The sequence below is a fragment of the Coregonus lavaretus genome (genome assembly GCF_964263955.1).
Source record: "Coregonus lavaretus genome assembly, chromosome: 19".
NCBI lineage: Eukaryota > Metazoa > Chordata > Actinopteri > Salmoniformes > Salmonidae > Coregonus > Coregonus lavaretus.
Genome location: NC_140006.1, coordinates 24,396,553 through 24,540,731, shown reverse-complemented (window position 1 = coordinate 24,540,731; position 144,179 = coordinate 24,396,553). Strand labels below are relative to the sequence as shown.

The window sequence follows — 144,179 nt, the reverse complement described above, 5'->3', positions numbered from 1 at the left end:
TTACTTTCAAAGGCCAGTTAAAATTACTGAGAAGTTGTTTATTGGTACGATTAGTCACGTGGACCGACCACATCAATCCACATACAAAATGATTCTAGAAGAGAGAGGGGTAATTGTGGTCTGTGTTCCAAGGTATCCCTAACCAATCAGGTGGATGGTTTGTGTAGACACGTCAGTAGAGCGTGTGATATCTCACCTCCCTGGAGGCTGAGGCAGGGGCACAGACACTTACAGTGGCTGCAGTGGGGGAGAAGGAACCTGCAGACCTCTCCTCTCTGCCTGAAGGCTGCTGGGGCTGACAGAAGCATATCCCTGTCACAGTGGAGAGAGAGAAGAAAGGGAGTTAAAGATAGAAATTACACAGAGGGAGAAAGAAAGTGACTTGGAAATTATAATTTAATGTGTCATCCATCACCTGTTCTATGCTAGAATATCTATAGCAAGATACAGTAGGTGCACTTTGTATAAGAAGTCACAACGTGCTGGTGTGACCTTGGATGGTAGTGAAAAAGAGAAGGGGAAAAAGTGATCCATCCATATCTGTAAAGGAGAAAATACGTCTCACCGAGTTACATCTGCCATTAATGGTTTTAGGGTCCGACCACCTGCGGGCGTCTCGACTGACGACATTTTCGCCCGTTTCTACAAATTACGGCCGGCACTGCAGAGTTGTTAAGTACTCTCGGGCGGCAAACGCTACCGGTGTGTCCGTGCCTTAAGACAGTGTTCCCTAACTCCAGTCCTCAAGTACCACCAACAGTACTCATTTGTATTGTAGCCCTCAACAAGCACACCTGATTCAACTTGTCAACTAATCATCAAGCCCTAAATGAGTTGAATGAGGTATGTTTGTCCCAGGCTACAACAAACATTTGTTCTGTTGAGGGTACTGGAGGATTGGAGGTGGGAAACACTGCCTTAAGGAATAGCTAGTAATGGCAATGACATCACAGTTGACCTAGATATCAATGCCTGGGTTCTGACACGTGTAATGCCTGGGTTCTGACACATGTAAAGCCTGAGGTTATTCACCATAACCATAACCATGACCATAACTGAAAACACTGGAGCTTATGGCAGAGTTGGTGACAGTAACTAGAGGGTAGTCTACTCTACTCTCTCCACAATATGATACATTGAGGTCTGTGAATAAAACACAGCTGAAGTAGAGGTTTGGACTAATAGACTGTTTTAGCCATCTTATACAGCTATGTTATTTTATGCCACAGAAGCAAGTCATAGAAGATAAATATATCTTGAAAAAAAAAAAAAAAAAGAACAGCTGGAGTGTAAAACAACAAGAAAGTGTGAACCTCAAGAAATCAATTTACTTGATTGACAATATGAAAACCCTCTTGAGATGTCTTCTCATTCTGTGTGCTGCAACAAATAGAGTAAGAGAGGGAGACTCACTGTAGCGTCCTCTCCACGTCCCTGGGTTCATACTGGTCTCTCTGGGCCAGTAACCTCACCAGTTCCTTCTCAAAGGGCTCAGAGGACCTCTCACATGGAAGCTGGAATGCAGGGAATCATATTACATTTTACATTTTAGTCATTTAGCAGACGCTCTTATCCAGAGCGACTTACAGTTAGTGAGTGCATACATTATTTTTTATTTTTTTCATACTGGCCCCCCCTGGGAATCGAACCCACAACCCTGGTGTTGCAAACGCCATGCTCTACCAACTGAGCTACATCCCTATGAGGGGTTATCATAGACATAGAGTGCCTTTAGAAATTATTCAGACCCCTTGACTTTTTCCACATTTTGTTACGTTACAGCCTTATTCTAAAATGGATTACATTGTTTTCCCCCTCATCAATCTACACACAATACCCCAAAAAGCAAAAACTGTTTTTTTGAAATGTTTGCTAATTTATTAAAAATAAAAAACTGAAATATCACATTTACATAAGTATTCAGGCCCTTTACTCAGTACTTTGTTGAAGCACCTTTGGCAGCGATTACAGCACAGAGTCTTCTTGGGTATGACCCTCCAAGCTTGGCACACCTGTATTTGGGGAGTTTCTCCCATTCTTCTCTGCAGATGCTCTCAAGCTCTGTCAGGTTAGATGGGGAGCGTTGCTGCACAGCTATTTTCAGGTTTCTCAAGAGATGTTCGATCGGGTTCAAGTCCGGGCTCTGGCTGGGCCACTCAGAGACTTGTCCCGAACCCACTGCTGTCTTGTCTTGGCCGTGTGCTTAGGGTCGTTGTCCTGTTGGAAGGTGAACCTTTGCCCCAGTCTGAGGTCCTGAGCGCTCTGGAGCAGGTTTTCATCAAGGATCTCTCTGTACTTTGCTCCGTTCATCTTTCCCTCGATCCTGACTAGTCTACCAGTCCCTGCCGCTGAAAAACATCCCCACAGCATGATGCTGCCACCACCATGCTTCACCGTAGGGATGGTGCGAGGTTTCCTCCAGACGTGACGCTTGGCATTCAGGCCAAATAGTTCAGTCTTGGTTTCATCAGACCAGAGAATCTTGTTTCTCATGGTCTGAGAGTCTTTAGGTGCCTTTTGGCAAACTCCAAGCGGGCTGTCATGTGCCTTTTATTGAAGAGTGGCTTCCGTCTGGCCACTCTACCATAAAGGCCTGATTGGTGGAGTGCTGCAGAGATGGTTGTCCTTCTGGAAGGTTCTCCCATCTCCACAGAGGAACTCTTGAGCTCTGTCAGAGTGACCATCGGGTTCTTGGTCACCTCCCTGACCAAGGCCCTTCTCCCCCGATTGCTCAGTTTGGCCGGGCGACCAGCTCTAGGAAGAGTCTTGGTGGTTCCAAACTTCTTCCATTTAAGAATGATGGAGGCCACTATGTTCTTGGGGACCTTCAATGCTGCATAAATGTTTTGGTACCCTTCCCCAGATCTGTGCCTCGACACAATCCTGTCTCGGAGCTCTACGGACAATTCCTTCGACCTCATAGCTTGGTTTTTGCTCTGACATGCATTGTCAACTGTGGGACCTTATATAGACAGGTGTGTGCCTTTCCAAATCATGTCCAATCAATTGAATTTACCACAGGTGGACTCCAATCGAGTTGTAGAAACATCTTAAGGACGATCAATGGAAACAGGATGCACTTGAGCTCAACTTCGAGTCTCATAGCAAAGGGTCTGAATACCTATGTAAATAAGGTATCTGTTTTTTTATTGTTAATACATTTTCAAAAAAATTCTAAAAACCTGTTTCCGCTTTGTCATTATGGGGTATTGTATGTAGATTGTTTTGTATTTGATCCATTTTAGAATAAGGCCGTAATGTAACAAAATGTGTAAAAGGTCAAGGGGTATACAAATAGCAAGATGTAGAAATACATGTGAATATACAGTACCAGTCTAAGGTTTGGACACACCTACTCATTCAAGGGTTTTTCTTTATTTTTACTATTTTCCACATTGTAGAATAATAGTGAAGACATCAAAACAATGAAATAACACATATGGAATAATGTAGTAACCAAAAAAAGAGTTAAATAAAAATGTATTTTAGATTTTAGATTCTTCAACGTAGTCACCCTTTGCCTTGATGACAGCTTTGCACACTCTTGGCATTCTCTCAACCAGTTCCCACATATGCTGAGCACTTGTTGGCTGCTTTTCCTTCACTCTGCGGTCCAACTCATCCCAAACCATCTCAATTGGGTTGAGGTCATGTGATTGTGGAGGCCAGGTCATCTGATGCAGCACTCCATCACTCTCCTTCTTGGTCAAATAGCCCTTACACAGCCTGGAGGTGTGTTTTGGGTCATTGTCCTGTTGAAAAACAAATGATAGTCCCACTAAGCGCAAACCAGATGGGATGGCGTATTGCTGCAGAATGCTGTGGTAGCCATGCTGGTTACGTGTGCCTTGAATTCTAAATAAATAACAGACCAGCAAAGCCCCCCCACACCATCACACCTCCTCCCCCATGCTTCATGGTGGGAACCATACATGTGGAGCTCATCCGTTCACCCACACCGCGTCTCACAAAGACACAGCAGTTCGAACCAAAAATCTCCAATTTGGACTCCAATGTCCATTGCTCGTGTTTCTTGGCCCAAGCAGGTCTCTTCTTCTTATTGGTGTCCTTTAGTAGTGGTTTCTTTGCAGCAATTTGACCATGAAGGCCTGATTCATGCAGTCTCCTCTGAACAGTTGATGTTGAGACGTGTCTGTTACTTGAACTCTGTGAAGCATTTATTTGGGCTGCAATCTGAGGCTGGTAACTCTAATGAACTTATCCTCTGCAGAAGAGGTAACTCTGGGTCTTCCTTTCCTGTGAGAGCCAGTTTCATCATAGCGCTTGATGGTTTTTGCGACTGCACTTGAAGAAACTTTCAAAGTTTTTCAAATGTTCCAGAATGACTGACCTTCATGATATGGACTTGGTCTTTTTCCAAATAGGGCTATCTTCTATATACCCCCACTACCTTGTCACAACACAACTGATTGGCTCAAACGCATTAAGGAAAGAATGCGTTAAAATGCGTAAAAATTCCACAAATTCACTTTTAACAAGGCACACCTGTTAATTGAAATGCATTACAGGTGACTAACTCATGAAGCTGGTTGAGAGAATGCCAAGAGTGTGCAAAGTTGTCATCAAGGCAAAAGGGTGGCTACTTTGAAGAATCTCAAATATAAAATATATTTAGATTTGTTTAACACTTCTTTTGGTTACTACATGATTCCTTGTGTTATTTCATAGTTTTGATGTCTTCACTATTATTCTACAATGTAGAAAATAGTAAAAATAAAGGAAAACCCTGGAATGAGTAGGTGTACAAACATTTGACTGGTACTGTATATCACAATATTGTTATTAGCCCTATTAGCGCGCACATAGAGCGTTGAGTGACTAGAAAGCACATGCATACATTTGGAAAGTAAACACTGCATCTGGGTTGGCAGATGGCTGTGGAGATAGCTAATTAAACAAAAGTTAATCCCCCAAAATCGAAGCCCTAACAGCACTAAAATGAATATGATCTGATGGCATACGACAAGGAATCCAAAATACCTCCTGGTCAGGGGAGCAGCAATATACTGTGTGCGGAGTGTGCAGACATCTCATTTATTTATCCGTAAGACAACATCCACATATCATCAGACCTCTTGTACAGACGGCAGATAGTGTGACTTTATTTCACCAGACATTAAATGCAGTATCGTCTAGGCCTACAATCTATTAACGGGGATGTGTTTTTCTCTCATACCTTGGACAGGAAGTCGTACAGCTCATGGTGAGTCTTGGTCACTGTGCTCCATGTTGAGTCAGACCACTGGACCTGGAAGGGAGGAGGTGAGGAAGGCAACATCATTCATCAGTATGCTGTACCAAACACACATCATATACATTGCTTTTGACAGCATGTCATTCCCCTGAAATATGCAGATGAAACAAAGTGTATGGTATTTTCCCCTTCGCAACAGCCCTAATAAACAACCACATAATTATTTGATACTTGGCACAGTCAACCATTTAACTACATTCTGGAATCTGGACGACACCACATTCCATTTGGTGATGTGGTTAACGATTTAGATTGTCTGATGTGTCCTCATAAGTCAGTTTTAATTCAACACACACACACACAGACACAGTGACGTCAGCTCCACTCTAAACTCCTGCTCAGAATGTTTGAGGTATTTGATTTGTGGCCAAAGCAGGTCATTGCATACCTTAGTTACGGAAGTAAATAATGATCTTAGAAAGAGCTAGGAATGGAATTTCTCCTTAAATGTTTTGAGCAGAAAAACACAAGCTCCCTTCCTTACCCTGATAGTATTTGCCTTGAAAGGATGTTTTCCCATTGGGAAGAAGAAGAAAAAACTCACCATGGACTACTCTTGACAAGTTTGCATACCAATAGAGGGCCTTTGATAATTGACACTAAGATTGAGTTAGTGTACTAAGAAAACTGATGTTAAACATTTCAACCATCTTGTATCAACAGCATCAACACTTCTCTTGACCTTTTCTGAGGGGAGTGGTGCCATACTCAAGTGGTGCCATACTGTCCTTTCAAAACATTACCCCGCTGGCCCTCAATATTCACAAATCGTCTGAATCTTTAGAAAAACATACCAAGAGGCGCTTTCTGTTGCCTCTCAAAGCAGAGTAAATAATGAACGGTGACAGATTGAGTAGTAGGTTTTAGTCTCAGCCATCCCTCTCTCAGACGGTTAGAGTGAACCGATGCTCTCGTGCTTTTGAGGCTAAGAGAATAGGAAGGATTTCATTGGGCTCTGATCTGCTTCAGTTAGGCTACTATAGCCTTAACCTTTTTGTTAATTTTTTGGGTTGCTCTGATAGTTGTATGGGTATGTAGCCTAACATTTCAGAAACAATTGTTGACTGTGAGACTTTTAGGCTACAGTGCTCAAACACATACAAGCACAGACTTTTTAAAATGTGTTTTATCTGATGCTTATACCGTGTGTGGAAGGCTGTATGAAAATATTCTACTCTGTAAATAGTACATTTTTTGAAGGTGACATTCCATCATCACCGAGCCCAATAATCTGCTCCGCGGGGGGATCTGAACCCAACCAACTCTTTCACAGCCTGGCAGTCTACTCAATTCTGTCCATCACAGAGTTAACCTGTGGAGTCTGGTAATTGGTGCTCCCCTACTGAACGACAATGACTCCCAAATGGCACCCTATTCCCTTTGTAGTGCACTACTTTTGACCAGGGCCCAGCTCTGATCAAAAGTAGTGTACTACACAGGGAATAGGGTGCCATTTGGGACGCAATCCTGCTCCTTGATCCCTGACCTGACAAAGGTGAATGAAAAGGCACTCATCAACTTGAAGTGGAATATAAAAAAATCTGTCGCTCTTTGTCAAGTTCAAATTACAACTAAACAAGGCATAACAGAGCAAGTAACCTAACGGGAGTAATTTACTCCCTAATAGAGAGTCTACAGGGGATTGAGGAATGCTTGGGAAAACATCCACATGTCATCAACCGACGAGTAAATTCTCAAAAATAAAGATTTTGTTTTCCATTGTTTGTCTACAAATTTCGAGGCCCAGTTTGGAAACAGGTCTTTTAATTATTAATTTTAGTGCTATCCTCTGGGAATACAATGTACATCTCGCTAATATGTTTTTACCCAAATCAATTCAATTCAATTTAACTCCTAAACAGTTTCTTTCAACCCTTGAGCTGCTTGCATCCTTGACTAGTGTAAATACCTCAGACACTGAAGGGACTGACAGGGAGAGTCATTTTGGCTTTAGCAGCCAGGCTGGGTTCCTTACAAACCTCTGAATACTAATGTCTGATTTGTAGGCCCAGTTCAAGCTGGACACAGGAAGTAGTGGTTTGTCTAGTATGTCTGCCCTTCACAAAAGGAGAGACAAAAGGAAAACAGTGAGCTTTGAAAACCAGTGATGAATGAATGTTTTAAACCCCATGTCCTCTCTGATCAGGGTGACAAGACAACCAACATTTGTGTTACTCAGTTTAGAACAAATAAAGGAGCCTAGGATGTAATTCCCATCGCCTTGGTGGAAAAGTGAATAACGCTGAATGAATGTGAAACAATTCAGCAAGTAATATGCTAGGCCTACCTCTCACAGCATTGTTTTACACTGAACTCAGCACAGGCCTGCCCTAGTTTAACAGGCTACTCTTAGTTGTGTTGTGTATAGCCTAGAGTAGACCGAGTGAAATGCCTCCTGTGCTGAAGATGATGGATGTTCTCCCCTATTTAACACACCAACACCCTCTTTCATATACCATGCCCAGCGGAGCAGATGGCACTGCCCAGCAAGCCACTTTCTCTCTCTCGTGTGTGTGTGTGTGTGTGGGTTGATTCTTCTATCCTTGTGGGGACCTAAAATCCCCAAGTCCCCACAATTATACTAAAACAATGAAAATTCTCCCTCATGGGGACATTTTCCACATCCACATAAGGACAAAGGCTTTTTTAAGCTTAGGGGTTAGGTTTAGGGTTACAATTAAGGTTAGAATTAGGGTAAGAGGTTTAGGGTTACGGGTTAATGTTAGGGAAAGAACGACAAAACGTGTGTGTCAGTTTCCAGCACTGGCTAGCAGCAACATTTGATCACTGTCCCCCTCCACATTTTAGCCAAGAGGGTTTCAACTGCCAGTTGATTTCAAGCACAGTCTGTACAGTGCCTCTTAACTTGGGCTACATTAGAGTATCCTTTTCAAGTAGGCTATTATACAGTAGGGTTCAATAACAGATTAAACCCTTCTCCAGCACCAACAAAACATGGAGAGCAGGCTTTAGAGACCTGTTGAACCAAACACAATCCTCTCACTGAGAAATATCTCCCTTAGACGAAGGGAATTCTAGCCTGGTCAAGCAAACGGACCGCTGCACTCACGTTTCATTATACTTAATACGTGGTTGGTTTCACAAATCCCCTTAAAAATCCAGTAGCAACCCTCTGCCTAGGCATAACCTCTTAGGCTAACCGAAGACTTCATTCTGCCCAGCCACACAGATGATGATGATGGGTATTGGGTCAAGGCCAGGACGGCCATTCGTTCCATTCATATGAGTGTCACACACACCTCCACGCAGTCACACACTGTCAGTACCACTGTCTCTGTATAGCAGACTAAGCAGAAAAAGGTAAGGTTATAACTCTTTCAGAGGTCTCCTCAATAAAGCTCATCTTGTTATCCTTATAACTCTGATCCGATTTTAACTGTTAAGTGACGAACACAACACTCACCATCGTTAGCATGTGTTGGCAGTATGTTCTAGCTACTTAGCTAACTAGCCTTCATGGTTTTGGTCAATTTCAGTAGATCACAGATAAGGAGAGCATTAGTCAGATATAAGTCTATTCTATTACTATTCTGGCTATCTGAGCAAAAGCATCAGCAACGCTGTGGTGAGGACATCATCTCATGATCTCAGTGTTGTGAAATCTTGGAGCTAACCTCAAGTCCATCAACCCTCTAGTCTAAATGGAAGACTTTCCGTTTTTACAGGCTGATATGATGCCGCCGCAGGCTTGTAAAAACAGTCAAGGCAGATGTTTTGGGGACGCGAACGATCAAGGACATATTTCCACCAGATTGTGTTCTCATGCAAAGGAGGACAGCATGTGAATAGGAGGGAGCAATCCTTCCTGCTGTCCTCTTTAGCCTGGCTCTCTACGTCTTGCTCTCCCCCTCCCCCTCGCAGACTCCTCAGCACAGTGCTGCCTGTCACAATGATGCCTGGCTGATGCCTGGCCATACAGGACAGACTGTTGAGTCAGGGCCAGGCAAAGTCTTAGGTCTCTGCCTGTCCAGATGTTGTAAGAGAACATTGCATGATTTACAGAGAAAAATACAAAATATTGCATGGACAATCTGAAGCTCAGGACTAACGTTTTTTCAGTGCCATAATTTGAATGAGGAAGTGCAAATCAATCTGGTGGCCCACGATATATAGGCCCAATAAAAGTAAGTATACCTAGATTCTACAGGGGTATGCTTCAAAATGCATGAGAAATAAAATCCCCAGGAATATCAGAATGAAAAGAACATATCAAGGCACAGAGTCCAAACATTAACATACCTCAATACTGTATTCCCTGTTTCCTCGGTTCCAAAATATCTTCTTTAGCACAATCTTGTCAATGTGAACTGCTGCTGGAAGAAAGACGACCAGGGTTATTATTTTGAGCAATTCATTGCTGTTCACCTAAATGTAATTTTGATTACCACAGAATACATTGAACACTGTTAAAGGAATGCTGCGAGATTATGGCATTGTTCTCCTTACCCAGAGTCAGAAGAACCCGTGGGATACCATTTTTATGTCTCTGCGTGCAGTATGAAGGAAGTTAGCGGTAGTTTCACAAGCATTGCTCCTATACCTGTAGACTTCCAGTCATTGCGCTAACGCTAGTTAGCATTGGCTTGCGGAACTACCGCAAACTTCCTTCATACTGCATGCAGACACATAAAAATGGTATCCACGAGTTCATCTGCCTCTGGGTAAGTAGAACATGGGCATCAATGCTAGAATCCTGCAGTATCCCTTTAAAACTACAGACATATTGAATATATCCTGTCTATTGAACCATATTGGACCATTTGTTTGGGTCTCTTGTTTTACCTCAAATGCACTAGGCTAAAATACATCTTGCTTTGAACACTCCTCAACATGTGAATGAGAGACCTCAGAGGATACAATGACAAACAGGATTGAGACTACCTTCTCTCTGAGATAAGGTCCTGTTCAGGAGCTGATTGGGAATACAGCAGGCCGACTGACCCATGTCAGCGCTCCTGGGGCTGAGGTCCTCCTTTCGCAGGGTATGCTGCTTCTGCTGCAACCAGGAAAGTGAAGAGATTGGTGCTTTTGTAAGAAATTGTTCCTTCTCCCCCAATAATAGTCCCACTAAACAACTTCTCCCTTACAACACTTAACTGGAACCAATACTAATTTCCTCCTCTCCACATGCTTTGAAAACTATTTTTTTCTCCATCAGTTTTATTTATATTCATAAGTCAGCTCCGTTTTGATTAGAAATACTGCCTATCCGTAGGCTAACTGTCTTAATGAGACATATAATTATGCTGAAAGCCAGCCAAGAGGGCAGTCAGTCAGACAGATGAGAGAGAGAAGGTGTGTCTCATTCAAACTCCTGGCTTTTTCATTGGATGCCAGAGAGGGAGGGGAGGGGGGGGGGAGCGAGGGAGATAGATAGAGAGAGAGAGAGAGAGAGAGGGAAAGAGAGAAAGGTTTCTCCAACACAATGCAAAGTAAGATCACAATGCAACCATTCACAAGAATGCCGGGTGTTCCCATTCATATAGGCTAGCTAGCTGCTGTGGAGAAGATGACAGAAGAACACAGTAGCAGTGGCCAGCATGTCTGCTGAAGCCAGATAAGCGGTCTCTCTCTCTATTCTCCTGATTGAGAAAGTGATCTTCATTCAGTCTATGGCGTCTGTCATTTTGTGACAGCACAATGAACTCAACTTGTAGTCATATGGCCATGCACTCAAGACTGTTCTTGGAAATGAAACTGCTTTGAGCAATACTTGGTATGAAAGGTTTTAACCTCTCCTCTCTTTTTAGGGTAACTCCACAAGTCTATTCACATCAGTACATACTATTGTTATTACAGTCTATCCCTACAGCAATTATTTGGCCCCACTTTACCAGAAATAAAGTGCTACATTGCGTCATCTGAACTAAATTTTGATTCCATATAGATGTTTTATTTAAAAAAAGTAATCTGTTCATTCCTATGACTAAGGTGGCCAGTAACATTTTAGAAAAATAGGTTATCCTTGTTTAAATAGTACCTACCTAGTTAAATTATTGTCAAAGTAAAAGTCAGGTGAAAGTCTTACTGGGGAACGCCCCCTGTGGACTTGTCAACATCATATGTACCAGGGCCCCCCAGGGGTTGCATTTCAATAGTCAACAGTAGCAAAGCCTTCACTGGCTTTCTTCTCGTTTCCTCACCTGCTGATCTAATGGCACAGGATAGTAAATGTGATAGGAGCCTTTCAACTGCTCAGTTCAATCAGGTCAGTGACAATAAGTAGTGAGGTAATGAGGTGAGCTAAGGAGAGGAGGTAAGGTGAGGAGGCCCCTTTAGATTAACTTCAGCTGGCAATGTGATGCTTACCTGGACGCTCGGGCGGTTGTGGCAATACCTTCTCTCCTCTATGGCCCGTTCCACATTGTCCAACTGGTGTCTGGCAGTATCCCTCTGGTGAAAAGAGAACGCCGGGTGCAGCGAGGCCATGGTGAAAAGCAGCGCCAAGTGCTCCAGGGAACCCGACTCTGCCTCCAGTGGAGGCCCACTGGGATGCTCCAATTTCCCGGACTCCATTCCACCATCGCGAGGGTAATGTTGATCAGGTAAATTCTGAGCGCTCCCACGTGGAGATAATGGAACGCCATGATAAGTATTCAAGTACAGCGTTGGATCCATATGGCTCAAAGCACGATAAAGTGTGCTCGCGCATTCTCTGTTTTCAGATCTCAAAAGTGACAGGCAGACAAGTAGTTTGGAACGCACGACAGGGTCTGCAACGTCCATAAGGAGGCCCAAGTCCGTTTGACTGTTCGCCCTTATCTCAAAGTCTCGGAAGACGTGGAAATCTTTCCGTGCAAGGTCCTCAAGGCAGGATCCGAAAAAGCGAAGCTCAAGTGGTTGACACATATTGAGTATTCCGTACATAAACTCTATCCGCTTTGCTGGGTTGAGGTGCAAGCCGAACCACTCAAACACAGTCTCCTTGTCAATTTGCGACAGGCGACAAGATTCCCTCGTTGAATCCTTGAGCCGGTGGCTCACACCACAGTACGGAATCGAATCACTAGGGAGACTGTTGCAATCGGTATTTTCCTGCTCGTCTTCGACCGTATGGTCTTCTTCCTCCGACGTTCGCATGGGAAGCTTCATTTTCAGCATGATCAACTCTGACAGGACCTGTTAGCGATGATCAATTCATTCAAATGTATCGGAACATTACATACTCGCTCAGTTCGCATCCGTACCCGCCGCCGAGTTATATTTCTGTGATATTATAAGGAAATGAACTAGTGAGATTATGTATAGCTGGCTCAGTAACTCATTTTCAAGCACTGACTGACTGTACCACTCGAAATTACATAGTTGACTCCTCCCATCTTTCATCAAACTGCTGGGTCCTAACTTCATCCCACCCTGCACCGGGTCGTGACAAGGGTGCATTTACTACAGGTCACCGAAGTCACTTTCTCTCATCAATGCAAAAACATATATTTTTTTACTAAATATGTCAGTGCTGTCACAATGGATTGTTATTCTATAATATTCGATATTCGATATGTGATATATAATTGCATGAAACTCTTAAAAGTGCAATGCACTGAAACATATTTACACAATAGAGAGAGCAATGCCGTCTTTTTGTAGGCACCAACTCGCTCATGTGTAGAAGGAATCCAGCGTTTGTCAAATTAACTTTAAAATGTGTTTTTTATTTTATTTTTATTTTAGTTAACCCTAACCCTTTTCCTAACTTTAACCTAATTACCATAACCTGCTATGAATGTGTAAAGAATAGGGTTTTGGAATAACCGCCGAAAATAAGGTCTGTGATAAACACAGGTTTAGGAGGTTTTATACGTTCTGTTCTATGAGATAGTCGTCACTTTTTTGTGAAATTTTAAGCATTTATGAAAGAAAGAAAAAACAACGCACATAAAGGCTTCATAATTTATAAAGGTAGTGCTAACTGACTGATATTATCTTATAGAACAAATCCTATAAGATCTCATAAGCCTGTGTTAACCTCAGACCTTATTTTCGGCATTTATTCCAAAACCCAATTCTTTCCCCATTCATTTTGCAGATAGGAATGACTGAACATTGAGGTAAATCATTTCCGGTTTTTAGGACTGCAAGCTGGCTAGCTCTATATTGCACACGATATAGTCAAATATTTTTTATATCTAACCCATGATAGACCAGAGCCTGTCGTTTCCAATGGGAGAAAATGAATAATTGTGGGCAGAACAAGAAAGGAGGTAGAGCCAAACACGAGCCACTAGTGAGATCCTATTGGCGCGTTCTAATATTATATGCATATTTCCGTTAGGGAACGCCTACGCGTGAAGTGCGCGTGTGCAATAACTCAATTCGTGTGTACTCCTTCTAAACAACGCAATTTTTAGAAACTTTGGCAAAGGGTAAAGTCTACAAAAAGCAGGCCACTCTGGTTGTTACAGATTCTAGTTTTGGAAACAGAAAACTGTATGGAAATCAAATGTTTCATTGATGAGAAAATTAGCAGAATGTCGGCCAAAATCCATCTCACTCAATCTTCTCCCACTGCCAGCCACTGGGCTTCCTCTCATCACCATATTTGGTAGTTAGTGGAAACGCCAACCAGATACTTCACATTACATCCGTTGAAATATCTGGCTCATTGTTCTATCTGTGATATAGTTGTCATAAACTGTAGCTAGATTAATTAATTAATGTAAATTAATTGGGTGGTATTATTATGCATGAGTTTTCTTATCTTTGTAAACAGATTTTTTTTTTTTTTTTTTTTTCAACAGATGGCAGTATTTCATTACAATTCACTAGGGGCCTGTACTCTGCTACAGACAGTAGATTACACAAACACAAATACCAGGGATGGGCAACTTTGATGAGGATGGGGGCCACAACAAATCTGAACTCATCATGAGGGGCTGCAATGGCTTGCAGGTCTGCATACCCACATACTGTACATACCCACACATGCAGTCAGAGCCGGTCCTAGCCTTTTGGGGGCCCTAAGCAAAATGTTGTTGTTGTTTTACAGCTAATTTACTGCAGTTCTACACATTTTGTCATAGGGTGGAGATAAATGTTTGCCGTTTTTAATATGATATCTGAGTGAGAGTGACTAATTTAATCAATGAGGGCCCCCCGGTCGGTAATTCAGCCATGATTACTACAAGTTTAGATAGCTGGCCGCTAGACTAACTTGCCAGTCTAAAACATGTTAGCTGACATGCGCTAATTTAGTGACTGTCAGTGACTGACATAAAAAGAGAAAAACTTCTGATACACAACAACATTTCAAAATTGCACCTTGTATATTCTACTATTCTAACGCTCAACAGTAATGGCCTAAACTCATCAAAGGCGATCGTGCGAGGCGTGTGTGATTTATTTTAGAATGGATTGTTTTTAATTATAATGACCCAACCGAAGCCGGCCGGGTGGGTGGGCGGGTTGTCCACTTTGAAGCCTCACTCAATTAAAACGTGTCTCTAGGGCTCCCGAGTGGCACAGCGGTCTAAGGCACTGCATCGCAGTGCTAGAGACGTCACTACAGACCCTGGTTTGTTCCCGGGCTGTATCACAACCGTCCGTAATCGGGAGTCCCATAGGGCGCCGCACAATTGGCCCAGCGTCATCCAGGTTAGGGGAGGGTTTGGCCGGGGGGGGGGCTTTACTAGGCTCATTGCGCTCTTGCGACTCCTTGTGGCAGGCCGGGCGCCTGCAGGCTGACCTCGGTCGTCAGGTGAACAGTGTTTCCTCCGACAAATTGGTGCGGCTGGCTTCCGGGTTAAGCAGGCAGGTGTTAAGAAGCGCGGTTTGGCGGGTCATGTTTCAGAGGACGCATGACTCAACCTTCACCTCCCAAGCCCGTTGGAGAGTTGCAAGATCGAAATTGGGGAGAAAAAAATTGGGTAAAAAAATAGAAATGTCTCTTTTTATCGCTGGCGCTGTAGTCAAATAAAACATTTTTTGTTGTGTCATTATTCACTTTTTTTCGAGCTTGTTTGAACTGGAAGAGGTAGCTAAGGGTTGAGGCTTTGCCATACATAAATTAGACCAATTCATTCACTTATGAAAACAACATCGCTATCAGCAAAGATGATTGGCGATATGGTGAACAGGTCAGGGTTCCATAGCCGTAGGCAGAACAGCAGAAACTGCAGCACGACCAGGTGGATTAGGGGACGGGGACAGCCAGGAGTCGTCAGGCCAGGTAGTCCTGAGGCATGGTCGTAGGGCTCAGGTCTCCTGGGAGGGGAGAGAGAGATGGGAGGGAGCGTATCTAAGATCATTTACATTTACATTTTTAGTCATTTAGCAGACGCTCTTATCCAGAGCGACTTACAGTTAGTGAATACATATTATTATTATTATTATTATTATTATTATTTTTTTTTTTTTTTTTTTTTCCAAAGATCACACAGGACAACAGATAAGACAGGATAATTACACCAGATTTAACAGACTGACCCTAGCCCCCCGGCCCAGACTATTGCAGCATAGATACAGGAGACTGAGACGGGGTCGGTGGTGGGGGGGTCGGTGGTGGGGGGTCGGGGGATACTCTGGCCCCGTCCAAAGTTACCCCCGGATAGGGACAACCAGGCAGGATATAACCCACTTTGGCAAAGCACAGCCCCCACACCACTAAAGGGATATCAACAGGCCACTAACTTACTACCCTGAGACAAGGCAGAGTATAGCCCACAAAGATCTCCCCACCACACGAGCCCGAGAACAGGAAGGATGGAAGAGCGCGAGCAAGCCAGTGACTCAGCCCCCGTAACAGGGTCAGAGGCAGAGAATCTCAGTGGAGATAGGGGAGCTGGCCAGGCAGAGACAGCAAGGGTGGTTCGTCACTCCAGTGCCTTGCCGTTCGCCTTCACACCCCTGGGCCAGAATACACTCAATCATAGGACCTACTGAAGAGATGAGTCTTCAGTAAAGACTTAAAGTTTTAGACCGAGTCTACATCTCTCACACAGATCGGCAGACCATTCCATAAAAATTGAGCTCTATAGGAGAAAGCCCTGCCTCCAGCTGTTTGCTTAGAAATTCTAGGAACAATAAGGAGGCCTGCGTCTTGTGACAGCAGCGTACGTTTAGGTATGTACAGCAGAACCAAATTGGTGAGATACTGTAGGTAGGAGCAAGTCCATGTAATGATTTGTAGGTTAGCAGTAAAACATTGAAATCAGCCCTAGCCTTAACAGGAAGCCAGTGTAGGGAGGCTAGCACTTGGGTAATATGATACATTTTTGGGGTTCTAGTCAAGATTCTAGCAGCTTTATTTAGCACTAGCTGAAGTTTATTTAGTGCCTTATCCGGGTAGCCGGAGAGTAGAGCATTGCAGTAGTCTAATCTTAAAGTGGGAGAAGTTTGGATGATCTTTTCAGCATCAAATGTGGACAAAACAATTTCTGATTTTTGCAACATTACGAAGATCAAAAAGGATGCTCTTAAAATATTTGTTATATGTTCATTGAAGGAGAGTTCAGGGTCCAGAGTAATGCCGAGGTCCTTCACAGTTTTATTTGAGACGACTGTACAACCAATTAGATTAATTTTCAGATCTGACAGCAGATCTCTTCATTTCTTGGGATCTAGAACTAGCATCTCTGTTTTGTCTGAGTTTGAAAGTTTAAAAACATCTGCCATCCACTTCCTTATGTCTGAAACACAGGCTTCCAGGGTAGGCCATTTTGGAGTTTCACCATGTTTCATCAAAATGTGTAATCTACATAGCAGTGAAAGTTGACATTGTGTTTCCGAATGACATCACCAATATGTAGCATATACAGTACATGGCCAAAAGTGTGTGGACACCTGCTCGTCAAACATCTCATTCCAAAATCATGGGCATTAATATGGAGGTGGTCCCCCCTTTGCTGCTATAACAGCTTCCACTCTTCTGAGAAAGCTTTCCACTAGATGTTGGAACATTGCTGCGGGGACTTGCATCCATTCAGCCACAAGAGCATTAGTGAGGTTGGGCACTGATGTTGGGCGATTAGTCCTGGCTCACAGTCAGCGTTCCAATTCATCCCAACAGCGTTTGATGGGGTTGAAGTCAGGGCTCTTTGCAGGCCAGTCAAGTTCTTCCACACCGTTCTTGACAAGCCATTTTTTGTATGGACCTCGCTTTGTGCATGTTTCATGCTGAAACAGGAAAGGGCCTTCCCCAAACTGTTGCCACATCTGGAAGCACAGAATCGTCAAGAATGTCATTGTATGCTGTAGCGTTAAGATTACCCTTCACTGGAACGAAGGGGCCTAGCCCAAACCATAAAAAACAGCCCCAGACCATTATTCTCCCTCCACCAAACTTTACAGTTGGCACTATGCATTGGGGCAGGTAGCATTTTCCTGGCATACACCAGGGACTGCCAGATGGTGAAGCGTGATTCATCACTCTAGAGAACACGTTTCCACTGCTCCAAAGTCCAATGGCGGCGAGCTTTACACAATTTAGTCATTTAGCAGACACTCTTATCCAGAGCGACTTACAGTTAGTGAGTGCATACATAATTTTTTCATACTGGCCCCCCGTGGGAATCGAACCCACAACCCTGGCGTTGCAAACACCATGCTCTACCAACTGAGCTACATCCCTGCCGGCCATTCCCTCCCTTACCCTGGACGATGCTGGGCCAATTGTGCGCCACACCATGGGTCTCCCGGTCGTGGCCGGCAGGGACGTGGATTCGAACCAGGATCTCTAGTGGCGCAGCTAGCACTGTGATGCAGTGCCTTAGACCACTGCGCCACTCGGGAGTACGACCACTTCAGCCTAAGCTTGGCATTGTGCATGGTGATCTTAGGCTTGTGTGCGGCTGCCCGACAAACAGTTATTGTGCTGACGTTGCTTCCAGAGGCAGTTTGGAACTCAGTAGTGTTGCAAGCGAGGACAGACGATTTTTACACACTACGCGCTTCAGCACTCGGCGGTCCCGTTCTGTGAGCTTGTGTGGCCTACCACTTCGCGGCTGAGCCGTTGTTGCTCCTAGACGTTTCCATTTCACAATAACAGCACTTACAGTTGACCAGGGCAGCTCTAGCAGGGCAAACATTTGACAAACTGACTTGTTGGAAAGGTGGTATCCTATGACGTTGTATCATTGAAAGTCAAAGAGCTCTTCAGTATGGGCCATTCTACAGCCAATGTTTGTCTATGGAGAGTGCATGGCTGTGTGCTCGATTTTATACACCTGTCAGCAATGGGTGTGGCTGAAATAGCTGAATCCACAAATTTGAAGGGGTGTCCACATACTTTATACATGTACTGTATAATAAAATAATAGTGGTCCTATATCGGAACCTTGAGGAACACCGAAACGTACCATTAATTTGTCAGAGGACAAACCATCCACAGAGACGAACTGATACCTTTCCGACAGATAGGATCTAAACCAGGCAAGAACTTGTCCGGTAGACCAATTACGGTTTCCAATCTTTCCAAAAGAATGTGGTGATCGATGGTGTTGAAAGCGGCACTAAGGTCTAGGAGCACGAGGATAGACGCGGAGTCGTGTTCTAACACCATTAAAAGGTAATTTACCACCTCCACGAGTGCTGTCTCAGTACTATGATGTGGTCTAAAATCAGACTGGAGCATTTTGTATACATTATTTGTCTTCAGGAAGGCAGTGAGTTGATGAGCAACAGCTTTTTCAAAAATATGGGAGATTCGGTATATTACTGCCACTTTTTGTGAGTTTGGAACACATCCGGAGGATAGGGAGTCGTTTATTATGGTCAACATATGAGGGCCAAGCACAAGAAGTAGGTCTTTCAGTAGTTTAGTTGGAATAGGGTCCAGTAGACAACTGGAAGGTTTAGAGGCCATTACTATTTTCGTGAATGTTTTGAGAGATACAGGATTTTAAAAACTTGATGATCTTTTTGTCGAAGAAGTTAATGAATTCATCACTACTGAAGTGAAGGCCAACCTCACTTGGGGAATACTGTTTTCTTGTTAGCTTTGCGACAGTATCAACATTTTTTTGGATTGTTTTTATTCTCCTCAATCAAGTTGGAAAAAAAGGGCTGATTGGGCAGCAGTGAGGGCTTTTTGATATTGCACAGTACTGTCTTTCCAAGCTAGTCGGAAGACTTCCAATTTGGTGGAGAGCCATTTCCGTTCCAATTTTCTGGAAGCTTGCTTCAGGGCTCGGGTATATTCTGTATACCAGGGAGATAGTTTCTTGTGACGTTTTTTGTTTTTAGTGGTGCGACTGCATCTAGGGTATTTTGCAAGGTTAAGTTCAGGTCCTTGGTTAGGTAGATAACTGATTATTGTACTCTGACGTCCTTTGGTAGGTGGAGGGAGTCTGGAAGGGCATCAAGGAATCTTTGGGTTGTCTGAGAATTTATAGTGCAGCTTTTGCCAATCCTTGGTTGGGGTCTAAGCAAATGATTTGTTGCGATTGCAAGCATAGTAAGGAACTTGAAGCTCTCAACCTGTTCCACTACAGCCCTGTCGATGAGAATTGGGGCGTGCTCAGTCCTCTTTTTTTTCCTGTAGTCCACAATCATCTCCTTTGTCTTGGTCACGTTGAGGGAGAGGTTGTTATCCTGGCACCACACGGCCAGGTCTCTGACCTCCTCCCTATAGGCTGTCTCATCATTGTCGGTGATCAGGCCTACCACTGTTGTGACGTCGGCAAACTTAATGATGGTGTTGGAGTCGTGCCTGGCCATGCAGTCATGGGTGAACAGGGAGTACAGGAGGGGACTGAGCACGCACCCCTGAGGGGCCCCCGTGTTGAGGATCAGTGTGGCAGATGTGTTGTTACCTACCCTTACCACCTGGGGGCGGCCCGTCAGGAAGTCCAGGATCCAGTTGCAGAGGGAGGTGTTTAGTCCCAGGATCCTTAGCTTAGTAATGAGCTTAGAGGGCACTATGGTGTTGAATGCTGAGCTGTAGTCAATGAATAGCATTCTCACGTAGGTGTTCCTCTTGTCCAGGTGGGAAAGGGCAGTGTGGAGTGCAATAGAGATTGCATCATCTGTGGATCTGTTGGGGCGGTATGCAAATTGGAGTGGGTCTAGGGTTTCTGGGATAATGCTGTTGATGTGAGCCATGACCAGCCTTTCAAAGCACTTCATGGCTACAGACGTCAGTGCTATGGGTCGGTAGTCATTTAGGCAGGTTATCTTAGAGTCCTTGGGCACGGGGACTATGGTGGTCTGCTTGAAACATGTTGGTATTACAGACTCAGTCAGGGACATGTTGAAAATGTCAGTGAAGACACTTGCCAGTTGGTCAGCACATGCTCGGAGTACACGTCCTGGTAATCCGTCTGGCCCTGCAGCCTTGTGAATGTTGACCTGCTTAAAAGTCTTACTCACATCGGCTACGGAGAGCGTGATCACATAGTCATCCGGAACAGCTGGTGCTCTCATGCATGCTTCAGTGTTGCTTGCCTCGAAGCGAGCATAGAAGTGGTTTAGCTCGTCTGGAAGTCTTGTGTCACTGGGCAGCTCGCGGCTGTGCTTCCCTTTGTAGTCTGTAATAGTTTTCAAGCCCTGCCACATCCGACGAGCGTCAGAGCCAGTGTAGTACGATTCAATCTTAGTCCTGTATTGACTCTTTGCCTGTTTGATGGTTCGTCAGAGGGCATAGCAGGATTTCTTATAAGCGTCCGGGTTAGAGTCCCGCTCCTTGAAAGCGGCAGCTCTACCCTTTAGCTCAGTGCGGATGTTTCCTGTAATTCATGGCTTCTGGTTGGGGTATGTACGTACGGTCACTGTGGGGACGACATCATCAATGCACTTATTGATGAAGCCAGTGTCTGATGTGGTGTACTCCTCAATGCTATCTGAAGAATCCCGGAACATGTTCCAGTCTGTGCTAGAAAAACAGTCCTGTAGCTTAGCATCTGCGTCATCTGACCACTTTTTTATTAACCGAGTCACTGGTGCATCCTGCTTTAGTTTTTGCTTATAATCAGGAATCAGGAGGATAGAGTTATGGTCAGATTTGCCAAATGGAGGGCGAGGGAGAGCTTTGTATGCGTCTCTGTGTGTGGAGTAAAGGTGGTCTAGAGTTTTTTTTCCTCTGGTTGCACATTTAACATGCTGGTAGAAATGAGGTAGAACGGATTTAAGTTTTCCTGCATTAAAGTCCCCGGCCACTACGAGCGCTGCATCTGGATGAGCGTTTTCCTGTTGATTTATGGCCTTATACAGCTCATTCAGTGCAATCTTAATGCCAGCATTGGTTTGTGGTGGTAAATAGACAGCTATGAAAAATATAGATGAAAACTCTCTTGGTAAATAGTGTGGTCTACAGCTTATTATAAGATACTCTACCTCAGGCGAGCAAAACCTCGAGACTTCCTTAGTATTTGATTTTGTGCACCAGCTGTTGTTTACAAATATACACAGACCGCCACCCCTTGTCTTACCGGAGTCAGCCGTTCTATCCTGCCGATGTAGCGTATAGCCCGCTAGCTGTATGTTATCCATGTCGTCGTTCAGCCACGACTCGGTGAAACATAAGATATTACAGTTTTTAATGTCCCGTTGGTAGGATAACCGTAATCTTAGGTCATCCAATTTGTTCTCCAATGATTGAAGATTGGCTAATAGGATTGGAGCCACAATATCTATTCCACGGGACAAAACTAGATCCAGGGTATGATTGCGGCAATGTGTAGGTCCCGAAACATGTTGGATAAAACCTACTGAGTCGATGATGGCTCCGAAAGCCTTTTGGAGTGGGTCTGTGGACTTCTCCATGTGAATATTGAAGTCACCAAAAATGTTAATATTGTCTGCCATGACTACAAGGTCCGATAGGAATTCAGGGAACTCATTGAGGAAAGCTGTATATGGCCCAGGAGGCCTGTAAACACTAGCATAAAAGTGATTGAGTAGGCTGCATAGATTTCATGACTAGAACCTCAAAAGACGAAAAAGCTGTTTTTTTTTGTTGATAAATTGACATTTGCTGTCAGAAATGTTAGTAACACCTCCGCCCTTTGCGTGGGGGATATGGTCACTAGTGTAACCAGGAGGAGAGGCCTCATATAACTCAGTAAATTCATCAGGCTTAAGCCATGTTTCAGTCAGGCCAATCACATCAAGTTTATGATCAGTGATTAATTCAATGACTATACAGTGGGGGAAAAAAGTATTTAGTCAGCCACCAATTGTGCAAGTTCTCCCACTTAAAAAGATGAGAGAGGCCTGTAATTCTCATCATAGGTACACGTCAACTATGACAGACAAAATGAGAAAAAAAATCCAGAAAATCACATTGTAGGATTTTTAATGAATTTATTTGCAAATTATGGTGGAAAATAAGTATTTGGTCACCTACAAACAAGCAAGATTTCTGGCTCTCACAGACCTGTAACTTCTTCTTTAAGAGGCTCCTCTGTCCTCCACTCGTTACCTGTATTAATGGCACCTGTTTGAACTTGTTATCAGTATAAAAGACACCTGTCCACAACCTCAAACAGTCACACTCCAAACTCCACTATGGTCAAGACCAAAGAGCTGTCAAAGGACACCAGAAACAAAATTGTAGACCTGCACCAGGCTGGGAAGACTGACTCTGCAATAGGTAAGCAGCTTGGTTTGAAGAAATCAACTGTGGGAGCAATTATTAGGAAATGGAAGACATACAAGACCACTGATAATCTCCCTCGATCTGGGGCTCCACGCAAGACCTCACCCCGTGGGGTCAAAATGATTACAAGAACGGTGAGCAAAAATCCCAGAACCACACGGGGGGACCTAGTGAATGACCTGCAGAGAGCTGGGACCAAAGTAACAAAGCCTACCATCAGTAACACACTACGCCGGCAGGGACTCAGATCCTGCAGTGCCAGACGTGTCCCCCTGCTTAAGCCAGTACATGTCCAGGCCCGTCTGAAGTTTGCTAGAGTGCATTTGGATGATCCAGAAGAGGATTGGGAGAATGTCATATGGTCAGATGAAACCAAAATAGAACTTTTGGCTGGGTCTTTCAGCATGACAATGATCCCAAACACACCGCCCGGGCAACGAATGAGTGGCTTCGTAAGAAGCATTTCAAGGTCCTGGAGGGGCCTAGCCAGTCTCCAGATCTCAACCCCATAGAAAACCTTTGGAGGGAGTTGAAAGTCCGTGTTGCCCAGCGACAGCCCCAAAACATCACTGCTCTAGAGGAGATCTGCATGGAGGAATGGGCCAAAATACCAGCAACAGTGTGTGAAAACCTTGTGAAGACTTACAGAAAACGTTTGACCTGTGTCATTGCCAACAAAGGGTATATAACAAAGTATTGAGAAACTTTTGTTATTGACCAAATACTTATTTTCCACCATAATTTGCAAATAAATTCATTCAAAATCCTACAATGTGATTTTCTGGATTTTTTTTCTCATTTTGTCTGTCATAGTTGACGTGTACCTATGATGAAAATTACAGGCCTCTCTCATCTTTTTAAGTGGGAGAACTTGCACAATTGATGGCTGACTAAATACTTTTTTCCCCCACTGTAACCGCCTTGGAAGTGTCTGTCTGTGTCTGTCTTCACTTGTAGCCTGTGAGAAAGACCCGATCACATGATGGAGAGCCATGTGAGTGAGAGGTGCTTCGGAGCACAACCAAAAGGCATGGATTTTTCTAGGGTGCATTACGGCCACACAAAGGGGATGCCGCCGTGAAATTCGAGGCATTATCAAGTGCTTGTCAAATTGTGAATGAGATGCTGATACAGCCTGCGCAAAAAAACTAAGCAGAGCTCATGCCTTTCAAGTTAGAATTTTCAAATCATCCTTCACCTGCTCTCGTCCTCATCCAATTCCAAGGTGTATATTGAAGATATTGGAAGAACTGTCCACATTTACTGAGTACCAGGCTTTTAGCAAGTTTGGTAGGCTACTAATGACCATCAGCAGCAAAATGGTCACCAGGAATTTGACTGCCTTCATGACTCGTGACCGTCGGTGTGGCGGTAATATGGTCACCGCAACAGCCCTAGCCGCACTCAGAATGATGCCTATTTTCTCAGATTTTCTCTCCGTTTGCGCTGTGCAGTTGATAACCAAAGAAATATATGCTACAAAGTCCATCTTCTTAACATGACAGGATCCCTCTGTTGACAAGGAACATAATATTGTGTCTCTACTTCTACTACCATTACTTCTTAAACTTCACTCCTTTCTTCCACTCTTCTCAATGCCTCCGGATAGGAGACATTCTGGACAGCCCTTATTTTTGCCACCTCAGTCTCCTTCACCCTAACAGGACACTTCAGAATTTCGGGTGCATGTTCACCACCACCATTTCAGCATTTAGGCTCAGCTGGCATATAATACTCCTCCTGTCTACATACACTTGACACATGACCAAATAATTTACATTTATCACACTACATGGGTTTGGGCACGAAGGCTCTCACAGGGAATCTCATATAACCCAAATACACGTGAGAAGGGAGAGACTCTTCATCAAAAAACAATAAAATGGATTGGGCACCAACCACTTGATCCAATTCTTCACGTACAGTATATCCTTTGCATTTAATTCTAGCGCCAACCCAGAGATCTGGTGTAGACCTACATGGCTGCGTTCACACAGGCAGCCCAATTCTGATATTCTTTCCACTAATTGGTCTTTTGACCAATCACATCGGATCTTTTTCAGAGCTTATCTGAATTAAATTAGTGAAAAAAAGATCCAAATTGGGCTGCCTGTCTAAACACATCCCACTTACCCTGAATAAATAATTGCTATAATAAGACTAATAATGGCTTAAAATGTGTGTTACAATGAGGACAACACAAAATGATGTCCCAAGTATGTCAGTTATATGTATTTATATTTCCAGAATAGTGGTAAAAATATGCCAAAAAAGCTGTCCGAATTGCTGAGTTTTGTGGCCGTTTCAAATATATTGCATTAAAACACTTAGAAAATGTTTTAAAGCACTCATTGATGTCTATTGATTAAAACTTTATGCAATATGATTCTATAAATTGTTAACATCCAGAATGTGATGTGAAACCTGCCCTGGACATTGCACCCTATATGAAATCCCATAGGTATAAAACCCATTTTCGCAAAACGCCTTCACAATTAGTGCACCAAATATTACATAAAGCTCGGAAAAGTCTAAGCAATAATTCCTAGCTATTTCTAATGCATAGGGTACACATTTTCCAATATGGCCGCCAACAGGCTCCATTGGTTTTAATTGGCCACAACTCTTTCAATAATAGTTGGAATATGCCTAATGATAATAAAACAATTATTATAGTTATGCAATTAACACAACCAATTTAGCCAGGTTTTCCTACTTACAAAGCATGTAGAGGTCTGTAAGTTTTATCATAGGTACACTTCAACTGTGAGAGACGGAATCTAAAACAAAAATCCAGAAAATCACATTGTATGATTTTTAAGTAATTAATTTGCATTTTATTGCATGACATAAGTATTTGATACATCATAAAAGCAGAACTTAATATTTGGTACAGAAACCTTTTTTTGCAATTACAGAGATCATACGTTTCCTGTAGGTCTTGACCAGGTTTGCACACACTGCAGCAGGGATTTTGGCCCACTCCTCCATACAGACCTTCTCCAGATCCTTCAGGTTTCGGGGCTGTCGCTGGGCAATATGGACTTTCAGCTCCCTCCAAAGATTTTCTATTGGGTTCAGGTCTAGGACCTTGAGATGCCTCTTACGGAGCCACTCCTTAGTTGCCCTGGCTGTGTGTTTCGGGTCGTTGTCATGCTGGAAGACCCAGCCACGACCCATCTTCAATGCTCTTACTGAGGGAAGGAGGTTGTTGGCCAAGATCTCGCGATACATGGCCCCATCCATCCTCCCCTCAATACGGTGCAGTCGTCCTGTCCACTTTGCAGAAAAGCATCCCCAAAGAATGATGTTTCCACCTCCATGCTTCACGGATGGGATGGTGTTCTTGGGGTTGTACTCATCCTTCTTCTTCCTCCAAACACGGCGAGTGGAGTTTAGACCAAAAAGCTATATTTTTGTCTCATCAGACCACATGACCTTCTCCCATTCCTCCTCTGGATCATCCAGATGGTCATTGGCAAACTTCAGACGGGCCTGGACATGCGCTGGCTTGAGCAGGGGGACCTTGCGTGCGCTGCAGGATTTTAATCCATGACGGCGTAGTGTGTTACTAATGGTTTTCTTTGAGACTGTGGTCCCAGCTCTCTTCAGGTCATTGACCAGGTCCTGCCGTGTAGTTCTGGGCTGATCCCTCCCCTTCCTCATGATCATTGATGCCCCACGAGGTGAGATCTTGCATGGAGCCCCAGACCGAGGGTGATTGACCGTCATCTTGAACTTCTTCCATTTTCTAATAATTGCGCCAACAGTTGTTGCCTTCTCACCAAGCTGCTTGCCTATTGTCCTGTAGCCCATCCCAGCCTTGTGCAGGTCTACAATTTTATCCCTGATGTCCTTGCACAGCTCTCTGGTCATGGCCATTGTGGAGAGGTTGGAGTCTGTTTGATTGAGTGTGTGGACAGGTGTCTTTTATACAGGTAACGAGTTCAAACAGGTGCAGTTAATACAGGAAATGAGTGGAGAATGAGAGGGCTTCTTAAAGAAAAGCTAACAGGTCTGTGAGAGCTGGAATTCTTACTGGTTGGTAGGTGAGCAAATACTTATATCATGCAATAAAATGCAAATTAATTACTTAAATATCATACAATGTGATTTTCTGGATTTTTGTTTTAGATTCCGTCTCTCAGGAGTTGAAGTGTACCTATGATAAAAATTACAGACCTCTACACGCTTTGTAAGTAGGAAAACCTGCAAAATCGGCAGTGTATCAAATACTTATTCTCCCCACTGTAACTGTTTTTGGTCAGTATTTTGCATTCCTAATTTCTATGTTTTATTTTCAAACAATACATTTTGTATCTATAATATTCCATAAGGGATCTTTGTGACGAGGTGTGAAAGAAGGAGTCAGGCGCAGGAGGTACAATACCGAAGTCCAGAGTTTAATCCGTTTGCATAAGTCAAACGCCCCAAGCGTCAAACGACACTGTACAAGGGAAAACATCCACCTTGGCAAATAACACAGTGAAATGTAGCTCAACCGAGCTACACGCTCTCACGCTCTCACAACAACACAATCACTCACAAAGACAAGGGGAACAGAGGGAACACTTATACACATACTAATTAGGGGAATGAGCACCAGGTGTGTGTGATTGACAAGACATGACAAGTGGAGTGATGAGAATGGGATCGGCAGTAGCTAGTACTCCGGTGACGACGAACGCCGAAGCCTGCCCGAACAAGGAGGGGGGGCAGCCTCGGCGGAAGTCGTGACAATCTTTCACTGATTTGTAGTGATTATAATGATATACAATATTATGCCATGTTGCTAAATATAAAATATATGTCTTGAATCCTGTCATACACTGCATTTTAACATAATATTCTAACAAACCACCTAATGATGCGGGAATCAATGCTATTTGTAACATTATTGTTTCATTGATGAGTCAGTCTAGGTAAATCATTAGATCTGATAGCCAAAATGTACCAATTTACAGGGTTTTTAAGCTGAGATCCACCCAATAGAATGTACCATTGTTGTTTGATAGTCATTTTCAATGAGCATGTGAACATTCCAACTTGTTTCAACATTCTTTTATCAGCCTGTGAACACTTGAACTGACTCCCATATAACAAGATATAAAAGTGCGAAAAACATAGAAAGCTACTTTTTTGGAAAGGTTATCATATATCAATTTGATCAGGGGCTTGTGGGGAACAATTTAATAACATCAAACCTTTTCCACCCCAAAGTGGACACATTTTCCCACTGGCCCATGATGCCGTTTAGCAGATGCTTTTTTAAAATCCAAAGCAGTTTATAGTTGTGCGTGCATACATTTTATGTATGGGTGGGTGGGCAGGGTGGCCCCAGTGGGAATCAAACCCATAACCCTTGGCATTGTAAGCGCCATGCTTTACCAACTAAGCCACCTGGCTCATACACCTCAAAGATGGCCCTGTTGAGTATGCCAGCAGCAGGTGGTGAGGGAAGGAGAAGGTAGCTAATCAATAGGTATCATTTCAATGTTGTATGAATGATCATTTTCATTTACAGTGGGGGAAAAAAGTATTTAGTCAGCCACCAATTGTGCAAGTTCTCCCACTTAAAAAGATGAGAGAGGCCTGTAATTTTCATCATAGGTACACGTCAACTATGACAGACAAATTGAGGAAAAGAAATCCAGAAAATCACATTGTAGGATTTTTTATGAATTTATTTGCAAAATATGGTGGGAAAAAAGTATTTGGTCACCTACAAGCAAGCAAGATTTCTGGCTCTCACAGACCTGTAACTTCTTCTTTAAGAGGCTCCTCTGTCCTCCACTCGTTACCTGTATTAATGGCACCTGTTTGAACTTGTTATCAGTATAAAAGACACCTGTCCACAACCTCAAACAGTCACACTCCAAACTCCACAATGGCCAAGAACAAAGAGCTGTCAAAGGACACCAGAAACAAAATTGTAGACTTGCACCAGGCTGGGAAGACTGAATCTGCAATAGGTAAGCAGCTTGGTTTGAAGAAATCAACTGTGGGAGCAATTATTAGGAAATGGAAGACATACAAGACCACTGATAATCTCCCTCAATCTGGGGCTCCACGCAAGATCTCACCCCGTGGGGTCAAAATGATCACAAGAACGGTGAGCAAAAATCCCAGAACCACACGGGGGGACCTAGTGAATGACCTGCAGAGAGCTGGGACCAAAGTAACAAAGCATACCATCAGTAACACAATACGCCGCCAGGGACTCAAATCCTGCAGTGCGAGACGTGTCCCCCTGCTTAAGCCAGTACATATCCAGGCCCGTCTGAAGTGCATTTGGATGATCCAGAAGAGGATTGGGAGAATGTCATATGGTCAGATGAAACCAAAATATAACTTTTTGGTAAAAACTCAACTCGTCATGTTTGGAGGACAAAGAATGCTGAGTTGCATCCAAAGAACACCATACCTACTGTGAAGCATGGGGGTGGAAACATCATGCTTTTGGGCTGTTTTTCTGCAAAGGGACCAGGACGACTGATCCGTGTAAAGGAAAGAATGAATGGGGCCATGTATCGTGAGATTTTGAGTGAAAACCTCCTTCCATCAGCAAGGGCATTGAAGATGAAACGTGGCTGGGTCTTTCAGCATGACAATGATCCCAAACACACCGCCCGGGCAACGAAGGAGTGGCTTCGTAAGAAGCATTTCAAGGTCCTGGAGTGGCCTAGCCAGTCTCCAGATCTCAACCCCATAGAAAATCTTTGGAGGGAGTTGAAAGTCTGTGTTGCCCAGCGACAGCCCCAAAACATCACTGCTGTAGAGGAGATCTGCATGGAGGAATGGGCCAAAATACAAGCAACAGTGTGTGAAAACCTTGTGAAGACTTACAGAAAACGTTTGACCTGTGTCATTGCCAACAAAGGGTATATAACAAAGTATTGAGAAACTTTTGTTATTGACCAAATACTTATTTTCCACCATCGTTTGCCAATAAATTCATTAAAAATCCTACAAAGTGATTTTCTGGATTTTTTTTTCTCATTTTGTCTGTCATAGTTGACGTGTACCTATGATGAAAATTACAGGCCTCTCTCATCTTTTTAAGTGGGAGAACTTGCACAATTGGTGGCTGACTAAATACTTTTTTCCCCCACTGTATATATGATCTACTAACTGCAGTAAAGAGGGAGCTTCAGATTCAGCAGCAAGGGCATAGAGTGGAAGGGTATTGGACCATCTGTTCCACAAAATGAAACCAAATAAACAAGTATAGCTATGTTTGTTTGTCTTTTTGTTGAAAGTTTGACCTATAGAGCAGCAGCATATTTGACTATACCTCTCACAAGTGGCTGCAAGCAGGCAGGCTTCAGAGGCTGGGTGTAACCCCTCCCCTATAATCCACTTCCAACCCCAAACCCACTAGGCCCTCATTGAGAAGTCTCAGGTCTACGTCACAGTTTTATGTGGTATAAAAAAGCTTCCAGAAACATCTATTCATGTCTGCTAGCTATATTGCAGCATGTCATCTTGTACAGCAGGGAGTAACCTGTTGGAGTAGATCTATACTGTATATATGCATTGTGTTGCTGCAGGACTGTTTTCATTTACATTGATGAATGGCATGTTGGCAGTCGGCAAGTAAAGAGTGAAGGTAAGAGAAGGGTAACTCATAACTGTCTGAACAAAAGTCAAATAGATTTTCCTGTAAAACATGTATCGTCATTTTAATCTAAGGAGGACTTTGCACTACTGTTGCTTGCTCAACAATGAAGACATGGATATTATTAGGATCAGTATTAACATGGATGTTCCTTCCACATCTGAGGCAAAACAATTTAGTGGAAGATGTTGATGTTCAAGCGGGTAAATTAATTTGATTCATTTTTATGTATTGAACTAATGACAATCAACATTGTGCATGCAATTTCTAGCTAATATTACTACTGTACACAGACCTATAATGTCACTACTGTCATTATGGGGTTTTGAAATAATTTCACTATTAGAATAGTATCATGAATTTTTGTCGGATATCCGGATATTCAAGTCTGTCACCTTCACCAGCACAACCAGCAGTGCCAACAAGAAAGAACAGTGTGTCATATTCAATGACCGAGGCATTAAGGTCTCTAGAAACACACTGAAATAACGACCCCAAAACCTTTGGACTGGTTTCCTGGACACATAATCCTAGTACTGGACTAAAAAGCATATTAAATGGATGGCTTAATCTGTCTGGGGAAACCAGCTCTTAATGTTACATATTACATAATTCTCGGCCGAAACCGTGACAGTACCCCCCCCCCCCCCCTTGACGCGCGGCTCCAGCCGTGCGCCGACCCCGGCCTCGAGGACGACCAGGAGGACGAGGAGCAGGGCGCGTGGGATGACCACGATGGAACTCAGTCAGAAGAGACGGGTCTAAGATGTCCCTCCTCGGCACCCAGCACCGCTCCTCCGGGCCGTACCCCTCCCACTCCACGAGATATTGGAGACCCCCCATCCGACGTCTCGAATCCAGGATGGACCGAACTGTGTACGCCGGAGCCCCCTCGATGTCCAACGGGGGCGGAGGAGTCTCTCCTATCTCACAGTCCTGGAGTGGACCAGCTACCACCGGCCTGAGGAGAGACACATGGAACGAGGGATTAACATGATAATCAATAGGCAGTTGTAACCTGTAACACACCTCGTTCAACCTCCTCAGGACTTTAAAAGGCCCCACAAACCGCTGACCCAGCTTCCGGCAGGGCAGGCGGAGGGGTAGGTTTCTGGTTGAGAGCCAGACTCGATCTCCCGGTGCGTACACCGGCCCCTCACTGCGGTGGAGATCGGCGCTCGCCTTGTGTCGACGGATGGCCCGCTGCAGATGGACGTGTGCAGCGTTCCACGTCTCCTCCGAGCGCCGCACCCACTCATCCACCGCAGGGGCCTCGATCTGGCTCTGATGCCAAGGTGCCAGAGCCGGTTGGTACCCTAACACACATTGGAAAGGAGTTAGTTTGGTGGAGGAGTGGCGGAGAGAGTTCTGTGCCATCTCGGCCCAGAGAACATACCTCGCCCACTCCTCCGGCCGGCCCTGGCAATACGACCTCAGAAACCTACCCACATCCTGGTTTACATGTTCGACCTGCCCATTGCTCTCCGGGTGGTACCCCGAGGTAAGGCTCACCGAGACCCCCAAGCGCTCCATGAACGCTCTCCAGACTCGGGAGGTAAACTGGGGGCCTCGATCTGACACTATATCCTCGGGTACCCCGTAATGCCGGAAAACGTGGGTGAATAGTGCCTCAGCGGTCTGTAGGGCAGTAGGGAGACCCGGCATGGGAAGGAGACGACAGGCCTTCGAGAACCGATCCACAACGACCAGGATGGTGGTATTCCCCTGTGAGGGGGGAAGGTCTGTAACAAAATCCACCGAGAGGTGAGACCAGGGTCGTTGTGGAACGGGCAGGGGTTGTAACTTACCCCGGGGCAGGTTTCTGGGTGCCTTACACTGGGCACACACCGAGCAGGAGGAAACATAAACCCTCACATCCCTAGCTAACGTTGGCCACCAGTACTTAGTGCTAAGGCAGTGCACTGTCCGGCCAATACCTGGATGTCCAGAGGAGGGTGACGTGTGAGCCCAATAAATAAGTCGATCCCGAACCTCGAGCGGAACGTACGTCCGACCCACAGGACACTGTGGAGGACTAGGATCGGTGCGCAACGCCCGCTCGATTTCAGCATCGACCTCCCACACCACCGGTGCCACCAGACAAGACTTCGGTAGTATGGGAGTGGGCTCAACGGACCTCTCCTCCGTGTCATACCGCCGGGACAGGGCGTCTGACTTACCGTTCTGGGACCCAGGGATGTACGTGATCTTAAATACGAACTGGGCCAGAAACATGTTCCACCGAGCCTGGCGAGGGTTCAGTCTCCTAGCTGCCCGGATGTACTCCAGGTTACGGTGGTCAGTCAAAATGAGGAAAGGGTGTTGAGCCCCCTCAAGCCAATGCCTCCACACCTTTAGGGCCTGTACCACGGCTAACAGCTCCCTGTCCCCTACGTCATAATTTTGCTCCGCCGGGCTGAGCTTTTTAGAGTAAAAAGCACAGGGACGGAGTTTAGGTGGCGTGCCGGACCGTTGCGAGAGCACGGCCCCTATACCGGCCTCAGACGCGTCCACCTCTATCTGGAATGGTAACGCGGGATCCGGATGCGCCAGCACCGGGGCCGAAGTAAACAGGTCCTTCAGTCTCCTAAAAGCCCTATCCGCCTCAGCAGACCACTGCAAGCACACCGGACCCCCCTTCAGAAGGGACATAATGGGAGCTGCCACCTGTCCAAAACCCCGGATAAACCTCCGGTAGTAATTCGCAAAGCCCAAGAACCGCTGCACCTCTTTAACCGTGGTTGGGGTTTGCCAATTACGCACGGCTGACACACGGTTAACCTCCATCTTCACCCCTGACGCGGACAACTGATAACCCAAAAAGGAGATAGACTCCTGGAAAAACAGACATTTCTCTGCCTTGACATACAGGTCATGCTCCAATAACCTCCTCAACACTCGGCGCACCAGGGCTACATGCTCGGCTCGGGTAGAAGAGTACACCAGAATGTCGTCAATGTACACGACCACTCCCTGCCCCTGCATATCCCAGAAGATCTCATCCACGAAGGATTGGAAGACTGAAGGAGCATTCATTAACCCGTATGGCATGACGAGATACTCGTAATGACCCAAAGTGGTACTAAATGCTGTCTTCCATTCATCGCCCTCCCTAATGTGCACCAAGTTGTAGGCGCTCATGAGGTCCAATTTTGTGAAAAACCTCGCTCCGTGTAATGACTCCGTCATAGTCGCAATCAGAGGGAGTGGAGAACTGTATTTCACAGTAATCTGATTGAGACTGCGGTAATCAATACACGGGCGCAAACCTCCATCCTTTTTCTTCACAAAAAAGAAGCTTGAGGACGCAGGGGAAGTGGAGGGCCGTATGTATCCCTGTCTCAGAGACTCGGCTATGTAAGTCTCCATAGCCCTCTTCTCCTCTTGAGACAAAGGATACACATGGCTCCGCGGAAGCGCAGCTCCTACCTGGAGGTCTATCGCACAATCCCCCTGTCTATGCGGTGGCAATCGCGTCGCCCTCGCCTTGCTAAACACGAGTGCTAAATCCTCATACTCGGGGGGAACGTGCATTGCGGGCACTTGGTTTGGACTCTCCACCGAGGTCGCCCCCACGGAAACACCCAGACATCGCCCCACACACTGGGCAGACCACTCATTAAGAGCCCTCTGTTGCCACGAAATAGAGGGATTATGGGTAATCAACCAGGGAAGCCCCAGCACCACCGGATACGCAGGAGAGTCGATCAGATATAGCTGAATAGTCTCCTCATGACCCCCCTGGCGCTGTGACCTCCCTAATCAACCCCGATCCCAACGGACGGCTATCTAGAGCATGTACAGGGAAGGGATTATTCACAGGAAGGAGAGGAATCCCTAACTCTACACAAAATTTCCGATCTACAAAATTCCCAGCTGCGCCTGAATCTACTAGCGCCTTATGCTGGGAATGAGGTGCAACCTGTGGAAAACAAACAGGTATGGTTAGGTGCACAACAGAGCTCTGGGTAAGTGGGGCGCCTACTCACCTGGAAGGACTCCCCAGTGCGTGGCCTGCCATCTCGTCCCCCTGGAGACCCTCCCCAGCACCTAGCCGCAGTGTGTCCTCCACGGCCACAGTTGGTACAGGGGACGGCCCCCCTAGGACTCCTTCTCCTCCGTTCTCTAGCGCCAGCACCCCCGAGCTCCATAGGACTCGGCTCGGAGGTGCTGGAGGATGGAATGGACGACCCCCACTCAGGACGTCCGCGGGTGGCCAGCAGGGTGTCGAGACGAATGGCCATGTCAACCAACTGGTCAAACGTGAGGGTGGTGTCCCTGCAAGCCAACTCACGACGGACGTCCTCCCGTAGGCTGCATCGGAAGTGGTCTATGAGGGCCCGCTCATTCCACCCTGCATCTGCCGCTAGAGTCCGGAACTCCAGTGCAAACTCCTGGGCGCTCCTCATCCCCTGCCGGAGGTAGAATAGACGCTCCCCCGCTGCTTTCCCCTCAGGTGGATGGTCGAACACAGCCCTGAAGCGGCGGGAGAACTCCGCATAGGTGATCGTCGCGGCGTCTATCCTCCTCCATTCGGCGTTGGCCCACTCCAACGCCTTGCCGGTGAGACAGGAGATGAGGGCGGAAATGCTCTCGTGTCCCGAGGGTGCCGGGTGTACGGTGGCTAGGTAGAGTTCTACTTGTAAGAGGAAACCCTGACACCCGGCAGCGGTGCCATCATATGCCCTCGGGAGCGAGAGCCGAATCCCACTGGGTTCCGGAGCTTGGACGGGCGGACTGACCGATGGTGGTGGTGAGGTAGGTGGAGGTGTGGGTACCCCACTGGTCTCCCATCTATGCAGGATATTTATTACTCCCTCTAGAGCGGTCCCGATTCGGTTTATTCTGTCCTCCTGTCCGCGGACGCGCTCCTCAAATAACTCGGCCGCTGCTGCTGCTCCTGCTGATTCCATGTTCAATGGTGTGTAATTCTGTCAGTTCGAGCGTGGATGTGATGTGGGAATCAAGCGCTGGACACAGAGGCTTCGTCAAAAAAGTATTTAGTAAAGACACAAAAAAACAAACGGCTACAAACGAGCCGGAGGCAAGTGAAAATTACGCACACTGCGTAAACCACAAAGTACAAACTAATGCGCACACAAGTGCGGACACTCTCAATAAACAAACGGAGAGAATTAAATCACAGCTCCTGCTGACCGGCGAAACAATTACACACAACACATGACAGAAACAACGAGAACTTATAGGACACATAATCAACACTAAACATGAACAGGTGTACCAAACAGACCAAACCAAACAAACATCGAAAACAAAGAACGGTGGCAGCTAGTACTCTGGAGACGACGACCGCCGAAGCCTGCCCGAACAAGGAGGAGGAGCAGCCTCAGCCGAAACCGTGACAATATGCAACAATTTCAAATATGTTACTGAGTTACAGTTCATATAAGAAAATCAGTCAATTTAAATAAATGCTTCAATATTTACAGCCATTACAGTTTTACCATGTATTTTTATAAGATCATACAGACCTTATGTTTCTAATGATAGGCTCTGTTTCACACGTGTGTCTGCTAGATCTTCAGGAAGGCAATGTTTTTCAAAAGCAGTCATCCATGTGTCAAGACTCAAGACCTATAAACACACAGCTTCCCCTGGTTATCTTCTTTATTGGTGAAAACCTGACAGCCTTCTCCCTTGTGAGCCCCGTGTACTACTACTGCACACTATACTCGCCTTGTAAAATGAATGAAATATGATCACCATAATAGTTTGTATGTTGTGTTAGTGAGGAGTTAGAACCAATTTGTTGTTAAGAGGGACTGTTAGAGTGCTATTTTTTTTAACCTTTTACTGCAGTGGGCTGAATCAGGGTTACACAGAGTGATTCTTGGTTGTCTTAAACAAATCTACTTTGAAACAAAAGTGTACACCTTAACAAAAAGACACCTGTACCATGTCAGATACAGAGTTGAAATGTATTCAATTTTGAGTTTACATCCCAATATTACACTTTATATACAGTTGAAGTCGGAGGTTTACATACAGGTTTGAGTCATTAAAACTCGTTTTTCAACCACTCCACACATTTCTTGTTAACAAACTATAGTTTTGGCAAGTCGGTTAGGACACAAGTAATTTTTCCAACAGTTGTTTACAGACAGATTATTTCACTTATAATTCACTGTATCACAATTCCAGTGGGTCGTCGGGTAAGCTTGGCGTCGGGTAAGCTTGGCTTTATACATAGCTTGGGCTTTGTCGAGTAAGGCTTAAACTATGTATTTAGATTGTAGTTAGGTATTGTAGGTAGTTATCGTGGGTTGTTGTATGTAATTATTGTAGGTTAGTATTGTATTCGGCTATGCCCGGTGTAGCACGAAGCTAGCTAGCTAACCCACCACCTGGACTAGCTGGCGAGTAGCTATTAGCAACGGTATAGTTGTTTCACGCCTGAGAGTGCCTGTAATTACGCCAGCTGGCTGCCTACAATAATTACATACAATAATTGCCTACCATTCAGCTGTTTTCTAACCTCATTGTCTGAACCGTTAACGTTAGGTAGCAAGTGGCTACTGTGCTTGAAATTTAGCTAGCTTGTTGCTACCTGGATAGCTACTAGTAAACAATAGCTGGAACGACCGAGCGAACAGACGCGAACTGGCTGAGTCAATTCAGTGGCTAGCTTTGCACTTGGCTAGCTAACAGTAGCTGCTAGGGGTAAGTCATAACCTACATTTGTGTTTTGTTTTTTACATATTGATAGCCCGAGTTCAAGGAATTCGGGACATGGGTGAATAGTTAACGTTAGTTTGGCTCTCTCTGTGTTTTCGTGCCGTGAAAGGAGGGGTTCTTCTTTGTCTGAAAGCAATGGCTAGCTAGTTTGCTAACTATTCTAGCTAACTAACTGGCTGAATAAGTTGACGACGGACTCGCTCAAGCTGTCAGGACTAACCCACAACGTTAGACACGGACACGAACGATCTGCTTGCGTGTTGATACACTGGTGGTTTGTTGTGGCCGAGTATTGGCGCTAAACCGTGTTGTTGGAGTCCGGCATGCTAGCTGGCTGTGGCGTCTTATGACTAAGTGCCTGGACGATTTTCACGGAATAATACTGCACCTAGTTAGCTAGCTGAATAAACTAAGTTAGTCTATTCCTAGAAAACATTGAACCGCTGTAGTTTACAACAATTATTGTTTCTGAGGTGGAAGTTGGGAGAGTTATATTTGGGAGTTGTGGTGAGGGAGGCCCCGCTCTCTCCTTTCCCAGATGTTTAGTTCATTTCATTCCGATCTCCTCTGCATTATTGTAGCCATCTGCTGCAGCCTGTCAACTATGCCTCTGCCTATCCCTGTTCTCTCCTCTCCGCACAGGCTACACAAACGCCTCACACCGCGTGGCTGCTGCCTCTCTAACCTGGTTGTCCCTGCACGCACCACCCACGTGGAGTTCCAGGTCTCAGGCAGCCTCTGGAACTGCCGTTCTGCTGCCAACAAGGCAGAGTTCATCTCAGCCTTACTACCCTCCAGTCCCTCGACTTCTTGGCGCTGACGGAAACATGGATTACCACTGAAAACACTGCTACTCCTACTGCTCTCTCCTTGTCTGACCATGTGTTCTCGCATACCCCGAGAGCATCTGGTCAGCGGGGTGGTGGCACAGGAATCCTCATCTCTCCCAAGTGGACATTCTACATTTTTCCCCTGACCCATCTGTCTATCACCTCATTTGAATTCCATGCTGTCACAGTCACTAGCCCATTTAAGCTTAATATCCTTGTCATCTATCGCCCTCCAGGTTCCCTTGGAGAGTTCATCAATGAGCTTGACGCCTTGATAAGTTCCTTTCCTGAGGATGGCTCACCCCTCACAGTTCTGGGGGATTTCAACCTCCCTACGTCTACATTTGACTCATTTCTCTCTGCCTCCTTCTTTCCACTCCTCTCTTCTTTTGACCTCACCCTCTCACCGTCCCCCCCTACTCACAAGGCAGGCAATACGCTTGACCTCATCTTTACTAGATGCTGTTCTTCTACTAATCTCACTGCAACTCCCCTCCATGTCTCCGACCACTACTTTGTATCCTTTTCTCTCTCGCTCTCCTCCAACACTACTCACTCTGCCCCTACACAGATGGTAATGCGCCGTCGCAACCTTCGCTCTCTCTCTCACGCTACTCTCTCCTCTTCCATCCTATCATCACTTCCCTCTGCTCAATCCTTCTCCCTCCAATCTCCTGATTCTGCCTCCTCAACCCTCCTCTCCCTTTCTGCATCCTTTGACTCTCTATGTCCCCTATCCTCCCGGCCGGCTCGGTCCTCCCCTCCAGCTCCGTGGCTTGATGACTCATTGCGAGCTCACAGAACAGAGCTCCGGGCAGCTGAGCGGAAATGGAAGAAAACTAGACTCCCTGCGGACCTGGCATCTTTTCACTCCCTCCTCTCTACATTTTCTTCATCTGTTTCTGCTGCTAAGGCCACTTTCTACCACTCTAAATTCCAAGCATCTGCCTCTAACCCTAGGAAGCTCTTTGCCACATTCTCCTCCCTGCTGAATCCCCCCCCCCTCCTCCCTCTCTGTGGATGACTTCGTCAACCATTTTGAAAAGAAGGTTGACGACATCCGATCCTCGTTTGTTAAGTCAAATGACACTGCTGGTCCTGCTCACACTGCCCTACCCTATGCTTTGACTTCTTTCTCCCCTCTCTCTCCAGATAAAATCTTGCGACTTGTGACGGCAGGCCGCCCAACAACCTGCCCGCTTGACCCTATCCCCTCCTCTCTTCTCCAGACCATCTCCGGTGACCTTCTCTCTTACCTCACCTCGCTGATCAACTCATCCTTGACCGCTGGCTATGTCCATTCCGTCTTCAAGAGAGCGAGAGTTGCACCCCTTCTCAAAAAAACAACACTCGATCCCTCTGATGTCAACAACTACAGACCAGTATCCCTTCTTTATTTTCTCTCCAAAACTATTGAGTGTGCCGTCTTTAGCCAACTCTCTTGCTATCTCTCTCAGAATGACCTTCTTGATCCAAACCAGTCAGGTTTCAAGACTGGTCATTCAACTGAGACTGCTCTTCTCTGTGTCACGGAGGCTCTCCGCACTGCTAAAGCTAACTCTCTCTCCTCTGCTCTTGTCCTTCTAGACCTGTCTGCTGCCTTTGATACTGTGAACCATCAGATCCTCCTCTCCACCCTCTCCGAGCTGGGCATCTTCGGCGCGGCTCACTCTTGGATTGCGTCCTACCTGACTGGTCGCTCCTACCAAGTGGCGTGGCGAGAAGCTGTCTCCGCACCACGTGCTCTAGGGCTCAGTTCTAGGCCCTCTCCTATTCTCCCTATACACCAAGTCACTTGGCTCTGTCATATCCTCACATGGCCTCTCCTATCATTGCTACGCTGACGACACACAACTAATCTTCTCCTTTCCCCCTTCTGATAACCAGGTGGCGAATCGCATCTCTGCATGTCTGGCAGACATATCAGTATGGATGACGGATCACCACCTCAAGCTGAACCTTGGCAAGACGGAGCTGCTCTTCCTCCCGGGGAAGGACTGCCTGTTCCATGATCTCGCCATCACGGTTGACAACTCCGTTGTGTCCTCCTCCCAGAGTGCGAAGAGCCTTGGCGTGACCCTGGACAACACCCTGTCGTTCTCCGCTAACATCAAGGCGGTGACCCGATCCTGTAGGTTCATGCTCTACAACATTCGGAGAGTACGACCCTGCCTCACACAGGAAGCGGCACAGGTCCTAATCCAGGCACTTGTCATCTCCCGTCTGGATTACTGCAACTCGCTGTTGGCTGGGCTCCCTGCCTGTGCCATTAAACCCCTTCAACTCATCCAGAATGCCGCAGCCCGTCTGGTGTTCAACCTTCCCAAGTTCTCTCACGTCACCCCGCTCCTCCGCACACTCCACTGGCTTCCAGTTGAAGCTCGCATCTGCTACAAGACCATGGTGCTTGCCTACGGAGCTGTGAGGGGAACGGCACCTCCGTACCTTCAGGCTCTGATCAGTCCCTACACCCAAACGAGGGCATTGCGTTCATCCACCTCTGGCCTGCTGGCTCCCCTACTTCTGCGGAAGCATAGTTCCCGCTCAGCCCAGTCAAAACTGTTCGCTGCTCTGGCACCCCAATGGTGGAACAAGCTCCCTCACGACGCCAGGACAGCGGAGTCACTCACCACCTTCCGGAGACATTTGAAACCCCACCTCTTTAAGGAATACCTGGGATAGGATAAAGTAATCCTTCTACCCCCCCCCCCCCTTACCCCAACCCAAACCCCAACCCCAAAAAAAAAAAAAAAAAAAAAACATTGTAAAGTGGTGATCCCACTGGCTATAAGGTGAATGCACCTATTTGTAAGTCGCTCTGGATAAGAGCGTCTGCTAAATGACGTAAATGTAAATGTAAATGGGTCAGAAGTTTACATACACTAAGTTGACTGTGCCTTTAAACAGCTTGGAAAATTCCAGAAAATGATGTCATGGCTTTAGAAGCTTCTGATAGGCTAATTGACATAATTTGAGTCAATTGGAGGTGTACCTGTGGATGTATTTTAAGGCCTACCTTCAAACTCAGTGCCTCTTTTCTTGACATCATGGGAAAATGAAAATAAATCAGTCAAGACCTCCGAAAAAAAATTGTAGACCTCCACAAGTCTGGTTCATCCTTGGGAGCAATTTCCAAACGCCTGAAGGTACCACGTTCATCTGTACAAACAATAGTACGCAAGTATAAACAGCATGGGACCACGCAGCCGTCATTCCGCACCGGAAGGAGACGCGTTCTGTCTCCTAGAGATGAATGTATTTTGGTGCGAAAAGTGCAAAGCAATCCCAGAACAACAGCAAAGGACCTTGTGAAGATGCTGGAGGAAACAGGTACAAAAGTATCGATATCCACAGTAAAACAAGTCGTATATCGACATAACCTGAAAGGCCACTCAGCACGGAAGAAGCCACTGCTCCAAAACCGCCATAAAAAAGCCAAACTACGGTTTGCAACTGCACATGGGGACAAAGATCGTACTTTTCAGAGAAATGTCCTCTAGTCTGATGAAACAAAAATATAACTGTTTGGCCATAATGACCATCATTATGTTTGGAGGAAAAAGGGGGTGTCTTGCAAGCCAAAGAACACCATCCCAACCGTGAAGCACGGGGGTGGCAGCATCATGCTGGGAGATTATAATACAGTTTTAAATACCTCAATGGACTGTAAAGGAAATCACACTACAAACTATCACCCTCATGCACTTAAGGAAATCACGAATATCATGGATATATTGGAACTAGTGGACTTCAACCCGATCGAACATCTCTGGAGTGACATTAAAATAGCTGTGCAGTGACACTATTTTCAGGTCTCTCTAGAGATGTTCGATCGGGTTTAAGTCCGGGCTCTGGCTGGGCCACTCAAGGACATTCAGAGACTCCAAGCAGGCTTTCATGCGCCTTTTAATGAGGAGTGTCTTCCATCTGGCCACACTACCATAAAGGACGGATTTGTCGAGTGCTGCAGAGATGGATGTCCTTCTGGAAGGTTCTCCCATCTCCACAGAGGAACTCTGGAGCTCTGTCAGAGTGACCATCGGGTTCTTGGTCACCTCCCTGACCAAGGCCCTTCTCCCCCGATTGCTCAGTTTGGCCGGGCAGCCAACTCTAGGAGTCTTGTTGGTTCCAAACTTCTTTCATTAAAGAATGATGGAGGCCACTGTGTTCTTGGGGATCTTCAATGCTGCAGACATTTTTGGTACCCTTCCCCAGATCTGTGCCTCGACACAATCCTGTCTCGGAGCTCTATGGACTATTCCTTCGACCTCGTGGCTTGGTTTCTGCTCTGACATGCACTGTCAACTGTGGGACCTTATATAGACAGGTGTGTGCCTTTACAAATCATGTCCAATCAATTGAATTTACCACAGGTGGACTCCAATCAAGTTGTAGAAACATCTCAAGGATGATCAATGGAAAGAGGATGCACCTGAGCTCAATTTTGAGTCTCATTGTAAAAGGTCTTAATAATTATGTAAATAAGGTATTTCTGTTTTTTATGTGCAAACATTTCAAAAAACGTATTTTCGCTTTGTCATTATAGGTTATTGTGTGTAGATTGATGAGGAATTTGTTTTATTTAATCCATTTTAGAATAAGGCTGTAACGTAACAAAATGTGGAAAAAGTGAAGGGGTCTGAATACTTTCCGAATGCACTGTATACATGGCGGAGGCTCAATCAAGCTAGTTGTCTTGACTACTTTCTTATGTCATTCTCGTTGGCACCAAAAATTGTAAAAGTGTTGATATGGGACAGAATGCGGTCGGACCATCAAATAATTGGCATATACATTACTCTTACAGAATTTCCACGTGGGCGAGGATATTGGAAATTTTATCATAGCCTATTGGATGATAATTTTGTTTTTAACTTGGACAGAGTTCCTCTGTGGAGATGGGAGAACCTTCCAGAAGGACATCCATCTCTGCAGCACTCAACAAATCCGTCCTTTATGGTAGAGTGGCCAGATGGAAGACACTCCTCATTAAAAGGTTCATGAAAGCCTGCTTGGAGTCTCTGAATGTCCTTGAGTGGCCCAGCCAGACCCCGGACTTAAACCCGATCGAACATCTCTAGAGAGACCTGAAAATAGTGTCACTGCACAGCTATTTTAATGTCACTCCAGAGATGTTCGATCGGGTTGAAGTCCACTAGTTCCAATATATCCATGATATTCGTGATTTCCTTAAGTGCATGAGGGTGATAGTTTGTAGTGTGATTTCCTTTACAGTCCATTGAGGTATTTAAAACTGTATTATAATCTCCCAGCATGATGCTGCCACCCCCGTGCTTCACGGTTGGGATGGTGTTCTTCGGCTTGCAAGCCCCCCCTTTTTCCTACAAACATAACGATGGTCATTATGGCCAAACAGTTCTATTTTTGTTTCATCAGACCAGAGGACATTTCTCCAAAAAGTACGATCTTTGTCCCAATGTGCAGTTGCAAACCGTAGTCTGGCTTTTTATTGTGGTTTTTGGAGCAGTGCTTTCTTCCTTGCTGAGCGGCCTTTCAGGTTATGTCGATATAGGACTCGTTTTACTGTGGATATAGATACTTTTGTACCTGTTTCCTCCAGCATCTTCACAAGGTCCTTTGCTGTTGTTCTGGGATGATTTGCACTTTTCGCACCAAAGTACGTTCATCTCTAGGAGACAGAATGCGTCTCCTTCCTGAGCGGTATGACGGCTGCGTGGTCCCATGGTGTTTATACTTGCGTACTATTGTTTGTACAGATGAACGTAGTACCTTCAGGTGTTTGGAAATAGGCCTTGAAATACATCCACAGGTACACCTCCAATTGACTCAAATGATGTCAATTAGCCTATCAGAAGCTTCTAAAGCCATGACATCATTTTCTGGAATTTTCCAAGCTGTTTAAAGGCACAGTCAACTTAGTGTATGTAAACTTCTGACCCACTGTAATTGTGATACAGTGAACTATAAGTGAAATAATCTGTCTGTAAACAGTTGTTGGAAAAATTACTTGTGTCATGCACAAAGTAGATAACTAACTGACTTGCCAAAACTATAGTTTGTTAACAAGAAATGTGTGGAGTGGTTGAAAAAGTTTTAATGACTCAATCCTAAGTGTATGTAAACTTCCGACTTCAACTGTATACTGTATATATAAAAAAATCTTGCCTATCTTAAATTCCACAATTAACAAATAATATGCATAATAATGTAGGCAGTTCATGCGAGCGATTGTTACCTATGACCAGGATTGCCATTACGAAAATTACATTTTTATCAAGCAATTATTATTTTAGCAAACAATTATTGTGATTCATCCTATATTGTCCATAACATCAATACCCCATAGCAACAGATGTGGGATACATACACATACATACACACACACACACACACACACACACACACACACACACACACACACACACACACACACACACACACACACACACACACACACCAAGTGCTGAAGAGACCTCATAGCATCTGTGTATAATCATACGTAACCTAAATCCACTAACTACCGTTACTAAAGAAGCTTTAGCGGGGATCCCTAACAACCTTAATTAATTTCCTCCAAACCATAGAAAAACACCATGTTGTAGTAATCCATCATTCTCCTCTTCATAGTCGTTGGAAGGACTGTGTACATCACTTAAATGAGATGAGGGTGATGAATTTGTGGCTCTCTCCATCGAGTAAACAAGGTGTATATGAGATCAAATGAATGATTAATGCAAAAGTACCTAGTCCTAGAGGCTAATCAAATAGACTTGATGTTGGCAGCTACTCCAGTTCTCACCTCAGTGAGATGGATGAGTAAACCTTTCCCCTTTTCAACCTCTTTAAAGAGACCACTCAAAGGCCAGCAGGGGGAGAGAGACTGAAATATAACCTGATTTATTTGTCAATCTGGTCTCTGTATAATGCAAATGCAAGCCTTGGTTTTTAGGAGTCGTCACAGACAACATATTGAACATATTTGAATGAAGCAGGTCTGTTTGAGCATGGATACAGCAACTAATGTGTGTTCACCAAAAATAACAAGAGGAATTGTATAAATATTATACCATGAAATTTGACCAAAAAAACATTGTGATGAATCTGTGGTCTGGGTCTGGCACAACATAAAACCTTGTGGCTCAACATGTAGCTAATGTAGCCAGTGCCCTCACATGCCCTCAGCCATTCTCCAATCAAGCTCAATCACTATTTGAACTTAGGTCTGGTGGCCAGTGCTCTTCATCCATTCTGCTGTCACTCTGCCCATAATTACAATGGTCTTGTTTATGGAAAAATCAAGTAAAATCAAACTGGTTTGTAAAATGAATTAAAGTCCTAATGAGCCAGTCATCCAGGCCATCCTACAGCTGTGACTTAAAAGCTTGCAATGTATCATGAGGAGTGGAACTAATAGTTTATGTTACCCTCTGATAACTTTAATTATAATCATTACCTCCCTCAGTCCCCTAAGTATCACTACTTACTGTAGCTAATGGGTGAATGCTCTGACAGGCTGTGAACTAGGTTGGATATTGTGCTCACCGCCGGCCGGGAAAATCAAATCAAGCTTTATTTATACAGTGCCTTGCAAAAGTATTCATCACCCTTGGCGTTTTTCCTATTTTGTTGCATTACAACCTGTAATTTAAATTGATTTTTATTTGGATTTCATGTAATGGATATACACAAAATAGTGAAATGAAAAAAATAACTTGTTTAAAGAAATTCAAAAAAATTAATAACGGAAAAGTGGTGCGCGCATATGTATTCACCCCCTTTGCTATGAAGCCCCTAAATAAGATCTGGTGCAACCAATTACCTTCAGAAGTCACATAATTAGTTAAAAAAAGTCCACCTGTGTGCAATCTAAGTATCACATGATCTGTCACATGATCTCAGTATATATACACCTGTTCTGAAAGGCCCCAGAGTCTGCAACACCACTAAGCAAGGGGCACCACCAAGCAAGTGGCACCATGAAGACCAAGGAGCTCTCCAAACAGGTCAGGGACAAAGTTGTGGAGAAGTACAGATCAGGGTTGGGTTATAAAAAATATCAGAAACTTTGAACATCCCATGGAGCACCATTAAATCCAAATGGAAAGAATATGGCACCACAACAAACCTGCCAAGAGAGGGCTGCCCACCAAAACTCAGGGACCAGGCAAGGAGGGCATTAATCAGAGAGGCAACAAAGAGACCAAAGATAACCCTGAAGGAGCTGCAAAGCTCCACGGTGGAGATTTGAGTATCTGTCCATAGGACCACTTTAAGCCTTACACTCCACAGAGCTGGGCTTTACGGAAGAGTGGCCAGAAAAAAGCCATTGCTTAAAGAAAAAAATAAGCAAACACTTTTGGAGTTCGCCAAAAGGCATGTGGGAGACTCCCCAAACATATGGAAGAAGGTACTCTGGTCAGATGAGACTAAAATTGAGCTTTTTGGCCATCAAGGAAAACGCTATGTCTGGCGCAAACCCAACACCTCTCATCACCCCGAGAACATCATCCCCACAGTGAAGCATGGTGGTGGCAGCATCATGCTGTGGGGATGTTTTTCATCGGCAGGGACTGGGAAACTGGTCAGAATTGAAGGAATGATGGATGGCGCTAAATACAGGGAAATTCTTGAGGGAAACCTGTTTCAGTCTTCCAGAGATTTGAGACTGGGACGGTTCACCTTCCAGCAGGACAATGACCCTAAGCATACTGCTAAAGCAACACTCGAGTGGTTTAAGGGGAAACATTTAAATGTCTTGGAATGGCCTAGTCAAAGCCCAGACCTCAATTCAAATGAGAATCTGTGGTATGACTTAAAGATTGCTGTACACCAGCGGAACCCATCCAACTTGAAGGAGCTGGAGCATTTTTGCCTTGAAGAATGGGTAAAAATCCCAGTGGCTAGATGTGCCAAGCTTATAGAGACATACCCCAAGAGATTTGCCGCTGTAATTGCTGCAAAAGGTGGCTCTACAAAGTATTGACTTTGGGGGGGGGGGGGGGGTGAATAGTTATGCACGCTCAAGTTTTCTGTTTTTTTGTCTTATTTCTTGTTTGTTTCACAATAAAACATATTTTGCATCTTCAAAGTGGTAGGCATGTTGTGTAAATCAAATGATACAAACCCCCCCAAAAAATCAATTTTAATTCCAGGTTGTAAGGCAATAAAATAGGTAAAATGCCAAAGGGGGTGAATACTTTTGCAAGCCACTGTACATCACATTTCAGACATGGAATGCAACACAATGTGCTTCACAGGAAAACAATTATAAAACAATGAAAATAAAAACGTAAATATTTACTACACAACAAACATAAGAGGATAAAACACAAAATAATAACAATAAAACTGAACGACTAAACAGCACTCTAAGGAAAAGCAAAGTTAAAAAGGTGTGTTTTAAGATCTCTTTTAAAAATGTCCACAGTTTTGGCTCCCCCCAGGTTCTCTGGCAGGCTATTCCAGAGGCTGGGGGCATAGTAACTAAAGTTCTGCCTCTCGCTGCCTCTCCATGCCTCTTGGTTCTATGCTTTAGAATAGTTAAAAGGCCAGTGCCAGGGGACCTGAGGGACCTAATGGGTACATAATTTAAAAGCATGTCTGACATGTATTGGGGCCAATAGAAGAATCTTAAAATTAATTATAGAACCCACAGGCAGCCAGTGCTGAGACCTTAAAACCGGTGTGATGTGTGCGCTCCATCTGGTCTTGGTCATTACCCATGCTGCAGCATTCTGTATGTTTTGCAGGTGACCAATGGCTTTCTTGGGTAGACCAGACATGAGAGCATTACAGTAGTCAAGCCTGCTTGTAATAAAAGCATGGATGAGTCTCTCTGTATCAGCCTGAGAGAAACGACCGCACCTAACTGTAAATCCTTATAAAGTGTGTTGAGAACCATGTAAAATGCATTTTGAATAAACTTGACTTGACCTGACCTTGTTTTTGACAGGGGGAGAGAGGCCCACCAGGACAAGAGGGGTTGGTAGGACCAAAAGGACCTCAGGTAGGTGACTGATTGGACCTGAAAGTACAGTATGCTTGATGTTCATTAAATATTTTCTTTCCTCACCCTTTTCATGTTCAGTCTCATGAAAATAAAATAATTTATATGCTGCTCCATAATGCTTCTCTACAATATTCAGAGTGAGATCCTCCATGAAATAGGAATGTAAATATATCAGCAGGAACTGCACTGTGCATTGAAGTGTCATTGCTGAACCCCAACTATTCACTTTGCTGCCCTCCCTTGGAATGTCAAGATATCGCAACTCTGTGTTTGAATTGAACTGTGGCTCGTCTTGAACAGACTTGGCTTATATCTGATTTAGGCAATGAGGCTTACACCCACTATACATAACCACTTTAGAATAACTGACAGGCCAATGAGGAAACAGCTGCAATTGTATTGTCATGTGATTTCAAATTATTCTCATTTTATTCTCCAATATTTTCTGTTTATCTTTCAATTGGTCTTTCTCCTGATATCATTTTGTGTGATAAAAGTAGCCTTTTTGCCTCACCTTTTTGATCTATAATAAAGTGTAGTCCTTAGAATTTCACATGATGAAAATCACATTATTTTCATGAGGTTAATTTTACAATGCGAGATGATTATGCCATTGTTTAAATGTTTAATCATCATTCAGGGTCTTCAAGGTCCGATGGGTCCACCTGGAACTTATGGACGTGAAGGTTCAAAGGTAACCAGTCAGTCAATCAATCAATCAATCAATCAATCAATCAATCAATCAATCAAATGTATTTATAAAGACCTAGGAAGAAACCTAGAGAGGAACCAGGCTCTGAGGGGTGGCCAGTCCCCTTCTGGATGTGCCGGGTGGAGATTATAACAGTACATGGCGATTAAGGCCAGATTTTTCTCCAAGATGTTCAAACGTTCATAGATGACCAGCAGAGTCAAATAATAATCACAGTGGTTGAAGAGGTTGCAACAGGCCAGGACATCAGGAGTAAATGTCACTTGGCTTTTCATAGCCGGGAATTTAGAGGTTGAAATAGCAGGTGCGGTAGAGAGAGTTGAAAACAGCAGGTCTGGGACAAGGTAGCACTTCCGGTGAACAGGTCAGGGTTCCCTAGCCGCAGGAAGAAGAGTTAAAACTGGAGCAGCAGCACGACCAGGTGTACTGGGGACAGCAAGGAGTCATCAGGCCAGGTAGTCCTGAGGCATGGTCCTAGGGCTCAGGTCCTCCAGGAGGGGAGGGAGAGAGAGAGGGAGAGAGAGAGAATTAGAGGGAGCATATTAAAATTCAAACAGGACACCGAATAAGACAGGAGAATAACAGCAGATATAACAGACTGACCCTAGTTCCCCGGCACATAGACTATTGCAGCATAGATACTGGAGGCTGAGACAGGGGGGGTCGGGAAACACTGTGGCCCCGTCCGACGATACCCCCGGACAGGGCCAACCAGGCAGTATATAACCCCACCCACTTTGTCAAAGCACAGCCCCCACACTACCAGAGGAATATCAACAGACCCCCAACCTACTACCCTGAGACAAGGCTGAGTATATCCCACGAAGATCTCCTCCACTGCACGAGCCCGAGGGGGCGACAAACCGGACAGGAAGATCACGTCTGTGACTCAACCCACTCATGTGACGCACCCCTCCTAGGGATGGCATGGAAAGCACCAGTAAGCCAGTGACCCAGCCCCCGTAATAGGGTCAGAGGCAGAGAATCCCAATGGAGAGATGGGAACCAGCTAGGCAGAGACAGCAAGGGCAATTTGTCGCTCCAGTGCCTTTCCGTTCACCTTTGCATCCCTGGGCCAGACTACACTCAATCATAGGACCTACTGAAGAGATGAGTCTTCAGTAAAGACTTAAAGGTTGAGACCGAGTCTGCGTCTGCGTCGAACCCACAACCCTGGCGTTGCAAACGCCATGCTCTACCAACTGAGCTACATCCCTGCTGGCCATTCCCTCCCCTACCCTGGACGACGCTGGGCCAATTGTGCGCCGCCCCATGGGTCTCCCGAGTGGCGCAGTGGTCTAAGGCACTGCATCGCAGTGCTAGCTGTGCCACTAGAGATCCTGGTTCGAATCCAGGCTCTGTCGTAGCTGGCCGTGACTGGGAGACCCATGGGGCGGTGCACAATTGGCCCAGCGTCGTCCAGGGTAGGGGAGGGAATGGCCAGCAGGGATGTAGCTCAGTTGGTAGAGCATGGCGTTTGCAACGCCAGGGTTGTGGGTTCGAATCCCATGGGGGGCCAGTATGAAAAATATAAAAAAATAACAAATGTATGCACTCACTAACTGTAAGTCGCTCTGGATAAGAGCGTCTGCTAAATGACTAAAATGTAAATGTAAATGCGTCTCTCACATTAATGTGCAGACCATTCCATAAAAATTGAGCTCTATAGGAGAAAACCCTGCCTCCAGCTGTTTGCTTAGAAATTCTAGGGACAATAAGGAGGCAGGACCAAATAGGTATGTACGGCAGGACCAAATCGGAGAGATAGGTAGGAGCAAGCCCATGTAATGCTTTGTAGGTTAGCAGTAAAACCTTGAAAATCAGCCCTAGCCTTAACAGGAAGCCAGTGTAGAAAGGCTAGCACTGAAGTAATGTGATCAATTTGTTTGGTTCTAGTCAAGATTCTAGCAGCCGTGTTTAGCACTAACTGAAGTTTATTTAGTGCTTTATCCGGGTACCCGAAGAGTAGAGCATTGCAGTAGTCTAATCTAGAATTGACAAAAGCATTGATTAGCTTTTCTGCATAATTTTTGGACAAAAGGTTTCTGATTTTTGCAATGTTACGAAGATGGAAAAAAGATGTCCTTGAAATATTCTTGATATGTTCATCAAAAGAGAGATCAGGGTCCAGAGTGACACCGAGGTCCTTCACAGTTTTTTTTTGAGACGACTGTACAACCATCAAGATTAATTGACAGATCCAACAGAACATCTCTTTGTTTCTTGGGACCTAGAACTAGCATCTATGTTTTGTCTGAGTTTAAAAGTAAAACAATTGCCGCTATCCACTTCCTTATGTCTGAAACATAGGCTTACAGGGTAGGCAATTTTGGGGCTTCACCATGTTTCATCGAAATGTACAGCTGTGTGTCGTCCGCATAGCAATGAAAGTTAACATTGTGTTTCCGAATGACATCACCAAGAGGCAAAATATATAGTGCAAACAATAGTGGTCCTAAAACGGAACCTTGAGGAACACCGAAACGTACAATTGATTTGTCAGAGGACAAACCATCCACAAAGACGAACTGATATCTTTCCGACAGATAAGATCTAAACCAGGCAAGAATTTGTAGAACAATTAAGGTTTCCAATCTCTCCAAAAGAATGTGGTGATCGATGGTGTCAAAATCAGCACTAAGGTCTAGGATCACGAGGACAGATGCAGAGCCTTGGTCTGACGCCATTAAAAGGTGATTTACCACCTTCACGAGTGCAGTCTCAGTGCTATGATGGGGTCTAAAACCAGACTGAAGCGTTTCGTATACATTCTTTGTCTTCAGGAAGGCAGTGAGTTGCTGCACAACAGCTTTTCTAAAATGTTTGAGAGGAATGGGAGATTCGATATAGGCCAATAGTTTTTTTTACATTTTCTGGGTCAAGATTTTGATTTTTCAAGAGATGCTTTATTACTGCCACTTTTAGTGAGTTTGGTACACATCCAGTGGATAGGGAGCCATTTATTATGTTCAACATAGGAGGGCCAAGCACAGGAAGTAGCTATTTTAGTAGTTTAGTTGGAATAGGGTCCAGTATGCAGCTTGAAGGTTTAGAGGCCATGACTATTTTCATGAATGTGTCAAGAGATATGGGATTAAAAAACTTGAGTTTCTCCATTGATCCTAGGTCCTGGCAGTTTTGTGCAGACTCAGGACAGCTGAGTTTTGGAGAAATATACAGATTCAAAGAGGAGTCCGTAATTTGCTTTCGTCAAAGAAGTTAATGAATTCATCACTGCTGAAGTGAAAGGCATCCTCTCTTGGGGAATGCTGCTTTTTCGTTAGCTTTGCCACAGTATCAAATATACAGTGGGGGAAAAAGTATTTAGTCAGCCACCAATTGTGCAAGTTCTCCCACTTAAAAAGATGAGAGAGGCCTGTAATTTTCATCATAGGTACACATCAGCTATGACAGACAAATTGAGAATTTTTTTCTCCAGAAAATCACATTGTAGGATTTCTAATGAATTTATTTGCTAATTATGGTGGAAAATAAGTATTTGGTCACCTACAAACAAGCAAGATTTCTGGCTCTCACAGACCTGTAACTTCTTCTTTAAGAGGCTCCTCTGTCCTCCACTCGTTACCTGTATTAATGGCACCTGTTTGAACTTGTTATCAGTATAAAAGACACCTGTCCACAACCTCAAACAGTCACACTCCAAACTCCACTATGGCCAAGACCAAAGAGCTGTCAAAGGACACCAGAAACAAAATTGTAGACCTGCACCAGGCTGGGAAGACTGAATCTGCAATAGGTAAGCAGCTTGGTTTGAAGAAATCAACTGTGGGAGCAATTATTAGGAAATGGAAGACATACAAGACCACTGATAATCTCCCTCGATCTGGGGCTCCACGCAAAATCTCACCCCGTGGGGTCAAAATGATCACAAAAACGGTGAGCAAAAATCCCAGAACCACACGGGGGGACCTAGTGAATGACCTGCAGAGAGCTGGGACCAAAGTAACAAAGCCTACCATCAGTAACACACTACGCCGCCAGGGACTCAAATCCTGCAGTGCCAGACGTGTCCCCCTGCTTAAGCCAGTACATGTCCAGGCCCGTCTGAAGTTTGCTAGAGTGCATTTGGATGATCCAGAAGAGGATTGGGAGAATGTCATATGGTCAGATGAAACCAAAATAGAACCTTTTGGTAAAAACTCAACTCGTCGTGTTTGGAGGACAAAGAATGCTGAGTTGCATCCAAAGAACACCATACCTACTGTGAAGCATGGGGGTGGAAACATCATGCTTTGGGGCTGTTTTTCTGCAAAGGGACCAGGACGACTGATCCGTGTAAAGGAAATAATGAATGGGGCCATGTATCGTGAGATTTTGAGTGAAAACCTCCTTCCATCAGCAAGGGCATTGAAGATGAAACGTGGCTGGGTCTTTCAGCATGACAATGATCCCAAACACACCGCCCGGGCAACGAAGGAGTGGCTTCGTAAGAAGCATTTCAAGGTCCTGGAGTGGCCTAGCCAGTCTCCAGATCTCAACCCCATAGAAAGTATTTGGAGGGAGTTGAAAGTCTGTGTTGCCCAGCGACAGCCCCAAAACATCACTGCTCTAGAGGAGATCTGCATGGAGGAATGGGCCAAAATACCAGCAGCAGTGTGTGAAAACCTTGTGAAGACTTACAGAAAATGTTTGACCTGTGTCATTTCCAACAAAGGGTATATAACAAAGTATTGAGAAACTTTTGTTATTGACCAAATACTTATTTTCCACCATAATTTGCAAAAAAATCCTACAATGTGATTTTCTAGAGAAAAAAAATCTCATTTTGTCTGTCATAGTTGACGTGTACCTATGATGAAAATTACAGGCCTCTCTCATCTTTTTAAGTGGGAGAACTTGCACAATTGGTGGCTGACTAAATACTTTTTTTTCCCCACTGTACATTTTGGATTGTTCTTATTCTCCTCAATTAGATTGGAAAAATAGGATGATCGAGCAGCAGTGAGGGCTCTTGGATATTGCACTGTACTTTCTTTCCAAGTAGTAGGAAGACTTCCAGTTTGGTGGAGCGCCATTTCCGTTCCAATTTTCTGGAAGCTTGCTTCAGGGCTCGGGTATTTTCTGTATACCAGGGAGCTAGTTTCTTGTGACAAATGTGTTTTGTTTTTAGGGGTGCGACTGCATCTAGGCTATTACACAAGGTTACATTTAGATCCTCAGTTAGGTCGTTAACTGATTTTTGTACTCCGACGTCCTTGAGTAGGTGGAGGGAGTCTGGAAGGGCCTCTAGGAATCTTTGGGATGTCCGAGAATTTATAGCACGGCTTTTGATGATCCTTGGTTGGGGTCTGAGCAGATTATTTGTTGCGATTGCAAACGTAAGAAGATGGTGGTCCGATAGTCCAGGATTATGAGGAAAAACATTTAGATCCACAATATTTATTCCACGGGACAAAACTAGATCCAGGGTATGACTGTGGCAATGAGTAGGTCCGGAGACATGTTGGACAAAACCCACTGAGTCGATGATGGCTCTGAAAGCCTTTTGGAGTGGGTCTATGGACTTTTCCATGTGAATATTAAAGTCAAAAAGTAGAATATTATCTGCCATGACTACAATGTCCGATAGGAATTCAGGGAACTCAGTGAGGAACTCTGTATACTGCCCAGGAGGCCTGTAAACAGTAGCTATAAAAAGTGATTGAGTAGGCTGCATATATTTAATGACTAGAAGCTCAATAGAAGAAAACACAGTCATTTTTGGGGGAGTAAATTGAAATTTGCTATCGCAAATGTTAGCAACACCTCCGGCTTTGCGGGATGCGCGGGGGATATGGTCACTAGTTTAACCAGGAGGAGAGGCCTCATTTAACACAGTAAATTAATCAGGCTTAAGCCATGTTTCAGTCAGGCCAATCACATCAAGATTATGATCAGTGATTCATTCATTGACTATAACTGCCTTGGAAGAGAGGGATTTAACATTAAGTAGCCCTATTTTGAGATGTGAGATATCACAATCTCTTTCAATAATGACAGGAATGGAGGAGGTCTTTATTCCAATGAGATTGCTAAAGCGAACACCGCCATGTTTAGTTTTGCTCAACCTAGATCGAAGCACAGAGACGTCGCAATTGGGATAGCTGAGCTGACTACACTTACTGTGCTAGTGGAAGACTCCACTAAGCTGGCAGGTCCATCACTCCTCAGCAGGCCAGGCTTTGTCCTGTTTGTGGGTGAGTCCCAGAAAGAGGACCAATTATCTACAAATTCTATATTTTGGGAGGGGCAGAAAACAGTTTTCAACCAGCGATTGAGTTGTGAGACTCGGCTGTAGAGCTCATCACTCACCCTAACTGGGAGGGGGCCAGAGACAATTACTCAATGCCGGCACATCTTTCTGGCTAATTTACACGCTGAAGCTATGTTATGACCCCGTAACGGGTGGAGGAGAGACCTGAGAAGGCTCGGCCTCTGACTCCGACTCTTTGCTTAATGGGGATAACCGGTTGAAAGTTTCTGTCGACTGAATAAGCAACACAGGTTGAGCATGCCGACAGCATTTCTTTCCAGAAGCCTTGAGAAAATAGTCAGGCTGTGGGGACTGTGTGAGGGGATTTATACTACTATCTGTACTTATTGGTGGCACAGATGCTGTTTTATCCTTTCCGACACTTAAATTGCCCTTGCCTAACGATTGCATCTGAAGCTGGGCTTGCAGCACGGCAATCCTCACCATAAGGCGATAGTTTTCCTGTATATTATGAATACAGCGACTGCAATTAGATGGCATAGTGTTAATGTTACTACTTAGACCTGGTGGAGGTCCTGTAGAACCATGTCCAGATAATGCGTCCGGGGTGAAAAAGTTGAATGAAAAAAGTTGAGCGAGGTAAAAAAATGACTAGAAAATAATTAAGACGTTGGTAAAATGTGTTAAATGAAGTCAAAACTGTAAAGTTAGCCAGGTAGCAACAAACAGCACAGCAGCACGGAGACAAGAGAGCTCTTGCCCCTACTATAATTCCCCTACCCTTAGTGAGTGTGTGTGTCTGAGCTGCATGTACTGTAAAGTATTCAGATCCCTCTGCAGCAGAGGAGAAGTTCTTCCTTTCCTGTGGCGGTCCTAATGAGAGCCAGTTTCATCATAGCGCTTGATGGTTTTTGCGACTGCATTTGAAGAAACTTTCAAAGTTCTTGAAATTTTCCAGATTGACTGACCTTCATGTCTTGAAGTAATGATGGACTGTCATTTCTCTTTGCTTATTTGAGCTGTTCTTGCCATAATATGGACTTGGTCTTTTACCAAATAGGGCTATCTGTATACCACCCCTACCTTGTCACAACACAGCTGATTGGCTCAAATGCATTAAGAAGGAAATAAATTATCTATATATATTATTATAATAGATTTTTTGGTATTTTACCCCCTTTTTCTCCCCAATTTCGTGGTATCCAATTGGTAGTTACAGTCTTGTCCCATCGCTGCAACTCCCGTACGGACATGGGAGAGACGAAGGTCGAGAGCCGTGCGTCCTCCGAAACACAACCCAACCGAGCCGCACTGCTTCTTAACCCGGAAGCCGGCCAGACCAATGTGTCGGAGGAAACACCGTACACCTGGCGACCGAGTCAGCGTGCACTGCGCCTGGCCCGCCACAGGAGTCGCTAGTGCGCGATGGAACAAGAACATCCCTGCCGGCCAAACCCTCCCCTAGCCTGGACGACGCTGGGCCAATTGTGCGCCGCTCCATGGGTCTCCCGGTCACGGCCGGCTGTGACAGAGCCTGGACTCGAACCAGGATCTCTAGTGGCACAGCTAGCACTGCGATGCAGTGCCTTAGACCACTGCGCCACTCGGGAGGCAAAATATTATATTTGTTTAACACTTTCTTGGTTACTACATGATTCCATATGTGTTATTTCATAGTTTTGATGTCTTCACTATTATTCTACAATATAAAAAAGTGTAAAAAAAAACTTGAATGAGTAGGTGTGTCCTAACCTTTGACTGGTACTGTACACTGAACAACAATATAAATACAACATGTAAAGTGTTGGTCCCATGTTTCATGAGCTGAAATACCATGCATTCGTATAAGTATTCAGATCCCTTGACTTTGTCCACATTTTGTTACTTTACAGCCTTATTCTAAAATGACATTCAGAGACTTGTCCCGAAGCCACTCCTGTGTTGTCTTGGCTGTGTGCTTAGGGTCGTTGTCCTGTTGGAAAGTGAACCTTCACCCCAGTCTGAGGTCCTGAGCGCTCTGGAGCAGGTTTTCATCAAGGATCTCTATGTACTTTGCTCTGTTCATTTTTCCCTCGATCCTGACTAGTCTCCCAGTCCCTGCTGCTGAAAAACATCCCCACAGCATGATGCTGCCACCACCATGCTTCACCGTAGGGATGGTGCCAGGCTACGTCCAGATGTGACACTTGGCATTCAGGCCAAAGAGTTAAATATTGGTTTCATCAGACCAGAGACCAGACCAGAGAGTCCTTAAGGTGCCTTTTTGCAAACTCCAAGCAGGCTGTCATGTGCCTTTTACTGAGGAGTGGCTTCCGTCTGGCCACTACCATAAAGACCTGATTGGTGGAGTGCTGCAGAGATGGTTGTCCTTCTAGAAGGTTCTCCCATCTCCACAGAGGAACTCTGGAGCTCTGTCAGAGTGACCATTGGGTTCTTGGTCACCTCCCTGACCAAGGTCTTTCTCCCCTGATTGCTCAGTTTGACCGGGCTGCCAGCTCTAGGAAGAGTCTTGGTAGTTCCAAACTTCAATGCAACAACTTATTGTGGGAAGCTTGTGGAAGGCTACCCGAAACGTTTGACCCAAGTTAAACAATTTAAAGGCAATGCTACCAAATACTAATTGAGTCTATGTAAACTTCTGACCCACTGGGAATGTGATGAAAGAAAGAAAAGCTTAAATAAATAATTCTCTCTACTATTATTCTGACATTTCACATTCTTAAAATAAAGTGGTGATCCTAACTGACCTAAGACAGGGAATTTTTACCAGGATTACATGTCAAGAATTGTGAAAAACTAAGTTTAAATGTATTTGGCTAAGGTGTATGTAAACTTTCGACTTCAACTGTACTTATGTAAATAAGGTATTTCCGTTTATTTTTTATTATTTTTATTTTTTTGGCAAAAATGTCTAAAAACCTGCTTTTGCTTTGTCATTATGGGGTATTGTGTGTAGATTGATGAGAATTTTTTTATATTTAATCCATTTTAGAATAAGGCTGTAACGTAACAAAATGTGGAAAAGGGGAAGGGGTCTGAATTCTTTCTGAATGCACTGTAATATATCCCAGAAATGTCCCAGACATTTTCCATATGCACAAAAAGCTTATTTCTCTCAAATGTTGTGCACAAATGTGTTTACTTCCCTGTTAGTGAGCATTTTTCCTTTGCCAAGATAATTCATCCACCTGACAGGTGTGGCATATCAAAAAGCTAATTAAAGAGCATGATCATTACACAGGTGCACCTTGTGCTGGGGATAATAAAAGGCCACTCTAAAATGTGCAGCTTTGTCACACAACACAATGCCAAAGATGTCAAATTTTTTGAGGGAGTGTGCAATTGGCATGCTGACAGCAGGAATGTCCACTAGAGCTTTTGCCAGAGAATTTTATGTTCATTTCTCTACCATAATGTCGTTTTAGAGAATTTGGCATTACGTCCAACTGGCCTCACAACTGCAGACCACGTGTATGGCGTCGTGTGGGTGAACGGTTTGCTGATGTCAACATTGTGAACAAAGTGCCCCATATTGGCGGTGGGGTTTCGGTATGGGCAGGCATAAGCTACGAACAATGAACACAATTGCATTTTATCGATGGCAATTTGAATGCACAGAGATACCGTGGCGAGATCCTGAGGCCCATTTTTATGCCAATCATCAGCCGCCATCACCTCATGTTTTAGCATGATAGGCTAATGCACTGCCCCATGTCGCAAGGATCTGTACACAATTCCTGGAAGCTGAAAATGTCCTAGTTCTTCCGTGGCCTGCATACTCACCAGACATGCCACCTATTGAGCATGTTTGGGATGCTCTGGATTGATGTGTACAACAGCATGTTCCAGTTCCCACCAATATCCAGCAACTTTGCACAGCCATTGAAGAGGAGTGGGACAACATTACCAGGCCACAATCAACAGCCTGATCAACTCTATGCAAAGGAGATGTGTCACGCTGCAAAAGGCAAATGGTGGTCACACCAGATACTGACTGGTTTTCTGATCCAAGCCTCTACCTTTTTTTTTAAAGGTGTCTGTGACCAACAGATGCATATCTGTATTCCCAGTCATGTGAAATCCATAGATTAGGGCCTAATGCATTTATTTCAATTGACTGATTTCCTTATATAAACTGTAACTCAGTAAATTCTTAGAAATTGTTGCATGTTGCGTTTATATTTTTGTTCAGTATACATGTGCATTTCGTCATGTAGTTGGTGTGTGTTCTGTGAGTAATGAATGTGTTAACATGGGGGGCCCAAAGGGTGCGTGGATCAGATGGACGTCCTGGGACACCTGGACTCAACTCACAACACATATCATTATATTTTACTGCTGTAGGCCTATGATCCCTGTGGTTTTGGCCTTGTGACATTCAGTACTAACTGGTAGATGTCCTCTGAGAATGAAATACAAATTGCAGGACATGGAAAGGAAATATATTCTGTACTGTGTGTGTGTGGCTTAATTTTTATATCACAGAGAAGACAGAATCAACTTGCATGTACATGTATGATTGTTATACAGTACTGTAATTGTTAAAAGTTTTCCTGTCTTGTTAAAGTGTTTCCTGCTGTTTCTCTAAGGAGCAGAGGGAGAGAAGGGGATTCAAGGGTTACCTGGTGACCAAGGACTGCCGGGGTTCAAAGGTCACAAGGTAATGAATTACATAATGATGCTCACCTATCAACCAGATTACAAAAGTAATCTTTTTTGGTTTATTACTTGTTATTATCATAATATGTCATATTAATAGTCATATTATGACTGACTGTAGGTAACATGTATTTCCTTGTTTTCAGGGGGAAACTGGAGAGCCTGGTCCCAAAGGAAGCCAGGTATAATACATTTGTGTTTGGTCCTTTTGCTTTTTAGATGTGTTCATGACTTCTATTTTGAGCAACAGCAGGTAATTGTGTTTTTAATTTTTAATCGTCACCCTCCCATTCTGTTTCTCCAGGGTGAGAGGGGGAATAATGGCGTGCCTGGGACCCCTGGGGAAAATGTATGTAACCTTTCACCTCTCTCAACTCTACTTGAGGGGCATGCATTACTCATAACTAATATAGATGTTCATACTGCCTTTTAGACTCTGACTTCATGTTTATCCATGTCATTGCCTCTCTGTGGGTGAAACTGGGCTCAGAGGAAGCAAAGGAGAGGTATGTTTCATTAGTTTGTAAATATCTCACTTCTCAAATATAACTTCTTATTTGTGCCCTGAGAAATTCAGAAATCCACCTATACAGACCTACAGGTCTATTTTGAAGACTGTAACCACATTTCCATCTACAGTTTTCATGCGAGTAAAGTCATACCATATAAAACAAATATCACGATAGGCTAATTTGTTCTTTCGACATGGTGGTATCTTTTTGTGTCAGTAAAATATATTATGCGAGAAATGGCGGTGGAAACGCCTTTATGCACAAATATTGATATAATAACCATCATATCGAAGTAAATTTAGAGTCACGCAACTTGGGAAATCATGCAGTTTAAATTAGGCTACAGATTAAATTAATTATGATTAACTTCACAGGGTGGTGAAAGTGCATGGTATATGCTTGATGCTCCTTTCCAATAAATGTCAAGGTCCTATTCTGATGACATGATGATCGATGCTGTTTTGACAAATAAAAACATTCTCGCTCTTATCCATAATCTCATCATGTACACTAGCCTACCCGCAGAGCCTACCTGTACTGTATCTGCGATCTGTTGGTTAGAGCGCACGTGCCAAGACCAGAGTAGGCACATTTGCTATTTTTGTGCCAAAACTATCCGTAGAGTTGAAAATGCGATTTAGACATATTGAACATTAGATGTTTATTCGGTACATGAAAATGTAAGCGAAAAAGTCAATTTTGTGTGAACTATGTCATCACCCACTGATTTTTATCTACAACAAGTCAGTTTGGTGGAAACACTACTGGTGGGAAAAATTTTATATTTTCTTCATGCAGATTTTTTAATATTCGCATGAAAATTTGTCGCCAATTGGATGGAAACCTAGCTATACAAACCACATTATTTGATCAACACTGACACAAACAAACAGAATACAATTCTGATGAGAGAAGGGAAATATAAAGTGGTTAGTTCAGTTCCCCATAACCGCGTCCACTGTCTCATGAAAACGTCTTGGTCTGTGACAAGTAGCACATACACATAATGTGGTTTGGACATTCCCACTTGTGCGTCACACTGCACATATTCAATGGAATCAAAAACATAAACAAACAGAACAATTCTATGCAGACATTGGTTTTAAAAAGTAAAGTGAATTCTACAGACTGCAAACATACAACAGGTATGCAAACATACAAGACCGCAAACATACATCAATGCAATCTATAACACCAACTGAATTTGCTGTAATGTTGTCCCCCACCAGAAAGGTGTATCATGATAAACACTGGAGCCAGAGGGCCAGATGGGAGGAAGGGGGATGTGGGTCTGATGGGAGCTGCTGGGTCTTGCGGCTCTCCTGAACAAGATGGGTTACCAGGACAACCAGGAGAGCCGGGATACCCAGGGAAACCTGTAGGTGGACCACTTCTGTTCCTCTAGACACGAGTAGAATCAATTTGCCCCAAAATGTCAATAGAGTCATTACCAGCTCATTACCTACCAGCATACTGATGTAAATGTATTGTCTTTCAGGGGAAGCCACCAACTGATGACCACTTGATGAAGCTTTGCGCTAATGTACTTCGGAGTATGTTCCCTGCTATTTTATTTTATGCGTGACCATTATCGGTTGTATGGATTCTTGAAGATTTGGACTGTTACAAATGATAAGACTCCAGAATGCTTGCAAGAAATTAAGACATTAGGCAATCATTGATATATATTTTAGTTTTTCACCAAGTGCACGTATCCAGGGCATTTCGAAATAGTGAGGAAGTTCGTAACTATAGGTCTAAGAAAGCATGCAGCAGCATCCTGTTGGTCTACACATACAACAGCATGTTCACTGAACTACCCCCTGGAAACAGCTGGCACACCAGTGCAGCTTTCATTTCTGCATTTTGGAGGAAAAAAACACGAATCCTCTGCAACGTACATTGTTGCCTAATCTCTGTTTCTGGGTAGGACTCAGTACACGTTTCTATTTTAGACCACAACTCTTGGAGATACTACTGTCGGTATGTTATTGTGTAATGAAAATCAGGATCTGGCTCCGAACTAAACAAATGCATAGACCTACTATACATTGGAACAATGTATATGACAAAATAGCAACAATACAGCTAGTATGGTGTTGCCTGGCTATCCTAACTCTGTGCTCCAGCCAAACGCTACAACAGTTTCTTCTCCGCAATGAGTCTGGATCTGAGTACCTCCCGGACAATTTCTAGAAGGCAAACACATTCTAACAGTCCTGATTGGTCCCAGAAACCGGTTTGTAGGCCACAAATAATTATATCCTTGTTGTCCTTTTTCTGTAAGTGGCACACAGTTCTTTGCCTGACAACTCAAACTGAATTATTTCGCTGCTCTATGTTCGCTACATACTTCAGTCTGAGACTGCCATCGTTGAAATATTGAAAATATTATTATAATAGTGCTGATCATGATGACAGATATTCAGGTAAAAACACATAATTACATTATGACACCTACCAACTTTCCAACTGTTATAATTATTCATATAATTTTTTATTTTAGGGGGTAGATCAGCGTTAATAGTGCAGATTGATTGTAGATTCCATCAATGTAATTGTCTGCATCATTTCCAATACCCCATATATGAAATAACACATATGGAATCATGTAGTAACCAAAAAAGTGTTAAACAAATCAAAATATATTTTAGATTTGAGATTCTTCAAATAGCCACCCTTTGCCTTGATGACAGCTTTGCACACGCTTGGCATTCTCTCAACCAGCTTCATGAGGTAGTCACCTGGAATGCATTTCAATTAACAGGTGTGCCTTGTTAAAAGTTAATTTGTGGAATTTCTTTCCTTCTTAATGCATTTGAGCCAATCAGTTGTGTTGTGACAAGGTAGGGGTGGTATACAGAAGATAGTCCTATTTGGCAAAAGACCAAGACCATATTATGGCAAGAACAGCTCAAATAAGCAAAGAGAAACGACAGTCCATCATTACTTTAAGACATGAAGGTCAGTCAATATGGAACATTTCTAGAACTTTGAAAGTTTTTTCAAGTGCATTCGCAAAAACCATTACATTTTTTTTACATTTTAGTAGACGCTCTTATCCAGAGCGACTTACAGGAGCAATTAGGGTTAAGTACCTTGCTCAAGGGCACATCGACAGATTTTTCACCTAGTCGGCTCGGGGATTAGAACCAGCGACCTTTTCAGTTACTGGCACAACGCTCTTAACCACTAAGCTACCTGCCACCCCATCAACCATCAAGCATTTTGATGAAACTGGCTCTCATGAGGACTGCCGCAGGAAAGGAAGACCCAGAGTTACCTCTGCTGCAGAGTATACGTTCATTAGAGTTACCAGCCTCAGAAATTGTAGCCCAAATAAATGAGTTCAAGTAACAGACACATCTCAACATCAACTGTTCAGAGGAGACTGCGTGAATCAGGCCTTCATGGTCGAATTTCTGCAAAGAAACCACTACTAAAGGACACCAATAATAAGAAGAGACTTGCTTGGGCCAAGAAACACGAGCAATGGACATTAGACTGGTGGAAATCTGTCCTTTGGTCTGATGAGTCCAAATTTGAGATTTTTGGTTCCAACTGCCGTGTCTTTGTGAGATGCAGAGTAGGTGAACAGATGATCTCTGCATGTGTGGTTCCCACCGTGAAGCATGGAGAAGGAGTTGTGATGGTGTGGGGGTGCTCTGCTGGTGACACTGTCTGTGATTTATTTAGAATTCAAGGCACACTTAACCAGCATGGCTACCACAGTATTCTGCCCCGATACGCCATCCCATCTGGTTTGCACTTAGTGGGACTATCATTTATTTTTCAACAGGACAATGACCCAACACAGCTCCAGGCTGTGTAAGGGCTATTTGACCAAGAAGGAGAGTGATAGAGTGCTGCATCAGATGACCGGGCATCCACAATCCCTCGACCTCAACCCAATTGAGATGGTTTGGGATAAGTTGGACCACAGAGAAAAGTAGTCAACAAGTGCTCAGCATATGTGGGAACTCCTTCAAGAATGTTGGAAAAGCATTCCAGGTGTAGCTGGTTGAGAGAATGCCAAGAGTGTGCAAAGCTGTCATCAAGGCAAAGGGTGACTACTTTGAAGAATCTGAAATCTAAAATATATTTTGATTTGTTTAACACTTTTTTTGGTTACTACATGATTCCATATGTGTTATTTCATAGTTTTGATGTCTTCACTATTATTATACAATGTAGAAAATAGTAAAAAAATAAAAAAAATAAATGAATGAGTAGGTGTGTCCAAACTTTTGACTGGTACTGTATATATATATATATACACATACATACATACATACATATATATACACACCTGTCTATATAAGGTCCCACAGTTGACAGTGCATGTCAGAGCAAAAACCAAGCCATGAGGTCAAAGGACTTGTCCGTAGAGCTCCTAGACAGGATTGTGTCGAGGCACAGATCTGTGGAAGGGTACCAAAACATTTCTGCAGCATTGAAGATCCCCCAGAACACAGTGGCCTCCATCATTCTTAAATGGAAGAAGTTTGGAACCACCAAGACTCTTCCTAGAGCTGGCCGCCCGGCCAAACTGAGCAATCGGGGGAGAAGGGCCTTGGTCAGGGAGGTGACCAAGAACCTGATGGTCACTCTGACAGAGTTCTAGAGTTCCTCTGTGGAGATGGGAGAACCTTCCAGAAAGACAACCGTCTCTGCAGCACTCCTGCAATTAGGCCTTTATGGTACAGTGGCCAGACAGAAGCCACTCCTCAGTAAAAGGCACATGACAGCCTGCTTGGAGTTTGCCAAAAGGCACCTAAAGACTCTCAGACCATGAGAAACAAGATTCTCTGTTCTGATGAAACCAAGATTGAGCACTTTGGCCTGAATGCCAAGCGTCACGTCTGGAGGAAACATTGCACCATCCCTACGGTGAAGCATGGTGGTGGGAGCATCATGCTGTGGGGATGTTTTTTAGCGGCAGGGACTGGGAGACTAGTCAGGATCGAGGCAAAGATGAACGGAGCAAAGTACAGAGAGATCCTTGATGAAAACCTGCTCCTGAGCGCTCAGGACCTCAGACTGGGGCAAAGGTTCACCTTCCAACAGGACAACGACCCTAAGCACACAGCCAAGACAATGAAGGAGTGGCTTCGGGACAAGTCTCTGAATGTCCTTGAGTGGCCCAGCCAGAGCCCAGACTTGTACCCGATCGAACATCTCTGGAGAGATCTGAAAATAGCTATGCAGCAACGCTCCCCATCCAACCTGACAGAGCTTTAGAGGATCTGCAGAGAAGAATGGGAGAAACTCCCCAAATAAAGGTGTGCCAAGCTTGTAGCTTCATACCCAAGAAGACTCGAGGCTGTAATTGCTACCAAATGTACTTCAACAAGGTTCTGAGGAATGGGTCTGAATACTTATGTAAATGTGATATTTCAGTTTTTTATATTTTATAAATTAGCAACAATTTATCAAAACCAGTTCTTGCGTTGTCATTATGGGGTATTGTGTGTAGATTGATGAGGGGGCGAAAAACTATTTAATCAATTTTAGAATAAGCCTGTAACCTAACAAAATGTGGAAAAAGTCAATGGGTCTGAATACTTTCCGAAGGCACGGACACAGCATATTTTACATTAGTTATCTTGTTGTTTTTAATCCCACCCTTCAGCTCCACTCAACCCCTCTCATATATCCAACAACACCATCCATTTTTTATTACTACAGACCCGGGTTCGATCCTGGGCTTTAACACAACCGGCTGTGATCGGGAGTCCCATAGGGCGGCGCACAATTGGCCCAGCGTCGTTCGGGTTAGGGGAGGTTTGGCCGGGCTAGGCCGTCATTGTAAATAAGAATATTACTTAACTGACTTGCCTGGATAAATAAATAGTTGGTTGTAACTTTGGGTAGAGCAGACATTCCCATATATTTTTGTTAGCTTCATGTGTGACATAACTCCACCAATCCTATTTCTGATATAATTTACAAAGATTATATATATTTATTTTTGGTAAAAAATAATGTTTTTTTAATCAATTAGTATATTTGAGTTTAACCAGAATATTTGTTGTATTATTTGTTCTGTCTTTTCTGGTGGATTAAACTGAAATTGCAACCGTTAACAAACTAACCTGACCAGCGATGCTAATTCCTTCTACAGATCAGCTGCCCCAGCTTCTACAGATGATGGCACCAAAAAGTAAATATGGGCAGTGTGAGACAGTGAAGGGGCCCCTGGTGAGCCAGGCTCTGCTGGCCGTAAAGGCCCCAGTGGAACACCAGGGTACCCTGGTACGCCCGGCCTAAAGGGCTACCCAGGACTGCCAGGCCGGATGGGGGCCTCGAGCACAAAGGTAACACTGAGCTGGGTTAGAGGGTTACATTGTCTTGTCTGTGATGGGCAAACATTTTGTTTAATTAAATAACCTTGCTGACCCGTAGATATGTTCTTATGTGCAGGTAAAATTGGACCAATGGGATTAAAAGGTTCCAAAGGTGATGGTGACACATGGTTACCAGGTCCTCCTGGTCCAGCAGGTAAGAATCCCCCACTTCTGTAGTAATGTTGAGTGCTGTCATCTACAATCGAACAGTGGCCAACATACTACCAATTGACCAACCAATTGACCAACATATTGACCAGAAATCTGTAGATATTTATTTGGGATGTTGTCAATTATGGGATAAACAGTATCACCTTGAGAATTGTGTTTTTATTTTCCATGTCTGCAGGTCTCCAGGGGTCCAGAGACAGTGACGGACATGGCATATCAGCACCTTCAGGTGAACCAGGGAAATCAGGGATCCCCGGTATCCCAGGAAAGCGTGGCCCTCTTGGGGCCAAAGGTGTATGTGACCCCTCCTCCTGCTACCAGGCCATCCTCAGAGAGGAACACTATAGGAAATGACCCGACTTCTAGTTCTCACCAGGAAAGCAGGACATTTTAACTTTGGCTTTTCAAGTTTGAGGCTGAAATGACTAAGATGTCAAGGACTGATGACTCGGAAATCAAGGGCTGCTGGAGAAGTGAGTAAACCCATGGAGATTAATTAATACTGTATAGACTGAGTGTACAAAACATTAGGACCACCTTCCTAATATTGAGTTGTACCCCCTTTTGCTCTCAGAACAGCCTCAATTCACTCTACAAGATGTCAAAATGTTCCACAGGGATGCTGGCCCATGTTGACTACATTGTTCCCACAGTTGTGTCAAGTTGGCTAGATGTCCTTTGAGTTGTGGACCATTCTTGATACACACGGGAAACTATTGAGCGTGAAAAACCCAGCAGCGTTGCAGTTCTTGACACACTCAAACAGGTGCACCTGGCATCTGCTACCATACCCCCTTCAAAGGCACTTAAATCTTTTGTCTTGACCATTCACCCTCTGAATGGCACACATACATGGCCCAGCGTTGTCTGGGTTTGGCCGGTGTAGGCCGTCATTGTAAATAAGAATTTGTTCTTAACTGACTTGCCTAGTTAAATAAAGGTAAAATAAAAATAAAATAAAATACACAATCCATGTCTCAATTGTCTCAAAGCTTAAAAATCCTTCTTTAACCTGTCTCTTCCCCTTCATCTACACTGATTGAAGTGGATTTAACAGGTGACATCAATAAGGGATCATAGCTTTCACCTGGATTCAACTGCTAAATCTATGTCATGGAAAGAGTGTTTTAGGTTATTGTTCTGCTGAAAGGTGAATTCATCTCCCAGTGTCTGTTGGAAAGCAGACTGAACCAGGTTTTCCTCTAGGATTTTGCCTGTGCTTATAGGTGTATTCCGTTTATTTTTATTTAAAAAACTCCCTAGTCCACCACCATGCTTGAAAATATGAAGAGTGGTACTCAGTGATGTGTTGTGTTGGATTTGCCCGAAACATAACGCTTTGTATTCAGGACCAAAAGTTAATTTCTTTGCCAAATTTTTTGCAGTATTACTTATGTGTTTAGTTGCAAACAGGATGCATGTTTTGGAATATTTGTATTCTGTACAGGTTTCTTTCTTTTCACTCCGTCATTTAGGTTAGTATTGTGGAGTAACTACAATGTTGTTGATCTATCCTCAGTTTTCTGATATCACAACCATTAAACTCCGTAACTGTTTTAAAATCACCATTGCCCTCATGGTGAAATCCCTGAGCAGTTTCCTTCCTTCCTTTTATTTTTACACATCTACCAATCGGTGCCCTTTGCGAGGCATTGAAAAACCTCCTTGGGTCTTTGTAGTTGAATCTGTGCTTGAAATTCACTACTCGATTGAGGGACCTTACAGATAATTGTATGTGTGGGGTACAGAGATGGGGTAGTCATGTTAACCACTATTATTGAACACGGGATGAGTCCATGCAATTTATTATGCGATTTGTTAAGCACATTTTTACTCCTGAACTTATTTAGGCTTTCCATAACAAAGGGGTTGAATACTTATGGACTCAAGACATTTAAGCTTACATTTTTTCTATAAACAAAATTCCACTTTGACATTAAGGGGTATTGGGTGTAGATCAGTGACACAAAATCTCAATTTAATCCATTATAAATTCAGGCTGTAACACAACAAAATGTGGAAAAAGTAAAGGGGTGTGAATACTTTCTGAAGGCACTGTATTTGATACTATTTCACAAATTCAGCTCCAGCCATTACAATGAGCCTGTCCTCCCCAATTAAGGTGCCACCAACATTCTGTGATTGCAGTTGAAATTAAATTAAAAGTACATAGTGCAAGTGATCAGTGCTGTTCGAGATTCTGCACAGATTATTATAGCAATTGTGAAGATCTCCACAAACCTACCTTTGCATAATATCTTGAACATACACTCTTTCTATTTTTATTTTATTTATTTCACCTTTATTTAACCAGGCAAGCCAGTTGAGAACAAGTTCTCATTTACAACTGTGACCTGGCCAAGATAAAGCAAAGCAGTGCGATAAAAACAACAAGACAGAGTTACATATGGGGTAAAACAAAGCATAAAGTCAAAAATACAACAGAAAATACACTGCTCAAAAAAATAAAGGGAACACTTAAACAACACATCCTAGATCTGAATGAATGAAATAATCTTATTAAATACTTTTTTCTTTACATAGTTGAATGTGCTGACAACAAAATCACACAAAAATTATCAATGGAAATCAAATGTATCAACCCATGGAGGTCTGGATTTGGAGTCACCCTCAAAATTAAAGTGGGAAACCACACTACAGGCTGATCCAACTTTGATGTAATGTCCTTAAAACAAGTCAAAATGAGGCTCAGTAGTGTGTGTGGCCTCCACATGCCTGTATGACCTACCTACAATGCCTGGGCATGCTCCTGATGAGGTGGCGGATGGTCTCCTGAGGGATCTCCTCCCAGACCTGGACTAAAGCGTCCACCAACTCCTGGACAGTCTGTGGTGCAACATGGCGTTGATGGATGGAGCGAGACATGATGTCCCAGATGTGCTCAATTGGATTCAGGTCTGGGGAACGGGTGGGCCAGTCCATAGAATCAATGCCTTCCTCTTGCAGGAACTGCTGACACGCTCCAGCCACATGAGTTCTAGCATTGTCTTGCATTAGGAGGAACCCAGGGCCAACCGCACCAGCATATGGTCTCACAAGGGGTCTGAGGATCTCATCTCGGTACCTAATGGCAGTCAGGCTACCTCTGGTGAGCACATGGAGGGCTGTGCGGCCCCCCAAAGAAATGCCACCCCACACCATGACTGACCCACCGCCAAACCGGTCATGCTGGAGGATGTTGCAGGCAGCAGAACGTTCTCCACGGCGTCTCCAGACTCTGTCACGTCTGTCACATGTGCTCAGTGTGAACCTGCTTTCATCTGTGAAGAGCACAGGGCACCAGTGGCGAATTTGCCAATCTTGGTGTTCTCTGGCAAATGCCAAACGTCCTGCACAGTGTTGGGCTGTAAGCACAACCCCCACCTGTGGATGTCGGGCCCTCATACCACCCTCATGGAGTCTGTTTCTGACCGTTTGAGCAGACACATGCACATTTGTGGCCTGCTGGAGGTCATTTTGCAGGGCCCTGGCAGTGCTCCTCCTGCTCCTCCTTGCACAAAGGCGGAGGTAGCGGTCCTGCTGCTGGGTTGTTGCCCTCCTACGGCCTCCTCCACGTCTCCTGATATACTGGCCTGTCTCCTGGTAGCGCCTCCATGCTCTGGACACTACGCTGACAGACACAGCAAACCTTCTTGCTACAGCTCGCATTGATGTGCCATCCTGGATGAGCTGCACTACCTGAGCCACTTGTGTGGGTTGTAGACTCCGTCTCATGCTACCACTAGAGTGAAAGCACCGCCAGCATTCAAAAGTGACCAAAACATCAGCCAGGAAGCATAGGAACTGAGAAGTGGTCTGTGGTCACCACCTGCAGAACCACTTCTTTATTGGGGGTGTCTTGCTTATTGCCTATAATTTCCACCTGTTGTCTATTCCACTTGCACAACAGCATGTGAAATGTATTGTCAATCAGTGTTGCTTCCTAAGTGGACAGTTTGATTTCACAGAAGTGTGATTGACTTGGAGTTACATTGTGTTGTTTAAGTGTTCCCTTTATTTTTTTGAGCAGTGTATATATACAGTGTGTGCAAATGTAGCAAGTTATGGCGGTAAGGCAATAAATAGGCCATAGTGCAAAATAATTACAATTAGTATTAACACTGGAATGATAGATGTGCAAGAGATGATGTGCAAATAGAGATACTGGGGTGCAAATTAGCAAAATAAATAACAATGTAAATAACAATATAGGGATGAGGTAGTTGAGTGGGATAATTACAGATGGGCTGTGTACAGGTGCAGTGATCGGTAAGGTGCTCTGACAACTGATGCTTAAAGTTAGTGAGGGAGATAAGAGTCTCCAGCTTCAGAGATTTTTGCAATTAATTCCAGTCATTGGTAGCAGAGAACTGGAAGGAATGGCGGCCAAAGGAGGTGTTGGCTTTGTGGATGACCAGTGAGATATACCTGCTGGAGCGCATACCAAGGGTGGGTGTTGCTATGGTGACCAATGAGCTAAGATAAGGCGGGGATTTGCCTAGCAGTGATTTATAGATGGCCTGGAGCCAGTGGGTTTGGTGACGAATATGTAGTGAGGACCAGCCAACAAGAGCATATAGGTCACAGTGGTGGGTAGTATATGGGGCGTTGGTGACAAAATGGATGGCACTGTGATAGACTACATCCAATTTGCTAAGTAGAGCGTTGGAGGCTATTTTGTAAATGACATCGCCGAAGTCAAGGATCAGTAGGATAGTCAGTTTTACGAGGGCATGTTTGGCAGCATGAGTGATGGAGGCTTTGTTGCGAAATAGGAAGCCCATTCTAGATTTAATTTTGGATTGTAGATGCTTAATGTGAGTCTGGAAGGAGAGTTTACAGTCTAACCAGACACCTAGGTATTTGTAGTTGTCCACATACTCTAGGTCAGACCCGTCAAGAGTCGTGATTCTAGTCGGGTGGGCGGGTGCCAGCAGCATTCGATTGAAGAGCATGGATTTAGTTTTACTAGTGTTTAAGAGCAGTTGGAGGCTACTGAATGAGTGTTGTATAGCATTAAAGCTCGTTTGGAGGTTTGTTAACACAGTGTCCAATGAAGGGCCAGATGTATACAAAATGGTGTTGTCTGCGTAGAGGTGGATCTGACAGTCACCAGCAGCAAGAGCGACATCATTGATATACACAGAGAAAAGAGTCGGCCCAATAATTGAACCATGTGGCACCCCCATAGAGACTGCCATAGGTCCAGACAACAGGCCCTCCGATTTGACACATTGAACTCTATCTGAGAAGTAGTTGGTGAACCAGGCGAGGCAGTCATTTGAGAAACCAAGGCTATTTAGTCTGCCAATAAGAATGCGGTGGTTGACAGAGTCGAAAGCCTTGGCCAGGTCGATGAAGACGGCTGCACAGTACTGTTTATTATCGATCGCGGTTATAATATTGTTTAGGACCTTGAGCGTGGCTGAAGTGCACCCATGACCAGCTCGGAAACCGGATTGCATAGCGGAGAAGGTACGGTGGGATTCGAAATGGTTGGTGATCTGTTTGTTAACTTGGCTTTCAAATACTTTCGAAAGGCAGGGCAGGATGGATATACGTCTGTAACCGTTTGGATGTAGAGTGTCACCCCTTTTGAAGAGGGGGATGACCGTGGTAGCTTTCCAATCTCTGGGGATCTCAGACGTTACGAAAGAGAGGTTGAACAGGCTAGTAATAGGGGTTGCGACAATTACGGCAGCTAGTTTTAGAAAGAAAGGGTCTAGATTGTCTAGCCCAGATGATTTGTAGGAGTCCAGATTTTGCAGCTCAGGGGGGGGGGGGGGCATGGGCAAGTTGCAGCGGAGGGTGCAGAGCTGGTGGCCGGGGTAGTGGTAGCCAGGTGGAAAGAATGGCCAGCCGTAGCAAAATGCTTGTTGAAATTCTCGATGATTGTAGATTTATCGGTGGTGATAGTGTTTCCTAGCCTCAGTGCAGTGGGCAGCTGGGAGGAGGTGCTCTTATTCTCCATGGACTTTACAGTGTCCCAAAACTTTTTGGAGTTAATGCTACAGGATGCAAATGTATGTTTGAAAAATCTAGCCTTTGCTTTCCTAACTGCTTGTGTATATTGGTTCCTAACTTCCCTGAAAAGTTGCATATCGCGGGGGCTATTCGATGCTAATGCAGTACGCCACAGGATGTTTTTGTGCTGGTCAAGGGCAGTCAAGTCTGAGGAGAACCAGGGGCTATATCTGTCCTTAGTTCTGTATTTTTTAAATGGGGCATGTTTATTTATTAGTAAATTAGGAAATTACTTTTAAAGAACAACCAGGCATCCTCTACTGATGGAATGAGATCGATATCCATCCAGGATACCTGGGCCAGGTCAATTAGGAAGGCCTGCTCTCTATGATTGCATAAGAAGACATTTATAGTTACTGTAGGCTAACCTCAAAATGTGGCCATGTATGTGTTACTCATTTTAAGGTTGAATAAATACTGTTGCATTAGTTTGTAAGATAGCGTTAACTTTAGGCTACTTACTGTATGACAAAAGCAATATTGCATTGTGTTTGGTAGACAATGCAACCAAATATCAACATTTAAAGGGGCAGCAGGTAGCTTAGTGGTTAAGAGCGTTGTGCCAGTACCCGAAAGGTCGCTGGTTCTAATCCCCGAGCCGACTAGGTGAAAAATGTGTCGATGTGCCCTTGAGCAAGGCACTTAACCCTAATTGCTCTGGATAAGAGCATCTGCTAAATAATGTAAAGGATATCTAATGATTGGATAGTTTCATCTGAGCCACTGGGTTAATCCTATTCTTTAACTTTTACAACATTTATTCAACCAGTTTGTGCCCAGTGGGTAGTGTTCAGTGACCCTCCTGCTGGATGGAAATGAACATGTTTTCTCTCAGTATGCATCCTCTGTCTATTGTACCCATAAATAGTGTGACCTGGTTAACTTCCATCCATCTTGTTTTGAAAAGGTTCTATCAGATGGGCTATTTTGACACAGTTTGTTGTATACTTTGTATATATTTTGGGTGTTGACTGTAAAGTATTTTTTGAATAAACCTTCAGGTAAAATCTTATTGATGAATTGAATCCCATGTTCCAACCCTTTATGGTTGTAATGATGAATAAGGTTCCAGTAGTTCCTGTATTGAACAGTTTTAAGACAGCCCCTTGTAAGGGAGGCTATAAGGAGGAGTAGATCACATATCTCAAGCATTACCAACTCTCACACACAAAGCTTCAACCTACACATGAACAGGAAAACAACTTCCTTTCTGACAATCACAGGACCCAGAAAGGTCACATTGGTAAGTTGTTCAAGTATCACTTTATTTTCCAGTCCACTTGCAGCTTGGAGGCTATTTACCAAGAAGTTATGTAGTAACAATGAGTACTTTCTGGTATTTACTGAAAATAATGTTAAGCAATTAAAGAAATCAAAGCATAATCACTAGGCATTTACTATATACTTACCATTTTAACTTGCAATGTGTAAATACATAGGAGGTAATAGCATACCATAAAATGAAAACATTATATTTACACCCTCTTATCAGGTTACAAGACTGACAACCATGGCGGAGTATGATTACTTCTTGGCTTTTTTCAACGACACAGATTATAACGACTCTGTAGACCCCAGCTATGTCGTGGATGAAATGGTGAATCTGTGTGCCAAAGCTGAGGTAAACAGATTTGGAGCCAAGTTCATCCCAACATTCTACACCATCAATTTCCTGCTGAGTGTGGTTGGGAATGGGCTGGTTCTGTGCATTATCTACAAATACGAGAAGCTCACTTCCGTCACCAACATCTTTCTCCTCAACCTGGTCATCTCTGACCTGCTGTTTGCCTCCAGTTTGCCCTTCTGGGCCACTTACCACTCCTCTGAGTGGATCTTTGGCCCGGTCATGTGCAAGCTGGTGGGCAGTGTGTACTTCATAGGATTCTACAGCTCCATCCTCTTCCTCACTCTCATGACCTTTGACCGATACCTGGCCGTGGTCCATGCCATTAACGCTGCCAAACGGAGGAGAAAGATCTACGCCTGCGTCTCCTCTGCAGTTGTGTGGTGTATCAGCCTTCTGGCCAGCGTCAAGGAGTTGGTTCTGTACGACGTCTGGAAGGATCCTCTGGCCGGACACCTTTGTGAGGAGACAGGATTCTCCAAGGAGATCATGATCAAATGGCAGCTGGTGGGTTACTATCAGCAGTTTGTTATCTTCTTCCTGCTTCCTTTGGCCATGGTCATGTACTGCTATGTTAGAATCACAGTCCGAATCATGTCAACCCGGATGAGAGAGAAGTGTAGGGCAGTCAAGCTGATTTTCGTGATTATATTTACATTTTTCGTGTGCTGGACCCCGTACAATGTTGTGATTCTGCTGAGAGCCCTCCAGATCTCCACCAATAATAGTTCTGAGCCGTGCTCTGATGTGCTTGACTACGGTCTGTATATGACTAGGAATATAGCATACCTCTACTGTTGTGTAAGCCCTGTCTTCTACACGTTTGTTGGGAAAAAGTTTCAGAGTCACTTTAGGAAACTACTTGCAAACCGTATCCCGTGTCTGAAGAGTCATATCCTCACTAGCCAAAGTAGCCAAAGTAGAACAACTTCTCAGAAAAGCCCACATACCATGTATGAATATTAGAGAGGAACTGGTCTTTAAATCAGAGATTAATGATGTGAATTGTAAATAATGTATAAGCTTTTGGAGGTTTTATGTTCACTATCTCAAAGAATTTCTCAATCAGAGCAATACAATTTGAATGCAATTTCTATTCTGTGTAATTTTGCTTCTGACTTTATGTACTCAACATTTTTTGCTAACTGTAAGTTACAAAAAGATACAAATGGTATTTGAAATATTTGAATCAATGTATGCACGCAGTACTCGCTTTGGATAAAAGCGTCTGCTAAATGGCTTATATTATTGTTATTACAAGAAAGTGTACATTTTATTTACTTGAGCTGTTTCTTTACTTATCTATTTTTATTTTTTATTTTTTTTACAATTGTTTTTATTGGATCACATCAAAGCAACACAATCGATAAATAATAATTTTTAAAAAGTCCCCCTTTTAAACAACTCCCTCTACTATTACGTATCTTTGAATCTTTGCATTAAATTGTTGATAAAATAAATAAAGAGTTGTGAAATAATGTATTTAATTATTTGTGACATGTGGTTCTGAATGTTGAGTGACTGAATGTAGGTCTACCTGTTTTGAGAGATGCATATTCCATGCTCTATCATACTATGTAGGCCTATACCAATTTCATAACTATCGTGAAAAAAAAAATATTTATCTACTCTAGCTATTTTCAAAGCAGGCTGTTCTTGATATTACTCAGAACTCCCCTTCTCACACCCCTCCCTTAACATTAACACCTTGGAGAGCATCCTGTTACTCATCTTTTATTTTTCATTTTCAGTTTCCTTAACATTTCGAGCTGGTTGCCTGGTAAGAGATTACGATGGTGTCCTACACAAGCGTCTTGGGCTCGTCTGAAGTCGGTACAGCCGATTTGCCAACTTCTGTCTGTAGCGTCCGAACAATTTGGGCTACAAACTAATATGACCCCTCTGTGGAAGGGTGAAACTCTTACGAACACATACATTGGTTGTTTTGCACTAGGAGCAAAACAAGGCCTAACAAGACTTGTCTGAAGGTCCTCTGGTACCAGTTGAAAAATTTGTTATGGAATTACGTATATATGGTGACTGTTTAGTGCCAAAAATAAGGGGTTACATGTAAAAAAAAAAAAAAAAGTTTCCTGATCTTTCTTATGTCTCTCAGACATAGGACAGACACTTCAGAACAAACTTTTCATCAAATATACAGTACCAGTCAAAAGTTTGGACACACCTACTCATTCAAGGGTTTCTCTTTATTTTTTACTATTTTCTACACTGTATAATAATAGTGAAGACATCAAAACTATGAAATAACACATATGGAATAATGTAGTAATGAATGGATAAACTCCCCAATACAGGTGTGCCATGCAAAGGGTGGCTATTTGAAAAATCTCAAACATAAAATATATTTTGATTTGTTTACATAAGTATTGAGACCCTTTACTCAGTACTTTGTTAGAACACCTTTGGAAGCGACTACAGCCTTGAGTCTTCTTGGGTATGACGCTACAAGCATGGCACACCTGTATTGGGGAGTTTATCCATTCTTCTCTGCAGATCCTCTCAAGCTCTGTCAGGTTGGATGGGGAGCGTCGCTGCACAATTATTTTCACGTCTCTCCAGAGATGTTAGATCGGGTTCAAGTCCCGGCTCTGGCTGGGCCACTCAAGGACATTCAGAGACTTGTCCCGAAGCCACTCCTGCATTGTCTTGGAAGTGTGCTTAGGGTCGTTGTCCTGTTGGAAGGTGAACTTTCGCCCAAGTCTGAGGTCCTGAGCGCTCTGGAGCAGGTTTTCATCAAGGAACTCTCTGTACTTTGCTCCGTTCATCTTTCCCTCAATCCTGACTAGTCTCCCAGTCCCTGCCGCTGAAAAACATCCCCACAGCATTATGCTGCCACCACTATGCTTCACCATATGGATGGCGCCAGGTTTCTACCAGACGTGACACTTGGCATTCAGGCCAAAGAGTTCAATCTTGGTTTCATCACACCAGAGAATCTTGTTTCTCATGGTCTGAGAGTCTTTAGGTGCCTTTTGGCAAACTCCAAGCGGGCTGTCATGTGCCTTTTACTGAGGAGTGTCTTCCGACTGGCCACTCTACCATAAAGGCCTGATTGGTGGAGTGCTGCAGAGATGGTTGTCCTTCTGGAAGTTTCTCCCATCTCCACAGAGGACCTCTGGAGCTCTGTCAGAGTGACCATTGGGTTCTTGGTCACCTCCCTGACCAAGGCCCTTCTCCCCCGATTGCTCAGTTTGACCGGGCGGCCAGCTCTAGGAAGAGTCTTGGTGGTTCCAAACTTCTTCCATTTAAGAATGATGGAGGCCACTGTGTTCTTGGGGACCTTCAATGCTGTAGACATTTTTTGGTACCCTTCCCCAGATCTGTGCCACGACACAATCCTGTCTAGGAGCTCTACGGACAATTCCTTCAACCTCATGGCTTGGTTCTTGCTCTGACATGCACTGTCAACTGTGGGACCTTATATAGACAGGTGTGTGCCTTTCCAAATCATGTCCAATCAATTGAATTTACCACAGCTGGACTCCAATCAAGTTGTAGAAACATCTCAAGGATGATCAATGGAAACAGGATGCACCTCAGCTCAATTTCGAGTCTCATGGCAAAGGGTCTGAATACTTTATGTAAATAAGGTTAAAAAAAAAATCTAAAACCCTTTTTTCCCCTTTTCATTATGGGGTATTGTGTGTAGATTGGTGAATAAAAAAAAGTATTTAATCCATTTTAGAACAAGGCTGTAATGTAACAAAATGTGGAAAAAGTCAAGGGGTCTAAATACTTTCCGAATGCACTGTACATCAAGATGTTTTGGTACTTCCCTTATGCATTACGTATTCCCCACGTGCTAACTTTTACAATACCACAGGTCAATTTAGTCTACCAGTCTGTCTATCCTGCCCTCTATCCACCACTCATAGTGACAATAGTGGTAGGTGGATCATTTGTCCAGAGCTGCAATTGGCTAACTAGCAATCATACCGCACATAAAAGCATTCAAAGCTGCATACATTTTCAAAATGAATCCACATAAATAATTAGGAATAGCTGATAGGCAGTGGAGTGGCCTCATTGCGCATGAAAGAACAGTGAAGACATGAGACATGCAGCTCAAAAAGCTCCCCCAGGGGCGTTTCTAGGTTTGGAATACATTGGGGGCTTAGACCAAAATCAGTAGGGGGGGTCCAGGGGCATTCTCCCCTGGCATTCTTTGAGATTAACATTGAGAGATTAGAACATTGAGAGATCAGATATTTTTCAGGTAACTTGCACCTTCTCACCTGCCACAGCAGACACTGCCAGTACTCAATTACAGTTGCTACTGAGGGTCTCTCTATTCTGGAACACATACATCTACAGTGTATTGCCAAAAACCACTCAACAACTTCAAACAAAGACTTTGACCTGTCCAATGAGCCAAACTGATTCAATAATCCCACAGTACCCAAACTCTCTCTCTCTCTCTCTCTCTCTCAAACACACACACACATTTACATTACAGTCATTTAGCAGACACTCTTATCCAGAGTGACTTACAGTTAGTGCATACATTATTTTTTTATTTTTTCATACCCCCTGTGGGAAACGAACCCACAACCCTGGCGTTGCAAACGCCATGCTCTACCAACTGAGCTACATCCCTGCCGGCCATTCCCTCCCCTACCCTGGACGACGCTGGGCCAACACACACACACACACACTGTGCAGTAATTAGAATATATAGAGCAGCTTTAAGTGATACATTCTACTGTGTGCTCACCCCTCCTCTGCCTCTCTCCATCGCTTTCTCTGTGTCGTCTGTTGCTGTCTCTCTTGTCTGCCCTTTTCTGCTGCTGTCTCTTAGTATTATATATTTGTAAGTCGCTCTGGATAAGAGCGTCTGCTAAATGACGAAAATGTAAATGTAAATATATTGCTGTCTCTTGTCTACCCTCCTCTCTCGTCCTGTCCTGGTTATAAAAAGTGTAAAAGTAAACAATTGTTTTAATAGTAATTTCACAGGCTTTTTCACCTCACCTGCAAATTCTTTATAAGCAATGTTTTGCTTTTTCACTGTCTGTGTTTCACTTCTTATAATTTGGGCAAATAAATACAACTAATTATAATCTATAGAGCAGCTTGAAGTGATACAGTCTGCTGTGTGCTCAATCCACCTCTGTTCTCTCTCCATCTGCCCTCTTCTGTCACTTTCTCTGTGTCTTGTCTGTTGCTGTCTGTGTCTTGTCTGTTGCTGTCTGTGTCTTGTCTGTTGCTGTCTCAGGTTCTTGTTTGTTACTGTCTCCTTTGTCTATCCTCTTCTGTTATGGCCTGTTCTGTTCTTCTGATGTCTCTCTCCATCATATCCTATTCTTCTGTTGCTGTCTCTGTGTCTTGTCTGGTGTGTCTCTTTAGTTTTGCAATCCAAAACGGTCAAGGGGATACTGGGTTAGCTTAACTTGTTTTGGGCCTGTGTCTGGGTTACCTAAATCATCCTCTTCCCTACCATTTGCCCCTGACTGCTGCTGTTTTAAGTGCTCCACTGGCCTGCTGTTCTCCTCTGCTCCTCCTTGGCTCTTCTGAAAGGTAGCAAGGTAGAGGTGCAACATGTCAATAGTTGGTTTTAAAAGGCGACTGCACTCCCTGATTTGGCCTCGTTTTAGATTTGGTTCATTAAGAAATGCTAGCGGCCATGACTGAATTCAAACGTGAGTTGGTTTGGGAGTGTGGTTTGATGTGGGTGTCTCGTGTGTGTGTTCGCAGTTGGGAAGAGTTAGACAAATTATTTTGCCAATTAGCTTCAGACTGCGGATGTGCGACCTGACTTTGGATAGCCTTTGGATGTCTCCGGGGCTAGTAAGGAACTGTCAATAAATTACACAAGGTAAATGAGACAATATTTTCATGTTGCACACCTTTCAGTTTTCCCATTAAATGCTTCCAATATTTGTATATGAATTTCTACAATTTATAGTTGGTTTGAGGTTTTTAAGCCATTGAAATTTGGAGTTATTGGAATTTTTACATATGGACCCATGTACGTTGTGTAATTTACAGATGGTCCCTAACTAGCTCCATAGGGCTAGCCCCCAACTCCTGAGTGGTGCAGTGGTCTAAGGCACTGCATCGCAGTGCTAACTGTGCCACTAGAGATCCTGGTTCGAATCCAGGCTCTGTCGCAGCCGGCCGCGACCGGGAGACTCATGGGCGGCGCACAATTGGCCCAGCATCGTCCAGGGTAGGGGAGGGAATGGCCGGCAGGGATGTAGCTCAGTTGATAGAGCATGGCGTTTGCAACGCCAGGGTTGTGGGTTTGTTTCCCACGGGGGGCCAGTATAAAAAAAATATATATATATGTATTCACTAACTGTAAGTCGCTCTGGATAAGAGTGTCTGCTAAATGACTTAAATGTAATAGGGATATCCAAAGTCAACCCAAATTTACCACAGGCAATCGGGTCACGTGCAGCTGCACTCCAAGTGTATAATTACTTGTGTGCTGTGGGAATGTGGGCAGGATTGAAACAAACCAAAACTTAATTTACGTTGTGATGCAGTCACGATCACAAGTCTCACAAAACTCAGTTTTGGACAAAACTGACTTTATGACCAAAATTATCCTATTTACACTTTGTAGTCAATTTTGACAGTAGAATAAATGTTTCTGACTCATATCGATGCACCATAGGCTGTTTTATAAATTATACGTCGTTTTTTAGGGGTAGTTGCTGTTTACAATTACTGTATACTGACACAACCAGGGCAACATTAAAGACAAATTCAAGTGTCCACATAATAGCACAACACAACTCCAAACATGACAGATAAGAAGATACATAGCCTCTAGGCTATATGAATATAAAGAGACATGAGCCTAAAAATATTGACCTATAGAATGGAATAAGTTATAAGACCTCTATGATTCATTTAATGTCATCAGTTCTAAAAATGGTCTCATCTCTTTGGTCTCAGCTAGCTAGCCAGCCAATAGCTATCAAAGTGGCTAACCAGCTAAGCTAGCTAAAGAAACAAAACCCATCAAATACACTCACTGGAAATAAATTGTTTTCCTAATATCATGACGTATATATCAACATCCTTAGCTTGCCCATTCACTAAATATACTGTTAAATAACTCTGACTGACACGCAACAGCTTAAGGATGCTGTGTGCTGACGCTATCTTATTAGCATTAGCCAACCCTTATGCTGAAGGAGACTACATTTTTTACATTTTTAGTCATTTAGCAGACGCTCTTATCCAGAGCAACTTACAGTTAGTGAGTGCATACATTATTATTTAATTTTTTTCATACCCCCGTGGGAATCGAACCCACAACCCTGGCGTTGCAAACACCATGCTCTACCAACTGAGCTACATCCCTGCCAGCCATTCCCTCCCCTACCCTGGGCCAATTGTGCACCGCCCCATGGGTCTCCCGGTCTCGACAGAGCCTGGATTCGAACCAGGATCTCTAGTGGCACAGCTAGTGCTGCAATGCAGTGCCTTAGACCATTGCGCCACTAGCTAGTTAGCTACCACCAACCCTGCACAAACCTGTGGCTAACTCTTCTGCTGCTGCACTTTGACTTTCTGGCTGTTCTGCCCTCTCTACCTTATTCAACACTGCCTCAACCTACTTACTTTTTTTCCACTCTTTCGGAAGAAGTGCCGAATAACCCAGACTCTGACTGAGTGACAGGCGTTTTGCTGAGTGATGACATTGACATCTAACCGTACTGTAGAGGTGGGGAGGGATCAAGGGACATGAGTGGTCCACTACGTTGTGAAATCTCGACCAATCACATTTTTACATTGACTGAAATTTAAAAATATATATATTATTATTATTATTATTATTAATTTTTTGACCATCAAAAGATTCGGGGCAGGATCAAAAACATCTGGGGTTAGGGCCTCACGCAGTGGTCTAAGGCACTGCATCGCGGTGCTTGAGGTGTCACTACAGACCCGGGTTCGATCCCAGGCTGTGTCATAATTGGCTGTGACCGGGAGTCCCATAGGGAGGCGCACAATTGGCCCAGCATCGTCTGGGTTAGGGGAGGGTTTGGCCAGAAGGGCTTTACTTGGCTCATCGCGCTCTTTTGGCGGGCCAGGCACCTGCAGACTGACTTTGGTTGAAAGGTGCAGCTGGCTTCCGGGTTAAGTGGGCGGGAGTTAAGGAGCACGGTTTGGCGGGTCATGTTTAAGAGGATGCATGACTTGATCTTTGCCTCTCCCGAGCCCGTTGGGGATAGCAGTGATGAGACAAGATCGCAATTGGATATGACGAAATTGGGGAGAAAAGTTGGTAAAACAATGACGCAACTACAATCAATCCTAGCTATTTGATCAGTGGTGGAATAAGTACACAATTGTCATACTTGAGTCAAAGTAAAGATATCTTAATAGAAAATGACTCAAGTAAAAGTGAAAGTCACACAGTACAATACTACTTTAGTAAAAGTATTTTGTTTAAAATATACTTAAGTATCAAAAGTAAAGGTAAAAGTAGAAATCATTTCACATTCCTTATATTAGGCAAAAAAGATGGCTCGATTTAATTTATATTTTAATTCACAGATAGCCAGGGGCACACTCCAACACTCAGACATAATTTGCAAACGAAGCATACAGTGAGGGAAAAAAGTATTTGATCCCCTGCTGATTTTGTATGTTTGCCCACTGACAAAGAAATGATCAGTCTACAATTTTAATGGTAGGTTTATTTGAACAGTGAGAGACAGAATAACAACAACAGAAATCCAGAAAAACGCATGTCAAAAATGTTATAAATTGATTTGCATTTTAATGAGGGAAATAAGTATTTGACCCCCTCTCAATCAGAAGGATTTCTGGCTCCCATGTGTCTTTTATACAGGTAACGAGCTGAGATTAGGAGCACACTCTTAAAGGGAGTGCTCCTAATCTCAGCTTGTTACCTGTATAAAAGACACCTGTCCACAGAAGCAATCAATCAATCAGATTCCAAACTCTTCACCATGGCCAAGACCAAAGAGCTCTCCAAGGATGTCAGGGACAAGATTGTAGACCTACACAAAGCTGGAATGGGCTACAAGACCATCGCCAAGCAGCTTGGTGAGAAGGAAGGTGACAACAGTTGGTGCGATTATTCGCAAATGGAAGAAACACAAAAGAACTGTCAATCTCCCTCGGCCTGGGGCTCCATGCAAGATCTCACCTCGTGGAGTTGCAATGATCGTGAGAACGGTGAGGAATCAGCCCAGAACTACACGGGAGGATCTTGTCAATGATCTCAAGGCAGCTGAGACCATAGTCACCAAGAAAACAATTGGTAACACACTACGCCGTGAAGGACTGAAATCCTGCAGCGCCCACAAGGTCCCCCTGCTCAAGAAAGCACATATACAGGCCCGTCTGAAGTTTGCCAATGAACATCTGAATGATTCAGAGGAGAACTGGGTGAAAGTGTTATGGTCAGATGAGACCAAAATCGAGCTCTTTGGCATCAACTCAACTCGCCATGTTTGGAGGAGGAGGAATGCTGCCTATGACCCCAAGAACACCATCCCCACCGTCAAACATGGAGGTGGAAACATTATGCTTTGGGGGTGTTTTTCTGCAATGGGGACAGGAGAACTTCACCGCATCAAAGGGACGATGGACGGCGCCATGTACTGTCAAATCTTGGGTGAGAACCTCCTTCCCTCAGCCAGGGCATTGAAAATGGGTCGTGGATGGGTATTCCAGCATGACAATGACCCAAAACACACGGCCAAGGCAACAAAGGAGTGGCTCAAGAAGAAGCGCATTAAGGTCCTGGAGTGGCCTAGCCAGTCTCCAGACCATAATCCCATAGAAAATCTGTGGAGGGAGCCGAAGGTTCGAGTTGCAAAACGTCAGGCTCGAAACCTTAATGACTTGGAGAAGTTCAGCAAAGAGGAGTGGGACCAAATCTCTCCTGAGATGTGTGCAAACCTGGTGGCCAACTACAAGAAACGTCTGACCTCTGTGATTGCCAACAAGGGTTTTGCCACCAAGTACTAAGTCATGTTTTGCAGAGGGGTCAAATACTTATTTCCCTCATTAAAATGCAAATCAATTTATAACATTTTTGACATGCGTTTTTTGTTGTTATTCTGTCTCTCACTGTTCAAATAAACCTACCATTAAAATTATAGACTGATCATGTCTTTGTCAGTGGGCAAAGCAGCAGGGGATCAAATACTTTTTTCACTCACTGTATGTGTTTATTTGTGAAATAATAATAATTTAGATATGCCTTTATGAGCATGTCCTCAGGTAGTGTAACTTTTCTAATCTAGATTTCTGCATTATTTTTAAAACATGACCTATGTGTAGGACACTGACACTACGTAGCATCAACAAAGGCAGAGCGAGATGGTGCGTTCACGACAACTGGGAACTCGGAAAAAATTCGAGGTCCAATAATTTTTTTAAATATTTTTTTCTTTTTTTATTGCAACTATAATACCAATATTACAAATCAATACAGGGACATTCCTGTGAATACAATGACAAAATAAAATAATAAAACATCAGGTGAAACCCCCAGAGTAGGAGCTCTATAAAGAGGTTTAGTCTCCCGAGTGGCGCAGTGGTCTAAGGCACTGCATCGCAGTGCTAGCTGTGCCACTAGAGATCCTGGTTTGAATCCAGGTAGCCGGCCGCGACCGGGAGACCCATGGGGCGGTGCGCAATTGGCCCAGGGTAAGGGAGGGAATGGCTGGCAGGGATGTAGCTCAGTTGATAGAGCATGGCGTTTGCAACACCAGGGTTGTGGGTTCGATTCCCACAGGGGGTATGAAAAAAATAAAATAATGTATGCGCTTACTAACTGTAAGTCGCTCTGGATAAGAGCGTCTGCTAAAATGTAAATGTTTAGTCTTGACGTTAAAGATGTTTTACTTTTGTTTCATGATAAGGATTTAGATCATAACAATATATATATAATGAATCTCTTCATTATGTATGGTCAATATTATATACCTAAATTCAAATGGGCAAAAGAAAAGACAAAATTCTTAATTTTTTTAATTGAACTTGAATTTTATTTGAAAATGCTTAGAATCTGAAAAACTGTAAAGCAAAACGAACCCTAATTGCCTGTGAAGCCTTGTGTATTTTTGTTTAAATAAGTATACCCCTGTGTATAAAACTTCTGTGTTATTTGGTCAATTTTTTTGGTAAAATATGTTTATATATTGTGTTATAATTGTTGTTAATTAAAAACATTAAAAATTAAAAATACATTTAAAAAAGCGGCAGAAAGAGGCCCGAGTTCCCGAGTTGAAATTGCAAGTTAGATTTTTCCCAGTCAGAGCAATGTTTTTCACCAAATTCCTAGTTGACCGCACTTAAATCGGAAGTCGGAGATTTTCGAGTTCCCAGTTGTTTTGAACAAGGCAAGAGAGAGATTGCGTGCCTTGCGTAGATTTAATTTGTGCGTGGTGCGTACATGGGCGGGGGCAGCAAAACTGAGACTGAATTGATGCAAAATGGTCTGCAATTGGTCGAAGCGTTGTGGTACCCATGAGAAAGACCGTATCGCACAGCAGCATCGCCGTAAGAATGGTCCGAAAATCGGCTGACAAACCTGGAACATGGCCCAGCGGAGGATATAGGATATAATATTCTTAGAACATCAAAACATGACAAATGCCATAAGCATTTTGACGGTTAATCTATAACAGGCTATGATTCAAAGGCAGGTGACACTGACCCAGGTACGTTTAAATAAATGTAGGCCTATTTGTCCAGCTGTCAGTAAGATAGTCATGGAAAAATGTAAACGTCCCCGTGTCCGAATCGATCTCTAGTTCAGATTGATGCATGTAATCATGAGTTCTATACGCTAGAAAATAATACAGTTGACGCCTCATATTTGTTCTCAAACAAAGACATTTCTAGCCTTTTTTCGTGTATTGTGATTGTTCTACTGATGCTGCATGCTATGTCATTGGATGCAGTAGAGTACGGCCTCTATATTGATGACCAGCCACAAAAATTCGCCCCTGTAGCCTGGTTGGCCATGGAAGGTCTCGCAATGTTCTTTGATAGTTTTATTAGGAAGTGTGTATCGATTTCGACATTCGGAGGTAGGTAAATCCTTTTGGGATGCTCGACCATAGGATGGGAAGGGACCTCTGCCAATACTGCACGCAAATTGAGAGAGAGAGAGAGAGAGAGAGAGAGAGAGAGAGAGAGAGAGAGAGAGAGAGAGAGAGAGAGTTTTTGTGTGTGTCTGAATTTAAAATATAACACTACAAAGGATGGAGCAGAGAGAGGTGAGATAAGGAGGAAGGCAATATTTGTAGTTTACTAGTACTACTATAGTACTATACTATATTACTACTGCTATCATAGTACTACTATACCATAGTAGGCCACCTAGAACACACAGGCTGTTCCAGACAATTCAACACTGCACAAGGAGATAGAGACTCTTTTCATCAAAAGATGCAGTCAGTGCTCACAAGCAGCAGTAATCCTGACGGTTAGCAGAGAGATTGGTCAGATTACTATGTATTCACCTGTGACACTCAAAGACTCAAACTACCATGTAGAAAGAGGACATGCTGTCTATTGATCCATGTTAAAATCACCACTGTGGAGGAGATAGCTTGTTCAAACTGAAAGCTCTCTGAATACAGGAAATCTCCCTGCCTCATAAAAGTTGGAGCAGGATTCTATTTCCCTGCCTGCCAACTGTCTGCAGCCATTATTCTCATGGTTTAAATTTGGAATGGATTTGATGGCCTGATAGATCATCCCTGACACTTCTTAGTGGCTGGCATATATTAGACCTACTTTGGTTTTAGCAAGACAAACTGCCATGTATTTGAGGGAGAATTAATGTATTTGATACACCTTACTGAGCACATTTAATCAAAATGTATACATTTTCTTCCTCAAATCGTTGGGCATGCTGAGTGTGGATGAGATACAGAGGAGAGCACTTTTACAAAATCCTCAAAAATTCACCTTCCTGCTGCAGCCCTGCTTGGTTTAGCCTGGTGGGAGCTAAATGAGCAGAAGGGAGGATAATGTTGAGCCACCACTCAGTAGATAGTAAAAATAAAATGCATTGAGTGAGTCATCAGCCAGGAGCCCCAGTGCAGAGGTGCATGAGGAGGACTAAACACTGCTCCTTTGACTGGAAGGATATCTATGATGTTGCTGCTAATCCAGTTCAGCAAAGAAGAAACTCAGTATCTAGACGCAACAGAATGCTATCTATTGTCCTAGCTGCTTTCCCATGGTTGCGCACTGCATGCTATGATCAGCTACTTGGTTTGTTTAGCATCACGCTGCTGATTCACTGTAGTGTAATTTTTTGATAATAAAAAATGTGATGCTGTGATGATAACGCACCAGATCCTCTTCTTCAGATTAGTCTCACTGAGTAAATCCAATGAGATTAAAATCATGAGCTTTATGTGGAGGTAGGTAGCCTACAGAATGGGATTAACTACAGTGTGGCATATTCATGCATCATGCTGGCAACAGTCCAACCTTGCAAGAAAAGAGGCATCTTTTATTTTTGCTGCAAGACTGCTCCACAAAACGTTTCATATTTCACTCTACCTTTTACTGTACCTTAATCACAACTGTCCTTCATTTTACTAGTGTACTGATATTGTTGTAATGAATTGGCAGCCTTTAAAAGGTGAGAAGGATGGTATTATTGAGCACTTTTGGTCTACTCAATTATACTGTCTGCATCCCTGCATTTATTAATCGGTTAGGCGCTCCTGTGAGGGAAGAACTATGCAGGCCTACTGTATTATGTAAGTGCACTAAGATGTCTTCAGTTGCTGCACAGTCTAGATACTACTTGGATGCTGATTAGCAATGAGCCAAGTTATCTCATATGGCTCCTAAAATGAGTTAAGTAATAGTCCTACTCAGAGAGAAACATAAACGAATGCACTGTCGTTTTTTTCTCTGACTGGTGTTTTAATATGAAGCCTTTGAACACACAGTAGTATTAGCCTGAACTTTTCCTCTAACTCCTCTTTTGATTTAGCTTAGTCACCATTTCAGTATTTTATCTACTCAACTATTATATCTACTCAATTATTCTACTTAACCTGCACACACAGCAGAGGATGCCAAGTGAAATTGTCACATTCTTCCCTGCTCTTCTCATTCTCTTCTTGCTAATGTCTTATACAGTGTGTGTTGTATATGGTGGCATGCCATACATACTGTACACAGGTTGTATGGAGGCAGGCAGAAGACAAGTGACCTTGTTGCTGAAGAACAGTGGCAGAGTTGTTGAAGAGGATGTTTGGCATCTGGATGCACTTCCACACTAGAGGGCCAGAGAGTGGCTCTAATAAGACAGGCCATTGACGGGTCATTGTGCTGGTGGATTGTTCTCCGAGGAGAGTGGGGGTCTTGTCTATTGTGTTGGCCTGCTGCCCAGGCAGACTGACTGACTGACTGACAGAGAGAGAGAGACATTAATCTTCTATCACTGAGCCAGCTGTGACTGTGTGTGTGTGTATGCGTGCGTGCGTGCGTGCATGTGCGTGTGTTTAAGAGAGAAAGCGAGAGAGAGATTTAATTGAATTGCGAGAACGAGAGAGAGGCAGCACACTCAATCACCTTTGAACAGTCAATTTCACACCCTGAGCAGGACAGGGCCCTGGAGTGTTCCTCACTGTTAGCACTGTGCTGCATTGTTGTCTCTCCTCCCACCGAGAAGCTACTACAAGATAGTGGAGAAACCTCCCAAAGCTCATGGGATTTCCTGCTGCTAATCTTCCCACTGTCGCTCCACTTTCTCTGCAGGACTGTACAAATCGCTACCTCTAAGTCTGCCCAGAGATAACCAACAGAATAACACATCTGCAGTGTTCTTAAAGATGGAGATAAAGGTTTTGATTGGACTTTATCTACTGTATCTCAAAAACACATGATAGGAATGCTAAATGTGGTGCCTCCTTAACTTCTCTCCCTCCAGTACAAGCTCTTCATCCTCCCCATTCACAGTTTCTCTTCTCTGCTTTTCTTCCCTCTCCTCCAGAACTTGTACCAGAACAGGTTTCTCGTACTCAGACTTGCAGCCATGGCCTCCCCGTCTCATTCGTCCCAGAACCGCCGGCGCTGTAAGGACCCGATCCGCCACAGCTACAATCCCGAACAATTCCGCAACGTCAACTTCCAGAATGGGGTGCCGGAGGACGTGGCGGCCATGCACCGCTCGACCAGCGACACAGACCTGGTGACATCACACAGCCGATCCACGCTTACCGTCAGCACCTCGCTCTACGCCATTGGACAGACCCAGGACATCCTCATCTGCTGGGACATCAAGGAGGAGGTGGACGCTGGGGACTGGATCGGCATGTACCTCATTGGTGAGCACTACCATAACGTTTAGGATAACATTTTTACTATTTAATTTTGCCATTGATTTTCATAGAAGGGACCAAAGTAATAATTAGTAGATGATAGAGGCAGATAGAGAAGGTGAGATATAGAACAGTTTATTTCCAATCTTGTGAAGCTGTTACACATTGGGTAGATCAAGGACAGGAACAAGATTGTGTTATTTCAAGTCTATTTGAAAGGTACTGTATGTAGAGTACATGGAGAGCTATGTGATGATTCAGGTCAAGTCTGCTCTCCCTTAAATTTTAAGGTAATCTAAAGGTGTTGTAGTTTTCTGATAAGGTGCTCAGACTCATATCCACAGGTAACTGACAATGCTTGTGTGATAATGTAGTGTGACTTTGGGCTCGATTCAATCCATACCGCCGAAGTTCAGGGCTATAGCGCGCTTGAAATTTTAAAGAAGATTTTCAGATTGAGCCGACATATGCAGCGTTTACTATGAATGCAGTCTCTGCGAATGCGGGAACAATGCCTTTAAACTTAAATCGTGCTATAGTGCTGAACTTCAGCGATACTGATTGAATCGAGCCTTAAGTCTCACACCTTTCCTCTCTCTCTTTCCTCTCTCTCAGAAGAGGTGTCGTCTGAGAACTTTCTAGACTACAAGAGCCGCGGAGTGAATGGTTCCCACAAGGGCCAGATAGTGTGGAAGATTGAGGGCAACTCCTATTTTGTGGAGCGTGAGTGCATTTCTGGAAATACATCCAAAATCACCTACATTATAGTATGCTACTTCTTCCACACACTGAGAGAGCTGTTTTATAACGGATGTAGCATCTAGTGCTCAGAACAGGACACTGCTTTGTCAGTGCATATTGTACAGTTGAAGTCAGAAGTTTACATACACTTAGGTTAGAGTCATTAAAACTTGTTTTTCAACCACTCCACAAATGTCTTGTTAACAAGCTATAGTTTTGGCAAGTCGGTTAGGACATCTACTTTGTGCATGACACAAGTAATTTTTCCAACAATTGTTTACAGACAGATTATTTCACTTATAATTCACTGTATCACAATTCCAGTGGGTCAGAAGTTTACATACACTAAGTTGACTGTGCCTTTAAACAGCTTGGAAAATTCCAGAAAATGATGTCATGGCTTTAGAAGCTTCTGATATGCTAATTTACATCATTTGAGTCAATTGGAGGAGTACCTTTGGATGTATTTCAAGGCCTACCTTCAAACTCAGTGCCTCTTTGCTTGACATCATGGGAAAATCAAAAGAAATCAGCCAAGACCTCAGAAAAAATGTTAGACCTCCAAAAGTCTGGTTCATCCTTGGCAGCAATTTCCAAATGCCTGAAGGTACCACATTCATCTGTACAAACAATGGTACGCAAGTATAAACACCATGGGACCACGCAGCCGTGATACCACTCAGGAAGGAGACGCGTTCTGTCTCCTAGAGATGAACATACTTACATGTTAGTCATTTAGCAGATGCTCTTATCCAGAGCAACCTACAGTTAGTGAGTGCATACATTATTATTTTTTATTTTTCATATTGGCCCCCCATGGGAATTGAACACACTACATCCCTGCCGGCCATTCCCTCCCCTACCCTGGATGACGCTGGGCCAATTGTGCGCCGCCCCATGGGTCTCCCGGTCGCGGCCGGCTATGACAGAGCCTGGATTCAAACCAGGATCTCTAGTGACACAGCTAGCACTGCGATGCAGTGCCTTAGACCACTGCGCCACTTTCACACTTAGGTGCAAAAAGTGCAAATCAATCCCAGAACAACAGCAAAGGACCTTGTGAAGATGCTGGAGGAAACAGGTACAAAAGTATCTATATCCACAGTAAAACAACGACATAACCTGAAAGGCAGCTCAGCAAGGAAGAAGCCACTGCTCCAAAACCGCCATAAAAAAGCCAGACTACGGTTTGCAACTGCACATGGGGACATAGATTGTATTTTTTGGAGAAATGTCCTCTGGTCTGATTAAACAAAAATAGAACTGTTTGGCCATAATGACAATCGTTATGTTTGGAGGAAAAAGGGGAACGCTTGCAAGCCGAAGAACACCATCCCAACCGTGGGGTGGCAGCATCATGCTGTGGGGGTGCTTTGCTGCAGGAGGGACTGGTGCACTTCACAAAATAGATGGCATCATGAGGAAGGAAAATTATGTGGATATATTGAAGCGACATCTCAAGACATCAGTCAGGAAGTTAAAGCTTGGTCGCAAATGGGTCTTCCAAATGGACAATGACCCCAAGCATACTTCCAAAGTTGTGGGAAAATGGCTTAAGGACAACAAAGTCAAGGTATTGGAATGGCCATCACAAAGCCCTGACCTCAATCCTATAGAAGATTTGTGGGCAGAACTGAAAAAGCGTGTGCGAGCAAGGAGGCCTACAAACCTGACTCAGTTACACCAGCTCTGTCAGGAGGAATAGGTCAAAATTCACCCAATATATTATGGGAAGCTTGTGGAAGGCTACCCGAAACGTTTGACCCAAGTTAAACAATTTAAAGGCAATGCTACCAAATACTAATTGAGTGTATGTAAACTTCTGACCCACTGGGAATGTGATGAAATAAATAAAAGGTTAAATAAATCATTCTCTCTACTATTATTCTGACATTTCACATTCTTAAAATAAAGTGGTGATCCTAACTGACCTAAGACAGGGAATTCTTACTAGGATTAAATGTCAGGAATTGTGAAAAACTGAGTTTAAATGTATTTGGCTAAGGTGTATGTAAACTTCCAGTTTCAACTGTGTATCTTTACATAACACTGAAACAATCTCATATCCATTTTGTTTCTCATAACAGTTGTGCCCATAAAGTTTTGTGTCAATGCAAATCTTTCTTGACAATGCATATCTTTAGACTTCCGTACTGTAAGTATCAGGATTTCCCAGTACAAATCACAAATCCTTCTTACATTTACATTTTAGTCATTTAGCAGACGCTCTTATCCAGAGCGACTTACAGTTAGTGAATACATATTTTTATTTATTTTTTTTATACTGGCCCCCCGTGGGAAATGAACCCACGCCATGCTCTATCAACTGAGCTACATCCCTGCCGGCCATTCCCTCCCCTACCCTGGACGACGCTGGGCCAATTGTGCGCCGCCCATGAGTCTCCCGGTCGCGGCCGGCTGCGACAGAGCCTGGATTCGAACCAGGATCTCTAGTGGCACAGTTAGCACTGCGATGCAGTGCCTTAGACCACTGCGCCACTCACTCTTACCCTGCACTGATTAAAGCAAGTCTATTAGGCAAGAGATTCCCAGAAATAAAATCATTTACACAGCCAAATGATCCCATTAGTTCTACTAGACTAGAGAACCCACACTGACTGTACAGTACAGTAGGCCCTGGTGAGGACAGCTCTGCTTAGACACAAGGGAAGTGGAACTATGAGTAACTAACTACCATAGTGCTATCTTCTTCACATCTGGTCCTGCTAATGTAATGCTTTGTCAGCTGTGAGTGATTTTGTTATTTAGCTAGCAATGCTTATTTTTTATTTACCTACAGTAAGACTCGTGCCTCAAAGAGGTCCTCCCACCTCATTAGTACGGACAGCTCATTCGCTAGAATCAGTTATCAATCAATATTTTCTCCAATACCGCTAGCTGGTGCCTGGTGCCTCCCTATAGGACAGTCCGTGGTGTTTATTCCAAAGCATCTCTATTTAGCTACCACAGTAGATTAGCAGCTTGGATAGAAGCCACTGAGATTCTTATCACTCTGTGTAATGAAAGTGATAGTATTATCTGTCTACTCCTAATAACCCTGCAGCTGAGGACAGTCTGCTCTCTTTCTCCCCCAGTTTATTGGCATGCTGCTCAGAATAGCTTTCTAAAGGCATCAGCATGCTTCAGTTTGGCTGGCGGCTAGCTGAAGTCAGCTAGGCAAACCGAACGAGTGTGCTCGCATACTCCCTTAAAAGACCTTCCCTTGAAAAACTCGCCAATAGTACTGTTTGTCCATTTTGAGACGCCATAGACAGTATAAACTTATTCAAAATAGTCAGAATTAACCTAAGATAACTCAAGAAACCTATCACTAATTTTGATGTTTTTGCCGAGGAGATCTTAGTCGCGCAATTTTACATCTAACTAAAATGTGTGGTGCAGTATTTCTCAATGAAATGTTTTACAAGAAAACGAGTTGTCTCTCATTGAATGACAACAAATACTTTATTGAAGAATCCTTGTTGACCAATCACTGACAAAAGGGAGTATACTTCGGCTACCGACTTCGGCTTGCCTCCAGAAAGGTTTGTGTGCCCGAACAGCCGAAAAAACCCTCACCGAAGTCCAAAACTAACAAAAACGCCACAAAATGTCGTCATAATATATGCACAAACTGTTTCGGCTGGGAAGCATGCGGACGCCTTTAGGCCATGCTGGTGTGGCTCTCGCCTGTTTTTGTAAGCTGTCCATCTGTGAATAAAGGTGCCAATAAACTGAGAAATCATGTATAAAATAAACAGTAGGTCATGCTATAAAGATAGGACAATCTCTCTTCTGTTCTTAATTTCTGTTCTCGCTCTTCTGTCCTCTGTCCTCTGTACTCTGTCCTCTCTCTTCTGTCATCTGTCTCTTCTTTCCTCTCAGCGGAGACTAAGATCTGTTTTAAATACTACCATGGTGTGAGCGGGGCCCTGCGAGCCACTACCCCCAGTTTGACAGTGAAGAACCCCTCAGTTCCGGTGAGTGTGTGGGACGACTACTTTGTCCAAACCTGGTAGTGCTACATGAGCTCTATGTGTTCATTAGCGCTCCTCTAGGGGCACTGATGATCAGAGATAGTGTGTGAATTATGGATCTACTGTATGTCTTTCCATCTGAAGCATACAGTGAGGGAAAAAAGTATTTGATCCCCTGCTGATTTTGTACGTTTGCCCACTAACAAAGACATGATCAGTCTATCATTTTAATGGTAGGTTTATTTGAACAGTGAGAGACAGAATAACAACAAAAAAATCCAGAAAAACGCATGTCAAAAATGTTATAAATTGATTTGCATTTTAATGAGGGAAATAAGTATTTGACCCCTCTGCGAAATATGACTTAGTACTTGGTGGCAAAACTCTTGTTGGCAATCACAGAGGTCAGACGTTTCTTGTAGTTGGCCACCAGGTTTGCACACATCTCAGGAGGGATTTTGTCCCACTCCTCTTTGCAGATCTTCTCCAAGTCATTAAGGTTTCGAGCCTGACGTTTGGCAACTCGAACCTTCAGCTCCCTCCACAGATTTTCTATGGGATTAAGGTCTGGAGACCTTAATGTGCTCCTTCTTGAGCCACTCCTTTGTTGCCTTGGTTGGCTGTGTGTTTTGGGTCATTGTCATGCTGGAATACCCATCCACGACCCATTTTCAATGCCCTGGCTGAGGGAAAGAGGTTCTCACCCAAGATTTGACGGTAGATGGCCCCGTCCATCGTCCCTTTGATGCGGTGAAGTTGTCCTGTCCCCTTAGCAGAAAAACACCCCCAAAGCATAATGTTTCCACCTCCATGTTTGACGTGGGGATGGTGTTCTTGGGGTCATACGCAGCATTCCTCCTCCTCCTAACACGGCGAGTTGAGTTGATGCCAAAGAGCTCGATTTTGGTCTCATCTGACCACAACACTTTCACCCAGTTCTCCTCTGAATCATTCAGATGTTCATTGGCAAACTTCAGACGGGCCCTGTATATGTGCTTTCTTGAGCAGGGGGACCTTGTGGGCGCTGCAGGATTTCAGTCCTTCACGGCGTAGTGTGTTACCAATTGTTTTCTTGGTGACTATGGTCCCAGCTGCCTTGAGATCATTGACAAGATCCTCCCGTGTAGTTCTGGACTGATTCCTCACGGTTCTCATGATCATTGCAACTCCACGAGGTGAGATCTTTTGTGTTTCTTCCATTTGCGAATAATCACACCAACTGTTGTCTCCTTCTCACCAAGCTGCTTGGCGATGGTGTTGTAGCCCATTCCACCCTTGTGTAGGTCTACAATCTTGTCCCTGACATCCGTGGAGAGCTCTTTGGTCTTGGCCATGGTGGAGAGTTTGGAATCTGATTGATTGATTGCTTCTGTGGACAGGTGTCTTTTATACAGGTAACAAATTGAGATTAGGAGCACTCCCTTAAAGAGATTTTTTTGTTGTTATTCTGTCACTCACTGTTCAAATAAACCTACCATTAATATTATAGACTGATCATTTCTTTGTCAGTGGGCAAACGTACACAATCAGCAGGGGATCAAATACTTTTTTCCCTCACTGTATATCTTTGCATTGACTGGGTTTGAGCTTATTACTAGAGCCCAAAAAACTCCTGACAGTTCCAGAAAGGGATCAGCAATCCCTCTGGTGTCTCATCTATTGTCCAGTTCTGTCCATTATAACTGCCTGGATTACTGGGGGTTATCAGACGCGATTTAAAGTACCAATATATTAGGTTTAGATATCCATATATTATATTGGTTACCCTTCTTTTCTCATTGACTGGAGAAGAAAACAATGGTGCTAAGTGTCATTTATTACACGCTTATTGGCTGGATGTGTCACGACTTCCGCCGAGGCTGCCTCCCCTCCTAGTTCGGGCAGGTTTTGGCGTTCGGCATCACCAGCTTACTAGCTACTGCCGATCCATTTATCATCACTCCATTTGTCTTTTCTTCAATCACACACACCTGGTCCTTATTCCCTCATTAGTCATTGTATAAGTGTTCCCTCTGCTTCCTTGTCTGTGTGGGTGATTGTTTATTGTGGAGGTTAGTGAAGCTCGGTGGAGCTCGTGTATTTTGTATCGACGGGAGACTTTCCTGTGTGCCTTGTATTTTCCAGTGCGCCTGTTTTGTGCCCTGGAGTGTGTTTGACGCAGTTTTGCGTAAACCTGTATTTTGCGGATTAAAGCCTGTTATTCTGTGATTTACCCTCCTGCGCCTGACTCCTTCAACACCACCTCGTCACAGGATGACATTTGTCTGTCGGAGGAAAAGATAACATCTGCAAATCAGTGTATGCAACCCAAACATTTTGATTTGATTTGGAGGGACAGACAGAGAGAGAGAGGGGGGGGGGAGAGAAATGGAGAGAGAGCGACAGATGGAAACAGAGACCGCAAGTTCTGAGAGAGAAATCACGCACAGACGGACAGCACGTACAGTCTGAAAGATAGACAAAAGAAGAGATAAGCCACAGCCAGAGAAAACCAGCCATGTCGCCGACACCGACGTCTTGCTTCCAGACAAGCTAAACACCTTCTTCGCCCACTTTGAGGATAACACAGTGCCACTGACGAGGCCCACTACCAAGGACTGTGGCCTCTCCTTCTCCATGGCCGATGTGATTAAGACATTTAAGCATGTTAACCCCCGCAAGGCTGTCGGCCCAGACGGCATCCCTAGCCGCGTCCTCAGAGCATGCGCAGACCAGCTGGCAGTGTGGTGAAGAAGGCGCAACAGAGCCTCTTCAAACTCAGGAGGCTGAAGAAATTCGGCTTAGCACCTAAAACCCTCACAAACCTTTACAGATGCACAATTGAGAGCATCCTGTCGGGCTGTATCACCGCCTGGTAAGGTAACTGCACTGCCCACAACCGCAGGGCTCTCCATAGGGTGGTGCGGTCTGCCGAACGCATTACCGGGGGCAAACTACCCGCCTTCCAAGACACATACAACACCCGATGTCACAGGAAGGCCAAAAAGATCATCAAGGACACCAACCACCCGAGCCACTGCCTGTTCACCCCACTATCATCCAGAAGGCGAGGTCAATACAGGTGAATCAAAGCTGGGACCGAGAGAATGAAAAACAGCTTCTATCTCAAGGCCATCAGACTGTTAAATAGCCATCACTAGCACATTAGAGGCTGCTGCTGCCTATTGAAATCACTGGCCACTTTAAGAAATGGATCACTAGTCACTTTAATAATGTTTACATATCTTGCACTACTCATCTCATATGTATATACTGCATTCTATTCTATAATATTCTACTGTATCTTAGTCCATGCTGCTCTGTCATTGCTTGTCCATATATGTATATATTCTTAAATCCCATTCCTTACTAGTTTTGTGTGTATTGGGTATATGTTGTGAAATTGTTAGATATTACTGCACTGTCGGAGCTAGAAGCACAAGCATTTTGCTACACCCGCTATAACATCTGCTAAACACGTTTGTTGTCCTTGTGCTGGCCCTGTTGTGGAGTAAACTGTAGTACAGGTCCCCTGTGGGCACTTAAGGTTACTATAAGCTCCACTCCTTTGTTCTACGTGCGTGCATGCATGTGGGTGGAGTGGGATCTTTGGAGTAGGGGACACCTTTTGGTAACATGATATCCTCGCAGGTCCCATTCCCATATACAAGGGGGCGATAGCAATGTTTTAATTTTTGTGTTTTAATTTTGTAAACAACAAGGAAGAGTCACCTTCCCTTGCTAGTAGTAGCCAGCCTGGCTAAAAAGCAAGCTAGCTTCCCACATCTCAATGTGAAACAATCAGATTTATAATTAAATAATATGCCCTGGCAAATATTCTAATACTTGCCAGTATAACCTAAAACATTATACCAGTTTGATATGCTGCTTGTGTCACATGGCTAGCTAGTTGGCTACAGCAGGTTCTACCATTTCGCAATATCCTGTAATCACTAGTTATTACTTCTAAACAAAATACCTTTTTGGGTGGATTTTTGTTTGTTTGTTTGTTTTCTCATTTGTGGTGAAAGCAAAATAAGACTATCTTGTCTTTAGCCTCCCGAGTGGCGCAGTGGTCTAAGGCACTAGAGATCCTGGTTCGAATCCAGGCTCTGTCGTAGCTGGCCACGACCGGGAGACCCATGGGGCGATGCACAATTGGCCCAGCGTCGTCCAGGGTAGGGGAGGGAATGGCCAGCAGGGATGTAGCTCAGTTGGTGGAGCATGGTGTTTGCAACGCCAGGGTTGTGGGTTCGATTCCCACAGGGGGCCAGTATGAAAAATAAAAAAATAATGCGTGCACTCACTAACTGTAAGTTGCTCTGGATAAGAGCGTCTGCTAAATGACTAAAATGTAAATGTCTTCCCTTGCTAGCAAGTTGGCTAGCATTTTAACTTCCCACATCTCCATCTGAAATAATCAGATTTATAATTATATAATATGCCCTGGTAAATATTCTTATACTTGCGAGTGTAACCTACAACATTATCCTAATTTGATATGCTGCTTCAATGTATTCACTCCCATATCAGCTAAAAATAGAATGTCATAATTTTTGGTCACAGAGAAAAGCCCCCACATAGATATCTGTTTTAGCCTAGAATAACTTTATCACTTCTAAATAAAATAAAATAAAATGGGGGGGGGGGGGGGGGGGGGGATTCTATAAGGCTACAATGTTGTTCAGTTTATTGATTGAACGGTCACAGAGATTACATTTGGTTATCATTGCAAAATAGGCTACTTTGATGAATAGCCTATATATAGCCTATAGATCAGCAACAGCACTGCCACCACGGCAGCGGAAGCAATGATACGCTGAGTCTCAATCTCCAGGTAGAAGAAAACTGCGTCAAATGCCGGAGTGTATTACAAGGAGCCGCCTCTTTTGTGACGAAAAACGTAATTGCAACACTGCGCTACACTCCGTCAGCCCCCTCTACGTATTCTCTGTAGATGCCTTTAAGTCCCAGCTGTCTGCTGTAGGCCCCCACAGCCTACACACCACCACACTGCTATGATCACTGGTCCACCTAGAGAGGCTCACACGATACTCCCACAGGAACTTGCGCGCGTGTGTGTGTATTTTGCATCTGACCCTTATCCCTCACCCCCATCTCTCAGTGGCCTCCATCATCTCTCAGTGGCTAACCCGCCTGCCTGCTATAAAGGCCCCTAGACAGGCTTACACCTGCGGAGGCGGAGCAGGGAGGAGAGATGCTGGAAAGGCTGGCACTGATGTCTCTCTCTCATTCTCTTTTTTCTTTCTCTCTATCACTCTCTCTCTCTAACCCTCTCTTTGTTTCTCACCCTTTCTCTTGTTCACTCACTCACTCTCTTTCCTTCCTTCCTTCCCTCCCTCCCTTTCCTCTTTCTCCCTCCTGCAGGTATTTAAGCCCATCACCAATGAAGAAGTCCCCCAGAGCACAGGCAGTAGAAGACTCATCAGCTTCTCCCTCTCAGGTGAACAGTCTACTGTGCCAAGTGTTTCTGACAGGCTGAGTTGAGTTGGATTCCTAACGGTGAGGGATGTAGCAGCAGTAGCAGTAGAGGCGGTATGATCCAGTTCCAGCTGATTCACAGTGAGGTAACACACACAGATGTGATGTTAGATGAAAGGTGGGTGTGACAGCTCGGGAAGTCGTGTATCCAAATGGTTCTCTCCCCCCACTGCTGCATGGGAGATGACAGGAGGAGGCAGATGTGATTTTTAGGCAGCAGCTCTTCCCCCTTCATCTTCAGCTTTGATCAACACAGGCTTACAAATACTGAACAAACAGGCATACTGTAGTAATCCCAGTCTAGTCCCAGATCACTGGAAGGTTATGCTACTGTATGACTTGGCTGTCACAATTGTTAGAGAGCAGAGTTGGAGAGAAGTTAAAGTTAAATGCCACACTATTCAAAATAATTAAAAAAAAATCAGGATGAGTTATTTTCTCTCTGCTCTGCTATTGTCAGGTGTCAGTGTGCAGCGGTAGGACGGAGTCAGGCGCAGGACACAGAACTGAGTAATAGACAAACTTTACTCGAAAAAACAACAAATCTAATTTCCACACAGGGAAATACAACAGCTCACAGCAGTAATCACCAAACAAAAAACAATCACGCACAACACATGAGGGAACCAGAGGGTTAAATAGGGAAACAAATTAACGTGATGGGAACCAGATGTGTACAATACAGACAAAACAAATGGAAAACAGAAACGTAGATCGGTGGCAGCTAGAAAGCCGGTGACGACGACTGCCGATAGCCGCCCGCACAAGGAGAGGCACCAACTTCGGCGGAAGTCGTGACAGCTATAGTAGAATCACCTACTACTACTACTATTGTAGAAGTGCAGTATACTGTGTCAACACATATTGTATTTGGCGGGATATTGAACTGAATTATTTTGCAGAGCTTCTCAAGGATATTCTTGCTGCCTGCACTCTACTCCAATTTGTCAGAAGAATGGGATGTCCTTAAGCCCGTAGAGGTGTCATTTCAAAGCCTTTTCTTCTCCTCTCCTCTTATCATCTCTGGCAGATTTCCATGCCACAGGGCTGAAGAAGGGGATGTTCTTCAACCCTGACCCCTACCTAAAGATCGCCATCCACCCCGGCAGGAACAGCATCTTCCCGGCGCTGCCACACCACGGCCAGGAGAAACGCTCAGGCATCGTCTGTAACACCATCAACCCCCACTGGCAGAGAGAGGTGAGTGGAGGGCTGTGTTAGTGATTCATATACTGTAACTCTTCTGTGCAATACTGGTACTGGTTATCTGGTAGTTTATTTCAATGTTCTGACTGGTTTTATAATGGTAGGCCCTATACAAGTACACACACCCAACATTACAATGGGTTGTATTTACTCAAGAAAACTGAGTAAATACAAATGTGTTTCAAAAAAACGGATATTTGGATGTAATGATTTGGTACCACAATATCATCTCCCACAACATCTACTGAAGATATTGATCTCGGCATAATACTGGCAGGCAGGCAGGCAAGCAGAGCTTATTGACATTTGACTTGGTTAGGAAGGGATTTTCCCCTCCCTGCCTGTATCACCTACTCCTGAACACAGCAGTACTCCCACACTCCCTCCCTCCTTTATATTCCTCATCATTGCCCTCCTTTCACTTCCTCTACTCAACAGACAGTGTCTTCTTCTGATTCAGGGGGCTTGGATTCGTAAGCTATTTCAATTACAAAAAGAGTATTATCATTTATAATGTATGAATTATACATTTACACCATGACAGAATTTTCTCGTGGTAATCCTCTTTTATAACAATGCCTGTAAAAATGTGCACTCGCTCTCCCTATAATAGGCTATTGCTGGTTCACTCATTTGGCTAATGGTTAAATTATGTGGTGTCACTGTGAAAGGGTAGAAGATGTGTCACAGGCCCAGCTCTGCTTTAGCACAGTAGCAACACCCCTTTAGGTATATTGAGGGGAAGGATATTGCAGCGCCACTATGTATTCATGGAAATGATCGGTATAGATTAGTGGAGGTATGAGACCTACGGTGATGATTCCTGCAGGCTTCATACTGGGTCTGACTGTATAGTCAAGAGTTTAGCCAGTGGTGGAAAAAGTTCCCAATTGTCATACTTGAGTAAAAGTAAAGATACCTTAGTCACCCAGTAAAATACTACTTGAGTAAAAGTCTAAAAGTATTTGGTTTTAACTATACTTAAGTATCAAAAGTAAATGTAATTGCTAAAATATACTACAGTATTAAAAGTAAAAGTATAAATAATTTCAAATTCCCTATATTAAGCAAACCAGACGGCACAGGGGCACACTCCAACACTCATACATAATTTACAAACGAAGCATTTGTGTTTAGTTATTCCGCCAGATCAGAGGCAAAAGGGATCACCAGGGATGTTCTCTTAATAAGTGCATGAATTTGACAATTATCCTGTCCTGCTAGCCATTCAAAATGTAACAGTACTTTTGGGTGTCAGGGAAAATGTATGGCGTAAAAATTACATTATTTTCTTTAGGAATGTAGTGAAGTAAAAGTAAAAGTAGTCAAAAATATAAATAGTAAAGTAAAGTACAGATACCCCAAAAAACTACTTAAGTAGTACTTTAAAGTATTTTTACTTAAGTACTTTACACCACTGAGTTTAGCGCTGGAGGTACACTATGACGATAGCTAAAAAGCTAGGTGCCTCCCTCCATCTTGGTGTCTCCCTCTTGTACCTTGAATTGATAGAGGGCTTCTGTTAGGAAGGCTACGTACGGGCAAAGGAAAATTGCACCCTACTCCCTCTCCCTCCCCTGTTTGATATTCAGATCAGGTGCAGCATTCCTTCGCTCCCTCAAGACTCCCTGACAGAGTGAGCCATCAGTACAGGGTTATATGTCAACCACAGCACCCCACCACTACCACCACCTTTCAGACATAGGGTGCATCCCAAATGGCACCCTATTCCCTATGTACATTTAAATGTTAACATTTTAGTCATTTAGCAGATGCTCTTATCCAGAGCAACTTAAAGTTAGTGCATTCATCTTAAGATAGCTAGGTGAGACAACCACATCTCAGGTACAGAAAGTACATTTTTCATGGTTGTTGTTCATGGTGCAGCAGCGTGAGACGACCCTTGTTTCCAAAGGTTAACGATGGGTCCCAGCTGCGGTGCTTCAATGAATTGATTAAGGCCAATCTATAGCGTGTGTTGTGTTCCATCTAGACTTTGCATGGAGCAATGCTACAATGCATTACACATATGTACGTACATAATATACACTGCTCAAAAAAATTAAGGGAATACTAAAATAACACATCCTAGATCTTATTAAATACTTTTTTCTTTACATAGTTGAATGTGCTGACAACAAAATCACACAAAAATTATCAATGGAAATCAAATTTATCAACCCATGGAGGTCTGGATTTGGAGTCACCCTCAAAATTAAAATGGAAAACCACACTACAGGCTGATCCAACTTTGATGTAATCAAAATGAGGCTCAGTAGTGTGTGTGGCCTCCACGTGCCTGTATGACCTCCCTACAATGCCTGGGCATGCTCCTGATGAGGTGGCAGATGGTCTCCTGAGGGATATCCTCCCAGACCTGGACTAAAGCATCCGCCAACTCCTGGACAGTCTGTGGTGCAACGTGGCATTGGTGGATGGAGCGAGACATGATGTTCCAGATGTGCTCAATTGGATTCAGGTCTGGGGAACGGGCGGGCCAGTCCATAGCATCAATGCCTTCCTCTTGCAGGAACTGCTGACACACTCCAGCCACATGAGGTCTAGCATTGTCTTGCATTAGGAGGAACCCAGGGCCAACCGCACCAGCATATGGTCTCACAAGGGGTCTGAGGATCTCATCTCGGTACCTAATGGCAGTCAGGCTACCTCTGGCGAGCACATGGAGGGCTGTGCGGCCCCCCAAAGAAATGCCTCCCCACACCATGACTGACCCACCGCCAAACCGGTCATGCTGGAGGATTTTGCAGGCAGCAGAACGTTCTCCACGGCGTTCTCCACGACGTTCTCTGTCACTTCTGTCACGTGCTCAGTGTGAACCTGCTTTCATCTGTGAAGAGCACAGGGCGCCAGTGGCGAATTTGCCAATCTTGGTGTTCTCTGGCAAATGCCAAACAACCTGCACGGTGTTGGGCTGTAAGCACAACCCCCACCTGTGGACGTCGGGCCCTCATACCACCCTCATGGAGTCTGTTTCTGACCGTTTGAGCAGACACATGCACATTTGTGGCCTGCTGGAGGTCATTTTGCAGGGCTCTGGCAGTGCTCCTCCTGCTCCTCCTTACACAAATGAGGTAGCAGTCCTGCTGCTGGGTTGTTGCCCTCCTACGGCCTCCTCCACGTCTCCTGATGTACTGGCCTGTCTCCTGGTAGCGCCTCCATGCTCTGGACACTACGCTGACAGACACAGCAAACCTTCTTGCCACAGCTCGCATTGATGTGCCATCCTGGATGAGCTGCACTACCTGAGCCACTTGTGTGGGTTGTAGACTCCGTCTCATGCTACCACTAGAGTGAAAGCACAGCCAGCATTCAAAAGTGACCAAAACATCAGCCAGGAAGCATAGGAACTGAGAAGTGGTCTGTGGTCACCACCTGCAAAACCAGTCCTTTATTGGGGGTGTCTTGCTAATTGCCTATAATTTCCACCTGTTGTCTATTCCATTTGCACAACAGCATGTGAAATGTATTGTCAATCAGTGTTGCTTCCTAAGTGGACAGTTTGATTTCACAGAAGTGTGATTGACTTGGAGTTACATTGTGTTGTTTAAGTGTTCCCTTTATTTTTTTGAGCAGTGTATTATCTGCAATACATGGGCATACATTTATGTTAGCTAGCACATAAAGTCACTGAGACAAACCTCTCCTGTCCCAGTATGCTTTATTGCTAAGGTTTGCCTGATTGGTGTACTATCCGTTGTTTTACTTTAACATTTTAATAGTCTTTAGTGGGTTTTTTACGCTTTGCCCAGGTTGTGTGTGAGATAGGTGCTGCCTGCTGTGAAGTCTAGCATATTTTAAGAAGTCTCTCTTCACTAGTGACTCTTTGTCTGGGTTTAACAATTATCCCAGTCTCACCCAGCCGTTACATTACCGCCTGTGCCCTACAGTAACAGTGAAAGTTAATCATCCTCATAATAACTAACAACTATAATAACCCATTCCCCTACAGTCATTGACCCATTCACACAGATAGGCCTCTCTGCTTTTGATGATGCTGCAGGCTGCAGGCTCACTGATCTCAGAGCACACTGACCTTGAATCACCACGCTTGTAGCTAAGAGACTGGTGATACACTACATGACCAAAAGTATGTGGACACTTGTTCGTCGAACATCTCATTCCGAAATCATGGGCATTAATATGGAGTTGGTCCCCCCTTTGCTGCTATAACAGCTTCCACTCTTCTGGGAAGGCATTCCACTGGATGTTGGAACATTGCTGCGGGGACTTGCTTCCATTCAGCCACAAGAGCATTAGTGAGGTCGGGCACTGATATTAGACCTGGCATGCAGTCGGCGTTCCAATTCATACCAAAGGTGTTCGATGGGGTTGAGGTCAGGACTCTGTGCATACCAGTCAAGTTCTTCCACACCGATCTGGACAAACCATTTCTGTATGGACCTCGCTTTGTGCACAGGGGCATTGTCATGCTGAAACAGGAAATGGCCTTCCCCAAACTGTTGCCACAAAGTTGGAAGCACAGAATCGTCTAGAATGTCATTGTATTATGTAGCGTTAGGATTTCCCTTCACTGGAACTAAGGGGCCTAGCCCGAACCATGAAAAACAGCCCCAGATCATTATTCCTCCTCAACCAAACTTTACAGTTGGCACTATGCATTGAGGCAGGTAGCGTTCTCCTGGCATCCGCCAAACCCAGATTAGTCCGTCAGACTGCCAGATGGTGATGCGTGATTCATCACTCCAGAAAAAGTTTTTCCACTGCTCCAGAGTCCAATGGCGGCGAGCTTTACATCACTCCAGCTGACGCTTGGCATTGCGCATGGGGATCTTAGGCTTGTGTGTGGCTGCTTGCCCAGGGAAACCCATTTCATGAAGCTCCCGACGAACAGTTCTTGTGCTGACGTTACTTCCAGAGTCAGTTTGGAAATCGGTAGTGATTGTTGCAACCGAGGACAGATGATTTTTACGCGCTACACGCTTTAGCACTCGCGGCCCCATTCTGTGAGCTTGTGTGGCCTACCATTTCGCGGCTGAGACATTGTTGCTCCTAGATGTTTCTACTTCACAATAATAGTACTTACAGTTGACCGGGGCAGCTCTAGCAGGGCAGAAATTTGACGAACTGACTTGTTGGAAAGGTGGCATTCTATGACGGTGCCACGTTGAAAGTCACTGAGCTCTTCAGTACGGGCCATTCTACAGCCAATGTTTGTCTATGGAGATTGCATGGCTGTGTGCTCAATTTCATACACCTGTCAGCAACGGGTATGGCTGAAATAGCCGAATCCACTAATCTGAAGGGGTTTCCACATACTTCTGTACATATAGTGTATAATTAAGCAATAAGGCCCAAGTGGGTGTGGGATATGGCCAATATACCACGGCAAAGGGCTGTTCTTAAGCTCGACGCAACGCGGAGTACCTGGACACAGCCCTTAGCCATGGTATATTGGCCATGAATCACAAACCCCCGAGGTGCCTTATTGCAATTATAAACTGGTTACCAATGTAATTAGAGCAGTAAAAATTTATGTTTTTTCATACACGTGATGTTCCACGGCTGTCAGCCAATGAGCATTCAGGGCTCGAACCACCCATTTTATAATCCACGATTAGTATGACTACCGCCTCTTCTACTATTGGTACTATCACTACCGCATATCATCTACTGCAGTGTTTCCCAACTCCAGTCCTCCAGTACCCCCAACAGCACACATTTTTGTTGTCACCCCGGACAAACTCATCTGATTCAATTCATTGAGGGCTTGATGATTAGCTGACAACTTGAATCAGGTGTGCTCGTCCGGGGCTACAACAAAAATGTCTACTGTTGGGGGTACTCAAGGACTGGAGTTGGGAAACACTGCTCTAATGTATATACTGTATGTATAGACTGTATGTACTACTTTTACATCCCATGACTATATGACCTGCAATTTAGGACAATTATAAAAAAATTCAGCTAACATGCTAACAATATACCTTAGGTAGGCAGGGGGTTAACTGCATAAATATACTGTACATACTGCAATCCTGAGCCAGTGATGTCTGATCCACTCCTGGTTATTCAGTACAGTACAGTAGGCTACAGCCGTAGAGGTCAGTTTATGTAGACATAAAGCTATACCTGGAGGAATGCCAATCTTAGCTCATCTGTAATAGAGATCGCAGGGTGAATAAGAAACAGTTTTCAATTTCCTAAATGTTCTTACAGGGGTTTCGCTACCTCTACATTTTGGCATCACTGTCATTGAAGGTTACGCAAGGTTAGGTAATGCATTGTTTCATATGTATTGTTCCCTCCATTCCAGTCTTTTTTAAAATTTATTTTTTAGGGGGGAGATCAGCTTTAATATTGCAGACAGATTGTAACTTCCATCAATGTAATTGTCTGCATCACTTCCAATCCCCCATATGTTTGTTTATTCTCGCAAATATATATACACTGCTCAAAAAATTTAAGGGAACACTAAAATAACACATCCTAGATCTGAATGAATGAAATAATCTTATTAAATACTATTTTCTTTACATAGTTGAATGTGCTGACAACAAAATCACACAAAAATGATCAATGGAAATCTAATTTATCAACCCATGGAGGTCTGGATTTGGAGTCACCCTCAAAATTAAAGTGGAAAACCACACTACAGGCTGATCCAACTTTGATGTAATGTCCTTAAAACAAGTCAAAATGAGGCTCAGTAGTGTGTGTGGCCTCCACGTGCCTGTATGACCTCCCTACAACGCCTGGGCATGCTCCTGATGAGGTGGCGGATGGTCTCCTGAGGGATCTCCTCCCAGACCTGGACTAAAGCATCCGCCAACTCCTGGACAGTCTGTGGTGCAACGTGGCGTTGGTGGATGGAGCGAGACATGATGTCCCAGATGTGCTCAATTGGATTCAGGTCTGGGGAACGGGCGGGCCAGTCCATCGCATCAATGCCTTCCTCTTGCAGGAACTGCTGACACACTCCAGCCACATGAGGTCTAGCATTGTCTTGCATTAGGAGGAACCCAGGGCCAACCGCACCAGCATATGGTCTCACAAGGGGTCTGAGGATCTCATCTCGGTACCTAATGGCAGTCAGGCTACCTCTGGCGAGCACATGGAGGGCTGTGCGGCCCCCCAAAGAAATGCCACCCCACACCATGACTGACCCACTGTCAAACCGGTCATGCTGGAGGATGTTGCAGGCAGCAGAACGTTCTCCACGGCGTCTCCAGACTCTGTCACGTCTGTCACGTGCTCAGTGTGAACCTGCTTTCATCTGTGAAGAGCACAGGGCGCCAGTGGCGAATTTGCCAATCTTGGTGTTCTCTGGCAAATGCCAAACGTCCTGCACGGTGTAAGCACAACCCCCACCTGTGGACGTCGGGCCCTCATACCACCCTCATGGAGTCTGACCGTTTGAGCAGACACATGCACATTTGTGGCCTGCTGGAGGTCATTTTGCAGGGCTCTGGCAGTGCTCCTCCTGCTCCTCCTTGCACAAAGGCGGAGGTAGCAGTCCTGCTGCTGGGTTGTTGCCCTCCTACGGCCTCCTCCACGTCTCCTGATGTACTGGCCTGTCTCCTGGTAGTGCCTCCATGCTCTGGACCCTACGCTGACAGACACAGCAAACCTTCTTGCCATAGCTTGCATTGATGTGCCATCCTGGATGAGCTGCACTACCTGAGCCACTTGTGTGGGTTGTAGACTCCGTCTCATGCTACCACTAGAGTGAAAGCACCGCCAGCATTCAAAAGGGACCAAAACATCAGCCAGGAAGCATAGGAACTGAGAAGTGGTCTGTGGTCACCACCTGCAAAACCAGTCCTTTATTGGGGGTGTCTTGCTAATTGCCTATAATTTCCACCTGTTGTCTATTCCATTTGCACAACAGCATGTGAAATGTATTGTCAATCAGTGTTGCTTCCTAAGTGGACAGTTTGATTTCACAGAAGTGTGATTGACTTGGAGTTACATTGTGTTGTTTAAGTGTTCCCTTTATTTTTTTGAGCAGTGTATATACAGTTGAAGTCAGAAGATTACATACACTTAGGTTGGAGTCATTAAAACTCATTTTTCAACCACTCCACACATTTCTTGTTAACAAGCTATAGTTTTGGCAAGTCGGTTAGGACATCTACTTTGTGCATGACGCAAGTAATTTTTCCAACAATTGTTTACAGACAGATTATTTCACTTATAATTCACTGTATCACAATTACATTTACGTCATTTAGCAGACGCTCTTATCCAGAGCGACTTACATTATTTTATTTTATTTTCATACCCCCTGTGGGAATCGAACCCACAACCCTGGCGTTGCAAACGCCATGCTCTATCAACTGAGCTACATCCCTGCCGCCCATTCCCTCCCCTACCCTGGACGACGCTGGGCCAATTGCGCGCCGCCCCATGGGTCTCCCGGTCACGGCCGGCTACGACAGAGCCTGGATTCGAACCAGGATCACTAGTGGCACAGCCTTAGACCACTGCGCCACTCAGGAGACACAATTCCAGTCGGTCAGTAGTTTACAAACACTAAGTTGACTGTGCCTTTAAACAGCTTGGAAAATTCCAGAAAATGATGTCATGGCTTTAGAAGCTTCTGATAGGCTAATTGACATAATTTGAGTCAATTGGAGGTGTACCTGTGGATGTATTTCAAGGCCTACCTTCGAACTCAGTGGCTCTTTGCTTGACATCATGGGAAAATCAAAAGAAATCAGCCAAGACCGCAGAAAGAAAATTGTAGACCTCCACAAGTCTGGTTCATCCTTGGGAGCCATTTCCAAACTCCTGAAGGTACCACGTTTTTCTGTACAAACAATAGTATGCAAGTATAAACACCATGGGACCACACAGCCGTCATACCGCTCAGGAAGGAGACGCGTTCTGTCTCCTAGAGATGAATGTACTTTTGTGCGAAAAGTGCAAATCAATCCCAGAACAACAGCAAAGGACCTTGTGAAGATGCTGGAGGAAACAGGTACAAAAGTATCTATATCCACAGTAAAACAAGTCCTATATCAACATAACCTGAAAGGCCGCTCAGCAAGGAAGAAGCCACTGCTCCAAAACCGCCATAAAAAAGCCAGACTATGGTTTGCAACTGCACATGGGGACAAAGATCGTACTTTTTGGAGAAATGTCCTCTGGTCTGATGAAACAAAAATAGAACTGTTTGGCCATAATTACCATCGTTATATTTGTAGGAAAAAGGGGAAGACTTGCAAGCTGAAGAACACCATCACAACCGTGAAGCACGGGGGTGGCAGCATCATGCTGTGGGGGTGCTTTGCTGCAGGAGGGACTGGTGCACTTCACAAATTAGATGGCATCATGAGGAAGGAAAATTATGTGGATATATTGAAGCAACATCTCAAGACATCAGTCAGGAAGTTAAAGCTTGGTCGCAAATGGGTCTTCCAAATGGACAATGACCCCAAGCATACTTCCAAAGTTGTGGCAAAATGGCTTAAGGACAACAAAGTCAAGGTATTGGAGTGGCCATCACAAAGCCCTGACCTCAATCCTATAGAAAATGTGTGGGCAGAACTGAAAAGCGTGTGCGAGCAAGGAGGCCTACAAACCTGACTCAGTTACACCAGCTCTGTCAGGAGGAATGGGCCAAAATTCACCCAACTTATTGTGGGAAGCTTGTGGAAGACTACCCGAAATGTTTGACCCAGGTTAAACAATTTAAAGGCAATGCTACCAAATACTAATTGAGTGTATGTAAACATCTGACCCACTGGGAATGTGATGAAAGAAATAAAAGCTGAAATAAATCATTCTCTCTACAATTATTCTGACATTTCACATTCTTAAAACAAAGTGGTGATCCTAAATGACCTAAGACAGGGAATTTTTACTTTAAATGTCACGGATTTTGAAAAACTGAGTTTAAATGTATTTGGCTAAGGCAGGGTTCTTCAATTCCGGTCCTGGAGGGCCGAAACACCTCTGTTTTTCATCCTCTCCTTCTAATCAGGGGCTAATTCAGACCTGGGACACCAGGTGAGTGCAATTAACTACCAGGTAGAAATAAAAAACAGAAGTGTTTCGGCCCTCCAGGACCGGAATTGAAGAACCCTGGGCTAAGGTGTATGTGTCACGCCCTGACTCTGGGGACTCTTATTTGTTGAGCCAGGGTGTGATTTTCTATGTTTGTGATCTAGGTTTTCTAGATCTATGTTGGCCGGTGTGGTTCCCAATCAGAGGCAGCTGTCGCTCGTTGTCTCTGATTGGGAACCATACTTAGGCAGCCTATTGGCACTAGTGGGTTGTGGGATCTTGTTCTGTGAAAGATATGTTGCTTGTGTCTACCTTGGACTTCACGTTTCGTTTAGTTTGTTGTTTTGTCGTTGTGTTTATTCGGTTCAAATAAACATGTATGCATATCACGCTGCGCCTTGGTCTGACCCGTTCATCAACGATCGTGACAGTATGTAAACGACTTGAACTGTACATACATATATATACATACAGTGAGGGAAAAAAGTATTTGATCCCCTGCTGATTTTGTAAGTTTGCCCACTGACAAAGACATGATCAGTCTATAATTTTAATGGTAGGTTTATTTGAACAGTGAGAGACAGAATGACAACAAAAATATCCAGAAAAACGCATGTCAAAAATGTTATAAATTGATTTGCATTTTAATTAGGGAAATAAGTATTTGACCCCCTCTCAATCAGAAAAATTTCTGGCTCCCATGTGTCTTTTATACAGGGGATGAGCTGAGATTAGGAGCACACTCTTAAAGGGAGTGCTCCTAATCTCAGCTTGTTACCTGTATAAAAGACACCTGTCCACAGAAGCAATCAATCAATCAGATTCCAAACTCTCCACCATGGCCAAGACCAAAGAGCTCTCCAAGGATGTCAGGGACAAGATTGTAGACCTACACAAGGCTGGAATGGGCTACAAGACCAACGCCAAGCAGCTTGGTGAGAAGGTGACAACAGTTGGTGCGATTATTTGCAAATGGAAGAAACACAAAATAACTGTCAATCTCTCTCGGCCTGGGGCTCCATACAAGATCTCACCTCGTGGAGTTGCAATGATCATGAGAACGGTGAGGAATCAGCCCAGAACTACACGGGAGGATCTTGTCAATGATCTCAAGGCAGCTGGGACCATAGTCACCAAGAAAACAATTGGTAACACACTACGCCGTGAAGGACTGAAATCCTGCAGCACCCACAAGGTCCCCCTGCTCAAGAAAGCATATATACAGGCCCGTCTGAAGTTTGCCAATGAACATCTGAATGATTCAGAGGAGAACTGGGTGAAAGTGTTGTGGTCAGATGAGACCAAAATCAAACTCTTTGGCATCAACTCAACTCAACCCCCAAGAACACCATCCCCACCGTCAAACATGGAGGTGGAAACATTATGCTTTGGGGGTGTTTTTCTGCTAAGGGGACAGGACAACTTCACCGCATCAAAGGGACGATGGACGGGGCCATGTACCGTCAAATCTTGGGTGAGAACCTCCTTCCCTCAGCCAGGGCATTGAAAATGGGTCGGGGATGCGTATTCCAGCAAGACAATGACCCAAAACACACGGCCAAGGCAACAAAGGAGTGGCTCAAGAAGTAGCACATTAAGGTCCTGGAGTGGCCTAGCCAGTCTCCAGACCTTAATCCATAGAATATCTGTGGAGGGAGCTGAAGGTTTGAGTTGCCAAACGTCAGCCTCAAAACCTTAATGACTTGGAGAAGATCTGCAGAGAGGAGTGGGACAAAATCCCTCCTGAGATGTGTGCAAACCTGGTGGCCAACTACAAGAAACGTCTGACCTCTGTGATTGCCAACAAGGGTTTTGCCACCAAGTACTAAGTCATGTTTTGCAGAGGGGTCAAATACTTATTTCCCTCATTAAAATGCAAATCAATTTATAACATTTTTGACATGCGTTTTTCTGGATTTTTTTGTTGTTATTCTGTCTCTCACTGTTCAAATAAACCTACCATTAAAATTACATACTGATCATGTCTTTGTCAGTGGGCAAACGTACAAAATCAGCAGGGGATCAAATACGTCACTCCTTCGTTGCCCGGGTGGTGTGTTTGGGATCATTGTCATGCTGAAAGACCCAGCCACGTTTCATCTTCAATGCCCTTGCTGATGGAAGGAGGTTTTCACTCAAAATCTCACGATACATGGCCCCATTCATTCTTTCCTTTACACGGATCAGTCGTCCTGTTCCCTTTGCAGAAAAACAGCCCCAAAGCATGATGTTTCCACCCCCATGCTTCACAGTAGGTATGGTGTTCTTTGGATGTAACTCAGCATTCTTTGTCCTCCAAACACGACGAGTTGAGTTTTTACCAAAAAGTTAAATTTTGGTTTCATCTGACCATATGACATTCTCCCAATCCTATTCTGGATCATCCAAATGCACTCTAGCAAACTTCAGACGGGCCTGGACATGTACTGGCTTAAGCAGGGGGACACGTCTGGCACTGCAGGATTTGAGTCCCTGCCGGCGTAGTGTGTTACTGATGGTAGACTTTGTTACTTTGGTCCCAGCTCTCTGCAGGTCATTCACTAGGTCCCCCCGTGTGGTTCTGGGATTTTTGCTCACCGTTCTTGTGATCATTTTGACCCCACGGGGTGAGATCTTGCGTGGAGCCCCAGATCGAGGGAGATTATCAGTGGTCTTGTATGTCTTCCATTTCCTAATAATTGCTCCCACAGTTGATTTCTTCAAACCAAGCTGCTTACCTATTGCAGATTCAGTCTTCCCAGCCTGGTGCAGGTCTACAATTTTGTTTCTGGTGTCCTTTGACAGCTCTTTGGTCTTGGTCATAGTGGAGTTTGGAGTGTGACAGAGCATATGAGCGGAGTGGAGCGGTGAGAATCTCAGCTCCTCGCTCACGGAGCTGTTCACCCCTCCGCTCCCCCCGCTCAAAGCCACATCAGGTCAGTCCGCTCATTATCGCTCAGCGCTCAACGCAGTTTGCATCGCGCTCCACTCAAATCGCCCCCAGCTCACTCCAAAAAAGGAACAAAATCTGCATGTATTTCACTTTTAGCTTAAACCACAGCCTTACTTTATCTCCCCGAATTTGTTGCATACAGACTCATCTCGGATTATCCATTCTGTCTTGAAACGGGGATCTAACACTGACGCTAAAATGAGATGTTAATCAGTATAGTATATTCCATAGCGAATTGACACGTTGTTTGCCAATGTTTCTGCAAAAGCAGCGATGCCCATTGGAAGTGCAGCGTGAGTGTAATCGGTGAGCAGGGATTTGATTTTTGTGACAGCAGGGAGGATCATCCCCAGGTTCCCCAGCTCCTTCTGCATTTTGTCTGTGAGATCTGCTAGTGGTGTCAGCACACTGACAAGGTGCGTCAGCTGCTGTACTTGATTCAGGGTGATGTTAGCAACATTAGACTTGAGTTTGTTTTGCCATAACGGGTATTTTTGGAACAACCGGATGAACGACTGAATCATCCGCAGCTGGCTGCTCCATCGAATGGCGCAGGCATTTGTGGGGCGGACACCTAATTGGTTGGTTTCCTCTGTGCTCTTGCGTACACTTTTCACCAGGTGCCCGACTTTCACTAACAGCCTATTAATGTTGTCGTGCTCGTTAAAGGCGTTTTTGATCGCCAGCTGAAGCATGTGAATGGGGCATCTCAGATGTAAATTTTTCTTGGGGGGTGTAGCCCGGTTGAGCTGCGCTGGCGAAGTGTTGCATCCCTTCGCGTTCTCCTTTACTCAGCCGTTCATAGTCCATGAAAATCATTTTAAAAAATGCTACATCCAGCTCTCTTTTTCTCTCCCTTGTTATGGTTGGGCCTTTGCGTGCAGTGAATACACTTTTGAATTCAACCCTTTTCTCTTGTTGCTGCTGCTGCTCCTCTCGCTCTATAAAATACAAATTCATGGACGACACAAATTAAATTAAACAGATGGATTCTGGGTCAGGCTTGAGCATGCTTCAGACTCGTGGTGTGAGCGAGCGAAATTGGAGCGGGACATAGGGCGACGCTCCGTCCTTTTAAAAATGCCGCTCTGCGCTCTGTTCAAAATCCGTCCGCTCACGCTCCACACTCGCTCCCGCTCCACTCCGCTCATATGCTCTGGAGTGTGACTGTTTGAGGTTGTGGACAGGTGTCTTTTATACTGATAACAAGTTCAAACAGGTGCCATTAATACAGGTAACGAGTGGAGGACAGAGGAGCCTCTTAAAGAAGAAGTTACAGGTTTGTGAGAGCCGGAAATCTTGCTTGTTTGTAGATTCATTAAAAATCCTACAATATGATTTTCTGGATTTTTTTTCTCATTTTGTCTGTCATAGTTGACGTGTACCTATGATGAAAATTACAGGCCTCTCTCATCTTTTTAAGTGGGAGAACTTGCACAATTGGTGGCTGACTAAATACTTTTTTCCCCCACTATATATATATATATATATATATATATATATATATACACATACACATACACATACACATACACATACTGTACATATACATACATACAAAATATATATTTCCCTTTATTACTTTCCAACCTCACCACCCCTTCCCTAATTGGAGTAAACTAGTGAACAACAATGCTTAGGCCTCTACTTCCAGCTTATACATACTATAAACATTTTATGGACTCAGTCAATTTTACAAAAATTATATTTTATTTGTTTTTACTCCTGAACTTCCTCTACCCTCAACCTCTCCGATCATTTTCATGATGTCCATCCAGTTTGCTTCTATATGCCATATCTTTCTAACTGTGCTCTTTCACAAAAGCTCTCAACCTATAACTTATATACTTATTATGGACACAGTATGCTTACATTATTAGTTATCTTTTGTTATTAGTTGTTGTTAGTTGTTATTAGTCCCATCCTTCAACTCCATTCAACACCACCCATCTATATCTTAACACCATCCATATTGGATTTCTATTTGCCATGTATTTTTCAACTGTACTGTGATGTTTTACAAAAGTTCTGAACCTTTCTATTCTCATTGTTTCTACAGATTGTAAATTGAAAATAAACATTTTTGCTGAAAGTATTATTATATTATTGATCGATTGACTATGACTTTTCAGATCACCCAGTAATGCTATCTGCAGGGTTAGCTCCAGGTAAATATTGCAATCCTTTAGCCATTCCTGGACCTGTGTCCAAAAACAAGCTACAAATGGACAGTGCCAAAACAAATGATCTAATGATTCTGTCTCTTCGCAGGAAAATCTGCAGAGCTGGGAAGATTGTATCCCCCATATAAATAACATTCTATTGGTAGCAAGAATTTTATATAATAATTTAAATTGAAAAATTATAAGTTTTGAATCCGGCGTCGTTTTGCGTATCAGTTCATAAACACTATGCCATGGAATCGGTACGTCAGAAATCTCTTCCCAAATATTTTGCAATCTATATGGGATGGCTGTCAATCCTTTGGTCCTTAAATGAAACTGGTATACTTTTTTATTTATTACAGTTTTCTTTAACAAATTATGTTCTTTAATGCAAGGCCGACAGACAAATTCCTTACTTTTTCTCTCTTCCACTTTCCTCTTCCATTTTTGTGGTAATGCTGCAATTATTTGGTTGTAATTTTGGGTAGAGCAGACATTTCCATATGTTTTTGTTAGCTGCATGTGCGACATAACTCCACAAGTTCTACCGATGATATCATTTACGAAGATTATACATTTTTTAAACATTTTGTCAAAAAGAAATGTTTTTTTTATCAATTAGTATATTTGAGTTTAACCACAATATTTGTTGCATTATTTGTTCTGTCGTTTCTGGAGGATTAAATTGAAATTGCAACAAACTTTCTATGGCTTGTTTTAGAAATAGTGATATTTGGGAGATGATTTCCTTTTCAAATAACTGAAAGTGAGGAGGTTGTAATCTGAATAAAGAGAAAAGGGCCATTCTTGAACATTGGGTGAGACAATCTTACTAATTTGCTAGAGAACCAGTTCGGAATTAAGTATAACTTTTGTATGACTGAAGCTTTTAGTGATAGGTCTAATGCTTTAATATTTAATCATTTCTGTCCTCCGAATTCATATTCATTATATAAATAGGCATGTTTAATTTTGTCTGGCTTGCCGTTCCAAATAAAATGGAATATTTCTTTCTCATATAATTTAAAAAACTGTTCGCTAGGCATAGGCAAGACCATAAGCAAATAGGTAAACTGGGATAATACTAAAGAGTTAAATCAGGGGGATTTTTCCACAAATTGACAGGTACTTACCTTTCCATGGTAGCAAGATCTTATCTATTTTTGCTAACTTTCTATTAACGTTTATTGGAGTGAGATCGTTTATTTCATTTGGGATATGTATTCCGAGAATATCCACATCACCATCACACCATTTTATTGGTAAACTACAGTGGGGAGAACAAGTATTTGATACACTGCCGATTTTGCAGGTTTTCCTACTTACAAAGCATGTAGAGGTCTGTAATTTTTATCATAGTTACACTTCAACTGTGAGAGACGGAATCTAAAACAAAAATCCAGAAAATCACATTGTATGATTTTTAAGTAATTAATTTACATTTTATTGCATGACATAAGTATTTGATCACCTACCAACCAGTAAGAATTCCAGCTCTCACAGACCTGTTAGTTTTTCTTTAAGAAGGCCTCCTGTTCTCCACTCATTACCTATATTAACTGCACCTGTTTGAACTTGTTACCTGTATAAAAGACACCTGTGCACACACTCAATCAAACAGACTCCAACCTCTCCACAATGGCCAAGACCAGAGAGCTGTGTAAGGACATCAGGGATAAAATGGGCTACAGGACAATAGGCAAGCAGCTTGGTGAGAAGGCAACAACTGTTGGCGCAATTATTAGACAATGGAAGAAGTTCAAGATGACGGTCAATCACCCTCGGTCTGGGGCTCCATGCAAGATCTCACCTCATGGGGCATCAATGATCATGAGGAAGGTGAGGGATCAGCCCAGAACTACACGGCAGGACCTGGTCAATGACCTGAAGAGAGCTGGGACCACAGTCTCAAAGAAAACCATTAGTAACACACTACGCCGTCATGGATTACAATCCTGCAGCGCACGCAAGGTCCCCCTGCTCAAGCCAGCGCATGTCCAGGCCCGTCTGAAGTTTGCCAATGACCATCTGGATGATCCAGAAGAGGAATGGGAGAAGGTCATGTGGTCTGATGAGACAAAAATAGAGCTTTTTGGTCTAAACTCCATTTGCCATGTTTGGAGGAAGAAGAAGGATGAGTACAACCCCAAGAACACCATCCCAACCGTGAAGCATGGAGGTGGAAACATCATTCTTTGGGGATGCTTTTCTGCAAAGGGGACAGGACGACTGCACCGTATTGAGGGGAGGATGGATGGGGCCATGTATCGCGAGATCTTGGCCAACAACCTCCTAAGAGCATTGAAGATGGGTCGTGGCTGGGTCTTCCAGCATGACAACGACCCGAAACACACAGCCAGGGCAACTAAGGAGTGGCTCCGTAAGAAGCATCTCAAGGTCCTGGAGTGGCCTAGCCAGTCTCCAGACCTGAACCCAATAGAAAATCTTTGGAGGGAGCTGAAAGTCCATATTGCCCAGTGACAGCCCCGAAACCTGAATGATCTGGAGAAGGTATGGAGGAGTGGGCCAAAATCCCTGCTGCAGTGTGTGCAAACCTGGTCAAGACCTACAGGAAACGTATGATCTCTGTAATTGCAAACAAAGGTTTCTGTACCAAATATTAAGTTCTGCTTTTCTGATGTATCAAATACTTATGTCATGCAATAAAATGCAAATTAATTACTTAAAAATCATACAATGTGATTTTCTGGATTTTTGTTTTAGATTCTGTCTCTCACAGTTGAAGTGTACCTATGATAAAAATTACAGACCTCTACATGCTTGTAGGTAGGAAAACCTTCAAAATCGGCAGTGTATCTAATACTTGTTCTCCCCACTGTACATGGTAATGTAACATAAACAATTTTTTGTGATCCAATACGTAATATAGTACATTTATCATAATTTGGTTGTAATCCAGAGAGGTTAGAAAATGTATCTAGATCCTCTATGAGGCCGTGGAGGGATTCAAGTTGTGGATTTAAAAGAAAACATGAATAATCAGCGTACAATGATACCTTTATTTTTAAGCCCTGGATTTCTAATCCCTTGATATTATTGTTGGATCTGATTTTAATAGCTAACATCTCGATGGCCATAATAAATAGATATGCCGATAGTGGACAACCTTGTTTCACTCCTCTTGACAGTTTAAAACTTTCTGAGAAATAGCCATTATTTACTATTTTACACCTAGGGTTACTATACATGATTTTAACCCAATTTATAAGAGATTCTCCAAAATTGAAATGCTCCAGGCATTTATATATAAACCCCAGTCGTACTTTATCAAATGCCTTTTCGAAGTCTGCTATGAATAGCAGGCCTGGTTTCCCAGATTTGTCATAGTGTTCTATTGTTTCCAGTAGTTGCCTTATATTATCTCCAATGTATCGTCCATGTAAAAAACCTGTCTGATTAGAATGAATAATGTCCGACAATACCTTTTTAATTCTATACGCTATACATTTTGCTAGAATTTTTGCATCACAACACTGAAGTGTAAGGGGCCTCCAATTTTTTAAATGGACTGGATCTTTATATTTTCCACTTGTATCCTGTTTCAGTAATAATGAAATCAGACCTTCTTCTTGAGTGTCTGATAGTCTACCATTTACATAGGAGTGGTTAAAACATGCTAATAACGGTCCTCTGAGTATATCAAAAAAGGTTTGGTATACCTCGACTGGTATGCTATCCAACCCTGGAGTTTTCCATGTATATCTCACTAGATCAGGATATTTAAGCCTCCATATATCTACTAGTTCTAATGTATCCATGACATTCACAATTTCCTCAAGAGCATGAGGGTGATTGTTTGTAGTGTGATTTCCTTTACGGTCCATTGAGCTATTTAAAACGGTATTGTAATCTCCCACCATAATAATAGAGTCTCCATTCCAGTCTTACTTTGAGTGCAAAGAGTTCAGCACCCTCTTTGTTTCCTACAGGTCCAAGTATTTTCAGCACTACAAACACTACACACAGGGACAAGCAGCTGTATAAGACTACACACACACACTTACACACAGCACCTTTACAGGCATTGTAAATAGATACTATGGCTTTCTCTCTCTCCTCAGCACTTCAATTTTGTGTCTCTGCCCACGGACGTTCTGGAGATTGAGGTGAAAGACAAGTTTGCCAAGAGTCGTCCTATCATCAAACGTTTCCTGGGAAAGCTGTCCATGCCGGTGCAGAGGCTACTGGAGAAGCATGCTATTGGGTACGGCTCAGGAATGCACAGGATGCTCATACATTTATCACAATAATCAAATGATTATTAATAGATATTAATAGATATTTGGGGAACAAGAGCCCTCTAAAGAATGTTTAAATCATAAAGTAACACGTCTCTCTCTTTTGAACTCCAACTCCCTCCCCCTCTCGCTCTCTCTCTCTCCCTCCCTCCCAACACAGTGACCGCGTGGTCAGCTACACGCTGGGCCGAAGGCTACCGACGGAACATGTCAGTGGACAGCTGCAGTTCAGATTTGAGATCACTTCCTCTTTTCATCCAGGTTCCTCTTCCTCTCATGCACATCCTCTCACATACATGCAGACCTGGGTTCAAATAGTACTTGTTTGCCTTCAAATAGTTTTGCTGCGCTTGATCAAACTCTCCTGATGTAATGGAACTAATGGAATAGTTCCAAAAGTACAAACCCCACCCATCTGGTTCTCTTAACAGGCTCAATCAAACGCTCAAAGTATTTGAACAAAAACACATGCTAATTGAACCCAGGTTTGTATAGATCCTGTTTGTCAGCTTCCTCTCATGTAGGTTCACTTAGTGTGTTTCTCAATACAGTGGTGGGAAGATAAGAAGAATATATCAAATGTACTGCAAGTCTTTCTGGAAATACCAACTTTCAAATCTAGGTTTAGACGGACAGATATTAAGCATTGGTTTAGCTGTTGAGTTGACTTTTTTTTTTTTTACAATAGGTTATGTTATTATAATTAGCCATATTGTCATACTCGATGTATACAGGATTTTCCATTAATTGACATACCATAGCAGAAACAGAGTGGTCTATTAACGAATGAATAGTGTGAGTTCATGTTGATATGCCCCACTTTGTGGCAGTCAGCCTGGCAGGCCATCACAGGCCCCTGACTGGGAGGTAATGAGCTCTGTTCTCCTCCTGCAGATGATGAAGATATGTCTCTCAGCACAGAGCCTGAGTGTGCCGCTGTGCAGGAGACCAGTAACCAGGGGGAGGGTCAGTCCTCCCAGGCCCAGGGCCAGGCTGAGGACACCATGAGCCTGGGTCCGGGCGCTCCAGAACTCCCTACAGATGAGGAGGAAGACGCTGGAGCTCCAGAACTTCCAATTGGTGGAGATACAGTTACAGCCACGCCCATGGAAGGGCATCCAGCAGGGCCTTTGGGTTCAGAGCAGCCCATGGATGGAGATGGAGACTCAGTGCCTAAGGCCCTAAAAACAGAACCAAGCCAGCCAGAGGTCAATGGGGCTCAGGGGAAGGAGGAGGCGGCTGTAGCTGTGGCTGCAGAGAAGCTGCCCACGGTAGAGGAGAACAGGGAGGAAGGGCAGCAAACCCCCTCCAGTCCTCAGCTAGCTGGCCCAGAGCAGCAGGGGCCTGTTGGGCAGGACATTGAGGGGGCACAGGGGGTGGACGGTACCCCAGCAGAGGGTCAGGTCAGCCCTGCTGTAATGGAGGACATGGAGAGTGAAGCGTCTGTTGAGCCAGCAGAACAGCAGGCGGTGGGTCAGGAGGAAGGGGATGAAGAATGCTGCTCCCTGCGCATCAGGACCACCCCTAGGCGTAAGAACCGGCCCTGCTCCCTGCCCGTGTCGGACCTGGAGACAGTCATCGCCGCGGCCTGTGGGGAGCCCGAAACCCCTCGCTCCCACTACATCCGCATCCACCACCTCCTCCACAGTCTGCCCTCCGCCCAGCCAGGCACCCAGGAGGACGGGGAGGAAGAGGGGGCTGAGGCTGAAACAGAGCCCGACCCAGACCCAGGCCCTGACCAGCTCAGCCCCAGGGACCAGGAGGGCTCGGAAGAGGATGAAAAGGCAGAACCCCTGACCCCCGGCCCCAGGAGGACCCTGCCTCGCAGCCTGTCCATCGAGCGTCTGTCCGACCTGGCCCTGATGCTGGACAGCGAGGGCCGCCACCCCCAGGGCCAGGTCAGGGGTCACCAGAGAGTGTCCGACGAGGACGACATGGAGCCCTGCTGCAGTAATTCCTGCTATGAGGGCCGAGGAGGCAGTCACACCCAGGCACCTCTAGTGGCTGCAGCCATGTCTGTGGGGAGCAGTGCTTTCCTCTCCCAGGAGGACGAGGACATGGAGGTGAACGGAGCGGAGAGCAGGGAGCCAGGAGATGGGATGCCCCAGTGGCAGGTGGCCCCCTCCACGCAGGTCCAGAGCCCCCAGAGAGTCATGGAAAATGGAGAGTCACCCGTGGCCGGGCCCAGTGGGAGGATAGGACGTGAGTTGGGTTCCTCACTGAATACTAACTTGCGATATGGAGTTGTAATTTGGGTAACTTAGGGTATACTGACCTGTTTTTGTCGTCCAATAGGAGATTGTCCCCTACCGTCCAGCCATCCTCCAGTCAGCCAGTTTCCTGCTCTGCGTCCTGATCCCCATCACTACCCCACTATAGATGAACCACTACCACCAAGTGAGCTTTGTATATAACTTTGTCTGAGACTCTGAGTCATATCGTTCATATTCCTTGTTGATGAACAATACATACCAGGACAGAACTAATGATACTAACTAAGAAATAATTGTCTCCACTGTTTGTGTGTGTGTGTGTTTGTGTGTTTGTGTGTGTGTATAGACTGGGAGGCGCGTGTGGACAGCCACGGTCGTGTGTTCTATGTGGACCACATCAACAGGACCACCACATGGCAGAGACCCACCTCAGCAGCCACACCCGACGGCATGAGGAGGTCTGGATCCGTTCAGCAGATGGAACAGCTCAATAGAAGGTGAGTGAATGGGGGAGACGGGAAGAAAGAGAAGAGAGGTAGAGCATACTTTTTTTGTAGTGTTGGGTTCTATTTTTCTCATAATTGGATCTGTATGTGATGAATAGCTTGGAAGGAATGCATTAATGAACTGTACTGATATAAATTGTTTCACATAACAGGCTGTTATTCATGTAAGGAACGTTAGGGGCTAGGATGAGATAAGACTTGTATTTCTCACAGATACGAACACTCTCTCTTTGTTGTCTGTGAAACTGTCCTTGAACATGGGTACATGGAGTACAGTGGAATGGTGTCTTTTGGGTGCTGACTCCACAGGTTATAATGATAGCAACTTATGCCTGGCAACAATGTGCAACAAATGAAATGCAGAGGAGTTGGGACCAACCCCTGCGCCAACGGATTGGCTGAACCACACTCAGTCCTTTGCTCTGGTTGGCCAACAGAAGAAGTGGAGGCTTTCTGTCAGAGTATTTGAAGAAGAACTTAGAACAATGGATCAGTTCTCTGTCTGCCCTGCGTGGTTTTTCAGTGAGCCCGTATACGAACCTTCATACTTATCATACATACATTTTGCATATAATAAATTTAGCTTGGATTGAATATCTCTTGATTATGTTTTCTCTTATTCCAATACCAGATTTGAATTACGCAATTTCTAACAGTAGACACTTTTGATTGTTTCTTCATTGTATCTTAAAAGAAAACAAGTGAAAACATACACTATACAGGGTCATCTGGTGGTTGTAGGAAGAACCTAAAGCGTTTTCTTGATGTTTTTCTTAGAATTTGTTCAGTTCTTTCTGAGAATTGGGGAGTTTTGTATTCAACACCCTATAGTCGATGTCGGCGCTCCGCATAAATGTATTTGCATAATAAAAAAATCCCCATCAAAATATGTCACTTTAATCTAGAGATTTTTTTGCATTCGATGTGTCTCAATCCACCACATCCGCCTATGTAGCACTTCCTCATCTGTGGTGAAAGGTGACAGAGTAGAGCAATGTTTGTCAGACCATGAGACATCCTGAAAATAAGTCTTCTCACAAAATCGTCTGTAGCATCCAAACGGTTTGGCCTACAAACATGAGCAATGGGCTGTGTCAGGGCTGTGTCATAGATCCTTATCTCTGTCAGGATAACCCCTGCACAGACCTCACATGTATAGAAGACTATTACGGTAGTATAATCTATTGATCAATGGTCGCAAATTCAATTTCTTTCTCTCTGGGGCTTAAATCTAAGCAAGCCTAAATATCTTATACACTATTGAGTGATAATACACTTAAAATTAGTGTTTATTTTATATTTTCTTACCAAGATAAATTATCTAACGTCATTAGCAGATCATTTTGCTTATTAAAAAAAAGGTTTAATACGCACAAGTAATGTATCTTATTTCAATATACTTTTAAAGATATTTTAAGGTAAAATATCTTGAAAATCATCTTGAAATAAGATAAGTGTGCAAGAACTGCTTGTGTTTAAAGGAATGGTCTAGATTGAGGCACCGTTGCTCTGACTTAAGGATGTTTAGTAAATGTGTGCTGATGTGTTTGTCAGGTACCAGAGTATCCAGAGGACCATGGCCACAGACAGGAGTGAGGATGAAGGAAGCAGAAGCAGGAGTGAGAGAACAAGCCTCAACAACAACCGCAGTGAGACAGACTCTCCTCCAATGGCTAATGGTAAGTGGGACCTCACCACAATGTCACAATTACAGAATGCAATAAGCTGAAGTGTAGGCTTACTTTGTAAAAAGTAATGGGTATACAAAGGGTTTTCAAAGTTTTACACACAACCTTGTACTCGACTGTCACCATTCAGTTAATGTTCCTTTGTTCTCTCCTGGTGTCTGTGTGTAGAGCTGAGAAGAGACAGCTCCTCTTCCTCCTCCTCCTCCTCGTCTCCAGTCAACAGTCAGAAGATCACAGCTCTGTTACAGAGCCCAGCGGTGAAGTTCATCACACACCCAGAGTTCTTCACTGTCCTCCATGCCAACTATGTCAGTACCTACCCTGGTGGACAATTATATCTATACACATAGTGGACAAATATAACTAATATAATTTCCTTTTGAACACCAATGCCAATACCAATGCTCAGTAACATATTCTAGTCTTCAGTAACAGATGCTGAATATTCTACCATTGTGGTTCAGATTGGTTGCGTATGGTGTTTCTAGTTTCCATGGTCATGCTGTTGTGTTCTTCTCTTCTCAGGGGGCCTACCGCATGTTCACCAACAGCACGTGCCTGAAGCACATGATCCTGAAGATTCGCCGGGACACTCGTAACCTTGAGAGGTACCAGCACAACAGAGACCTGGTCACCTTCCTCAACCGCTTCGCTGACGCACAGCTGGAACTGCCCCGGGGCTGGGAGATCAAGACTGACCCACAGGGCAAGGTGCAGAGACATCAACCCTTAGTTCATCCACAGCAAACTCACCCACTTATTCACATAAGAGTTTATTGTTCCTTGGTTGAGAAGATGGAAAATATGTGAAAAAAGTAAAAAGTATACTAATGATGCTATTGATTTGGTCTTTGCCTTCAGATCTAGCGGTGTTTAGATTAGTGTTTCTAACTTTGGTAAATTTGTTCCTGTAACATCTTCTCTTTGGTCCAGAACTTCTTTGTTGACCACAACAGCCGGGCGACCACGTTCATCGACCCGAGAATCCCCCTTCAGAACGGTTGTCTGCCCAACCACCTGACCCACAGGCAGCACCTGCAGAGATTACGCAGCTACAGCGCAGGAGAGGTCAGGAGTCAAACAGTACTATAGAGAATACAATTCCTTGTTTTTAAGTGTTGTAACTGTTTGATTGAGGACCATAATGTATTCAAATTATGGAAATATGGAATTGAATGTATTTATTTGCTTGTTTATAGCTGTACCTTTTGTCATATGTATTCTGTCAGGCCTCTGAGGTGTCCCGTAGTCGAGGTGCGGCCTTGTTGTCACGGCCTGGGAACAGTGTGGTTGCCGCGATAAGGAGCCAGCATCATCCTGATCCAGTGCCACAAGGTGTGTCCTGTACATACAATACACAAAGAACACAATCATAATTCACATTTACCACGTGTTATAGTTTCTGCAGTTAGTCTGTGTAAGTCAGTTTCTGCTGTGTGAGTCAGTCTAACCGTCTTCTGAAATCAATGTCTTTGTTCCACTCACAGCTTATAATGAGAAGATAGTGGCCTTCCTGCGTCAGCCTGGAATACTAGAAGTTCTAACGGAGCGCCAGCCAGCCCTGTCCAGGAACCATTCCCTGAGGTAGATATACACACTGGGGGATGAATTGGATTTCTTTTTCATATGAAGAATTTGTAGATTCAGAGAATGTATTCAGAGTATTGGTTCCATACTTCCATAACTGAAGTTCCCACTGGGAAAAATAAAGGGTAAAACCTTACATTACAGTGCCCTTATTAATGTGTAACTGCTCATGTAATTACAGTGTAACAAGTATTGTAATTACACTACTTGGCAGTAACCCTAACCTTAGCCCTAACCCTAGCCTCAACTCTAACCCTAACTTTAACCATAGCTTAATGTCCACATCATGGTTCAACCTTACATTTACATTTACATTTACGTCATTTAGCAGACGCTCTTATCCAGAGCGACTTACAAATAGGTGCACCACCTTAACCTAAACCACAACCCTAACCCTAGCTTCATGTCCACATCCTGGTTAAACCCTAACCTCAACCACAACCCCTCACATTGAGAACCAAAGTTGGAGTCAGTGTCAGAACCTATATAGACCCTTATACGTAGGGACGTGGATTCCTTTTCACAATTCAGACCCAGACCTGTACATAAGTTTAACCTTACAAAACAACATAATCAAGCTCTAAAAACATTGAGCAGCAATCAGAATATTGTGATTAAACCAGCAGATAAGGGGTCTCAAATTGTTATAATGGATCAAATGCAATATTTTCTTGAAGCTAATAGACAATTAGATAATGTCAAACACTATGTCCCATTGCTCCACTCAACACAACTGGAAACACAAAGACTCATCCGGGAGATAGTGAGTAAACTGTATGAGGATAAGTATATTACAGATAAACAGATGGTCTACCTTTTTGGGCCAGATTCTCCAAGACCTAGGCAGTTTTACTTACTGCCTAAAATACATCAATCTCCTGAGACGTGGACGGTTCTCTCTCGACTTCCCTGCGGTAGACCAATAGCAAGTGATTGTGTCTCAGAATCTTATTGTATTGCTGAATATATAGATTTTTTATATCAATCCTCTTTCTCAGCTACAGTTGAAGTCAGAAGTTTACATACACCTTAGCCAAATACATTTAAACAATTCCTGACATTTAATACTAGTAAAAATTCCCTGTCTTAGGTCAGTTAGGATCACCACTTTATTTTAAGAATGTGAAATGTCATAATAATAGTAGAGAGAATGATTTATTTCAGCTTTTATTTCTTTCATCACATTCCCAGTGGGTCAGAAGTTTACATACACTCAATTAGTATTTGGTAGCATTGACTTTAAATTGTTTAACTTGGGTCAAACGTTTCGGGTAGCCTTCCACAAGCTTCCCACAATAAGTTGGGTGAATTTTGGCCCATTCCTCCTGACAGAGCTGGTGTAACTGAGTCAGGTTTGTAGGCCTCCTTGCTCGCACACACTTTTTCAGCTCTGCCCACAAATGTTCTGTAGGGTTGAGGTCAGGGCTTTGTGATGGCCACTCCAATACCTTGACTTTGTTGTCCTTAAGCCATTTTGCCACAACTTTGGAAGTATGCTTGGGGTCATTGTCCATTTGGAAGACCCATTTGCGACCAAGCTTTAACTTCCTGATTGATGTCTTGAGATGTTGCTTCAATTTATCAACATAATTTTCCTTCCTCATGATGCCATCTATTTTGTAAAGTGCACCAGTCCATCCTGCAGCAAAGGACCCCCACAGCATGATGCTGCCACCCCCGTGCTTCACGGTTGTGATGGTGTTCTTCGGCTTGTAAGCATTCCCCTTTTTCCTCCAAACATAATGATGGTCATTATGGCCAAACAGTTCTATTTTTGTTTCATCAGACCAGAGGACATTTCTCCAGAAAGTACGATCTTTGTCCCCATGTGCAGTTGCAAACTGTAGTCTGGCTTTTTATGGCGGTTTTGGAGCAGTGGCTTCTTCATTGCTGAGCGGCCTTTCAGGTTATGTCGATATAGGACTCGTTCTATTGTGGATATATCGTTCTATGTTTCCGCCAGCATCTTCACAAAGTCCTTTACTGTTGTTCTGGGATTGATTTGCACTTTTCGCACCAAAGTACGTTCATCTCTAGGAGACAGAACGCGTCTCCTTCCTGAGCGGTATGACGGCTGCGTGGTCCCATGGTGTTTATACTTGCGTACTATTGTTTGTACAGATGAACGTGGTACCTTCAGGCGTTTGGAAATTGCTCCCAAGGATGAACCAGACTTGTGGAGGTTTACAACCTTTTTTCTGAGGTCTTGGCTGATTTCTTTTGATTTTCCCATAATGTCAAGCAAAGAGGCACTGAGTTTGAAGGTAGTCCTTGAAATACATCCACAGGTACACCTTCAATTGACTCAAATTATGTCAATTACATTTACATTTTAGTCATTTAGCAGACACTCTTATCCAGATAGACTTACAGTTTTAGTGAGTGCATAAATGTTTCATACTGGCCCCCTGTGGGAATCGAACCCATAACCCTGGCTTTGCAAGCACCATGCTCTACCAACTGAGCTACAGGAGGCCTATCAGGAGGCCTATTAGCCTATCAGAAGCTTCTAAAGCCATGACATCATTTTCTGGAATTTTCCAAGCTGTTTAAAGGCAAAGTCAACTTAGTGTATGTAAACTTCTGACCCACTGGAATTGTGATACTGTGAATTATAAGTGAAATAATCTGTCTGTAAACAATTGTTGGAAAGATTACTTGTGTCATGCACAAAGTAGATGTCCTAACCGACTTGCCAAAACTATAGCTTGTTAACAAGAAATTTGTGGAGTGGTTGAAAAACGAGTTTTAATGACTCCAACCTAAGTGTATGTAAACTTCCGACATCAACTGTATGTTAAGGATACTTATGAATTTGTCAACAGGCTGAAGGGTTCAAAGATACCAATAAATGCTTTTTTATTCTCCATTGATATGAATTCTCTGTACACAAACATAGATACCAAAATAGGTCTACAGGCAGTTGCAAATGCCTTTCAGAGGTATCCTGACCTTAGTCGACCAGATAGGGTTATCCTGGATTTGTTGGAGTTGAGCCTCACCAGAAAGGACTTTGTTCAATGGGAAGTACTACCTCCAGATACATGGTACAGCAATGGGAAAGAAATTCGCCCCAAGTTTTGCAAATGTGTACATTTGTTTTTTAGAAGAAACTGCTCTCCTTAAATGTAAGACCTTACCATTGCTGCACCTTAGGTATCTGGATGATATTTTTAGACTGTGGGTAGGCTCCACCTCTGAATTCTGGGAATTCTTAAACATTTTGAATTCACATCATTTAGCAATCACCATTACACATAATTTGCAATACAGAAAATGTGAATTTCTAGATACACAGGTCTTTTTCATTCAAAAGGAGGGATAAACCAAACAATTGGCAACTAAAGTTTTCTTTAAGGAAACAGATAGACATGCCCTCCTTCACAAATGTAGTTTCCATCCAAAACACACATATAGGGGGTTGATCAAATCACAACTTATACGTTTCCACAGAATCTGTAGTTTCACTGGGGATATAGAGGAGGCCACAAGAATACTCTTCTCAGTCTTAAGGCCCAGGGGCTACTCTAGGCAGTTCCTGAGAGAGGTTAAGGCTGAGGTAAATCAGACCTTCCAGACCTATGGAGCATATAAGGTAGAGAAGGATAACCGCCCTGTGGTTTCATTTGTGGGGACTTATTCGCAGGCTCTGGTGGGGTTCAACTGAACTTAAATCTAATTTTCAACAGTCCCAGAATGATTATGAGGCCTTGAAAGATGTCAGGGTAATCTCAGCCTATAGGAGGAATAAGAACTTGAAGGACATCTAGTACATTCAAGTTTGACTAAGAAGAAGCTGATACAGAATAAACATTTTACCCAAACAAAGTTTCTGTCCAATAGGCATTCAGGCTTGGGGGCCCCAATCAGGCATAATGTCCAGTTGGATACTGGAAATGTGGTTTATGCGATCGAGTTCCTTGTTTGTCTTAAACTCTATATTGGAGAGACGCAAAATGCACTACAATGCAGACTTAAAAAACATACCACATTCAGAAAGGTGATAGATCCACTGTGTTGTATGCCCACTTTAGGGCTCATACAGTGGAGAACCTTAGAACTTTTGGACTGGAGATAAATATGGGGTGGTAAAAAACTCAAAGACAGAGGGTTGAGCGACAATGGATTAGAACAGTAGGAACCATTGATCCTCTAGGCCTTACTGAGAAATACTAAGCCACACAGTAATTTGTCTCCATCTTGTGGCTGCTTTAGACACTTGGAGTCTCCACTGGGATTTCTGAATTGGTTTAGGATAAAGCTACAGATCTATTGTACTTGTCATGATGATTATTATGTATTGTCTGGATTCCAGTAGAATTCTCTTTATCTTTGATTACTTTTGTGTGGATTTGGTAGAGATTGTGTGATGGAAATAATTCCTCATAGGCTTATTTTAGTTTAAATTTGAGTGAATATTTATAGGAATTTAATTTTTTCTCCCTCTTTTGGGGATCTGACTTAGGATTTGCACTTATTTCCCATCCCATATATTCCCTCTATTTGAAAGCACTTCAGATTCATTATTCTTATTTAATATATGTTGGTGTGTTTCTAAATATACATGTAAAGGTCTTGTAGCTATCACCAGCCTAGTATATAGACCTTTCCTTTTGAAGGACTGTTGTCTGGAACTATTCTAACCCGAATCACCCCCGAGGCCTGATCCCTAACCCTAACCCCTCTGGCTCCTATACCTAACCCGAACCACTCCAGAGACCTGAATCCTAACCTTAACCTCTCTGGCACTCATACCTGACCTTAAACATTCCTGAGGCCTGAGTCCTACCCTAAACCTCCTTGGTTCCCATGCCTAACCCTAACCTCTAGGGAGATCCAGATGCTTTTACCTACAACTATTACAAATATTTGTCTACAAATTATTTTGAATATACTCCCCTATTTTCTTATGTTAAAATCACGCACAACCCTAACCCTAGCCTCATGTTCAACCCTAACCCTAGCCTCAACCACAACCCCAACCCTAACCATAACCCTAGCTTCATGTGCACATCCCGGTTCAACCCTAACCCTAGCCTCAACCACAGCCCTAACCCTAGCTTAATGTCTACTTCCCGGTTAAACCCTAACCCTCAACCACAACGTTAATCCTAGCTTCATGTCCACATCCCGGGTAAACCTTAACCCTAGCCTCAACCACAACCTTAACCCTAACACTAACCCTAGCCTCAACCTTAACCCTAATACTAACCCTAGCTTCAACCTTAACCCTAACACTAACCCGAACTTCAACCAAAACACTAACCCTAGCTTCAACCAAAACCCTAACACTAACCCTAGCTTCAACCAAAACCCTAACACTAATCCTAGCTTCAACCAAAACCCTAACCATACCCTGAAGTAACCCTAAGTACAGTGTAAATAAAGTGTAATAATGAGTCATGTGGTACACTGTAAGTACAGGAATAATTACACAGTAATAAAAGCACTGTAATGTAAAGTGTAACCAAATAAAGTTATTATATTCTGTCAGGTTTGATAGAACATACCCAGTCTAGTCCAGATTATAGTGTATGTTTATAATGTCTGTGTCATGTGTGCTTTCAGGGAAAAGATCCACTACATCAGAACAGAGGGCACCCAAAGACTGGAGAAACTGGCATGTGATGCAGACCTGGTGATACTGTTGAGGTAGGTGGCAACTGTTAATTACCCCCTGAATGTTTCATTGTAGTACTGTCATTATTTCCATGTTTGTGACTTGTTGGATGTCCCTACAGCTTGTTTGAAGAGGAGATCATGTCTTATGTTCCGCCCTCCTTCCATCCTGGCTTCAGCTTCTCTCCACGCTGTTCACCAGGGTCTTCACCACAGAACTCTCCAGGTGGGTTGGCACTAATGGGAAACGGAGCCGTAGTGGGTTGAAAATGTACACACAAGAAAATTGGGTTGAAAATGTATTCACAAGAATTGGTCAAAAACCATGTCACATATGGTTATACTTGTGTGATATCCATGTCTCATGTCATTGGAGGACAGCATGTCATGGAGTTGAATGTGCTTGTCCACAGGAATGTCGAGAGCGAGAGCGCCTGCCCCGTACCGGAGAGACTTTGAGGCCAAACTACGCAACTTCTACAGGAAACTGGAGGCTAAAGGCTACGGCCAGGGCCCAGGAAAGATCAAGTAAGGAAAACTGTCAAAAATGATTACTCACACCTTTTTCAAATACAGTTAGAGCTCTATACAAACCTACTGTTTCCAAGAAACGGTAGTGTTGTGTATGCAAATTAGCACCATACTGTATATCCATGTCTGTGTTGCTTAGCATCCTATGATGTTGTTGTGTTCCAGGCTTATCGTACGGAGAGACCACCTGTTGGAGGGTACCTTTAACCAGGTGATGGCCTACTCACGCAAGGAACTACAGAGGAATAAGCTCTACATCACCTTCATAGGAGAGGAGGGGTACGCAAAAGCTTCTTCTATTGGCCTGAACACAGACATTACAACAAAGAGGGCCTTTGATCCTTGAGGTTCAACCATTGAATGAAATAACATGTCTTTACGATGACGGAATTAAAGTCAGTTACTTTGAAGTAGTAATGAACGTGTCAAGAAGAAAAAAAACGATTGTCTTTTAAAGAACGAACTGCTAGTTTTTGGGCGATAGAGAGGTTAACGAATGTTTGTTTTATTTGTCTGCTTCTTACATAACTCTGGTCTCTTCTTTTCCCACGCCGTCAGGCTGGACTACAGTGGGCCATCCAGAGAGTTCTTCTTCCTGCTGTCTCAGGAGCTGTTCAACCCCTACTATGGCCTGTTTGAGTACTCAGCCAACGACACATACACCGTCCAGATCAGCCCAATGTCCGCCTTCGTAGAGAACCATCTGGAATGGTGAGGAGGGCATCTGCTTGTCCTGTGTTTAAGATTCCTTTAAACTCATGAAACCTGGGGTGTGTTCATTAGACCCCAATGGGAAGAAAACTGACTGAAACCGGGAGGTACTACCTTGACTTGTCTTATTAGAAATGCTCTTAATTGTTTTCCGTTGCAACGCATTTTCAAATGTTTTACATTGTCCTAATGAACATGACCCTGGGCTTGTTCTTGTTTGTTTAACTATTGGAGAAAAAAAGTAATGGGTTTCATGGAAATCTCATGTCATGTCACCACTTTAATTGCATTGGATTTGTAGTTGTGTGTGAGACCTGTCTGTGTGTGTTTGTGTGCAGGTTCCGGTTTAGTGGGCGTATTTTGGGACTGGTGTTGATCCACCAGTATCTTCTGGATGCCTTCTTCACGCGGCCCTTCTACAAGGCTCTCCTCAGACTGTGAGTGTCTCTGTCTGTCTGTCGACATTGGCCTTTACAATTCTTCTGTACAATTTTTCTGTGCAGCATTCTTTACAATTACACACAAAGGAAATGCACCTCAGGCTAGTGAGTGAGTTGCTCCCCTTGATTGACTTTAAGGTAGTGGGTTGCTTTGTGCATTAATACCTAGTGAACCCCAAAGCAGTTCATGTGTGAGATAAGTATGTTTACCTGTGCAGAGCCACTGACCTGAGTGATCTGGAATACCTAGACGAGGAGTTCCATCAGAGTCTACAGTGGATGAAAGACAATGACATCACTGACATGCTGGACCTTACCTTCACTGTGAATGAGGAAGTCTTCGGACAGGTATGTGTGTGTCCTCCACAGGAGGTTGGTGGCACCTTAATTGGGGAGGACGGGCTTGTCGTAATGGCTGGAGCGGAATAAGTGGAATGGTATCAAATACATCAAACACATGGTTTCCATAAGAAATGCGTACAGTGTCTAAACAAAGCAAGCTAAATTATAAGATTATGTTATTTTACTACAAAATTAGCCTCATGATAAGTGTATATCTTTCAGTATATACACTATATATATAAAGGTATGTGGACACCCCTTCAAATTAGTTGATTCAGCTATTTCAGCCACACCCGTTGCTGACAGGTGTATAAAATCAAGCACACAGCCATGCAATCTCCTTAGACAAACATTGGCAGTAGAAAGGCCTTCCTGAAGAGCTCAGTGACTTTCAACGTGGCACCCTCATAGGATGCGTCCTTTCCAACAAGTTAGATCGTCAAATTTCTGCCCTGCTAGAGCTGCCCCGGTCAACTGTAAGTGTTGTTATTGTGAAGTGGAAACGTCTAGGAACAACAACAGATCAGCCGCGAAGTGGTAGGCTACACAAGCTCACAGAACGGGCCCGCCAAGTGCTGAAGCGCGTAGCACGTAAAAATCATCTGTCCTCAGTTGCAACACTTACTACGAGTTCCAAACTACCTCTGGAAGCAACGTCAGCACAAGAACTGTTCGTCGGGAGCTTCATTAAATGGGTTTCCATGGCCGAGCAGCCACACACAAGCCTAAGATCACCATGCGCAATGCCAAGCGTCGGCTGGAGTGGTGTAAAGCTTGCTGCCATTGGACTCTGGAGCAGTGGAAACGCGTTCTCTGGAATTATGAATCACGCTTCACCACCTGGCAGGCCAACGGACAAATCTGGGTTTGGCAGATGCCAGGAGAACGATACCTGCCCGAATGCATAGTGCCAACTGTAAAGGAATAATGGTCTAGGGCTGTTTGGGCTAGGGCCCTTAGTTCCAGTGAAGAGAAATGTTAACGCTACAGCATACAATGACATTCTAGACAATTTTGTGCTTCGAACTTTGTGGCAACAGTTTGGAGAAGGCCCTTTCCTGTTTCAGCATGACAATGCCCCCATGCACAAAGCGAGGTCCATACAGAAATGGTTTGTCAATTTCGGGTGTGGAAGAACTTGACTGGCCTGCACAGAGCCCTGAAACCTCAACTCCATCAAACACCTTTGGGATTGTCATGACTTGCCCTCATGGGTTGAGGATCAAAGATGCCAGCTAGGCAAAGGTTTGAACACCCCCTCTCCTGGGGGCCAGTTTTATGACTGGTTGTAAATTCCTTTTCCATGCCATGCAGTATTGGGAGAGGGAATTTCCCTGTGAAACAAAGGAAGTCTTCCCGCCAAGACTCCAACATCCAAAAGTGGATAATGAAACAATATTCATACTTCATAGAATGTGGGAAATGGTCAGTGGCGACTTAAAGAACAATCATGTCAAATTCGTTACTATGTTGTGATGTCATTAAAGACGGTGGAACAAAATAACTGTATCTCTGGGGGTGTATCTCTTCCCAGTTATGAGGTTTGCTCTAATTGTTTTATAAAACGAATGATTAAGTATAATAACACTTTTGTGAAGATAAATGTGATTTTAGCATTCTAGATGAGATGATTGTTTCCATATTGATTTGTTCTGTCAGTGGCCACGCCCAGATGAACACAAACATGATGAAACGCCCCCTTTCTTACTCAAGTATAAAACCCCTCGTGACGAAATAAACTCTACAGACCAGCAGACGTGAAGTGTGAGCTAAACGTTACAAAATTGTTTAAAACTACAACTCCATTACCAAAGGAAGACCAAGCAGATTACGGTATAAGCCGGATGTTGCAAATGGTTGAATTTCTACCAGACCAGGAAGCGTGAAGCTGAAGCTACACGGCTTAAAATGGTTAAACTCTACAGACCAGCCGACATGCAGCGCAAGCTGAATATGGCAAAATGGTGAAACTCTGAAACTATCAACCTCTACACAAGGTGAAGAAGAAGACAACACACTAGACCTTATCATCTCAGTCTGCAGCTGGCATGTATAGTCGTCTAGAGAACTTTCACTAAAGACACGAGTTGGGAAGGACAATACCTCTCAGACAACCTTTGGTACATCTGAGGTATCTGTCTAACAGATCAACTCTTCGAACTACAGGGTACGCTGAAGTATCCATTCTAACAACCACTACGACCAGAAACTCTACCAAGGACATTGGGATCTCTGGTGGGCAAACCAGAGTCTTACATCATCAACTCACCTATCGAGGACAGCTACACGTAAGTACATGTTGCATTTCTAATCCGAATGAGCGATGATTAGGGTTCTAAGCATTTGTATTTCGTTGAGCGTAGTTTACAAAGTAACAACGATAGTTTGAATCTCTGTCTCTCCCTTCCAAGCGTTCATGCTATTGTTAGTCCAGTCCACTAGGGACCTGTTTTCATTGTATTATGTTAGTAATCAATAACCTGTGTGTATGTGTGTTTGTATTGTGTTATTATTTAGTTAGTAAATAAATAATTAAGCCAATTTGTGTATTGCTGATTCATCAATAAGGTTAGTGTCACGATCGTTTATAGACGGGACGGACCAAGGCGCAGCGTGATATGCATACATGTTTATTTATATTGAATAAACACCACGACAAAACAACAAATGAAATGAAACGTGAAGTCCAAGGTAGACAAACAACATACCTCACACGGAACAAGATCCCACCACCCACTAGTGCCAATAGGCTGCCTAAGTATGGGCTCAATCAGAGACAACGAGCGACAGCTGCCTCTGATTGAGAACCACACCGGCCAACATAGATCTAGACATACTAGATTCTACAACAATGAACAAACACAACAAGGAAAATCACACCCTGACTCAACAAATAAGAGTCCTCAGAGTCAGGGCGTGACAGTTAGGGTTCTTGCAGGTTCAAGGATTATGCGATGTTCAGAATGAGACTGATAAGAGGTCATTATTTAATAAGTGACTGTTATCGATATATAACATATATCTTCTAAGAGTTTAATTCGGGAGATGGTAACTTGTTAAACAACTTCTTCCGTGGTGCCCCAAATTCCTAATGAGTTAATTGTTACATGATGAATTTATTCGAGTGACAATTAAACATAGTTAGTTGATTCGATAAATAACAGTCATACATTAAGTCACGTCACGACAGGATGAATTGGAACGCAGACTGCGAGCCAGGCCTAATTGCCCAACATCAGTGCTCGACCTCACTAATGCTCTTGTGGCTGAAGGGAAGTCTCCGCAGCAATGTTCCAACATCTAGTGGAAAGCCTTCCCAGAAGAGTGGAGGCTGTTATAGCAGCAAAGGGGGGACCAACTCCATATTAATGCCCATGATTTTGGAATGAGATGTTCGACAAGCAGGTGTCCACATACTTTTGGTAATGTAGTGTACTTTCATTGGGACTTTTGCATTGTAAGATATGTCTGTATTGTAACATGGATATTGCTCTATTTGCGGGCAGGTAACAGAGAGAGAGCTGAAGTCTGGAGGGGCCAACATTAATGTGACAGAGAAGAATAAGAAGGAGTACATTGACCGCATGGTGAAATGGAGGGTGGAGAGAGGAGTGGTCAAGCAGACAGAGGCACTGGTCAGGGGCTTCTATGAGGTACAGTAAACACTCTCAGGACAACATTCAATGGCCATGGCATGATTTTCCCCAATATTTCTCATTTGGTTTGTCCAGCCTTTAAGATGGCTTTCACATTGCACTTCAAATATGATTTTTTCAAGTTTCTTAGAATGCAATAGAACATGACTATCAAATTAAGTCACCTAGTGAATGACAGGAGCAATGTGTCTAAATACGTACACTCCTACATCGTTTTTAATGTTCTATGTTTTGGATATATTTCTCCAGGTGGTGGATTCCCGGCTGGTGTCAGTGTTCGATGCCAGAGAGTTGGAGCTGGTCATCGCTGGGACAGCGGAGATAGACCTCAATGACTGGAGGAACAACACAGAGTATAGAGGAGGTGAGCAGACTTCAGGGGAGCACATTACTGGACATTACCTAATGGAGAATCTTGAATGAACATGCATTTTAGTCTAGGACTATGGTTAATGTGTGTCCCAACATGTTTTTAAAGGCAATGTACCCACTACCATGACACCCATGTGATGCAAAGGGCACATTCAATGGGGAGGTGATTATTTTTATTTGTATTAATTTGTATATACATTTTTTATTGGTAACCCTCAGCACCTCTACTTCCCGCGGCTATGGCCAATATGGCCGAACGGTGTCTCCAAAGCCTCTCAATAGTCAATAATCATTGGATGCAGCCATGTTGCTGGAATGAATGTGCCAAAACTTGCAACTGGAAAAAAGGCAGCAAAGCAAAGGCCAGGGTAACATAACCAAAGATAGGGAAAATTGCAGGAAAGAGGGAGGTGTTTTATTTAAATGCGTTATTATTAAAAAGCAACAACACTGAAAACTTTTTTGTTGCATCAATTTACAATTAATTTGCTCTCGCATTTTAAAGTTATTTCCTCGCAATATTTTGTTTTGCGATCAATACTTTTGCTTTCAATATATATATATATTTAGAAATACTAACAATTTTTATCTCGACTTCAGAAGTTTTGTGAAAGTTTTTAACATGTGAAACTGCAATTCACATGTGAGGTGAAAACATGTTATTCTCCTCACATATGAAAAGGTGGTGTTAACATGTGAACTCTAAATTGAATACATGAAAATATCCTTTAATGTGACATTTAAGCTCAACATGTGAAAATGTGATTTCACATGTGAAAATGCGATTTCACGTATGAAAATGTGATTTTCACATTGTGACACTGCAATTTTGACATTACTGATGGGGGAAAAATCCATACAGTTACATATCGCAATATTATTTTTGGACTATATTATATAGATAAAAACAATACATATGTCGTTTTTGCTAGGTAGCGTTAGCTAGCGTTAGTCGGCTGTACCTGTGCCTATCCTATAGCTTGTTCTCCATCTTCTTTTTAAATAGTGAGCCAACATGTTTTCAGCACTTTTATTTCCATGGCTGATTAAATCATATGTACTCATTCTCTCTCTTCTCTCTGCAGCAGAGATATAGTGAGCAATATGTTTGGAACATCAAACTGCAATAAAACTGAAGTATCGAATCGCAATACATATAGAATCGTGAGAATCATGCGAATCGCAATAAATATTGTTGTTTCGGCATCTAAGTATCATGATAAGATTGTATTATGAGGTCCCTGGCAATTCCCAGCCCTATTTGACATGTGTTGAACCATCATCCCTGTTGCCTAGTTTCTATACTGTATATGCTGTAGCCAACTCTTCTATGGCATGTCAACAATAAAGGAGTTGGCTTCCGCACATCACATCCGATATGGGACCAAGCTACCACCCCTGTACCCCGTCTCTGACATGCCCTATTGGCCTTCTGCATCGCAGGCTACCATGACAGCCACATAGTGATCAGGTGGTTCTGGGGGGCCGTGGAGCGCTTCAACAACGAGCAGAGGCTGCGTCTGCTGCAGTTTGTGACTGGCACCTCCAGTGTTCCCTACGAGGGCTTCACCGCTCTACGGGGCAGTAACGGCCTGCGACGCTTCTGCATCGAGAAGTGGGGCAAGATCACCGCTCTACCAAGGTAATATAAGCTCTCTACCCAAAGTAGAGTGGACCTAGACAATCATTTCTACCATTAAATCCTGCTATTACAGGTATAGATTCAAACTGTCCTATGCTGTTATCCTCCAAACCACTACATAACAATGTATAGTATTTGTAGAGAACTCTATTCTGTTGAATTGGTTTTCTGCTCTGATGCATGGTCTATATCTTCCAGGGCACACACATGCTTCAACCGGCTTGATCTCCCTCCATACCCGTCCTACACCATGCTCTACGAGAAACTGCTGATCGCTGTGGAGGAGACCAGCACTTTTGGCCTTGAGTGAAGGAGAGAGAAGTTGTGCATCCCAAATGGCACCTTATTCCCTATATAGTGCACTACAAAGTAGTGCATTATGTAGGGAATAGGGTGCAATTTGGGAAGCAATCAAGATCTTAAATAGGATCCTGTGCCTCAGGACTGGGGACTCTACTGTACACAACACTCCCTTTATACTGTACATTTCAATACAACAGCCAGAGGACTGTACATTTCTCTTTTTTAACAATCTATGTACAGTATACAAGCAAAAGGAAAAGCCAAGCACCACCACATGCATTACTCACATGTTACAATGTACCTTTGTTACGGGGATATTGCATAAAGGCACCAAGCTGTGTGCAATAGCTCTTATTTGCTCAGCCTATATCAGCACTCAGGGCTTTGACTCAACACATCACACCTACACCAATGAATAGTCTAGTCCATCTCTCACAGTGCACCTTGCACCAACAGCCTTAGCAAGCATCATCACATGATCTATCACCAACCACAACCAACATTATCAGTAGAAGAAATGCCTCAACTCGCTTTATCAGAGGGAGAGAAATGCCTCAAATACTGTCACATGAACCACTACAACCAACATTATCTCATGACGTTGTGTTCCGACTTCAGCAATTCCACTTCAAATATTGCTGCCACTGGGATTATCCCAGGATATGACATCAGCAAAGGACTGGGTCATCAACATCTCTCAAATTCTTAATTGTCCTAAGTTTTTAACAAGATTTTGTGAACATTGTGAAATATAAGGAGAGATTCAATAGTATCGCAAGATCCTACCGCAATTTCAAAATTACTGTTAGAGGATTCTGAGGATATTTAAGTGAAAACTATGTTTTATCGCTAAAAACACATAAGTGGAATTGATGTAAACCTTGAAGATGATTGGGAAATGAACACAAACCAGTTTTACTGTAAGTGATTAGAGTGAAGGGAGGTGAAGAAACCCCCTTTAACAACAATGTCTGATCAGAAAAATAACTGTTTCGATGTGCTCCATGTGAAAACAACACACTTATTTTTCCCCTCTTGATTTTGAGAACCATTTGATGTTTACATGAGGTGTGTTATTTCTTGTTTTAACACACTTTAACACTATGAATGTTTCATTTTCACAAGATTGTTGTATTTCATTTGTACATGGTAGACTGTGTATAACGCTACAGATTATTTTGGAAGGAAGTGTTTTAAAATATTTCAGCAGGTTTTTGTATAATTTTTTAAATCATGGGAAATACAACAGGACATATTGCATTGTTTAAATGTATATTCAAATACTGAGGCAAACCAAGAGAGAACAATTTAAGTAAATGTGCAGGTATTGTGTTTAGATTATACTGGATCTTATTCTTCCTGAATATTTGTTGCACTTCTGAGGAGTTGACACAGTAAATTCACCTCAAATGTATGTATACCACTATTCGAACAAAAATCTATTATGTTTTGTAATGTTTATCAACGTAACACTAATTGCAATTATTATACACTATAGTTCTTGCTGAACAGAAAACAGTAGATTACAATGCTGTTGACCTGTTACCGCACTTGTGTTATAGCAGAGGGTTAACATGTTTGATTTTGTTTCAGTGTATGCCTGTATGTCTACCCTTGGCCACAGTCATAAGTGCTGTGACATGAAAATGTAATTGACTTAAAATTGACGTCATGTTGGTGTGTCTTTTGTCAGTTCTAGGTTGCCATGCCACATCCATTTAGGACAGACCCCACAGGGTTGCTTTATTCATTTCCCCTCATGTAGCCATTTAATGCACATATCCTATAGCGACTTTATCATTATAGGATAGGACAGCTGTTATGGTCTGCAAATGCCATGCCTTAACATGAAAACACTGTATATAACAACATGCCACTGTCAGACAGACATACAGTACCAGTCAAAAGTTTGAACACACCTACGCAGTCAAGGGTTTTTCTTTATTTTTACTATTTTGTACATTGTAGAATAATCGTGAAGACATCAAAACTATGAAATAACACATATGGAATCAATTAGTAACCAAAAAAGTGTTAAACAAATCAAAATATATTTTTGATTTTAGATTCTTCAAAGTAGCCACCCTTTGCCCTAATGACAGCTTTGCACACTCATGGCATTCTCTCAACCAGCTTCACCTGGAATGCTTTTCTAACAGTCTTGAAGGAGTTCCCACATATGCTAAGCACTTGTTGGCTGCTTTTCCTTCACTCTGCGGATCAACTCATCCCAAACCATCTCAATTGGGTTGAGGTCGGGTGATTGTGGAGGCGAGGTCATCACTCTCCTTCTTGGTCAAATAGCCCTTACACAGCCTGGAGGTGTGTTGGGTCATTGTCCTGTTGAAAAACAAATGATAGTCCCACTAAACGCAAACCAGATGGGATGGCGTATCGCTGTAGAATGATGTGGTAGCCATGCTGGTTAAGTGAGCCTTGAATTCTAAATAAATCACTGACAGTGTCACCAGCAAAGCACCCCCACATGATCACACCTTCTCCTCCATGCTTCACGGTGGGAACCACACATGCGAAGATAATCCATTCACCTACTCTGCATCTCACAAAGACACGGCAGTAGGAACCAAGAATCTCAAATTTGGACTCATCAAACCAAAGGACAGATTTCCACCGGTCTAATTTCCATTGCTCGTGTTTCTTGGCCCAAGCAAGTCTCTTCTTCTTATTGGTGTCCTTTACTAGTGGTTTCTTTGCAGCAATTCGACCATGAAGGCCTGATTCACGCAGCCCCCTTTGAAGCATTTATTTGGGCTGCAATTTCTGAGGCTGATAACTCTGCAGCAGAGGTCTTCCTTTCCTGTGGCGGTCCTTATGAGAGCCAGTTTCATTTTTTTATTTTGTCATTTAGCAGACGCTCTTATCCATAGCGACTTACAGTTAGTGAGTGCATACATTCTTTTTTTCTTTTTCATACTGGCCCCCAGTGGGAATCAAACCCACAACCCTGGCGTTGCAAACGCCCTGCTCTACCAACTGAGCTACATCCCTGCCGGCCATTCCCTCCCCTACCCTGGACAACGCTTGGCCAATTGTGTGCCGCCCCATGGGTCTCCCGGTGGCGGCCGGCTACGACAGAGCCTGGATTCGAACCAGGATTTCTAGTGGCACAGCTAGCACTGCGATGCAGGATAGCCTTAGACCACTGCGCCACTCGGGAGGTCAACAGAAACATATATTTATTCATCACAGCGCTTGATGGTTTTTGCGACTGCACGTGCAATAAAATCGAAGTATCGAATCGCAATACATATAGAATCGTGAGAATCATGCGAATCGCAATAAATATTGTTTTGGCACCTAAGTATCATGATAAGATTGCATTGTGAGGTCCCTGGCAATTCCCAGCCCTATTTATTATAATTTTTTTGTCATTTAGCAGACGCTCTTATCCAGAGCGACTTACAGGAGCAATTAGGGTTAAGTGCCTTGCTCAAGGGCACATCGACAGATGTTTCACCTAAGCGACCTTTCGGTTACTGGCACAACACTCTTAACCACTAAGCTACCTGCCGCCCTATTTGACATGTGTTGAAGCATCATCCCTGTTGCCTGGTTTGTATACTGTATATGCTGTAGCCAACTCTTCTATGGCATGTTTTTGGTTACTACATGATACCATATGTGTTATTTCATAGTTTTGATGTCTTCACTATTATTCTACAATGTAGAAAATAGTAAGAATAAAGAAAACCCCTTGAATGAGTAGGTGTGTCCAAACTTTTGACTGGTACTGTACGTAGGCCTCTAACTGAGTTGGTTGCAGACTAATTGAATAATCTGCATCTTCATGTTCATTGTTATAGTAGTTTGATATTAGAAGAGAGACACCAGAAACTGATATTGAACACTACTACTGTACTTACATGACCTATGTTTCTGTTCAAATCTTTTCACTTTATCTCTGGTGTTCATTTCCTTGGACAATTAAGATTTTGGAATGTATAGTGAGTGCATTTATAGTTGCTATTATGAAATATTGTCAGAAAGCATTTTGAAATGACAAAATGTCAGATATGCAGTACAAAATTGAAGGGCGTTAATAATGTATTTTCTATTTATTTGTTGTCTACACTATGTTTTTGTACAGTATGTACAGTGGGGAGAACAAGTATTTGATACACTGCCAATTTTGCAGGTTTTCCTACTTACAAAGCATGTAGAGGTCTGTCATTTTTATCATAGGTACACTTCAACTGTGAGAGACGGAATCTAAAACAAAAATCCAGAAAATCACATTGTATGATTTTTAAGTTATT

The 144,179-nt window shown here is 43.6% G+C and overlaps 2 protein-coding genes, 1 long non-coding RNA gene and 1 pseudogene across 4 annotated transcripts in view; 3 read left to right on the top strand and 1 right to left on the bottom strand.

Annotated features, from left to right (window-relative positions):
• LOC311147095 (zinc finger CCHC domain-containing protein 2-like) overlaps positions 1-12,696 on the bottom strand; it is an 18,502-nt pseudogene extending 5,806 nt beyond the window's left edge. The window contains exons 1-6 of the transcript XR_014615612.1: positions 11,606-12,696; positions 10,178-10,292; positions 9,536-9,606; positions 5,198-5,269; positions 1,414-1,514; positions 197-312 (exon numbers count right to left, since the gene is read on the bottom strand). The product of XR_014615612.1 is annotated as a zinc finger CCHC domain-containing protein 2-like (transcript). The remainder of the gene's footprint in view (positions 1-196; positions 313-1,413; positions 1,515-5,197; positions 5,270-9,535; positions 9,607-10,177; positions 10,293-11,605) is intronic.
• Positions 12,697-60,983: 48,287 nt separating this feature from the next.
• LOC311147096 lies at positions 60,984-67,053 on the top strand. Its single transcript, XR_014614731.1, has 5 exons — positions 60,984-61,436; positions 61,557-61,611; positions 66,183-66,375; positions 66,482-66,559; positions 66,755-67,053. It is a non-coding gene; the product is annotated as an uncharacterized lncRNA (long non-coding RNA).
• Positions 67,054-73,767: 6,714 nt separating this feature from the next.
• LOC311147090 (C-C chemokine receptor type 3-like) lies at positions 73,768-75,696 on the top strand. The gene is made up of 2 exons (XM_084183717.1): positions 73,768-73,843; positions 74,093-75,696. The coding sequence occupies exons 1-2, from the start codon at positions 73,787-73,789 to the stop codon at positions 75,188-75,190; spliced, it is 1,155 nt and encodes a 384-aa protein (XP_084039843.1). The 5' UTR covers positions 73,768-73,786; the 3' UTR covers positions 75,191-75,696.
• A 10,179-nt stretch (positions 75,697-85,875) lies between these two features.
• LOC311147083 (E3 ubiquitin-protein ligase HECW1-like) lies at positions 85,876-139,909 on the top strand (the record flags this gene model as incomplete). The annotated part of the gene is made up of 28 exons (XM_084183708.1): positions 85,876-85,905; positions 89,214-89,547; positions 90,157-90,264; positions 94,168-94,262; positions 99,627-99,702; positions 100,771-100,940; positions 120,116-120,258; positions 120,453-120,553; positions 121,187-122,494; positions 122,588-122,689; positions 122,852-123,002; positions 124,566-124,690; positions 124,868-125,007; positions 125,225-125,410; positions 125,633-125,767; positions 125,929-126,034; positions 126,187-126,283; positions 131,855-131,938; positions 132,028-132,131; positions 132,319-132,433; positions 132,602-132,715; positions 132,995-133,147; positions 133,486-133,584; positions 133,806-133,935; positions 137,436-137,582; positions 137,835-137,949; positions 139,401-139,599; positions 139,798-139,909. The coding sequence occupies 28 exons, from the start codon at positions 85,876-85,878 to the stop codon at positions 139,907-139,909; spliced, it is 4,779 nt and encodes a 1,592-aa protein (XP_084039834.1).
• Positions 139,910-144,179: the final 4,270 nt, after the last annotated feature.

Excerpts from the sequence above, each read along its gene's own strand:
- LOC311147090 (XM_084183717.1), top strand. The coding sequence starts at position 73,787 with ATGAACAGGAAAACAACTTCCTTTCTGACAATCACAGGACCCAGAAAG. Across the intron at positions 73,844-74,092 it reads GACCCAGAAAGGTCACATTG|GTTACAAGACTGACAACCAT; the intron begins GTAAGTTGTTCA and ends CCCTCTTATCAG.